The following is a 144,179-nucleotide window of genomic DNA, read 5'->3' on the forward strand; positions in this document are numbered from 1 at the left end:
CTGCTCCTCCCTGCCATCTCCAAAATTCAATTCAATTTTATTTATAAAGCACCAAATCTCATCAACAGTCACCCCAGGAAGCCTTATACTGACCCTATAAAAAGGGTACACACTTATTTAAAGATCATTGTTTTAGTTTGGATGTTTTTCCGTCTTATGCCTTTAAGAATATCAAATTCAATATGAACCTTAGTGGTTCTGGGAGGTACTAGAGAATTTTTTTACCCTTTTCTTACTGAATTGAACTGGAATTCCCTATCTTTTGCATATACTGTCTTAAGTTTCATTTGTAAATTGCACTATTTTGAAAAAAAAAAGAAAATAAAAAATAAAAATAATGAGGTTTTAATAAGAAAAAAAGGCTCTTAACTCAATGAAAACACCACAGAGCATCTTTTGGACATTATTTCAATACATTTATTGAAAATGAAACAGGACAGCGAAAGCACATTGCTGAGATGTAGTTTTCAGAAAGAGGTGATGTTAAAAAATATAGAGCACAGAAGTAACTGACCATATAATAGTTCATATCTGCTATGACGATGATCAAACAGTAAGTTAGGCGACACAGAACAGCAGCTGTTTCAGACATTTGCCTTTTTTTGGGAGAGGTTGATCTTGTCACCCAGACTCAGGGCCATCCCCTGTGGAACAAAGGAAAGAGGGTTAGCTGCGACACATGCTACATATTAGCATATTTAAAATACAGTGAAATCCATCAGCATTTGGAGATTAATAAATGCAAATTTTTTGTTAACTGCGTGCATTTAAGGATGAAAGTCCACACTTGGGGTACTTTAGAGAGGCAAAAACTGTGTCACTGTGCAAATACTTGCAGAACTGATCAATTATTTCAAATCAAATCAGTCATGTGATATTTTTACAAATGGATGCATTGCTTTACTGAGGGGAAATAAAGTCCACCTAGCCTTTACCTCTCAGATTCTTAAGAGTTCACGGTGTGGCAGCTGTGACCTACCTGACTTTTAGCTCTAATGCGTATGTGTCCATTGACAGGTGCATCGGGCCCCAGGTGGAAAGGCTTCTCAATGCTGACATTAGCCAGGGCATCTTCTCCAAAGATAGAACGAGCATAAAGGTTGGCCGCCATGAAGCCACAGAAGCCAGACAGAGCCTTGTTTATGAGAGAAGAACGTTGGTTAAGAACAACAAACAACATCACAGTATCTGCACATTCATCTTATAAGGAAGCACTGGCATGTCTTATGTTTACATATATTCTTTATATAGTCAGCACAAGAAACTATCCTGCTATACGGCCGCTAATGATTCTTTCCGATGTGCACTGGTGCCAAAAATTTTAATTACCCTTGTTATTTGTATTTGGGAAAGCTGCCAAGATTTAAAAGGTTGTTTACTTTCCTTAGTCTGTGGTTTACAAAATGTTCTCATACCAACCTTTTCAGGAGTCAAACACTTCATGTTGGTGGACTTGAGGATATGCTGGAGATACTCGTTCAGCTCAGTGATGTTGGTGTTCACTGTCACCTACAATAAAGAAAGGACAATCAGTGCTCAATGTTAGTTGAATGTGCATCAACTAAACCCATTTAAAAAAAAGAGAGAGAGAGAGAGAGAGAGAGAGAGAGAGAGAGAGAGAGAGAGAGAGAGAGAGAGAGAGAGAGAGAACTTTTAACATGTCCCACTTTTTGCAAAACGAGTCAGCTTTCAGGAATGTGTTTTAACCCCTTAAGTTTACCTTGTTTTCCCACTCAAACTCTGCCCACATCTGTCTGAATTCTGCATCAGTGCAGGAGGCTGGCTGGATGTAGTCCATGATGTCAATATGGATGTCGCTGAGGACAACGCAGTTTCTGTCGCTAGCAGCTCCTGACACATCGTAGACTGAAAAGAAGAATCCAGACATCCCCACAATTAATTTAAAAAATGCATTTAGAGAAAAAAAAGAAAGAAAAAAAGGTGTGACTTGAGATGTGATGCTAAAAATAGTCAAAAATTCTTTTACCGATGTTTCCAAATATAATGCCATTCTCTGTTGATGCCACCTTCACATTGGCCTTGATGTTAGCAAAATCATGAGGTGCCAGAGTTAAAGGTGAAGGCTTCTCAACCAACTTAAGATCGCCTGCAGGACAGAAAGTTGAATTACATTATAGTAGAAACCCAAATGTGTACAGCTTAAATGAGAGAAAAAAAAACATATTTTCACAGAAGTTGAAAAAACTACACTAACCTAAAGTGGCCAGCTCAAGTGTGCAGTTCTGAAGAGTATCACTGGTCTGATTGACCACCAGCACATCCAGCACAATGTCATACTGGTTCACATGAACGTAGGCTTCAGCATAGACTGGATCTGAGAAGCCCGTCAGCTGGGTCACCTAAGTTGGACAAAATGCATTCATTTAATGATTAATAAACAACCTAGTACAAGCACTCCCTAAACACTAGTTTATTATCTTTTAATAACCTATTAAAAGCAAAGCATGTGCACAAGAAGGGCTTCAGCAGCGGTTGCTGCCATGTTGCCAATAATATGAAATAATATGAACAGTAAATAAGTTAGACTAAGCCGTAAACTTGAAATGCACGCAAACAGCAATAATCAGTCCCTTTCCCTCTTTTTCTGTTCAAAAGCACTACTCCAACATTATCTCTCACATTAATTTCCAGTTTCCTTTTATGGAAAGGCTTTTAGGGGTTAAGTATGGTGCACCTTGTTGAGTTTCGATGCCAGAGGATCGGCGGCCTCCTTCCTCTGAGTGTTGCCCATAGCAGCCAGCAGGCTGAGCTGGAACTGGTCCTCCTTGGAAGTCATCTCATTTTTGGCCGTGAGCTGCATGAAGGATATTGGATCGTCGGCCTGGACCGTTACATTGCGTTTCTCAGACTCTTTCTGTAGTCAGAAGAAGAAACACATGTGGTTATTTTTGGAGGAAATAACAACCCCAATGGAACAACAACAAAAGTATCTATAATGTAGTCTAGTATAGTGAAAATAACACAGCATAGCAAGTTACAAAAAAGACATAAGAAACAGTTGTTCAACAGAAAGAGAATAAAAACAGATGTTATTGTGCAGAACTAAGAGAAACTGGAAAGACAGAGACAATGCTGCTGTCAAGAGAAACTGGTGCACTATAAAAAAAAAAGTTTTCCATCAGTCCCAAAAGTCTTATGTGTATACACATCAGGTTTAAATGATCATCTAGGGGTGTGATATTACTACACTCCTCCTTAGACCTATCAGGGTGCAGGCTCTTGAAAACAAAAGTTGGCTTATAAACATATCACAGGTTTCGTATTAAATTTGGCACCAAAAATTTGCTCATTTTCTGTGTAACGAGGTTGGTGAGTTTTAGGTCAACTTTCATTACCTTCTGTGACAGCTTCTCTTCCTCCAGCCTGACAGCCAGCATGTGTGACAGGGATCTGCGACACTCCTTGTTGAAAATGTCATTCATAAGTGGTGAACACTCTGACAGGACCTTCAGGCACAGTGAGATGCGATCCACATCGTCGTCTGTAATTGGCTTCTTGGGCAGAGAGCACTTACCCAGGTGCAGCACAGTGACCATGATCAACATGGCCTCTGCAACAAAAGACTGCAAGGGGGGGCACCAAGACAGCAGGGGTCAGAAGAAGCAAAGGTAGGGCAAATTATTAAAAGTGCTTTTATTGAAATGAAGGAAGAATAACTTACATTTTGCTTCTTTTTATCTTGAACAAGAGCAACATAGCGCAAAGCCACTTTGGTCAGCGTTGTGGCCAAAGAAGCTGCCACATAGAAGTCTCCATCCATTAGGAAGCCTCTGAGTGGAGGTCTGGAACAACAAATTCTTAATGAGCGAGGTGGATGGAAAATTCAGCACAATGAAGGGTATACAGTGTTAGCAAAATGCTTTTCCTCCATGATGTCCAGTGTTTACCTGTCTTCCTCCTTCTTTGAAGGCCTGGAGGAGCTGAGGGCACTCTGTGTCACATAAGTGCCCATTTCTGTCACAAGTTTCTGAGCTGGAGCTGCGCTCACTTCATCTTCTGGCTTCACCTCACCGGTCTCCTTCTTAATCTCATTCTCCACAATTGGGATCTGTCCCGGGGAGAGACAATTATAAACGTTTTAATCAAAATAGCGTGCGTTACTTGTAATTCTGACAACAATGAACAAACATACCTCTCCCAAGGACCTGCGAACTTCTGTCATCACACTCTGGATGTCTTCCTTGGTGCTGCAGTATTCTCCTAAGATCCACAGTGCCCCCCTGTAAATCCTGAAACAGGACAATTGTGATGAACTTTATAAACAATCACAGTGCTACACAATCAAAGAGTAAGTAGTGACTTCCCTTTAGCAAGCACAGCCTATACAATGGTTTCTTAACCACGAATTGACTTTCATCTGCTCTTTAGACTCATCAGGATTACTTACTTGACAGTTCTGATGGCATGAAAGACTTCCAGCATCTTCTCGATGATCAGGGGTCTCAAGTTGTCAAACCTCTGAATGGCTTCCCGCACAAACTCCAGCACATCGGCAGCAGCTGCCTCATTAGTGTCACTCAAGAATTCCATCAGCTGTAAAACATCAACATATAGAAAATGTTTTATTTTAAAGACCATTTATGATAAAAATGTATATTTAGAAATCTAAAGATATCACGAGAATCTTAAAAGGAAATAAGAGGAAACTCACCACAGGTATGACATTGGCTGCCATGTCAGGAAAACGCACGCTACACGAGTGGAGGGTGCGCACCAAGAGCTGCCTGTACTTATCAGTGTCTTCATGCTCTGTTACGTTGTTTGTTTTGATCACCTCTTTCTTCAAAACAATCACCAACTAGCAGCCACACAGAAGTCACTACTTTAACACTGTATTCCAGTTTTTCTAGGTGTCAATGCAAAAACAAAAAAAGCAACAACAAAAATACACAAAAGCTGCAAATGTCAACAGACCTCTTCTACATTACGGGATGAAACAAGGTCCAGCGCCAGCTGTAAGGTCTTCTTTCTGACTTCCAGGTCAGGAGTGCTTAGAACACGCAGGATGTCCATCACAAGGTCCTGAATGAAAACGTATTAGTGAGACCCAATTTTTAACACAGTTGGTACTGACACATAACAATTTTTGTATATTTTCTAATAAATTTTATGATCTCAAAAAGACTTCTTTTGGGTACCATTCCTTTCCTTTTATGGTTTCTGTAGTGAAAGAGCCACTAACAACTTTATTTCTTAAGTGCTAGAAAAACTAATAAAAGCCACTATGAGACGTACCTGGAGCACACGCTCATGAGTGGGATGCTCCTTCAGTTCGATGAGACGATCAAGAACGATCAGTTTCACATTATTGTCACTCTCCTTGATGATCAAATCAATGTAGCACTGGGCAGCAGCCTAGAGTCCAACAAAGCACAGAATGCATACAGGCTTTAATAAAGCAAAGATACCAATCTATCTAAACGTAATACAATGTATAAAGCACTGTATAAATGATACAAGACATACACACAACCACTGAAACACTGATGACGTACCTTAATGGCTGTGGGAGCGCTGGAGAGTGTTACAAGGGTGCCAGCAGCCTCATACTTAACCGCCGGGCTGGAAGACTGCAGCAGGTTGTAAATGCAACGGATAAAACGGGCACGCTCAGAAGGGTTAGCATGGCAAACCTAACAGAGGGGAAAAAAGAAAAACAACAAGAACTTGGATGTGAAATCATCCATTGTGCTAAAAGGTTTAGATATGACCACCACAAGCTGTGACTCACTTTGTAAATCAGCTCCACAATAACCAGCTGGAGGATGTCTCCAAAAGTGTGAACTTGGTCAATACATGTGCTGAGGTAGTCCAGAGCTCGATCCTGCAACATATAAATGCATGAATGACAAGGTGTGAGATAGACCTTTGGCATATTTACTGTATGACTAAAAGTAAAAGTAGAAACAGTAAGAAAAGAACAGACAATATGCTACAGACCTGGTCTGCATGAATCAGCATCATGAAAGCATTTCTCTTACAGCTGGCATCTTTCTCATTGACCAGGAAATCATGGATCAGCTCTGGAGCATCTGGGATGAGATGTTCAAAGTTCCTACAAAACAAACAGAGCTGGTTGTTGTTCATGATGAATACAGTTCAAAATTTATACGTTATAATATTTAGCAGCTAGTACCTGTAGATTGTGTAAATGGCCAGGACAGCGTTACGGCGCACATAACTGTGGCGGTGCTCCAGGCAGGCCCGGATCGCTGGCATGAGAGGCTCAAGCAACTCAGACTCCTTCAGCTTGCACAGGAAACGCAGAGTGGAGCCACGGATGAACTCATTGGGATGCTGCAGGTCCTGAAATAGAAGAAATATTTAAAATTAGAATTGCTGAACTGATTTTTTTTAACCTTTAGTTTTCTCCCATTGCTATAGTTATGCAGTAATAAATAGTGTAACCTGATGTGTATATTTAAAAATGCACTGTTTATAGCAGCTGATAGTATATCACTTAGATTACCTTCCTGTAGGCATCACAGACCAGGATCATCTCCTGAAGGAGTTTGCCATCAGGAGTTGTTTTGGGAACAATCTCCCAGAAAACCAGCAGCAGCTTCTTGATGGTGTGGTCTTGAAGCGGCAGCACAAAACGGATTATAGTCATCAGCAGTCCCGGCAACTTCTCGCCATTCAGGATCATGATGATGACCTTCTTCAAGGCTTCAGTTTTGGCCTTGATCTCTCCCTTTTCTAAAGAAAGATTATTATATTTAGCATAGCAATCAGTTATTATTTAAACTAGTCTTCATCGAATTAAATTCATCTGATACTAAACTTCACCAAAAACTCTCAAAGGACGTTGTGAGGTTTTACCCCCCAAAGGACACTGACTTATTTGCACGTTAATGCAAAAAAAGTTAAACCAATCCTAATCAAAGCTTGATGTCATACATCAACAATGCTTCTTTGAATCAAAATTAATCTATAAAAAAAGATTTGAACTGTTTTTCCCCTAAACCAGACATTATATAATGGCCTATAAAAATAACACTCATACATCACAAATGCATTAAGATGTAGAAAAAAGTGGAGAAAGGCTATTTTTCCCTTTGTACTGTATATTGAGGTAAGTTATTAAACTTTACAGCAAATGGTTACCTAGATCTGCCTTTAGGCTGACTTCAGAAGGGGGCTCTGAGTCTGAGGCAACATTGATCAGAGTGTAACAAACGTTCTCTGCAGCCGTCATTTTGCTGCTGTGCTTGTATCAGATTAGAAGAATCCAAATGTATGTTGCTCACTGGATAATACCTATGAAAACAGAAAAAGAACAGATTTCGTCAGTGATGGAGAAAACATTTACACTGGTGAAAAAATCTCAGTGAAGTCAAAACTAACCTAATCTCATGGAATACGTTTGCCAGTTCTTCCTCTTTGTTTATGCTAACTATGATCATCAACATGTTTCCACACAAGATAAAAGCACATAGATTTTATACACACAATTTGATAAAGTCCTATACTTATAATTGATCTATATCTGAAATAAAAGCTGTGGTAGTTGGAGTTAGTCAGATCAAGTTGTTGCCTTTTTGTACACATTTTTTTCTGTTTCCAAATAGCATTTCCCTGGTAATCTGTGGTAGGATAAATTTGTCCTAGAATTTCTCTTGTAGATATTCAGAAACTACAGCACATCAGTCCACTCCCTTAATAGCTCAGCTGCACTGGGTACAGTTTTGGATAAATGTTAAACTTATATTACACATTCTTAAGGCCCTCTGTGGATTTGGTTGCACTATATATCGAAATCTTTTAAATCTGTGATATTTTGCCTTCAAGTCATTGAGGTCATCCTCCCAACAACTGCTCAAAGTGCCATCTTCTCACCTAAAAACTTAAGGTGACTGGACCATCGTTATTGCCCCTAGTCGATGAAGCAGTCTGGCTTCCCGGACAAGAACCTCTAAGGTATACCCAATTTCAGCTGCTTTTAGTAGAGTTCATCATGATTTGGCCAAACGTATTGCAAATGTTTTCCATTGCTTTTTGTGCGTGTGTGGATGTTTTTACCAATATTGAAATCTAATTATGTTTTTATTCTTAGTTTCTCGCTTCTCCTTAACTGCAGTTTTATTTTGCCGTCTGTTTTTGTGAGTTCCATGTTTTTAGTTGGGTTCTAGGAGACCTGTATTACAAATGAGTGTGTCAGTAAAGCACTTTGTGCTAACTTCTGTTGCTTTAGAATTTAGCTATAGAGCTACAACTGAATTGCAAAACATACTACTAGCTGAAACCTGGAGAACCAGGTGATTGGTGTTCAGTCTACGTCTGGATTAAACCTGAAAACGACAATTACTTCTCAAAATTAAAGTCAGATCAAAGTTTTCAGCTGCTTTTTACGGAAAATCTTGATTGCCTTCATCACAAAACAGCATAAGCTAACAAGTCAAAAAATAGTGACACGCAGCTAATAAGCTTTCTAACAGGTTAAATGGCGTTACATGCGTAAAGACAAAAATGCTAAAATAGCAAGGTTTTGCTCATTTTTATTAGTTAGTTGTCCCCAAAGCTGGTTTTTCTAGGTTAAAACACAGAACCAACTGCTGACTATCAAGAATTAGCTGACAGGAGTTTAGCTTTTGCTTCGGTTAGCAATGAAATGGAGGACAGTAACGTTAGCTAACGAGCTTATGAGTTACCACCAGACAGCGAAACAAATGTCACTCATGTTGGTTAAAAATAAGTCCCAAAACCTACCTATCTGCAGGACTATTATCCTCCCAGGTGACCTTCGATGTGCAGTTTGAGATATTTACATCTGTAAAATTTCTCAAAAGCTCCCGCAGGCGAGCTCTCACTCCCTCGGCTCTGCACTACTTCCTAGTGACGTGGAAGATTACTTTACCGAGAGCCACATCACTGCTACCGTGCGCCACAAGGCTCAAACCGAACGCCTGTGCAACACAAACGCGAAAAAATAAAATAAAATAAAATAAAATCAATCAGTAAACAAAAAGAAAATCTAACAAGCTGGTCCTCTCTTTCTGCTTAACAATAACACGAGAAAGGCCGTTAATCTTATACTGCCAACTTTAAATGAATATATTGTTATGTATGTTGTCTGTCACCTTGTTTCTATGGTTGAGATACGTTTACTTTTTTAAGCTGTTTTGTAAGTAAGTAAGGCATTATAGTTAACTAAAATTAAACTAAAACAACACAATGAATAAATAATTCTTGCCCTCATAAACATGAAGCAATAATGTTGAGTGAAATGCAAATGAAATATATAAAATCAACAGTTTATGTATCCAAATAATGAATCATTAAGAAAAAAGTAATGGGTATAAACTGAATGCATACCAATCAAGTACATTTAATTAGACCATATTCCATTAAATTTTACATTTTACATTTTACAGTTATGTAAGAAATTACGCGGAACACATACTTAAAATCAAATTATTAAAGTTAGCATTTTGGGGATAAATATTTTTTGACAGTAGATTTGTCAACGAATTTAAAAAAATAAAAACTATAGTTTAGTTTTTTTTTTTAAATTACAATTATTTTGTCAACTTGGAAAGCTAACTAAAAATTTGGTTAAAAAGAAAAAAGAAAAAAAAGAAAAAGTGATGATGATGGCTTTGATAGACATGCTAATTGAGACTTTGGGTATCTACAGGTCTCCTTTCAAAAACATATGTGTTTTTTAATAGTAATACCCACCTGCTGAAGTCTGCCTAATCTCACCTTGATAAACCACCTACACACTACACCTACAAGAGCTGCTCAGACATAGATAATGCGTGTATGGATGGACCCCGAATTAAAACACGAGTACCTTAACAATAACAGTATGCAGCACCCTCCAGTGGAAGGTTTTAGTGTTTACTTTAGTAACACATTGGATGGGCAGAGACTTGAGTGAATCATATGAGTGCCTCAGAATCTTCCATCCACCCATTATTATCACTTTTCAGTCATGCATCAATCAATGGCCAACAGCACCAAAGCAAAGAGACTATTAGGATATATTTTTAAAAATCTGAATACTTAATTATTTAATTATTAATCATTTCCATGACTGAAAGTGATTTTATACGCACAGATGGTGAATAGACAAGTCCCATTAAAAGTCTGTTAAACAGCAGTTATTTGGTCAGTAGGTTTATGGCAGAATAACGCCCAGTAAAAGAATAATGCTCCCATGTACAGTAATGTGGCACTGTTATTGTTACTTTTTGAGGTGTCAGGTTCTATGTGTTTATACACCACTTATTATTTATCTCTGGCTCTCTTCCACAGCATGTCTTTATGCTGTCTTCCTCCCCTCACCCCCAACCAGTATGGCAGATGGCTGCCTATCCATCAGCCTGGTTCTGCTGGAGGTTTCTTTCATTTAAAAGGGAGTTTTTCCTTCCCACTGTTGCCAAAGCACTTGCTCATAGGCGGTCATCTGATTGTTGGAGTTTTCTCTGTTTCCTCTGTATTCTCTAAGCCCTTTACCTTACATTATAAAATGCCTTGAGACAACTATTGTTGTGATTTAGCACTATATGAATATAATTGAATTGAATTAAATTGTCATATCAGGCTTTCACAACGCTGTTTTGCAAACTATCTGTTGTAGACGCCACAGTAGGCAAAATTGATCCCAACACTGATTAATTCCCACTTCCACAGACCCGTTTATTGCGCTAATTCAAACTGAAGCTGATAAAGAAGATTTATGGCTCAAGTTAAGAGCAAAGTACACTTATCACAAAGAGCCCTGCCAGCCAGGGAACAAAATACATGTTTGCTTCATACAGATGGATGATGAGCCTTTTGGAAATGATAAGTAATCATAGGATTGGCATTTAACACATATCCTGTTCAACGGGCATGCTTACTTTTGGGGCAGTAACGTCATATTGTGCCAGACCATTCAGATTAGCTTAAGAAGGAATATAAAAGGTCATTGTTACTTATATTTCACATAATCGTAGTTGCCAGTATAAGCGCTGACTTTCATTCATTTTGCTTGTGTGTATTTTCATGCAAAGCACAGTTTATTAAATTAAACAAACTCTGTCTGCACCTTGCCCTTCCACTGAGCTCCGCTGCAGAGACAAAGATGTAACCAATCAGGGCTACATTACAAATGCCTTCATTTTAAGGGGAAACACTTTAAGGGCTCTGTGACTGACTAAAGGAAACTGCAGTCATTATTAATATTATTAATGAAATGTGATTTTCTACTGTGTCGGTGGAAAAATGACAGAAATAGCAGCTCTAAGAATAGTCTGTTATGGCGTCAACATACTTTCTTCTGCATGATTAAGGTAACCTGAGACTGTCAGTTTAATTCATGGGACTTCAGCAATGCTTAGCAGTGGAAAGGAGTTTTTTAAAGGCCAATTTCTTGGTTTCTGCCATTCTTTGCACATTTGACATATTAATGAAAATGGGGAAATGCCTTCTGTGCAGTTCAGTGCAGGTGATCTCTACACAGTAATAGTAATTTAACCACAGCTCGCTCGAACCAGGAAGTCATTTTTTTTTTAACTCAAAGAGATGTCTAAGCCTATCATCAGCTAAAAAGAAACAACAAAGCTCACAAGCTGGCTACAAAAAACAACCATCAGTATGGTTTTGTAACAAATGCTAAAACAGTTGAATTAAAACGTGAAAGGTTTTTAAGACCTAATCTTTTATAAATACCAGCAATCCTTGTCCCTAGTGAGACTTACAATTGTAATAACATAAAAAATAACATTAAAATAACATTTTTAAAAAACTACATTCAGCAGATTTTTGTAATTTTTAAGAATCTATATATGAATATAGATCTGTTTTCATCACTTGTAGTTTAAATCAGACATTATTTAAAATATATACAGTGAAATAAAGTACACTTGTATAAGCTGCACTTTGGAATTTGCAGTTAGGATTTTAACCTGTTTTGACTTTATTCACCATGCAGTAAAGGAGAAATTTACTGTGCAAAATTATGGTGAAAAAATTATTTGCCCTTGTTCTGATATCAGTCTGGAACACTGACTAATGTCAAAGAACCCAGAACAACATCTAAAGAACTGCAGGCCTCGCTTGCCTCAGTTAAGGTCAGAGTAAGAAAATAAGAAAGAGGCTGTGCAAAAATGGCATCTGTGGGAGAGCTCCAAGGGGAAAACCACTGTTGAGCAAAAAGAACACAAAGGCTTGTCTCACACTTCCCAAAAAACATTTCGATGATCCCCAGCACTTTGGGGATTTTTTTTTCTTTAGCAGTGACTAGGTCAAAGTCTAGACTCCAATCTAATCAGGATGCTTTGGCATGACCTTAAACAGACCATTCATACTTGAAAACCCTCCAGTGTGGCTGAATTATAACAATCCTACAAATAAAAGTGAGCCAAAATTCCTCCACAGCAAACGCTTGATTGAGAGTGGATGTATCCACAGCTAAATAAATAAATAAATAAAAAATTAAGGGAGTACTTAAATCACACATAAATCATAATGATTTAAATGTTCAAGATCAAAAAAAATGTTTTAACAAACGCTGTGTAATTTGTAAAAAATAAAATAAATAAATACATAATAAATGTTAAAAATGGTCCGAGTGCCCCTTAAATGTTTTAGCGGCATAATTTTGTATATGTCTACATTACGTCCGTGGATAATGGGTGATATTCACTGTTGTTTGGTTTAGCCTGATCAGATCGATAAAATCGAGAATCGATTGAGCTAAAGACAGGCAAACCAAACGATCACAGTGCAAGTCGATGGATCCAACGACTGCGAAAAGCAGCGATGACATTTTAACCAGAAGACCAAAACAATTTCGGCGTCGTGCAGTATCATTTTATTTAAATTAAATTACATTTATTTGTATCTAATAATAAGCGAGAGAGGAGAAAGAGTCAACACTACAAGAAACTCTGCGTTAGTGGGTTTATTTATGAAGCGAAGACTTCCATGAAGCCTTTGCCACACATATAAGATGAATAGTGAACTAACAAAGACTTCCCGTGCACACAAGGGATGCAGACAAAACAAGTAAACTGCATTGTGGGACATCCTGCGATGGAAATTTAACAGTTTTCCTCGCTATATTATATTCTAATGAGCTTCTTCTGTCTAATCGTACACTGCTAATATTGGGTTATAAAGTCTCAGGATTGGTTCGGTCTGTGGGCTCAGCGCTCCACATCGCAAAAATAAGCCATGCAGTGTGAGTTGTGGCCTATAGCCGGCGACAGAGAGCCCCATTTCTGTAAAAACAACATCTCACCTTCTTTCTTTAGTCCAAGTGCTGGAGCACGTTTGAGTGACCATGGAGTGCGTTTGCTGTCATGTAGTTGAGCGTTAATACGGCGTGAATAGCAGGAGAGGGGGACTTTCGCGTGGATACGAGGAGCCACAGTCGAGCCATGGCTGCACGGGAGGAAGGAGAGGTTTTGCACAGTAAAACAAGGCACCACGACGGAGCTGGAAGTGTAAACAGCTCAGAAGGCTTCAGGAACGGCTATGTGAAGAGCTGCGTCACCCCCCTGAAACAGGACCATCAGAGGGGATTTTTGTTTAGCGTGTGCAGGTTTTGCAACGAAGACATTCTCAGCTCCAAACTGTTAAAGGTCTCTGCCCTGTACGTGGGCGCTTTTGTGATTTTCGCGGTCTCCTTTCTAATTTCCAGGAGCTTGCAAAGTGACTCGCTTTGGGATTTGCGGACTTTTTTGTCGGGCTTCTCCCAGTCCATCAGTCCTTTATTCAGCATAGGATGTGCTTTCTTCTTCCTGACACTTTACCTGAGGAGGAAAAAGAAGGAGAGCACCAAATGCTGGCTGGTGTCACTGCCAGCATCGTGTTACCTCGGGGATTTTTTGGTCTTGCGGTTTTTACAATGGGGAGAGGACCAGCACCAGATGCAAATGGTGGGCAGGTTGTTATTCGTGTTGGGATGTGTGGGTCTGCTCACGCTGATCCCAACGCTAAAACTCAAACACAGTGTTCTCATACTGGTTTTTGCCAGCGTTGTGTGGCTTGTTTCTTTCACAAGTTTGAGCGGTCTGCCCGCACTGCTCAGACCGCTCTTTGCCTGCTTTGCGGGGGTTTCTGGCTCCCTGTTGGGGCTCTGCTTTGACCGCTACTACCCGTCGAGGGAAGCACCGAGTGGGATTTCCAGCGCGGAGGAAAAGGTCCCTGTGATCAGACCTAGGAGAAGGTCCAGTTGCGTGTCGCTGGGGGAGACGTCGACCAGCTATTATGGCAGTTGTAAAATGCCTCGCAGACCTTCGTTGCCCTGTATATCCAGAGAGCAGGTAGGTCTCCCCCCTGCAGGACCACGTCTGTTGCTGCTGTTGTTGTTGTTGTTGTTGCAAAAGTAGGCCCACTGTTCATCCACAGCTACTCTGAGTGCACATGTGCACAAGTTGAAAGCACAATACTGTATCACTAAAGCCCACACAGAGCATTTACAAAAGTCACTTTGGTAGAATTTGTTTTCCAAATTCAATATGGTTGCTGCAGGTTGCTTCTAACACGTATATAATATTCTTATATTAATGCTAATAATCTGTGATCGATAATGTCAAGCAAATGGCCAAAACCCCGATTTTAACCCTGAAACACAATGCTACCATTGGTTTGAAGTGCACTCGGATACAAAACTTAGGCAGTGCTGTCTCTCCACATTTTCGTGGGAATGTCCTCACCGAAGAGCTCGTGTGGCACACAAGCCATAAAATGCAAGTGCACGTCAACATCCTCCTGGCAGCATAACAGCACAGCCAGCAACAAAGCAAGTGATGTGGGCTCAGTCCCACATGACAAACAGTCAACAACACAAAATGATGGCGAGCGCGCACTGGCATCTTTCAGTGTCCACAATCCCACAGCAGAGCCTGCGGTGCTCCTTTCCACTTTGCAGCACTTCTGAAAACTGATACACCCACATGGAGTGATATGCGTACAAAATGAAGACTATCAGGTTGCATGCAATATGTTGGGAGCAAACAGCTTACGCCGCCCGTCGCCTTAATTTAAGTGTAGGCAGTGTAGACAAATGCCAGCATTATTGTTGCCAGTGCTATTCTTTAGTGGATGCCAAGCCATCAGTTCACACACATTGTTTTGTGTCCTTCGAGGTTTGTTAGAAATGATAAGAGAACTAAAAATATATGTCCAGTTTGTCTCAGTTGTGCTATTTCCAGTAGTTGTTTTTAACCTCATTGTGTTGTGTGCCGTTAGAAGCCTGATAGTCACATTGCACTAGGCCTCAAACAGAGCACCGAAAAGTTGAATGCACCTTGTGTGTTGCTGAAAATGATGGAGAAGTGAATAGTTACATGGTAGGTTGTAATATCTGTGAATTAGGCTTTGGGATTAAGGCCTCAGCTCCAGCATTTGTCAGCTTCTCATTATTATTATTTATAAGAACTGACCTTAAATATTTTTGGGAAAAATATTTGAATAGAAGTGGAAATTTGCAAAGTCAACCCAACAAAAGCAAAGAACTGTTGCCTTGCTGTGTGCCTGCAGTTAGTTTTTAGGCTTTTTGCTGATAGGAATTTAATTTAAAATTACTGGGCAATACTGCTTTCAGCTAAAAAGTAAAAACGGGACACTGATTGCAAATTAACAAATTAATAATAAACTTTAGTTCCCACATGTTATCATCACAGTATCCTGGCCTCTCTTCCAGTGAACACTAAAGCAAAGAGTTTTTCTTTGTGACTAGAAGAGACAAACAGCTTAAGTGCTCTCCATCTGCTGCGTGGACACATGCCAGTCAGGTGAATTAAAGCCTGGATTGCCCGTTAGTTGTCAATGTGTGAGTGAGTGTGTAGTGAAGAGCTATCAGGGATGTTTGTGTCTGTTTTATATTGCACATAAGTAATAATTAATGATTTAAAGACCTGACCGTTTCTGTGTCAGATGCAGATTAAAAAAAAATAAAATACAGAGACAGATAAAAACACTCAGGGTTCATTGGTAATGTCAAACACGTTATTTATTTTCACATAACAGTTCAGTTCATAACAGTTCTGCATTTCTGACTAGGGTACTGGTTTCTGTCTTTCAGTTGCAAAGACAGGAGGTTGTTTTTCTGTTTGCAGCAACATGTGGTTTTCAATATAAAATGTCTATCGCCTTGGGAAAACCGATTTAAAGTTCAACCCCAATGCAGACACAAGTCAAGATGCTCTGGATCAGAACTACAGACATGAGTGTGCGACTAGAGTCAGACTAAAGATATTCAAATTGTGCTTTCAAATCTCAAAACAGAACATTAGAATCATTGTCAGATCACAGTTGCATGCTATCATGCTCCCTCATCGCACGCAAAACTGCATGTTGATTTGAACTATTATGTACTTTATTAGCGCTAACTTCAGCATCAGTGCTTTTTGCACCATCATGTATAACAGTTCCATTAATGAAATGGGGCTCGTCAGGGCTTAAACCCACGGCCAACAACCTTTAACAAAACAGATAATGATGTAAACACAGCTTCCCTTTTTTAAATCTCTGATAAAAGACCGTTTTATAACTGTGGCAGTGCAGAAAATAATGGAGCAGATAGAGGACATTCCAGTTGATGCGTCACATTTCTCCGTATGTTTTTTTTATTTGTATTTTTACATTATGATACTCCTTGTGTAAAAAAAAGAAAGAAAAGGATGTAGCGCACAACAGTGGCTGTTTTTTGTCATCAAGTGGAATTTTGCAAAGTTGAGACTCATCTATATCCTGTGTTTGGTGACTTTAGCGGGTTCTGTCAGAAAAATCAAAAACAGCCTTTAGTCTTTCTACAATACATCTATTCACAATAGTAGGAAGCTTTTTTTAAAGTCATGATTGAACTAGCAGATATGCTCTCAATAACGCGCCATTGTTATTAGTCTTGTTCCATCATGAATACCCTTAAAAAAGGCAGCTTCAGACAGTGCAACTCCTAAGAGACACCACAGTCAGATATATATTTATACCTTTTTAGGCGCATGTTTCTAACAACAATAAGTAGCAGATAATGAATAATGTTTAATTGGTGCTTACAATAAGTGTAAGTAAATCAAGGACATTTTCCATGTTTCTTTTCCACTGAGCTAATGTCACTGATGACAGACTTCCTAATTTGAAATGTGAATCTATTGAAACAAGATCCCAGCCGCTGTGGCATTATATTGCAATAGTAATGAGACAAGATTATATCCAGTGACGAAACATAGAATTAGAAGAATTTTCCCTGGAAATTTGAATTAAATGCATAAAATAACAACTTTAGTGCTTTTAAGTTAACAATAATTAAAATAACTTAACATTGTAACTTGTAGGAAGTCTGCATGATAATGTCACATAATACCACTGAAAAATGTATATCACTATGTAACCATATTAGTTATTTCCATCCACTCTTGGCTCTTCCTGTCACATGGAGCGCCACTAGCGAGCGCTCCGGCAGCGCTCGATGGGGTAATTTGTTTACATATTTCAGTTGCACGTCACCAGCGGATAGTATCTGCCTCTTCAAAGCCTGTTTGTAGTCAACGGTGTGGTTTTTCCTCAAGTGGGGGAAAAAGTGTGTCTTCACCCAGCAAAATTCCCGTGCTTTGTTAAAGTAGCTCCTTTTTTTGGTCCTAAATCATCATCGGAAGCTGACTCACAGCTCTTACGCTCAGATGTGCCTGGGCCTAAAAAGATAAAATATTAAAAAACAATTTGTGCAGTTTCCCTTTTCACCTTCTCCTTTTTGAGGAGTGCTGGATCTCCTCTAGTATGTAAAAAAAGCCAACCTTTAACTTGATTTTCATGGTATTGAGGTTCACAGAGAAGTGAATCTGGCAACTATGGCAACACGTCTGTTGATGCGGCCAAAAATCATACTTTAGTCAGCACCGTGTGTTTCCCTTTGCTTGAGATCGTTACTGCTGGATGTTCTGTCTTAGACACGTGAGGACCTCACAGTAGAAGGTATATGATTATAATCTGCCTCTGGGAGACAAATTCATGTACTACCTGATGAATGTTGAAAACAAAATGCTACACAGCACATGCTTGTGGCTACACGCCAGGTCCAGTGTGTTCCTTTTATCATTTGACTAGATATCCAGCTCTTATCACCAGATGTCGGGCGTGTTTATATAAAATTTCTTTCTTTGCTGTGTGTCCTTTCCAAGAGGTCCATGATGAGGTTGCAGAGTGCACAATGAAATAGAGTGTAATTGGACTTCCAGGAAGCAATAAAAAAAAAGCAAACGTTTCTAAAGTGAGAGATGTACGACGAGATGGTGTTGACATGGATCATTGGTCATATTAGAGTTATGTATGGTTTTTGACTTTTATGGGCTCGTTCCCAAAACTTTTTGATCACGCCTCATGAGAGGAGAGACATAATTTTGTGCTAAATCATTTTTTAAGTGTCTTTCTAGAACGTCTCTGATTTTGTTAAAGTTACACCACAACATATTTTCGTCAGACAGTAATAACTTCTTAACTTCTTTCAAATCACTGTTTATGAGCGAGAAAAATCATTTTTCTTTATGTTAGGGCATTTTTTACTGCCTTCTTTGCCTGTCTTCTCTTTCTTTAAGTTTTATTTTCAATTGCAAAGTAGTCAAATTACAAAAGTCTGTTTTTAAAAGTACCCTACTATTTAATCATTGATCTTTCTTTTTGGTATTTTTGGTATCACTAAGATAGAACTATAATGATGGTTTACAGGTGCCACAGATATATACTTCTATATCCATTTGGTTCATTATGCAAAGCCTTATTTTAATTTTACACCTCAAATGTATGTACATAACAAGTACTGTCTGTAATATGCACATTCTAGCAGATTTTCCTTAAATTGTGTAAAACAGTGTACATAGTTTTTTGGTGTGCAGATATTGTTTATGTAGCTGGCTCCCAAAATTTTATTTGTCTTGCTTTGCATTGTGTTTCCACCGTGGGCCTTACACTGGTGGAGGTGGAACAGTATGAGTAAAAACATGGTAATAAAAGCAGTTTTAACCTAGTTTTTCCCCCCCTAAAATCTCGTTTACAAATCACTTCTGTGAGTTAAATGTGAGGATACATTTATGAACATACTGTTTTAACCTTAAAGCTTTAAGATGTTTTTCTTTTAAAGTGTTATGTCAGCCACCAAGTATTGCTCACAAAGTCCCCAGTCACTTGAAGGTATTATTCCAATTTCTGGTACATTACAGTACCAGAAATTGGTTAACAATTGTGTAGAACTAGTATTTCTTTGATGTTTAGACAAAAGCCATCACCGTTGTTTCTTAAAGGTAAAGTTAGGAATTTTGGACTCCAGAGTTGCTGTAGAATAACTTGAATTGAACTTAGGGTATGCACTGCTATTACACTCCGTTGCAGTCCTGACAGAACCAAAGGCCGAGGAGTTATTCCTGTTCCTGTTATAGTTTTTTGAAGTCCGGTGCCTGGGGCGCATGCTTAATTGGTCCATTGCAATGTAAATTCTCTAGGAAAAGCCCCTAAAAAACCAGCAGGCATATCTGAAAGGAGTTTTGCCCTCACTGTCTGATGACAGAATCTATGTCGCTCTGACCGAAGCGGACCCTAGTGGACTGGGAGACATGGGTTTATTAGATAGCAAAAATCAGGATTTACAATTGTGTTCCCAATTAAATTTGGAATTAAAAATTCAATCATTCAGTCCCTAATTTCAGTTACCAAAAGTTGGCATTTGAAAATTAATGAAAAGGTTTGTAGTCATAAAAAATATTTGATGGAATACAATACAACAGCAAGTCAAGTATCATGACTGGCTAAAAAAGGAGCATCCTGGTTCGACAAATTGTTTAAGAATTGAAAAATCATGTTTGTGAATGGAAAATTGAATGTCCAGTCAAATATTATTACCTTTTAGAAAATCCGATCACCTGATGTCTGAATGTGTAATCTGAATCAGTTTATACATTTCAATACTGCATCTAAAATGCAAAGTAAAGCTTTCTAAATAAAATCAGGAAAAGCTGAAGCCTTCTCTGACTCGGTGTCCATTTATGTGGAGTGGCAAAGTGTCCTGTACGACGGAGTTATACAAAGAAAATGAAGGAAGCATTTTGTTTTAGTAAACTACTGATTTGTAATTACTGGTTCATTGCCATAAGTGACAGGCTTTGGAAGAGCTTTATTTTGAAAAGACTGAACCTCCAAACAGGTGTAATATGTTAGCTACGTAACACCTCCGACTCTGAAGACATTTAAGCACATTCACGGTTCCACTCGTGTCCACTCAAATCATGAACTTTTTATTTTAACTGTATACTGTTTACTACCTTTGTAAATTTTATCTGTCATTTTTTAAATACTCTCAGGTAGTGGGCAAGCATAAAAATGAAATAGACTTTGCCGTTACAGCCTTACTTAATCTTTTGTCAACCGCAACTCTACAATTTAAATAGAATTGTACCAACTGCACTAGTGTCAGCGCTTCTTTGGGCAAGAAGCAAATGCAAAAATGAGAGGACATCATCAGGATTTCACCTTGAGTCAAAAAACTACTTTACTATTCTTGAAAGTCAATTTCTCAGCTCTCGCTGCTTGTGACTGTATGGGAACAGTTTCTGTTGTTAGTTGAGAACACGATTTTTTGTAATGTGTGATCCTTGAATGTGTCAGATTGACAAGATAGGAAAACCCTTTGTGGTTGCTGTCACCTTAAATTCAGGCTATGAATTTTAGACTTAGTTTTAGTTTCAGTTAATGTTAACTTGTGCTCTCAGTTTTACGTTTTGTCACTCAAAATCTGCACAGCCAAAGCATTGTGGGTTAACTGCAATCGCAGAATCTTTGATTTACTATGTTAACTGTGTGTGTTAAATTCTTATTTAATAGATATTTTAAACAGATCAATGATTTCAATCTGACTTAGTAAAAACTATATTTCGCTAATTTCATTGTGGGATCAGTCTTGCACTTTGAGACTGTCTAATAGTCATAAGGGTCACCGGATGGAAAAAACAAACAAACCCAAGAACCCACAAACCAAGTGAAAATTTATATTAACCGCTCCATATTTGGTTATGGGCCTTTAGAATAATTTATCTCCAATGACTGTTTTTCCAAAACAGTGATTTTATTGTCCAACCCTCTCTGTCAGCGTGCGTCTGTGAGATCAACTGAGGTATTTTGAGACGGAGAGAGTAAAGTAGACTTAATTTTTTTTTAAAGTAGGATTAATGTATTTGGGCTTTCATGGCAGAAATCTAAAAGCTCTGCTTCATGACTAAGACCTCAGAGGCTGTATTAGCAGGCCAGTGTTGAATTCAGGGAGACAGCCCTTTTATGTGTGGTTACCACTTCACGGGGGCAAGAAGAAGTAAATAATACACTTAACTAACCCCCCCTCCCATCAGCGCAACCCCCACCATGCAGACAGGAACAGAGAAGCAGGCTGTAGAGAGAAAGGTTGGAGGGAGAGCAGCGAAAACGCAGAGCAGCTCTCAGCTGTCACGTTAGCTTGCTGTAAAGCCATGTGGAATGATATAACATTGACGTCACAACCAAGTGACGTACAACAGGGTTATTGCAGAGAAGGGGGGGGGGGGGGGGGGGGGGATTACAAGTCTTATTAATTGCCTGGTAGCATATAATGTCTGCCTCCAGCAGCGATGAGAAAGAGCGAAGCACTCAGTCTTTAGGCAGTGTGCAGTATGAAGTGTGTTTTGGTGGAAAAAAGGTGCCACAAAAAAAAAAGAGTCTACTTCATATCAACTTATTCATTCAGAAAATCACATAAAGGTCCAAAATATATAGAAATTATATATTTATCTGTAATTATACTTTGCTTTGATATATGCATATATTTTGCTGGCAGTTTATTTAATTCTGTAAGCACTGTGTAAGTTAATGTTTACTTTGAGCAAATCCTGCCTTATCAGTATTTTCAGAAAAGCAGTCACGTATGTGTTGGAGAATCAGTGCTTGTAATCTGCTCGGGCCTAAATGCAGTTGATCTACAGATCAAATCGTGGTGAAAAACGTACGTTTTTACTGTTATGCGTCTTTAGCCTCTTCATGTGTTGTTTGTGGAGATGTAAACCCTTGATGCACGTTTAGTTTTCCCCCCCTTTGATTTGCTGTTATATCAAAACTGAAACACTGTCTGAGCAATGTATATTAAATTCAGGAGTAGTGTGTGTGTGTGTGTGTGTGTGTGTGTGTGCGTGTGTGTGTGTGTGTGGACTGCATGCTGAAACAAGCACTGTTTTGTGTTCCAATACACATTTAATCCTGGTCATTGCATCTTTTTCAATTTGGTATTAAGTATGAAAAAAGCATATATATCTCATATTTTAATTGTATAAAAGATAATCAAATCAAGTCTGATTGGCTGAGATTGGGCCACTCGGGGCCTGATATTTACAGAGGATGCATCGTGAACACTTAAGACAGCACTGATATGTAGTTTTATGTTGTTGTTGTTTTTTTTAACTTAGAAAATAATTTAAAATAAAATAGTAGACGTGTTTGTGTAGTATAAAAAAAATTTAATCATTGTTTTTTTTCCCTGTCAGTCCAAGTCAGACAAGAATAGTTTTCAAATATAGGAATTGTGTTTTTCTTGGTTTCTAAATTGAAATGGAAATAGCCATTTTTAGTGAAAGTGATAATTCTCTGGGACAAATTGTGAGCCAAGCTGAGCCTCTGTTGAACTGAAGGAGAGTGATACATGAGGGGTAAACTGTGTGTTTAGGAGGTTGTGTAACAGTTGCGATATCAAGACCAAGATGTCCCAATTCTCAACGTAGCAACTTTTCACTGATTCCACAGGTAGCTTTCATAATATAGGTAACAATTTTATAAATATTAAATTAATCAGTAATATTGTCCGTATGAGTGATGGAAATTCTTCAGGTGTTTCTGTTTGAAAAGTGTATAATTTGCAAGCCCCAGTTGGGAATTGCACTGGTTAAAACTCTTGCTTTTTGGGATTGGATCCAGATGGGCTGCCGTGATAGCTTCTGTGAATTCTGCTCCCAGCCCGCTTTCTTTAAAGTCAAAACTAGTTTGCGTAGCTGCTTTTAATTTCTCATCGCAGCGGCAGAAGTGTTAGAAAGGGTTAACTTGTGCGAGGCGCAGAGTGAAACAGGATGCAGCGACTGCATTGTCAGCCTGCTGGTGTGAGTGCAAACAGATGAGGAAATGCTGGAGCGGGTACTCCAAAACTCGGGTTGCCCTGGAAACGGTTTGCGTCATGATCACCAGCAATTAGCTTGCAGCTCTTTAGTTTTCATGATAGGTCTACCAGAGCTTAGCCTAATGACTCTGGTGTCTGAGGAGTCACTGTCTAAAAGGGGGCTGAAAAAAAATTATGAATTTATAGTTTTATTTTCTTTGGTTTTTGTTGTTGTTGTTGTATTTTTTTAACATTTTGTTTACAAGACTAACAATAAATTACAGTTATTTGAGGGATTAGTTATGGCAGCATGTCCCCTGTTTCTTATTTGTCTCTAATGAGCCTTAATGTGCTGTCCCGACTTTGTCTCAGCCTGTATTATTATCTATACAAAGCTTATTTGTGCTGAGTTTGTGTGTTGTTGAGGCCCAGAATGTTGGACTGGTCAGAGCGATGCGGAGCCATTGCCATCAGATAAATCTGGGCCATTAAAAAAAAAAAAAAAAAAAAATCTGCAACTGTTGTGCCAGCCTCCCATACTTTGCATATCTTGGCTTCTGCTCAGGTTTTCTTAAATACACCACGAGATTCCCCACAATTCAAACATTTTAGGTGGCGTTGCTTTTTAGGTTCAGGCTGAGGTAGCTGAACTTTTCACGTGCTGGCTGTTTGCTCAGTCCAGTGATGGTGTGTGAGCAGCGTGGTAGGGTTAAATTTGACTGCTGTGACATAGATGGTGGGAGCCCCCTGTGAGAATTTAAGCGTGGAGAAGGAGAGGTTAAGGATGTAATAAATTTCAGTCTAACGTAAAAGAGCACATGCCATGGGTTTTACTGACTGTTAATAGTCTCCAGACAACTTTATTGACATAACCTAATCTTTTCCTCCAATGTTCTTAAAGTGTTTTCAGCTTTTGCTGGTGATTCGTTCTTACAATTATCATTTTTTGCCTTGCAATCTTTCTCCCTCGTCTTTTCTCTCGCTCAGTATCTGTTTCTCATTCTCTCTGAGTTTCTTTCTGTCTCTCTGTGTGCGCCTCTTTTGAAAACGGTGTCAGCACTGCTGCTTTTACACCAAAAGGCTGTTGCTAAGTGACGGTTGACGTCAGCCGCAGCTACAGAGGAGGGCTTGTGTGTGTTTAGCAGCTGAGGGCAGATCCTACTGAAAAGGGCAAAACTGTGAAGCGCTATTAGTCACTGCAATGAAAACCCTAACTCCAACCAACAAGATCGTCATTTGCACTAACTGTGCACGAATTATTCAGAGCAACTCATGTTTAAAAGTAAATATTTTAAAGTGGAATGATGAGGTTTAGACTCATATATATTCTTTTGTAAGGGGGGGGGGGGACTGCACCCGACCAATCCCCACCCCCTTTTCTTCACTTTTTCTTCAGTCTGTCACTGTCTCACTTTTTTTCTCACTTTAACCCCCACTCCTCCATCTACCCTTCCCCCAACACGCAAACACACACTCACACAGACACACACGCACGCACGCACACTGAAATGTCAGATCCCCCTTCCTCTCAAGTCAGATTTTGTAGGTAGATTTAGTGTCGGACAGAGGTCTCTAACTCGGAGCTTCAGGGTGATATCTCCCCCATCCTGTCAAGGCTGCTCTTGATCTACTGGCAGTTGTTCAAGGTAATCAATTCCTAGGGAACCTGTATCATTGTTTACATCAATGCAATCTGCTCTCCCTCCTGTGACAGCAAATTTTCAAATTTGAAATAAAAAGTGCAAACTACACTGCTAATATATATATATTTTTTTTACAACCCCAATTCCAAAAAAGTCATGGTGCTGTTTAAAATTTAAATAAAAAACAGAATGATTTTCTAATCTTATAAACCCAGAGTTTATCCACAATAGAACATAGAAAACATATCAGATCTGGCTCATTTCACTATTTTGTTAAAAAAAAAAAAAAAAATCTAATTTTGAATTTGATGGCAACAACTCGTCTCAAAAAAGTTGAGATGGGATGGAACAAAAGCCTGGAAAAGTAAGTGGTACTGAAAGGAAACAGCTGAAGGAACGTTTTGCAACTAATTACGTCAACTGGCAGCAGACAAATAACACGACTGGGTATAAAAAGAGCATCTTTTAATCAAGAGGCAGAGTATATAAGAACTAAAGATGGGCAAAGGGTCACCAATTTGAAAAAAAAAATGAAAGAAAAAAAAGAAATACATTCACAATTTCCCTTAACATAAAATTACAGACACTCTGGGTACGTCATCACTTACAGGGCATGATATCAGCCAATTATTTAGAGAATCTGTAGAAATCTCTGTGCGCAAGCGACAGTGGCAAAACTTTGTATTGAATCCCTGTGATCTTCAGGCCCTGCATCTCTGCACCTTAATTTTAACAAAGGAGTAATATAGCTGACATTGTTTTAATCAGTAAATATCCCTGGACCCTCATTTTGAAGATAACTAATTTTTTTTAGAACTGTCCCTAAAGTTGCGTTGTTTAACAACTACAACACCCAGACGAAGCGCCGTCACTGTAGTGTGCTCTGTTTTGCTCTTACTGTTGTCTCGTTTGATCTCCTTGATGAAATCTTGTGTTTTACCCGGGAAGCTGATGTGGCTTCACTCTTTGCATATTACCACTAGTCTTGCAGGTGCAGTCAGTTTGTGTCATATCCCCAGGGTCCACAGCAGCTGGCGAACCAAATAACACTTTTGATGCATTGTATAACCTCACTTGTTTTTTTCCTCTACAAAATGTCTTTTGTTTGCCCAGGCACCATTGCCTGTTGTTTCCCCCTTTGGTTAAGGTTTCACTATCAAACCTAAGTATTTTATGTAAGTAAGTATTGCCTGAGTTTGTTCACTCATTATCTTATCTCCATATCTAAGAGTTTATCTTCCAAAGTTTTGTTTTTCATCTGTGATGCATGTACCTCTGTCTGCCGTGGAAGCGCATCATCCTTGGCCGTCAATATTCATAGTTTGTGACATCCGTCCAGAAGGAAGCATAGATACTATAAGTGCTACTATGATTATTTTGCAACATGTTTCCATCTCACAGTCTGTTTACTGTTTACAGTTTTTTCAGAACCATATTTTCTCAGTCGAAATTATCAGAAGTTTCAGCAGATCAGTGCAAGGAACATCTTAGTAGGTGGCCTCTAATCTAAAAAGCTTGTGCTTTCGTGATGCTCACTGGGGAAAAATATTTGTGAGAAACATTACAGAGTAATGGCACAGGAGTTCATGAGTCTGTATACAGCAAAAGATGCAAAATGATTATGGCTAATAGAGGCTGCTGCAGGTGGAACAAGCACAACACAGAAGATCCATGGACAGGGTTATGGGGTTTAGCAGTCATATGGAGCTGACTGATTGTAGAATGAGTGAGCGTAGCGCACATGGTTTAATTACTGCAGCTAAGAGGTGGGGAGTTAGAGCTGGGATCTGCCCCAAATTATTACTGATCCTTCAGATGGTCTCGTCATGATATGTCCATAGGATTTTTTGGAGAGTGATATACAGGGATCAAGGCATGATGGAAGAGGAATTACTGTCAAAATTTTAATGTGTTTATTTAGTTAGTTTACTTTAGCAATGTGTAGGTCCCCTTGAATAACTCCTAAACTGCTCTGTTCTGTCTGTGCGTGGACCTCTGGGGTTGTCCGCTTGTTTCTCTTGCAGTCCGACTCTCCTTCTTTGTCCTTATCTGTCTCAACTGTATCAAAGGATCAACCGGATCAGCAGTGGACTTGATGCCACATATCAACAGCAGGCTCCCTGGCACGACTCTACAGACATGGAGCATTAGGCACGGCAGTAGTTGGCTGGATTTAGGCACGGATTAAAGATGAAATATGTGCAACATAAGCTTAACTGTACTCAGAACAGATCATATAGAAAGTTTTGTGGCTCTAAACACAGACACATCAGGTTGGTGTTTATACATTTAGCAAAAAACACAGGCATAAATTCAATTTAAAAATAGAGGTAAATACACTTGGCAGTTTTCAAAACTCGCTAGATGGCTGTAAGAGTTGTTTCCATTCTCTTTTGGTTTGTCTTTTTCATATACAATGACTTGGGACCAGGTTCAGAGCGCCGGCACGTCCACAAATTTACCAAAGGCTAGTAAATCATCAGCCATATGTAAAATATTTAAGGTATTTATTATAGGCATCAAGGCAAAGGGTTGAAGAGGCAAACAGGAGGGTAAAGATAGAAATGCGAGAGTCTCTCTCACCAACTCTGCTTAGACGACACCATCAGGAACGATGACAAGGACGGTAGTAAAAAAACTAGTAGGGGATGTTGGGTTGTTTGAAAGGAGTTATCAGGTCGTTAAGATAATGTTTAGAGACATAAATAAATCCACAGCACAGGTTTCTGAGAAATAAAAGGTATTTAAAAGTAGAATTTAATAGGATTTTTTAGTATAGTATAGCTATAGCTATGTTGTATGAAAGAGTTATATATGTCTTGAGCAAAAAAGGAAATAAATCCAATTTTCTGCTATATTGATGTATTTATTATTTTTCTTTAGAAGCGTTTTATACAACTTGACTCTTCCTTTTCATCAGCACCACAGTTTAATACCTAGAAAGAGTGTGTTCTACACATGTTGGTGAAATGGGTACACAAAGATCTTACCTTTGTTCTTCTTATCTCTGTTTAGTAAACCTACTTCAGGTTTGTTTGTGTTACTCTGACTCATCTGACAGTCCGTCAGAGTTCATGCTATGTTGCATCTGTTTCAGGTGACGTAGGCAATGCTCGCCAAGGTCTAATTTTATACTTTTCGATTTCGACTCATCTGGCCACAGAGCAGTATTCCACTTTGCCTCAGTCCATTTTAAATGAGCTTTGGCGTAGAGAAGACAGTGGCATTTCTGGATCATGTTCACATGTGGCTTCTTCATCACACGATAGAGCTTTAATCTGCATTGTGACCTGCATTCACAAGTAATGATTTCTGGAAGTGTTCTCGAGTCCATGTGGTGATTTCCTAAATCGCTAAATCATGTCTGTTATTAATGCAGAATCACCCGAGGGCCAGAAGATCACAGGCGTGCAATAATTATTTTTTAAACTTGTCCCTTGTGCACGGAGATTTCACCAAATTCTCTTTTCATAATATTACGTACTATAGATGATGAGATATTTAAAGCCTTTGCATTTATTCTTAAATTGTTCCGCAACTCGTAGCTGCATTTTTCTGCAGATGAGTGAACCTCTGCTCATACCTAATTGTGTTACTACCCTGCTGCTAATTAACCTAATCAACGACAAAATGTCCTTTTATCGATACTTACTTTTTGAGCCTTTTCTTGCCCCCGTTCAAACGCTTTGAGACGTGTCATTAAGCTGAATTTCAGTTTAAAATGAGTCAGTGATTTTTAATTAAAAGGTAAAATTCCAGAAGTATTTATTTTAATTAAATCGAAATAAAGTTAATAGAAACATTTGTAAAGGTGGAAACTATATTTACTGGCAAAGATTTAACATTTTTGTTTTGTGCTTTTGGTCGCTGTGGGGATATAATATATGTTTAATACAATATATATAGTCTAAATACAGCCTATTCAGAATCATTTCACCTTAAACTTTAGTGAACACATTTACTTTGACTTCTGCTGGTTTTCTTTTGATTCACAAAAGTTCTCTGTTTTCCCTCCAGCAGTTTCTCCACGTTTTGTCGTAGATAGCGTACCGGTGTCGTGACAGTTTCACTTCATTATGTGTGTACTAAACACCAGAGACTCTACACTGTGAAAGACGCTGCAATCACGTATGAAGCCAGGGTAGATTATTCTCATGCTTTTGGACAATGTAACAAAAGTAATCTTGAAGCCTTTTGCACTGCTGTAGGATTTAGTCCCTGACCTGCTACCCATTGTTCAGGCATACCAAGAAGTTGGGGGGTGGGTACATGGAAATTTTGAATGTGAGGATATAATAAAAATAGAGGTGCATATATCTTGGACTTGATCACAAGTAGAGAAAAAGCTTACACCCAGCTCACAGGCACACCGTTAACCATTACTAGGCCCTATAAAATTCTAATGGTTAAAATTTGAACATTTATCTAAACATAGAGAAGCACCCTCTCTCATTTGAGTCATATATTCTGAGGAATATATATTTCCAGTAGTCACTGTTCAGCTTTTATCTCTGCAGGGTTTCTGCCAGTGTATTGCAAGCCTGGCGTCCGGCTGCTGAGTCCAAGCATTTTTTAGAAAATGTAATTTTAAGATTTTTTTAACATGTAAGAAATACATTTAAAGTTGGCTAATTTATGTTTTAATTATCATGCTCACAATTTTTATTAAAGCAGCTCAGAAGTGCTGCTAAAACTCTAAAAATGTATTAAAAAGTGAAAAAGAAACCAATGTGTAATATTGTGTAAGGCTCAGCTGCTACACGTATGGCAGGTATGGTTCAGCTGATCCCTTGCTGCTATAGCATGCTTTGCTTTGCAAGTGGGGGATAAACTGTCCTGTGTCTCTGTCATCAGCTCCGGTGTGTCTGCACTGCAGCTCCACGTGTTACAGTGAGTGGATAGCGCTACATTAACCGAGCGCTACGTCAATTGCAAACAAGACGAGAGGAGTGAACCGAACAGACCGAAACATATAGTAAAAATATGTAGCTGTAAAACCACACAGGGGTGCTACGGGAGGCTTAGAGAAATTCTCAGGGTATTAAAGAGTTTAGTGTATTGATGAATTCAGCTGTTAATGTTTAATGGCAAGTTTTCTATTGTAGCTCCTAGCTGGAGTTGACAAACTCACAGAGTGCTGTGAGGCATTTTGAAAAGAACATGTACAAGCCCTGTATGATGCTGACCTTTACTTCTGTGATCCAACCCAGACCTTCACACCACGATCAACAGAGTAAGAAAGAACAGGATGAAACATGCTCTTTGTTGCTATGGAGCAGCCGAACAGCCTCTCACTATGGATTTGCTTAGATGGATGAACTGAGTTTGGTCAAATTGTGCTCATACTGTACAGCTATTGAGTTATTTAACTGTGTTCCCAAAAAACTTTAACACCAACTTGCCTGCCCGATGTTGAGGTGCTTCATCGTGGCCCAAACTGTACTGATTTGAACTCCCCATAAGCTCCTCTTTTTGACATTTAACCTCCCTGTCGCCTGAATGTTAATGGCAGCTTTGTGACTGTGATACGTAAAGGAGAAATAAGACGCTTCCTAGAGCCAGTGTTGGTCACTTGCTTGTAAATGATTTACTTAATCGCAGTTGTGCTCTTGTCTCTCTGTTCTTCTTGCTCTGTCTCTGCTTCCCTGGGAACTCCTCCTACCACTGCTCAGCTCTGATGGATGGCGTTTGTGTTCACATGCTTGTTATTGGCCAGAGCTCTGGGGCTCAGGCGTTAGGTTGTGTTTATGAGAGGAGCCTGCACTGATTCCATGATAAAACCAGATGTTCCCTTACAAGGCTTCGAGCCTCCCTCATCTAGTTCTCATGTCCATATCAGGTATAACCTTCCTGTTCTGTACTCGGGCCTCCCAGCCTCGAAACTATAGCTTGCTCTTGGGCTCCGCAGTGGTCAAAAAAGGTTGTGTGTGAAGGGCATGGATCATATGTTTGCACTTTGATAGAGAGAAACAGTCCTTAATAGAAAATGCAAGGAATATGGACTAGTTGTTGTCAACACGGAAGTGTAAAAATATTAGAGTAACAGCTTTGCTTCCATGTTTTCTCGCAGTGCATCCAGTATTGTGGGCTTGTAATTTGCAATGAGGAGAGGGTAGCTAATTCTCTCACTGGAGACAGATTGATAAATGACTTAACTAGTTAATCAATTATCAGAACTGTTGCCTACTTCAGCACTAAATTATACCGTTAAACCAAAACACATGGCGCAGCTGCAGATGTTGCACGTAATGTTTTGCAGGGTTAGGACATACATGAAGGGAAATGGCACACGGATTAGCTGTTGTATTTAAGAGATTGTTACCTCACTGCTATCTCATCTGTTCATTGTTAGCATACGTAAGCCCTGTTAGATGCCAAAACACCGGACAGCAGGTTACAGTAAAATGAGGCAGGATTTTACAGCTCTATAAAGTTACCACAGTGGCATTATTCAGTCCTCTGTTTAGATAATTGTGACATACACACTGGAACTATGTAGTAATCCACCTGGAATGTGAATTTGCCCGTATTTGATTTTCCAATTTGCCGTACAGCATTGTTGTAAAAGTTCACACTGTTACCATTTCAAGAGTTTATGTGTCTAAAAAAGCGAAATAAAAAGCAGACGGTCAGGATACTGTGCAGTCAAATGGATCTGCCAGCACGGAAGCTCTGCGAGTACTGTCAGGTTAATTTGTTTATTCTACCTACAGGGCTTTCATTTTTTTTATACCTCTATGCTGGCATATGCAAAACAAGCATGTAACATTAAGCAGTAAAATATGCAAAATATATACTGCATGACTGTGTGTGCAGGATGGAAGCTTGTTGCCTTGGACAACAAGCCTACCTTTGTCCCTGGCATACATCGAGCCTTTGATAATGCAAAGTTTCAAACGGCGTGTTGTAAATCAAACATTGGACTGATATAGGGATATACAGCTGTAAGGTCTGAAAAACATTGTGCCCCGATAAATAACTGCTGAATAGGTTTCATTTTTTTCACGACTTTAAGTGGCCATGACACTTTGATTAAACATTCTGTGTGTCAGAAGGTCATTTGCCTTTTCAGTAATTATGTGCGGTACTATTTGGTAAATCTAGTATTTTTGTATGAACCTGCAGATCAGAAAATCAATGCCAGCAGAAAGGACTTTGAGAAGCACTGTTTAGAGTATTTACACCTGGGCTCTCTGCCACCGCTCTTCAAAGGTCATACATGCCTATATTCTTGCCAATCTCTCGTGATAACGATGAATTGCAGCGTACCAGGTCAACAGAAAATTTAAGCTCAGATAAAATGTAACCTGGATACATATCGTCTACTAGAGACTACCTTCAGCTATTTATAGGGGCATGATTTACAGAGTGGTTTCCAGTAAACGTGGAGCCGAAGTCACGCATGAATTAAGTCCCTTTTGAGGAATATGTTGTGTAGAGTTAAAAGCTGTAAGACATTTTGTTCCCCTTTCATTTGACTTTTACTTGAAGCTCATCTTAACTTTAATCTTAACCAAGGTATAAGTTAGTACAGTGTGTTTTTTTTTTTTACAAGCTAAACTCTGCTTAGTTTCAGTGTAGTAGAGCACAGTCAAAAGGTTGAGGGCCGTTGGAGCATGAAACATACCATTGTGGGAAAAAGTTCATCATTGACGTAGCAGGGTTGACCTTACTCATATTGTGGCATTTATGTTGTTCCTGCATGTTGTGGTTGTCATTGTGCAAGCTCCATTTTGTCTGCTGTGCAGGCCACTGAACTGAATTGTCTGTGTCTTACCTTTTCTCACTTTGCAAAATAGAATTCAGAACGTTTTGAAATTATATACATTAAAACCTAAAGCCATATGGCTTAACAAAAATTGGATTATGTTGTATTTTTTGTGTATTTAAAATATTTGGATATTGAAAAATAACTCAGCAGAATTTTTATTTTATGCTTGACATTTTTTTCTTGGTGGTGCATTCGCTGCATGTTGAAGAATATATGGATAGACATTATCGTTATTATTAGTGCTACTAATAAGTAGTAATAAGAAATAATCCAATCTAAGCTTTCATGCTCTTTACACCGAGACTCATCAGACCAGACAACATTTTTTTCAGCCTTTTATTGACCTGTTTTGGTATCCAGTGTGGTCTTCTGCTGCTGCTCTGTTGTACTCTCAGAGATGCTCTTCTGCATACCTTGAGTGTAACAAGTGGTCATTTGTATGGAAGCCCGTTTCCGCCACACACAAAAAAAGTATCCATAACTCAAAATTTCAAGTTATTAACTTGAAATTTTGAGAAAAGTAACTTAAAATTGTGACTTACTTTTCTCGAAATTTCAAGTTAGCGCTGCCAATCAGTAATCTACGTGAATTACGTCATATTCTTGTTGCCCAGAAGGATATTCCACAGAGGGATACGCAACAAACTGGCGCTTTCGAGAGTATGTTTGCCATAGTAACGCCATGTGATTCAGCTAACAACACAAGATCATTTGTGAAGCCACGCTGAAAATACTCAGCAATTTGTGCATCATGACTGGCTGTAATACTGGTAGTTTAGCTGTAGTATTTGGAGCTGAGGGCTTCAGCTTACAGGTAAAAAGGAAATAATAAATAATAAGGAAGTAATTCACGTAGATTACTGATTGGCAGCGCTAACTTGAAATTTTGTGTTACTTTTCTCTAAATTAAAAAAAACAAAACTCAAAATTTCGAGTTATGGATACTTTTTTTTCAGTGGCAGAAACGGGCTTTCATACATTTGAGTTACTGTTGCATAAGTAACAACAAAAGGCATTTTCGCTCAGAAAATTTGATATTTTCTATTTTTGGAGTCTTTATCTCTAAATACTAGAGATGGTTGTGACTCAAAAAAATTGTTAACTAACAAACTTTAACCACTAGTTAATTCTGTTTTCAGCTCCTGTCTTATTGCTTATACACTTTTACACATAGCCTTGGACACTACACACCTTGTGAAGTACTTGTGTGTACTTTTTTTGTCTACATCCCCACAGTGTGAATTGATTTTATGCAGAAAAGTGGGGGGGGGGGTTTGTTTTGTTTTTTCAAAATCTGCTGCTGATAGATTCCTTCTGTGGATGTTCATCTCGAAGTTCATAGCCAATAAGATCGTGTTGTTGACAGAAACCAGGTCGATCCAGGATGAGTTCACAGATCCTTTTAAATAGCTGGATTCATAACCATCTTGCAGTATGTCCCAACTAAAACGTTTCATTATGGAACTTCTTTCACTTTTACATTTGTCAGTGCTTTGCTTTTTAACAGCTGAGTTAGAAGGTGTTGACAGTCCTATCAATCAGTATTGTCGCTTGTGTGAGTTGATGCTTAAAGTATTTTTTGGAGGCCTGTGCAGCCAAGCGAAGCTAAAATACAATGCTGTGGTAGCAATCAGCCTGTAACTGAAAGTGACTACAATAAGTTAAGCAAAAACATTAAATGAAGATAAATGGCTTGTTTCCTGTGCAACTATGAAATGCTTATATTGTCAAACTATGCTATAAAGCAGGAAGTACAGTTTTCATTGGAAAAACAATATGTGACCACGTTGGGTGCAAAAAAGTGACACTAGTAATTTTCTTCTGATTTTATTTGGTATTTGTAAAATTCTGGGCTAATGTAAATGCCAGGATTTAAAACAAGCTGCAGTCTCTGGGGTTGTTGAAGTGCCCTAAACGTAATATCCTTGAATGACCACTTGAGGCTGGTCCAAAGGTGAATCATTTCTTATGGAACCATAAAGACTAGTTTTATAGGAGAAATAAACATGTTTACATGACTCACCTGTTAAATTGTACTAATGCTTATGCAGGTCTTACAGGGTCTGAGTGACCACTCCAGTCACAATAACAGTTTCTTCAAGGCACTTTATATTGTGAGGTAAAGATTCTACAAAAATAGAGGGAAATCAGATGACCCCCTATAAACTAGAGATGGCACGATACCACTTTTTTATGTCCGATACCGATATCATAAATTTGGATATCGGCCGATACCGATATGAATCCGATATAGTGTGTTTTTTAATCAATAAAACTGTTTTTTTTAAATATCTTGCTGCATTTTGTATAAATTCAAATTCAATTTTAAAAATCAAACAAACACTAAAGCTATTTTGTTATACCTGTATGTAAAAAATACACTGCACCCAAAATATTTCATAGTTCAGCAACACTGATCAATCTAATAAACTTAAACCTACTCAATCCTTCCTATTCTGGTATTTTAAAGAGTAAGCAACCTAACCAATACGGTTCTAAAACTCCCAGCAAAAAAAAAAAAAAAAAATAGGGAACCACCCCCCACCTCATGATGCTTAATCAACGTAATCAACTGTAATTTGATGCAGTGTGAAAAAAATGCACAGAAATCCATTATTTTTCAAGAATAATTAAATAGATTCAACATCTTTCTTCAACAGAATTGCAGACTGCACAGATGGTATCTTCCCAAAGGAAAAAGTACTATAGCTTACTAGGGTATATTAGACTTAATAGTTACTATATACAGTAATGGACTTCTATACATTTTACATCAGATTAAAACTTTGGGTGTAAGATTCAGAAAATGATTTATTAAAAGCTAGACATTTTAAATGAGAATAAGAAAGAAAAGTATGTCTTTGTGCCCCCTTTTCCCTGTTCATGCCCTATCGGCCCCCCTGGCTAAACTTTGGTAGATCCGCCCCTGCACAGTTACCAGCCGTCAGCTACGTAGAAAAGGATCCTGGTGTAGAAAGTAATATTAAATAAATTCTAACAACAGATTATCAAGCTTAAACGTGCTGCTGTTGTTCAGCTGCTGGTTTCCTCTTTCTGGCACGAAGTGGGCGATAAATAAACATGAGAGACGGACTCGTGACAGAAAAGCCGATCAGCTGATCATTGATCAGTTTCACGATTGAAGTAGCAGCAGGAGAGGGAGGGAGAGAGAAGAGGCAGTCGCTCCATATATCGGTTGTTAAGCGTAACGCTAGAATGCTTTACAAACATTCAGAGATGAACTTACACATAGGGCTGGGCCATATTATACCGTTCACGGTAATACCGGTATAATGTTAGGCAACGATAGGAAGATGAAATATTGCCATAGAATATGAGTAAAACGCGCATGCGCAGTGCCTTTGTTTTCATACGCACATGGCCGATTGTTGAGTGAAACAGATGAACCAGAATTGGTTTGTAAAAATGGTGCAACTTCAGTGATGTGGAACTGGTTTGGCGTTTGTCCGTCAGATACACGACAAAGCACATTTTTTGCAGAACATGCAAGCGGCCGTCGTTATTGTCGTATTTGTCGGACTAAGATGCTCTTAAATCTGGGAGTAATCTGGGTCCTAAACTCCGTCTCTTCAGGTCAAACGAACACTGCAGCATCACCGAGAGTTAAAAACTGTCTAAATTCTTTCATCTTTAATAAAACGATCAGCATTGCTGCTTTATCAGGTGTAACTATGAAGTTTAACTTCCAGGCATCCATGAAAACAAAATGTATTACATTTAACGGAGTTAGAAGTTAGCAGGAAGCCAGCGGAAGTTAGCAGGAAGCTAGCAGAAGTTAGCTTGCTAGTTTCGCTAGTTACCTAAGCATGATATTGCATGTTCTGACTGAGAGATTTCTGAAAAAAATCAAACGTACAGCTCTGCTATCACTTCCAACATAAATGAAGACAGGAAACTAAACAGCAGTGACGTTTGTAGGGTTACTGAAGTTGGGCTAGCTGATATATAATGACGTGCTACGTGCTCGCTAGCGACACAGCTATGTTAGCATAACATAAACAGTGAAGCTGGAGGACGAACACTAACACTTTTCCACTTATAAAAGTTAACGTGAAGGTTCCTCATGGTTAGAGACAAATGCAATCGCATGGCAGGATGCTGTAAACGGACCAAACGTCAGTCAGGAGACTGAGATAATCCATCCACAATACGAGGTTAGTCATTAATATACTGCAACAACATGGGAATAGAACAGCTGCCAGAGAATTCAACATTAATGAATCAATGGTACAGAAGTGGAGGAAGCAAGAAGAATGAGTTTAATAAAGTTTGATTTATCTGACTGCTTTGTTTCGCTTAATGTGCCTTATAATCCCGTGCACCTTATGGTCCGAAAAATACGTACTGCACACTGCAGTTTAATGTTGCAAAGCACCTCTTTTTAACTTCAGTGGATATTATACATGGTTATGCTCAGGATATGTCAGCCCATTTCTACTGAAAATGCCTTTTGGTTAAACTTTCAGCAAGGAATTTGCATTTGCACTGTTACATTTTTATAAAGCTTTAATGTACATAAAAACCAGCTTCTTGTTTAAGTGAAAATAAATGGAAGGTTGTCTTTTTGCGCTAGTAATGTTGTGGAGTTGTATTTTGTCTCGCATCAATTATATCGTCAGTTATATCGTTATCGCAAATTTTCAAATATATATCGTGATAAATATTTTTGGCCATATCGCCCTGCTCTACTTACACACTTTCTTTACTTCTCTCTGGGATAACTTTCTCGGAGATGAAATGCCGGTTTGGTAGCAAGGCTCCAAATGCTGAACCAGACAACAGATCTCGCACGCCACAGCCGCTCTATCACGTGATGCATACTGCTCCGACGCGCTACGGTTATGAGCCGAGTTATGCCATGTTGCAAGTTTTGTGAGGTGCTTTTTTGATATTTAATGGATCGGATTACATTTTTTATTTCTCTCCGATATCCGATCCAGTAATTTACGTCAGTATCGGACCGATACCGATACTTAATATCAGATTGGTCCATCTCTACTATAAACAAGCACTTTGGCAACAGTGGGAAGATTAAACTCACTTTTAACAGGAAGAAACCTTTAGCAGAACCAGGCTGAAGGAGGGGCAGCCATCTAGCATGACTTGTTGGGAGTGAGGAAGGAAAACAATGGAAGACAGCATGAAATTAATAACTAATAATTAAATGCAGAGTGGTGTGCAAGCACATAGTGAGCGAAGAAGGTGAGTGAACACGAAACATTTGGTGCACTGTGGGAAGCCCCAAGCAGCATTACTGAAGGAGGATTCAGGGTCACCTGATCCAGCCCTAACTATATGCTTTGTCAAAGCGGAAAGCCTAATGGTCTAGACAAAACACTCATCTCTGGTGAATGCAGATGGTGTCTGCATATGAATATAATGCCCACTTCAAAGTTATGCTCAATTAAGTGCATAACCACTTTGAGTAAAACTTGGGTGGTGACACAGATGGCTTGCTGTGTGGTTATTTGTACCAGCAGAAAAGTAGTTAGCTTTCGGTGACAACTTTTCATTCCACCCTCTCCTGCAAATATGGTTACCCCAAAACCCTGGGTGCTCATAGGCAAAATGGCATATTCAAGGCTTTAAAATGGTAGTCTAGCAAACAATGTGGTAGATATGTTGGCTTTAACCATATTTTACGTGCAGTGTGTTTTATTTATTCCGCCTTGTGTGACAGGCAAACAAAAGCTGAAGCGTTCTAATGTCTTTCTGGTCTTTGATCAAATTATTTTAGAGCAATTACTCAAAATAAAACTGATGACATACAAAAAACAAAAGCCCCCCAAAAAGCCAGCAAAGACATAAGAAGTACTCGCTGTTTACTGACACTTCTTGCAGCAGCAGCAACACTCACACAAAGAGACTTCCTGTATCTTTTCTTGGGAGATCCAAGAGTGATCTTAGGTCAACTGTGTTGTACTGTAAATCAACAAAGTGGAAAGTCTGCCAGGACACTTAAGTATCCTCTACCGCCACTTTCTCTTGAATTGAGGACACACCTGCAGAAACAGAGCTGCCTGAGTGATTTCTGCTCTTGCCTTTGCTTCCTTAGGCAGCCACGTGTTTTTACTGTAGACTCCTCCAATGTGTTCTGCATGCTTTTGCTTGTAAGGCCTCTGTGTCTTTTGCTAAAACTTTATTTGATCAGCAGTTTCTTTGGCATCGACCATGTTGAACACAAATTAACTTCTTAGTGTCGGCTCATAGCCATTTCCTTCACCACACAGGGGTGTAAATGGGTCAGTTTAGTACCTCAGATTGTGCCACATAAAGTTAAAAAAAAGTCATCTAATATTTTGAGTTGAACTATCTGACAAAAAACACCCTTTCCACATGCCTCAGGCTTGTCCAGTCTCTACGCCTTGACAGCAGTATCCAACTTGGCACGCATAATTTTCCTTCTACATTCCAAAAGTCAAGTTGAGCTTAGTTATAACTCTTCCATTCTCTTTCTCTGTTAGCCTCTGTCCAGCCCATCTGCTTTTTGTGGGGACACAGACAGCAGCAACAATTTTCCCCTGTGGAATTAGCGCCTGCGTGTGCACAGGCTGTGTGCCGCACATCTACAAACTCATGTAAACAAAGTGCCATAGTAAAATCACATGCTAGGCCTCAATGATAGAAGATGAGAAGATCAGTCTGCAGCTGCAAGGAGCGACCATAAGTGTCTTTAGCCTTAGTCTTTGATTAAACAAAGCTTTGTTGATGTACGCCAGACATGCTTGGATGTTGGATTAGTGTTGAAGCTGATCAATCACTTGGTCTTGTCCAAATTCCTCTGGTTTCCTGTTTTTTGCTGCTATTTTTAGATGTAGTTTTAGTTGTATTTATTTAACTTTATAAAAACTCATTTTCCATTACATCTCCGAGGACAAATTCACATTCCACATTTAATTCACAACATACAGTAAAGTCTTGCTCTGCTGCTTCATCCCACATGTGATTTTTGCAGGACAAAATTTTATTAGTCTCATTTGTAACATAATCTTGACAAATGGGCACATGTGGTCACATCACATTTGGGACCACTTACGCTTGTTATTAAAACTATTATTATCTATAGGGCACGGAAATCTGGAAATGCTGCTTTTTAGGTGAAAAATGTGTAACACACCCAAAGAAAGATTCTAGGTCTGACCAACCGTCTCTGTCGTGGGCAAAAAGATGACAGTCAATAAAATTCTAAAAGATAATTTATTGACAAAAAAATATATCAAGAGATAAAAGATAAAACAGTCCAGTGTCCCATTTATGAATTGTATAAAAAAAAAAAAAAAAAAAAAAACCACACAGTCCCAAGGCCAGAGCCAGCTATGCCACACGGCCAGTTGCACTCCACGTGTTGCCTGTAACAGGGTTAGAAGTTGTCCTTGGAGACCCACCACCCTGCAAGCATATAGCCAGTGGTCACTCCAGCCTCTGCAACTCTGCTGCCTTTAGGCTGTGGCATATAATAGGCCCTGGCCTGCACAGAGAGACAAAACGACACTTTCACTATAGAATTCATAGCACAAAATCCATCCATCCCAAACATATCTGATTTCATCACATTACATACCTGCACAGAGAGACAAAACGACACAGCAGTGTTTGTAGTGTGGGCTATAAGTAGACCAGTGTATCAGTGCAATCAAGTACACCTGCCTCTAATTAGTCCAACCCCATTCCAGCCATTGGCTCACCAAAAATGTGACACACACACACACACACACACACACAAAACCACTCCCAACCCAGTGCAACTTCACACAATAATATGGAGCTGAATTAACACAGGCACATTAGTCTACCATGTTACAAATGGCCTGCAAACTGCAAAAAGCTCCACAAAGATATTCTAAATAGTTGTTACACATATACATTAAAAATAAACAAGCCCAGCACAAAACATGGCTGAACATGGTTTTGCATGCACATCTGTGGATACTTGCTCTTGCTTGTTGTTCACTTAAGTACACTCTGGAGCTGGTGGGGTCCCATGAAAAGGCATCTGTAACTTATCAAGGAAACTAGAGTAAACGAATTATACTCCTCTGAGAACAAACAACAATGTTTTTCTAGAAGGAGACAAATAAAAAGGAGGATTTGGAACTTTTCACGGTATCTTGGTCTGTGATAAAGGTCACGCGAGTGTAAAAGCTTTCTGTAGAACTGGTTTGAATGGAGTATATAGTTCACAAGATGGTAGCAACACCCATATGGAAATAGAAAAGAGCTATAGTAAATGTTTATGTTGTACATGACTTATCTCATGCTATGATTTACTCATATAAGTGTCCCCTTTAGGATTTTCTTAAACTATATGACTATAAAAATGAAGAAATAATTAAAGAAAACATTATGCAGCATGAGAAAAATGTGAAAGGACCTACTCTCATAATAGTGTGAGACAAAGAAATATTATTGGACTTATAAATGATCTTTTTTAGATCAGCTTTCAGTAATGACTCTAAATAGAGAGAAATAGCTACAATAACAATTATCCTCATCTGCCCTCCTCATTCTTCTATTTACGACACTTTTTAGGAGGTTATTTGTGTACTTGCCATTAGTTCCGGGCTGCTCCTTTGTTAGCCTCCTAAAATATTGTGGATAATTATTTAATGGGGCTTATCTTATCGTATCATGTAGCATGTACCAGTTGTTGTAGTTTACACAACCAGTTCTTATAGTGTTAGTGCTAAAGACCAACTGTTTAGGCTTATCTTCATTAGAGATTGTTAAAGCCTTAACCTCATAAGATGGATGTTACATTAAGGATGGACCAGTGGATTGCCTTTACAGTTCCCAGTAGTTTAAAAGGTGTAATCACACAGTTAGATTTGCAGTGTACAGTTCCCAATAGGGTGGGAAGTGGAGTCTGTAGTAAATGTAACCAACCATATGGTGATGTAATTGGGAAGAGCAAAAACAAATTCATAAAAACTCACTGGTTACCACATGGCCATTAGTTGCATGGTACTAAAACTGGGTTGGACCCTTTTTGCCGGAATTCATCATGGAAACATTCCTCGTGGATTTTGATCCGTATTGAAGTGATAGCATCACACAGTTGTTGCAGATTTGTTGGTTGCACATCCTTGATGGGACTCTCCAGTTTCACCACATCCTGTATGCTGTATTGGATTGAGATCTGGTGACTGTGGCGGCCACAGTGAACTCATTGTTAAATGTTCAAGAAACCAGGCTGATGAGCTTTATGATACGGCTGATTATCCTGCTGGAAGTAACCATCAGAAGATGGGTAGATTGTGGACATAAAAGGATAGACAATGGTCAGCAATCGTACTCATGTAGGCTCTGGTTTTTAAATGGTACTCAAGTGGTACTGAGCCAAGTGTGCCAAGAAAATATCCACACCATTACACCACAGATAGATGGTAGGATGGATCCATGCCCTCACGATGTTATCAGCAGAAATCGAGACTCATCAGACCAGGCAATGTTTCCTCCCCCCAATCTTCTCTTGTCCAATTTCGACAAGGCCATGCAAACTCTTGCCTCAGTTTCCTGTTCTTAGCTAACAGGAGTGTTGTTTTCAAAGATGCTCTATGAACACATCACATGATACGTCAGATGATACGGAGGAAATCAGAAATCTCTCTTTGAAAGTCTGCCAATTTAAATTTTGCCATATCAAGGGGAAACCTGATAGAGAAATAAAAAAAAAAAACCACTTTCAATTTCTTTTTGCATTTTAGAATATTGTATTCAAATGCTTTCTTGTGGTGTAGTTTGTTAAACTCCAGATAAAAAAGTGCAAGTACACTCTTGAGGATCAGACGATAGTAGATGTTAGATGTTTTTATTGTGGAAAATGCATAGAGATAATGATGGTGAGGTGAAGTGAGACATTGAATTAACAGCTGCTGTCTTCTGTGTGTTTCTCTCAAATGTCTAGAGAGCATTTTTCAAATTTTGCACAGAGGTTTACTTGGATTCAAGTTCAGTCTGATTGGAATCAGTTGGTCAAAGATCAAGGTCGCTGTGAATTAACAAAAGCCATAGCTCAAGAAGTGATGACATTTGATATGCACAAGGTCAAGGGTCAAATTCACTTGCCTTCATAGCAATCTGCTGCAAAAACACACTCGCCATTATTTAAAGCTGCAGCTCAGGAACACAAGAGGGAATTGTAAAGTGTGCGTGTTAGTCCCCATAGGGAAATAGTTCCTCTGCATTTAACCCATTCACCCAGTGAAGCAGTGGGCAGCCGCCAGTGCAGCGCCCGGGGAGCAGTGTGTAGGGACGGTACCTTGCTCAGGGGTACCTCAGGGTAGCCGTTCAGTGGAGTCGAACCCCCGACCTTCCGATCATGGGGCCACCACTCTACCTACTGAGCTATCCCTGCCCTGAATTTTGACCATATTTCATCTTTGGTCAGACACTGAATTGGTGACGTCTGTTTACCAATTTAATTCTTTTAAAGTCTTTTCTGCATATAAAATATGAGTCTAAGATATGTGGATGCAGCAACTCTACTTGTATTCTTTGTAGTAGAATACAGTTTGTCTGATATATACAAATACCAAGAAACCGGTTTTATAGTATTTAAAAATACTCCAAAGGACACTTGCAGATGTTTGCTTGCGCAAGGCACGCGCTGAACAATTCCAGGTCCAGTGAAGTAGTAGATGAGTGTGAAAGAGAGGAATGACATTTTGAACGAGCTCCTTTCCACAGTCAAAGAATTTTCCATGGCCTTGCCAGGTCGCCCTGACAACACTGGTGACAGCCATAGGCGGCCTGGCCATCTGGAGGCCCCTGATTTTTCCCATTGGACTTGCTGATCTATGGGGCTGCTGTTGAGACCAGCAAAAGTCTTTGGCCCTGTGGGCTGTCCAGCTGAGTTTTTACAAAGTGCAATTAGAAAATCCGTCCTTGTGATGTAATGCATGCTAAATTTGAAGAATTTTAGTAAAGCAAAATATTTTATCACACAGGTTTCCAGTTTATCTGCGGTTGAATGTAGGATAAAGCCTTGTAGCAAGTCTGTCAAGGTCAGAAGTTCAGAGACAATTTTTAATCCCAGTCTGCTTCTTCCTTAGCCTGCCTGAGCTCTTACACTAAGCTACAGGCACACTTCTGTCAGTTCAGGATGTGCCTCCACCCCCCACCCCTATTGCACTTTTTTCCTGAATATAGTCTTAAAAACAATCAGGCTGTATCATCTTGTCCCCCTCTGCAGGTCTTGACAGCCAGAGCTTAGCCCTCATTATCAGCAAGTGCATGTGCAGAGGGCTGCTGACGCTGTGTGTGTCGCTGCACACTGACGTCAGCAGTGCCCCGCTCCTCTACATGCAAATGCCCTTCCTGTCTGGCTGCCATTGATACCGTTTCTCTGCCCTCCCCACGCACTCTTATTAGCATGTTTTTATCAGTTCTAGCACCTCTCGCGCCACACAGCCCAGCTAATATGACACACAGGTGTAACCAGCCGGAGGCCTAATGGCCCGCACAGTTTTATTGACTCCTGTTAGGAAATATTTATGACCTGTGAGAGGAGTTATTTTCACATTTCATGTTATGCCATGTTTATCAGTATTTGCCAGTGTGTTTTGATGTGTGTTCTTATCTGTACAGCTCGCTTTCTAGCCATCTTCAAACATGCAGAGAAGCTCAAAAACTCTGGAGACGTCAGTTGGCAGCTCCCTAGTACAAACTCCATGTGAGAACAATGCAAGATTATCCGGATAATTCACAGCGAGCAAGTGGACGTCATATGTCCTGCATTGCCCGTAGTTGACTGTTAAAAATGCGTGCGTCTGATAATTTCCGTCCTGGAGATAAAATAATCCTCATATAGGCGATATGTTCAGTTGTTAATGTGTCACTGCTCCTACGTAAAAAATGTGTTGATTAATTAAATTAATCAGATAAGCAGGTGGTCTGACATAATCGGCATCATGTCAGAAAAAGTCAAATTAAGCTGCAAGCATGTTTAGTTTAGTTTGATTCAAATCTAGCTTTTAATTAGTTTGAGTAAAAACAAAACAAAACTCTACCACAATGTGAAAAACTGTCATAGCACGTTTAAGTATAAGTTGTATCAAAATGTACTTAAAATTAGAAGGGAAAGTTGCATATTACCTATATTAACTATGTTTATTATCGGTGTATTACTGTTTCATAAGGATAAACATGTACGTGTTATATCCATGCTGCACAATACTTTTGACGAGTATAGCTGCAATGCTTGCACGATGGTGAAAGAGGTGAATGGCATTTCACTTGTGTTTTGCTGTGCCTGTGCGGCTGCTTGCGTAAAGGTGTCTACGTGTGCTGAATTGTGCTTCTTTCCCCATGCTATGATTTCGTGACGTCGCTGGAGACAATATTTCGTGCTCATTGAAAGATTTTTATCGCGTCACGTGCACAAGGAGCACGTGCCTCTTGACACAAGCTTTACCGGTTGTGGCGCTAGCAGTGATTCATCCAGCTATTCCTGTTTCTGAGCTTAGCGAGAATCACGGAGGAGCCCGTGCTCTTGTGCGTTATGCGCTCAGGTAAGGCAGAGGAGAAGGAGAGAAGTGAAGAGACTAGTGTAACTGTGAGGTTTTGGCAGCTTTTGTACACATGTTTTTTTTTTTTTTTTGTCTCTCTCTCTGTAGGTCTCAGCCCTTTACTCTCCATCCCGGCTTTAATGGCATCCGCTCCTTCAGCTTTTACCCATCTCCCTCTCTGTTTCGGCCCTTCTATTTCTCTCTGTAAACAAGCAGAAGGCCAACAACTCTGTCCTCAGGCTGTCTCCCGCCATCTCGTTGCCATGGTGTATGGAGCATTGTTTGCTGGCCTCTATGTCGGGTTGCCATGGCAGGGCTTATTTGCCATATTAAATGTTTGGCAGCACTGTACAGATGCTGATGACAAACACCCATCATCCCACTTTGATCAGTGAAACAGTCCGTGATTAGAGGAGATGGCATGGATCTACTGATCTATTTATCAAGCTTAGTAATAGATTACTGTATGGACATAATCAACAAATGATGCTGCAGCTGGTAAAAAATATAGTGTAAAATAGCTAGTTTTGGCATTTAAGTGCCAAAACGCAAACTTTTTGCTTTTCAGTGTTCCTCTGCTCAGTCCCGTGTAACAGTAATATTTCAGAATGATAAAAATTTGCTTTTGATTTTGCTGATTGTGACCTAATTATGTCTGATGGTATCATGGCTGCATGCGTGTTTACATGATCAGATGAGACTTGTGCTGCTTCTGTGTGAGGCATACTCCCCTGCGGTTCTCCCTCTTGTGGAGCGGGGTGAGACTGCATGCTGGTGCTGCAAAAGAAATGTTTAATGTCTGGATTTTTACACATGAAAGTTCACTTTTTGGCACACATTTATCCAGTTCGTAAGCTTCACGTTGTGATTTGTTATGCTACCCAGAAATGCATATGCATATATTTTATAAAGTGCATGGCTGAAATGTTAGGAAAACAGAAAATGTGCAAGAGGATAACTAAATTCAAATACTTACAAATTGCTACATTTGTATATGCTGTCATAAAGCTTTAGGCTATTTCTGAAACATACTGTTAAACAACTTGCACAGCACTTTGACTGTGCAGCTCTGTAATATGTGAGAGCTCCTTTGTAGTTACCAACAGATAGCGCTTCTAATTGACGTAGTTGAGGCTTGATAAGATCTCATAGCTCTATTGTAGACGCACCTTGGTGGTTTTCGTGGTTTGCTTTTCTGCTTTTGCTTTCAGTGAGAGGCCTCTGTCTGCCGTCACTCAGGCAGACTGCATTAGCATACCTGTAGTAAAATTTGTATTTTGTGGCACGGGGAATCCCTAATGTAATCTGCGACTACACTGTTGTGTTTAAACTTTAGATAACATGAAGAACAGACGAGCAGAAGCTGTCTGTTTGTGGCCCACCGGCGCCTGCTCTATAAGGTCATAAAGCATTGTGCTCAAAGTGGAGCATAGGTCAGAGCCCGAGCTCCATCTGTGTAGATACATTTCATATTCTCTTTTATAAATAAACACACAACATACAAAGATGACATTTGACTGACGTTTCCTTTGTTTCTTCTTTTCAGATGATCTTATGGGACTGGGATCTGAAACACTGGTACAAACCACAGTATCAGGTCAGTGCTGTGCTTTGTTTAGCTCGCATGTTTATGAGGGTTTAAGGTTGTGGGTAATTCAGGAAACACACTGCCTATATAGTTTCTTTTAGATAGTCAGTCTGTAGTCCACCCACAGAGAGTAATTCAGGTTTAGTGCGTTAAGTTAAAACACGCATTTTGTTCCTACAGCAACCTTTTCGTCAGGTTTTGCTCTTGTGTCTCACAAACAACAGCATTTCATATGAAATCTGCTCTAAAAAAAAGAAGGGATAAAACCCTGTAACAGATTGCGCTCACAATTTTGGGGATTTCACTTTAGACAATAGCATGTCACTTCAATAATCCAAATTTCTGGTCTAGACAGTGTGTTTTCATCCACGTACACTATTTTTATTATCTTGCTGTGCAAAAGGCTAGAGGAAGAGAAGAGGGATAAGGAGACAAGAAAATAGAAATCATGTGGAAGAAGAAGTTGGAAACAATACATAGTGTTTAGAAACAATTAGGGAACACTTAAATTACACATCAGATCTGCAGTTCTGTGAAAAACTAAGTACACCCTTAGTCCATCCATAGGAACTAAGAGGGTAAGTAGCAGTCAGGTGCTGCTTATCAAATGTACTTGATTAAATGTAAACGCAAGTGTGAGCGGCACCAGAAACGCAGAAGTTTCTAGAAGAAGTTAGTTTCTAGTCTGGAGCATTCAAGTGTGTGTTACAAAATGCCACAAGATTTCCAGGAGTGGACATCCCAGGAAATTCAACCCAAGGTCAGAGCGTGAAATGCTTGAAGAAACTGCAAAAAACCCAGTAGCTACATCTCAGACTTAACAGGCCACAGTTAGCATGTTAAATGCTAAAGTTCAAAAAGACTGAACAAGTACGGCTTCGTTGGAAGGGTTGCAAGAACAAAGCATCTTCTCTCTAAGAAGAAAATTGCTTAGGTTTGCAAAACTGCATCCGAACAAACCACAGATGAGACCGAGGTAGAGATGTTTGGCTGTAATACATTTCACCACATCTGGGGAAAACCAAACACAAACACATCAACACAAACACTACACAAGCAACTGTCAAGCATGGTGGTGGAGGGTTGATGATTTAGCAGCCACATTATTATGGCACCTTGCAGTTATTGGGTTGACAATGAATTATCAGTGAATGTGAGACCATTTAACTGAGAGCTAAAGCTCAGCCTAAAATAGGCCAAACAGCAGAACAATAATCCCAAACAGAGCAGCAGCAGAATGGCTGAAGAGACAAGCATCAAGGTGTCCAAAATCAACCTGGTTGAAACGGTGTGACTTTGAAGGAGCTGTGGGTGCACAAATGCCCAAAATTCATTGAACTGAAGCAATGCTGTAAAGGAAGTGGGTAAAAAAAACAATGATGTAAGAGATGGATAAAGTCATAAAGAAAACGATAACTTCAAGTTATTGCTGTTAAAAGTAGACCTACGAGTGGCTGAGTCATGGGTTGTTAGTTTTTTACAGTGATGAATAGAGTCCTGTGAAAACGTTATCTTTATCTATCACGTGACTGTATATAAAGTTGATGTACATTGTGCAATTTACACAAAGACATAACAGTCAGTGGAAACCAAAATCGTCAAGGACCGGATTCAGAATCATTTAAAATGCCTTCTTCATGTTTTTGCACAGTTTATGTGTAATTTATGGGAAAGTGGAATTTATAAAAGAGAGCGTGAAGAAATAAAGAACGCGATTATAAACCTCATACTATTCCTGGCCACCTATCTGCCATAAACCAGTACTCACACTCCAGCAGGAGTCTACTAGACACCACAAACCATAAACTTTTAACTGTCATTTTATGTCTGCCTTTGCAGCTCTGCTCCCTAACCTGTGCAGTGAATGTGCATTTACAACAGGGTGCAGTGAGCGGCAACGGTGTGGACCTTTCAGTCATCAACGAGGCCAGGAATCTGGTGTCAGACCTGCTCATGGACTCGTCGCTGCCTCCACACACTATCTCAGTTCTGCGCAGCATCTCCAGCCTCATGGGGACGTTTTCAGGCTCATGCCGCCCCAGGGTCAACCCTTTTACCCCCTTTCCAGGTTTCTACTCCTGCGATGAGGTGGAGGACTCTGTAGAGAGGAGTGATAGGAAACCTATTAAGGTGGGAACAAGTGTTACTACTGCACAAAACTAGTCCCTTATCAGTTATTAATAGTTTTAACCAGCACTGGTTTGTGATGGGAAATAGTTCTGAAGCCATAAAACTGATTACTAGTTTCAAATAGTCAGCCAAGTTAACTTATGATGTTAATGTTACTGTATAAAACATATATTTATCACTGGATCTTTCTTCACCAATCAGGGTTTGAACAGCAGAAACAGCCTCCCCACCCCTCAGCCAAGGCGTAGCTCCACCTCATCTGCATCCTCCACACTCCCTTCTCTTGACTGCGCCTCTTTACGGTGGGAACGTAACAACGGCAAGAGACCCCACCCTGACCTCAACTTGATCAGGTACTCATCACAAACTCAGCCGTCTACCTTACCACCTCGCAGAAACACAAGAGTATCTGTAGAGCTGCTAGCGCACGTTATTTATCTCTTACTTGAATCTCTCCTGTTTTGGAGCAGATAAAATTGCTTTTCTTGCAGGATCTAACGTGTTCCTTTTATTGCCAGAAAGTCATAATGAAAGTTATCATGAAAAGTAAGTGCAGTGATAGTTTTACCCAAATGTAAATAAATCACTGTACTTTTAGTACAGTTGTCACTTCTTTAACTAAGGCTACCTCGATGAACCAAGGACTAGCAAATCTATTCTTTGATGCACAATCAAGAAATGGACTTATTAATTATAGCATAACACTTCAGTGTTAAAAATGGGTTTAGAAGCTTTAAATAAATTCATTTCAAAATTGGTTTGAATTACCATAGTGACGGTGGGGTGCAGTGCCTGTTACCGTGTGTCTCCACTGGATGGCAGGAGAGGATTGGCTATGTTGGCACCTTTTTTTGTCTTTGTTTCTGTAGTGTAACGTGATTGGCTTGCCAGAGTAGCCTTGAACTGTTGTTCTTTGTCTGGATAATGCATAACATCTGATAAAAAGAAACCCTTTTTATATTTTCTTGATAAATCCCGTGTTTAATATATGTGTTTTTGTCCTGCAGCTCAGGTTTGTCCAATGGGCCTAATGCAAACCTGCTCACCATTCCCAAGCAGAGATCTTCCTCTGTCACCCTCACATACCATGCGGGGCCCAGGAGAGCAGGTGAGACTTAAATATAAAGCTCCTCGGACTCACTGCACGTCTGTTTATTACTCATGTTTGACTCTGTTTTTGTCTTTTCCTGCACTCCCTTTATTCTCTCTAGGCACATCACCGAGCCTGAGCCCCGTCACCTCTCCAAGCCACAGTCCTCCCACTGTAGGCACAGGTTCTTCATCATCCCTTGTTCCTCGATTGCCTGTGGAGTTCCCAGACACGGCTGACTTCTTGACGAAGCCTAGTGTAAATCTGAACCTGCATAAACCCTTGGGCTACACAGTAAACTCCCCTGATTTCCGTAGCTCCGCCTTACCTCTCTGCACCAGGTGAGACCTGCAGAACTGAAGAGACACGCCACACTGTCATCTTTTATCCAGTCTATCAGCGATTGCCGTTAAGATATATGATGGATTGCATTTGGTTATGTCTGTGATTATTAGCTGTGGTCGTCAGATGCTCAAGGGCAACAGTGATACAGGGGAATCCCATCAACCGTACACCACTGAGGCTCAGCGGAGACGCTCAGGTACATATAGTTAGATGTTATGGAACAATGGCACAGTTTCGAGTCTTAGGGTTGAAAATATAAAACTTCTATAAGCTGCGTAAGGTGCTAATGTTTTTCTCTGCATGTGATGCATTACTGGGTGGTTTTACATTGTGTTTTTATACATAGCAGGGGAAGGACCAGAGTTCATAGGAGAACCTCTGATCAGGGAGGAGAGTTCGGAGATGGATGTGTCTGAAGATGGGTGCCCAGACGATGGGGGGAACCAGAGGCTGACAGAGGAGGAGAAGGAGAAGAGCACGAGCACAGACCAGCAGACTCAGGAATCAGAGGTGAGCTTAATCAGAGGGCTTTTACTCACAGTGTGATTATCGACCGGAGAACAACCTGTGAAAAAAACATAAGTGCACTGTTCCCGTAGAAGTTAAGAGGGTGATTAGCAGCCAGATACTGCTAATCAAATGCACTTGAAGAACTGATCATCAACAAGTGTGAGACGTTTGGGGAGTTTTTTGGTCTGGAGCAGTCAGACCAAAAAACTGGTCTTATTGCTCAGGCTTTCGAGGATCAGATATCTCAGCAAATTCCTCCCAAGGTCAGACCATGCAATGCCCAAAGAAGCTGTAAAAAGCCTTCAATGACAACTTCCTGGGAGTTTATCGGAGATACGAAGCAAGGTGTTTAGCACCGTTTTAATACGCCATGCGAGGTCCTGCTATCAGCAGAAGGGTACATTAGCGGTGACCAGCAAACAAAATATTTGCAAATCTCTGATCAAACTGTCAGCAGGCTAGCTGCAGAATCAGAAGGAAAATACTGCATTGTTTTGTTGTTTGTTTGTCTATAGTGAGCCTAATGATCTTGTGTCATCAGGATGAACAGGAGTTTATGCTAGATCCTATGCTTGAGGAACACGAGACCCTCATGGAGAGGATGAACACCTGGAACTTCCAGATTTTTGACCTGGTGGACAAAACAGGAGGGAAGACCGGAAGGATCCTAAGCTATGTTAGTAACAACTCCAAACCCAATATGTACATATCTGATAAGCAGTTCTACTAGTAGCATATAATGACCATTGTTTTCCCTGTTGGATAGACTTTAAACCTTTTAGTCTGAAGTGAATATGTCCAGTTTTTTCGTAAACTTTGATTACCAGAATTAGCAGAGGTGCCCCAGAGGCACAGCTTCATACATTTTCAGCAGTCTAGTGGAGCCTGGATGCTCCGGTACCTCCTCCCTAAGTTATGACTGATTATGATTATGAGTATGATTCAGTTTGAGCCAACTGTGGACTTTATTACTTGTGGAATCTACTTTGTTTTACTGTAGCACTAAACTGATGTGATGTCGCTGGCTTTCCTGTTTTCGGATGGGTGTTTTAGTAAAGTTGCCTTTTCTTTCCCCAGGTGACATACACCCTTTTCCAGGATATGTGTCTCTTTGAGATCTTCAAGATCCCTGTGAGGGAGTTCATGACATACTTCTGTGCTCTGGAAAATGGATACAGAGACATTCCTTGTGAGTGTTGCGCTGTGCAGTGTTTAAGACTTAAAAAAAAATCTTATACATGGTTATGTTTATTTTTGCAATAATCAAGCACAATAATTTTTAAGTTAAACTGTTATGGTTAAAAACACACAGATCATAATCGGGTACATGCTACTGATGTGCTGCACGCTGTTTGGTACCTGACCACTCGACCAATCCCTGGGTTCCAGCAGATCCACAGTGAGCATGTGACTGGGAGTGACACAGGTAAACAACAGTTTGTACTATTACATTATAATCTTATAAATCACTTTTCTCATGCATACCAGTTTCCTCCACTGGAAATACTGCCATTTGGTTTAGACAGAGGGAGGCACCGGGGTAGAGTGTGCAGGTGACAGGACACAGGGCCTGGATTTGCGCTCAGTCGGATATTATCTGACCTTTGTACTAATAGGTCTCGGGGTAAAGTCAGCGATTGATCTGCCTGAATTGAACATTTACATTCATTTACATTCACTCCGTGCCTTGAAAAGTTCAGGGCCGTAGTGCATGTGCGAAAGCTGCTCTAGACAATGCTGTTTGCAGTCCAAACACATGGTCGCACAACATTGACTCCCAGTGATTCCCTCACACTGTAAAAAAATTTAAAATGTCATTAACATGCGGAAACACTTTGGTCTTCTAAGTTTCATTTTTTTCTGTTCTGGTAAAAAAAAATACAGCCAACTAAACATAATTAGCCTTGTTGTGTTAACTTAGCTAAAGTGTGCATGCTTTGGAAGTGCCCGCACTGTTACTGCTGCTTGATGCTTTTAAGAGTTTCTTCCTCACGGGTTGGTTTAAAGAAAGCAGATGGTTTGGCTCAAATGGCAGAGATTCCCAGGCTCGTTTCTGCAGATGATATTTAAGCTCTATTAGAAATTATCTGAGGCTTATCCACTGACGTGCACCCACTGCTGCCAGAGCAGCTGTCATTTGATAAGGAGAGGGGGAGTGAGAAAATGGAAGTGATCTGGGAAATGAAATCTAAAACAGCGAATACGCTGGCATAGAACGCTGTGTGTGTGTGTGTGTGTGTGTGTGTGTGTGTGTGTGTGCATGTAGGTGTATGGAGACCTTTACATTAGCTCCAGTTTAGTTTTGCTTAATTACAAAAGAGCTAAAAGTGTAATCTGTCTGATTTTTTTTATTGCTGAGACTCATCAGTCTTGTTTGTTATGTTCCAGATTCAGACAGTGGAATCTCTCCAGGCAGGATATCCTACGCCTCGTCCAAGAGCTCCTCAATTTCAGATGACAGCTATGGCTGCCTGTCCTGGAACATCCCTGCCCTGGAGCTCATGGCCCTTTATGTAGCAGCTGCAATGCACGACTATGACCACCCTGGTCGCACAAATGCCTTTCTAGTAGCCACTAATGCACCTCAGGTAGCGTACAGTTTCTGCTTGTACTTCAGAGGGTTGCAGACATAACAGAAACAGAGGATAACAATATGAATTCAAAATATGGGTTAAGGCAAAGTGCCATTTTCATGGATTGCTAAAAATGGAGTGGTGAAGACAGAGTATACAAAATGTTGTTATTAGTTATACTTACTCAGCTTACACCCCTATTTAGGCGGATAAATCACTTAGTATTTGTCCTGCGCTTTGTTTGCTAGTACAGCAGTGTTAGATATGGTGTCTCACACTCAGAGTTGGTGGCCAGTCTATATAGTCCTCTAGGCTTCCTGTGGAAATTAACAGTATCTTCCATAAAACAAAGTACAAAATACATTTATGTCAAAGTCTGCAGGGTGAATTACTCACTGGCTGTTGATGGTCATTGCCTGAAAGGCGCTGGAACCTGTTTTCCCTGAAGACCAACAGCCCAAGAGCAAATATCAACACTTGGCCTGAGACAAGCCTCGTGTACATACAGAAACTCACATGGCTGTCTGTGCAGCATTGATTGGGCTTCCCTGAAGTGTCACCCGACGGATATTGTGTGGCTTTACTTTTACATTCCTCCGATTCCACCCCAAGGAATGCTTACTGCCACTGGACATAAGATGTATGATTTATTATATTAACATTACTAGCAATATAGTAACATCAGATACATTAGGTTCCTACACTAGAGATAGCATTACAGCTAATGCAGCAATGTAAGCATAATGTTAAATTTTAACTTGCATGCACCTCGGTATCAGATTGCCTCACGTGATATTTTTTGTGGTTTGTCTTTATGTAGTTAGTGTCCGGTTTTTCAGTTAATCTTTAACTTTTCTTTACATCACCGCTGCGTGACACACGAGCCACACTTGTGCTTGTCTGACAGGCTATTTTACGCTGAGGTGTTATTTGATTTCCTGAGACTTCCTTAGTTATCTCTACAAATGAAGATCATGTGCAAGATTAGCTTGTCACCACATGGCCAGTTAATGCTCCCTCATTGGTGGTGAGTTATGTAAATGAGCGATGAAACAGTTAACCACTTGCCCCAGTTTAAATATTGTATTTTGACGACATGTCCAGCGATAGCGCTCACTCTGTCTGGGTTTCGTGCTAGGAAAGTGAGTTAAAAGAAAAGGAGAAAAGAACCTTGGACCTATTGATTGCTAACGATGTTGACGACCACTATGTCTGTTGAAAGGATCTTAAGTATTTTGTGGTATCAAATGTTTTAACATTTGTTATCATTTGATACCTTTCAACCAGTAGATGTTTTCAGCTGTGTCTGCGCCTTTGCTTGTCACAGTAAAAGTTTTACATACTAAGATTGATCTAAGATGAAAATGACATATTACACTGTCTCATTATTTACTTAACAGACACTAGGCTAAAATGCAGAACCAGAATGTGAAAACCTAAGGTGACCCCACGATTCAGTAGCTGATAGAACCACCTCTGAATCATTGAATTTTGTCTCTTCTTTGCAGCATTGTGTCAGTTCATTGAGGTTTGCATTCATTTATGCACAGCTCTCTCAAAGGTCCTGCCACTGCATTTCAGTCAGGTTGATTCTAGACGTTGACTGCTCCATTAAACGCCTTGATTCTTTTCTTTTTCTTGCTCGTAACATTGTCCTGCTGCATGATCCGGTTTAGGCCAGGTTTTAGCTGCTTGAGAATGATGGCCTCACATTTGCCTCTACAATACTTTGTTATACGGACGACTTTATGGACGATTCATTGACTGCCAAGTGCACAAGTACTGTGGCTGCAGAACAAGGCAAAATGATCACTTCTCCATCACCTGACTTGACAGTTTGTCGACAGTTTGATGCAATAGGTGAATCTACTAAGAGTCTGGATTAGTTTGAATAACAATGACCTTTGACCTTGAGATCTAAGGACTTTGTTATTAAACAGTGAACACTATAACTCAAGAACGATCACCCGGGATTTAAAAATCAATACCTTTGCGATTTTATACACAATACAAGTTATGCAGCTCATACGCACAACACGAGCAACCCTATTATTAACCTTTTAGAACTTTTTAGGAATCATTTTAGTGTGCCACTTTGACACCTTGTGCTTTTGTCCTCCTGGGCGCTGTAGGCTGTGCTGTACAATGACCGCTCAGTGCTGGAGAACCACCATGCAGCATCTGCCTGGAGCCTCTACCTTTCCCAACCTGAGTTCAACTTCCTCGTCAACCTGGATCACATGGAATTCAAGCGTTTTCGTTTCCTCGTCATCGAGGCTATACTGGCCACAGACCTCAAGAAGCACTTTGATTTCCTGGCTGAATTCAATTCCAAGGTCTGAGATGAATTATTTTGAACAGACAGCTTACAAAAAGTATAATTTTCTGCAAAACATTGATTTAAGCATTGAGAGGTTGTTAAGTTAAAAAAAAAATCAGTTGAGCAATACATGGCATAATGAGTCTACGATACAAGTTGTACTAAGGCATCCATCTTTGTAAACAGGTGAACGATGTGAACAGTCCAGGAATTGATTGGACCAACGAGAACGATAGACTGCTGGTGTGCCAGGTGTGCATAAAGTTGGCAGATATCAATGGACCAGCCAAAGTCCGTGACTTGCACCTCAAATGGACAGAAGGAATCGTCAATGAGTTCTACGAACAGGTACAGACTGCGTGCTAATGCTGCAGAGAGTTTTTAGTTATCATAGATCATAGATTTTTATCTCTGTATTAAACTTTAAGCATTTCCTTCTAGAAGATTTGAACTTTTTTGTAAAATGAGAGTGCACCCTCTTGTAAAACTGATCCTGAAACCAGGAAAGAAGAAATATCAAGAAATATCAACACTCAAAAAACCTTTCAAATTTGTGTCAAATCTGCTTTTGTGTGCGCATGGTCATACGAGGAAAAAAGTCAGAGCTGCGCAACGCTTTCTGTTCCTCTGATTGTGATATAGTTTGTATCAAATATCAAATCTCATCTCTAAATGTCTGTAATCTGCGGTTTTAATCTGCAGGGAGATGAAGAATCCAGGTTGGGATTACCCATCAGCCCCTTCATGGACCGCTCCTCCCCTCAGTTGGCCAAGCTGCAGGAGTCCTTCATCACACACATTGTAGGACCGCTTTGTAACTCCTACGATGCTGCTGGCTTACTTCCTGGCCACTGGATCACTGAAGAGGGGTCGGATGATGATGACGAAGAGGGCCAGGTGGACATCGAAACAGACGAAGATGAAGATGAGGAAGATGAGCTAGAAGAAGAGCTGGCACCAAGTAAGATGTGGTACCCACAAATTTTAAATAAAGCCACTTCAGGTGTCGTTATGAGACAGGTATTCTTAGTATTTTGGGTTTTGTGGTCATGTGACTGTTAACGGCATGACATTGACTCGTCTGACATTTTGATATTTACCTCTCCCTGTTTTTAAGCTAATTGGTTAATTTAGTGTAACAGTCTAAAGTATTTAGCACTTTTGTACTATTTTGTACTCCTTGTGCAGCTTTGAGAAAACCTCAGTAAAAGTTATATCAAAGTGACTGTGTCGAGAATAGCACGCTATAACTCCTGGTACCGATTTGTTTGATAGTTTTCCTGAAATTCGCATAGAACTGTGTCCAAAAAAACCCCCTCCACATTGAAGAACAATCAACTCATTCAGTCTCCGTTGTCACTTTGTTATATATACAGACAGAAAATTACATGCTTCCATGATAGTTGTTACAGTTGAGAGCGATTTTGTTTGTTTTGGTCAAATTTAACTGCTTCCAACTTCCTCGGTCTGCTCAGTGTTTTGCACTAGAAGATTCCTCTTGCTGCCAATGCGTTTTGTTAGGCTGACAGTCCTTGTATGATAAGGCAATGATTTTTTTCTTTATTTTCAACGTCTTTACCAACCTAAACCGTCCCTTTACGCTAACCAGTGCTAAAACTTTTGCTGTACTTGGAGTTTATACCTACACCAAACTATACCAGCACTTCCACTTTGTCTGTCTTTCTGTTCTAAGCTGTTAAGCTGTTAACAGTATTGGCTGCTACTAACTCAAATCGTAATTATATAATTATTATATCAGTAATTATTATCTAATAATTATTATCTAATTGCACACTCAAAATTTTTTCAGAAATGTTCCTAGTTGACATTGATTGTTGCATTTATTTCTATTCCTGGTTGCACAGTCAGTTTCATACACTGTATATATATCAACAAAGCCTGCAGGTCTGAAAAGTTAAAGCAATGCAAAATATCTCATTCGTCCTGATAGCCAGCAGGGGCCAACTCTCTTAAAGACCATCTGTATGAAAGTAAAATGTAATTTATAGCACTTGTGAAACTTTTACAGTCTCAGTCCCAGGTTTCAAGTCATACGGCATGTTGATGTTTATTTAGTACATAATTTTATAATTAGTTGATCAAACATTGTTTTTATTTATGTAATTTGTTTGTTGTGATTTTAAAAAATCATAAGAGTGGCCAGTGTTTCTTGTTTCTTAGTTGGATCCACCTCCACCTGTGATGTCTGGTGAAATTTTAAAAATAAATAATCAAGGCTTATAAATGGGACTTTACAAACTAATGAGTGATGTCACTGTGCGTCCATCCTTTAATTACAGTCTATGATCAGGGCACCAAACTCTGACTATTTCCCACCCTGGTCAGACGGGGAGTCGGTTGATGTGTTGAGAAAATAAAGAATCATTTATGTTTACGTTACAGTTACACCAGTGTGGAATTCCCTAAACACATTTATTTTTTTATTTTTGGTGTTGTTGTAGGAAGGAGGAAAAAACGGCGCAGGTTGTTCTGCAGCATCATGCAGCACCTGACAGAGAACCACAAGGTGTGGAAGAAGGTCATCGATGAGGAGGATAAGAGCAAAGAGCTTGCCAAACAGCAGCAGCCAGACAGTTTGCCCACCTCTCCGTCAGATGACATCCAGGTCATCCAAGAGGAGGAAGAAGGGGAGGAGCGTCAGTAGCAGCAAGAGGAGCAGACGCGTGGACAAGAAAAGGAGAGGCAGTACAAGGGCACGAGGCCCTCAACCACCTGCCTTTCACCGACTTTAACATTTGACAAATGCACATAAAACACACGTTCCCTCTCTCTTACACACGCCCACACAAACATATTGAAAGATTCACTGTGCTGACACTCAAATGCTTAAGCAGTCACGTGGTTTTTGGAGAAACAAAAAGGCCTTACTACTGTGAGCGGATCCTTACTGCAACGGTGGGGGCCCAACTCCTATGCACTTTCACCCCATGGAGAGTCAAGTGCACCCAGAGAAACGCACCAGGACTGAGGAGGCAGAAGGTGCAGAAAAAGAAGAGCGTGGACTGACGTCCAGGATGAACTTGTCCTCCATGGTAACTTGGCTGTGATGCTGCCTTGAATGCAAAGCGCTTAACACTTACCACCTCCCTTAGGTACAAAAACAGTTTCTGTGTATTTCAAAAGGAAAGGTAGAGGAAACATACTGAAGCAAATGACATCATGAAGTGGTAGATACCCTTTACCAAAGGAAAGACAAGAGACTGAAACTGTTTCAGCTTCAATGTCAGGTATATTTTTGAATTATATATATGTAAATATATATATATATATATATACATATATATAGCAAATGTGCCTGTCTGAACCTTTACTAAGTCCATATTGGCCCAGAGCCTAGGCTTGTGTAGTTCTCTCCTTGCTGGTGACACGAAACACTGTATCAGACTCAGTCACAGAGACAGTATTGAAATGTTGACTGATTAATAGCATTATATATGCATCATTTTTGATGCTTTTACTCATGCGTACCACCTGTCTTCTTGGATTTTGTTTTGTTTTTTTTCTCTCTCTCTGTCCTTTGTTTCGTTTGAATGTGTGAACATTTTTGTCCGGAATGTGACGGAGAGAATGAGCAGGGAGAAAGAGATCGCATTTTTAATTATTTTATTATGTAATTTGTATGTATGTTTGTTTGTCCTGTTAGCAACAGTTGATTTCTAATCAGTGAAATGTCGTCTGGTTGGTGTTTAACATGTCGCATTCAGATCAGGAGTGCCGATTCAATGAATGGATTCTTCATTTTCCTTTTTTTTTGATTCTAAGTATTTTTTTAAAGGTTACTCAGGATTCACGCAAAGTTGAATAATTATTTTGCAAGAGTTTATGTCATTAATATGAAATACACTTTCAAACGTAAGAAGATTAAAAATCTGGGTGACTGAAGTAGTTTGTAATCTCTCAATGAACAACTCGACTACAAACAAATTCAAGCAATCCTCGAGAAATCCTCTGTGACAGAGGGACATGCGGTATGCGCCGTCTCTTGGCCATCCATACACTGTTTGCGTAACCTTTTTACAATCTCACTGGAGAAAGGCCTTTCTTGGTTGTCAGCAGACTGCAAATGTGTCTTCTGTAGCAGCAGCACATCATGCACACATGCTATAACAGTGTGTTTGGGTTTTTTTAGGGTTTTTTTTAATTGAATTTTAAAATGATTTAAAATTCAAACTCTCATTTTAACAGAACAGTATCTAAATGCAGACCTTAGATAGACAAACTTTTCTCTTTTGTTCACACTTATGACTTGGCCAGTTTGCAAAGAAGGGATCCAAAGTTTCATGTCACTTTGGTTTTGTTTCTATATATATACATATAAATATATATTCTAACCTACCATGAGGAAGGTTAAAGAACTCTTGGCATTCCACTAGAATAAGACATTATATCAAAGGGAAGTTAGAACTGTCACCTAGCTCCTTTCTCACCTTATTGAATCATATTGTTTGGAGAAAATGTTAAGTAAGCAGTGCAAACTGAGATAGTAATATTTAAAGACACAAAATAGATACAGATGTGCACATTTTAATACCAAACAAGTGTTTAGCCGCTGTACAAAAGAGTATGTGCATATAAAGATATATTTTTAAAATAATCAAATGAATGCATCTGTTTTCTACACACAGCTGACATATTGTACATTGCGATCCTGTAATTACCTTTGTGTTTCCAAAGTTTTTATCTACTTCTATTTCCAGGTGTGGAACTGTGGGGCTTGGTGTTTTGATTTAGCTTTTTTCATTTTTCCAACTTCAGCGTCTGTCTGTTCTGTATCATAACCACTCTTATATTCTTCATCGTCTCTCTCTGTCCCTGTCTTTATCACCTGACCCAGCTAGTGCCAAACGTTACCTACATGGATTCATTTGTGTGCCGTGATGAGCTGATTGGCAAAACGCGCACACACACAAAAAAATTGCTCCGGTACCATTTGTGAAAAGAGAAGCAGCTCGTGTCAAATACTCCACTGGGATCAAAGTGGCAGTGACAGTGTTAAGAATAGCGGGTGGACTCAGAGCCATAAACAATATGACAAACGTGTCATAATTTTATTTTCTTCTTTTTTTCACATGGACCCGTGCTGGACTATAAAGCATCGGTAGCCCCTGATCTGACGTATTCCAGCTCATTAAGTTGTAAAAGTTTGTTGGCTTCTCGCTGTGCAGTCCTTCAAACCACAGTGTCCTCTGATGATTGTGCCATAAATACATCAATGAATGGTTGTTACCCTTATGTAGCATCAATATACGTACGTTTGTCTAATGTAACCATTCACCCTTATCTACACTGTGGAGGCAACAGATTTTTGTTGTTATTTATAGCTGTCATAAAACACCATCCCTCAAGTATCAGCAGTTCTCATTGATTTTTATTGGTGTCTGTGTTTGTCTGTGTGAGCCCAAAATATATACGCCTTTCTTTTCTTTTCTTTTTTTTAATTTTATTTTTAATTTTTTGTCCATGCCACCCCATAAAAACAGGAGAATAACCTTAAAGACATTAGATATACCAACTGTGTATTCACTTCCTCTTATGGAACAGTACATGTACAAACTATGCTTGATTTACGAAGGATCAGGTCACTTCAATTCCACACAAGATCAGTACACAAAATGTGAGCGTCTCTCAATGTATTGGTTTGATCTTAGTAGTTTGATTTATAATCATTTGACTCATGAGTGGATTGTCTCCATGGTTTCAATGTCTACACCTTTAACAAAGGGGGCATACTGTGCCTGTTTAGTTTTTCTACCTATGAGTAGAATTATAGGTAGAAAAACATTTTTAAAGGAGCTGGTTTCAGCTCTTGGAGGTTTATTCCTGTTAAAAGGGAGTTTTTCCTTCCCACTGTCACCAAGTGCTTGCTTATATATTCATGGTGGGGGTCGTCTGATTTTGCAGGTTTTCTCTCTATTTTTTTAGGGTCTTTTCCTACAATTTAGAGTGACTCGAGGGGACTGTTGTGATTTTTTGCTACATAAATAAAATTGAACTGAATTTAACTGCTCCCTTGTCACAAGGGGTAGTTGCAGCAAGTAGCTGTGGGTGTGTGATTAGGCAGATTTTTTACACTTGGCACCATGTTTATGTTCAGGTTCCTTTTTCACTCTCATGAACATGATTTATAGATTTGAAATGAATAATGTTGGGTCTTTTAATTTTTTAGAAAATACTTTATTAATGTGCATAAAGCTCCTTCAAAAACACCAGCATTACAAAACAAATAAAGTACAAACAAATGTTAACATTCCACTTAAATTCAGTACATACTGAGAAGCACCATTTAACAGAAACCAGCGTTGCAACGTCAGTTTCTAGAAAAAAACAGGGTTGCATTTGCTTTCTAAGAGAAAGATTTTCCACAGACCGTTATGCCTGGAGAAGGGGTCAGTGTCAGTCAACATGATGTGAATCTTGGCCCACGTCTATCTTCAGCACACAGTGTTACGAACGTTCTTGGAAAGTCTGTTCATCCCATTTTGTGTGACCCACATAAATTGCTGGTGTCTTCTGTCTGACCCAGTGCTATCCTGAACCGCCACAGGTGCACATACTGTAAGTCATTGACTGGCATATAAGCTACTCATTGCTACTGTCCCAGGGTTCACAGATATTTCAGTCTCTGAGCTCAGAGAACTGAATCAATATGACACTCATGTTCCCAGGATGTTCTTTCATCACTTGCTGCCTCACCAGTTGTTTCCAAAAAGAGCATTGTGCAAACATGCATATTGCTCATTTTAAAAAAAGAGAAGCAATAGTAATTAGATAAAGTGGATTAAATAATCAGATGTACAGCCGTATTTGCCATAAATGATGCTTTGGAAAAATGCAATGCATTGAAACTTCAGAGTGATTAAGTTATCACGCAATTGCATTGTTGTGCAAAGTAGTGTAACACATAATGACTAAACAAGCCATTGAAAATGTTCACCTGACTACTTGTAAAAAGGAGTGTATCCAGAGCAGGGAACTTTCTGCTGCCTGCGGATCGCACAGATGTAGTAAGTTTTGGGCTGTAAGGTCATGCCCAGCTTGGGAGTGACAGTTGGGACAGTTCCTGGAGGGAACTGAAGATGAAACCTCTGCAACAAAGTTGTGAAAAAGAGGAACATCTCCATTCTAGCCAGCTGTTCACCCAGGCACCCACGCCTCCCTGAAAAAAAAACAAAAAACTGTTAGTTTTTCACACACACACACACACACACACTGCATCTGGCTAATTATCTCAAGTCTGCAAATAAACAGGAAAGTCTTTGAGGAATAACTTGGTTTAACCAATCATAGCTAATGCTGGTTTTGAGAAACGAAGCCTTACCCAAGGAGAATGGAAGGAAAGCCTCGCGCCTCACAAAATTGCCGCTGCTGTCCAGAAACCTCTCCGGTGAGAAAACACCAGGATCGTTCCAGTACTTCTCATCGAAGTGCACCGAGTAGAGGTTTGTGATCACCATGGTCCCTTTGGGGATTGTATACCCATTGACTTTTGCATCTTGGGACGTGGCACGGAAAATCCCAAGTGGTACAATATTGCAGAAGCGTAGAATCTCATGCAGCACAGCCTCTATGTATGGCATCCTCTGTTTGTCCTCCAAAGTGGGCGCCCTCCCATTGGACAGCACGCTGTCGATCTCCTTGTGCACCCTCTCTTTGTAGGTAAAAACACAGATTATTAGGTGAGATTATATAACCATTAAATTTAGAGCAAACTCAGACTAAATAATTAGAAGTAAAAACATTTTTGGGGGTTTCTACTACAACTGACCTTGTATGTTGGGATACAGAGCCATGTAGAGCATGGCCCAGCGCAGAGTGTTAGTTGTAGTCTCTGTACCAGCAATAATGAGCTCACCCACTGAATAGATGAGATTCTCATAAGAAAAGGAAGACCCCTGAATGCCTGCATTCTGCTCCAACTCATCCAAGTAGGCATCAACATAATGGCGTGGTGCATGGGGCACTCTGCCCTGTGAGAAACCGTTTATAACCTCCTGTAGAAAGTTGTAAACCTCAGCAGCATTGCGGAAGAGCTTCTGGTGTTTCCCAAAGGGCACATACTCAATGTAAGGGAAGGCATTATAGAGGAGGGCCCAGCCACTCACTGCTAGTTCCACATTCTCACTGAATATCTCAATCATGTGCTGGAAGTTGCGATCATCGTAGGTAAAACGCTGGCCAAAAATGATCAGATTGGTGATGTTGGACACTGCGTTGGTCACAAGATGTTTGGGGTTGAAGGGCTTTCCCTTGTGTTCATCGATGGCATCAACAAAAAACATGCACTCCTCCGAGATCTTCTTCTCAAAGAGTTTCTGGCCGCTGCCGAAGTAACGAAAAGAGCTGCATGCCAGTTTGCGGTGTTCGTTCCAGCCTTTGCCATATTTGCAATTAAGAAGCCCTTTGGACATTGGAAGAGAAAAACAGAATTTAATCATTTTGAATCAAAATAACATTTTTTTAGATTGCAAAAAACGGCATTCACTGTTATATCAAAGCATCTTACCGCCCATTTTGGTCATTTTCTTGAACAAAGGTAGTGATGGCCGATCAGCAAACACCTCACCCTGATGGTAAAGGCACTCTCTGACACAGTCGTATCCATTTAACACCACAGTCAAGATGCCTCCCAGGTCAAGGCTGAAAATCTGAAAGGTGTGAATTCCATTATTAGCAGTCACTGCAGTCATTTAGATCTTCACACACATTTCTATCCACATTAAAGCCTCTGTTAGAGGAATGTACTATTTTTTAGACAAATGTATTTGCATTTGCAAGTCTTTGCTGGTCTGTTCTTTCCAAAGTGGCTGTCTGAACTAGAGAAGGAGTTCCCTGGTATTCAATAGAGAGACAAACGGTTTTATAATACACACACTCAGTGGGCACTTTTTTGGTAAACCTTGCCAATAACATGATAGCATCACACAGTTGCTTCTGATTTTTTGTTTGCACATTCCTAATGTCAATCTCTTGTTCCACCAAAGGAGCTCTATTGAATTGAGATCTGGTGGCTGTTAAGTATGGGGCGCGAGTACACTGAACGCACTGTCATGTCCAAGAAACCAGTTTGAGATGATCTGAGCTTTGTGACATGGTTTGTGTTCTGAAATAAACTGACGTACAAACTACCAGGTTGCCATTATGAGTTTTATTCACCTTTCCAAGAGAGTCATATAAGGTCGGTAGAAATAGCGCTATATATATTTATATACATACATATGTGTGTGTGTGTTTTGGGGGAGGCCCTGACTTGTACGCTTTCCAGCTGTTCCCAGGCCATTAAGGCGAGTCTCTTTTGTTCTCTTGGTGTGTGGGTGTGGGTGTACACGCTGCAAACTAGTAAAAGCGTTAGATTCATAAAGTGCGCGTAAGGGCATTACCTGTCCATGAACTTCACTCTGCTTCTTGAGAAAGACGTGCGGCTCGGTGGCTAAAGAAAAAATGTTGCCTATCACAGGGATGGGAGATGGACCGGGAGGAAAACCAGGAGGTCTTCTCTGCTTGACGAGCTGGCGAACCAGCATGAACGCGAGGAGGGCGAAAGCCAAACAGCCCACACCGAGCAGAGCCTGCGCGCAGGGCACCGGCGTCAGAGACGGCGATTTTATTGAAATCATCTTTTTTTTTTTTTTAAACCAAACAAACTTTTTTCCCCTAACAGATCAACTCTGCTGACTTCGGCTTCGTCTCTGAGCAACCGAAGCGCACATGTATCTTCTTTCACGTTTCTATCCCCCGCCTCTAAGGCTAAGATTGGTCAGAAAATCAGTGTGACTTTGGCTGAACTTTGTTCAACTATCGATCAATGATCCGAAGAATTTCGGTGGCTATTACACGGAGTTTTGGCAACTATACATTCACTTCCAGGGGAGGTAGCGCAACATACAACTGCAATTCATCCTCTCGTTACTGGTTGTGAACATGCTTTAGAGCTTATGGTTGTGAAATGCATTTGTAAATGTATTCGATTAGACGAAGATGTGAATAAAAGAGGATGTAAAACAGTCACACACTAATTTCATCTAAATTCATTTCAAATCTATGACGTTACAGTAGAAGAGACTAGTGAACATATGGACACATGCAACTGAATAGCTTGCAGATGTCTCTCAGTTATCGATATAGAATATGCTATAGAGCATGAGTATGATGTATCAAAATAAGACTTCTTGGTAATTTTCACCCAAATTACAATGAAGCAGATGTACGTGCTCTTTGTCAGCTTTTATTTGAAGTTCAGCATGTACTTTTTTGCGCCACGGACCGGTTTATGCCCGACAATATTTTCACGGACCGGCCTTTAAAGTGTGGCGGATAAATACAACAAAATAAAACTAGTACCGGTACCGAAAAAAAGAAGATTTATTCATAACACACGTGAAAAGACCCAGGAAAACCGAGTTAATGATAAAAACGATAACAAAATAACGCTAAAAACCGATAAAAACCCTGAAAACCATACATTTCACACTCGAGCCTCAACTCTCGCGGCCCGGTACCAAACGACTCACGGTTCAGGCTCTGTGCAAGTTTCTGGGTATTCATAGCTGGGGACTGTGGCTATGGCCGCTTCCTTTAAATGTTGGGAGAACTTTAAAACACAAGGTTTTGGTTAAAAAGGCATTTCTAGGTGTAGCACTCTCGTGTGATGCGACGAGCCAATAATCACTCTCGATGTTAGTCCGCTGTAAAACTTTAATGGTACTCCAGCACACGACAAAACACACAGACCGCACCGGAAGAACAAAACTCCCCCCACCATACTATTCCGGTTGGACTAGTCCCCCACAGTTATGGCAGGTCTGCACAAACAAATATTGCTTGGTGATCAAAATGATCTACATCCTCCCCATTTAGCTGGTAGCACCTAACAAAACTAATTCACTCACAAGTTTCTAAACAGTGCTTCTAACACAACTTTAACTTAACAATGTTTTTTTTGCTCGGAGTAACCCCACACCTTAACATAACAGCAGTTATGAAAAATGCAAATAGCAAGCATCATATTTCAACATACTGATAACAAACTGATTACACCTAAGGCATCCTAGTGTTTTCCATTTACATGTATCTTGGGTTGGGTCTGCAGATGCGACCTGCACGTGTAGTGTATGGTGTCTGGTTCACAATGTTCTGTCCGGGCACCTGCACAGCAGGTTGGGGCTGAGGAGAGGATGTGTTTTGTGAATCTTCGTTTGAGCGTGTGTGTGATTGTGGTGTGAGTGTGGAACTGTCCATTGTAGAATGGTTAGTGTCCTGGCACTCAGGGTCATAGTCATGGAGTGGTGGCGGAGGCGGTTCTGCCACTGGGAGGATGTGGCAGCGATTCCTCCTGTAGGTTCTTCCATCGACCTGAATGATGTAGGATCGTAGCTCCTTGCTCTTCCTTTCCACAATTCCCAGCTTGTCGTAGCCTTTCTCTGTCTGCACGCGGACCACTTGTCCGTCTTGCAACGGCTGTAGCGTGCGACTGGACTTATCATAGTGACGCTTCAGTCTGAGTCTTTTGTTGCGAAGTCGGTCACAGATCTGTCCTGTGTCTTTTGCAATGGGTGCCAACAGCTTGCTGCACACAGGAATGCCCGCGCGTGTCTGACGAGACATGAGGCGTTCAGCAGGGGAGCCTAGTTGTGTGTCACGGGGAATGTTTCTAAGGTTTAGGAGGTCAAGAAACACGTTGGTCCCATCTCGGTGAGATTTTTCCATGAGCTGTTTTGCACTGCGCACCGCTCTCTCAGCAAGACCATTTGACTGTGGAAACTCTGGGCTGCTGGTTGAATGGGTGAAGTCCCACTGTTTTGCGAAATCAATAAACTGTTGACTAGTGTATTGTCTGCCATTGTCAGTGAGTAGCGTGTGCGGTGTGCCATGAACTGAAAAGTGTCTCTTTAGCTTGGAGATGACCGCTGCTGTGGTCAAGTCACGGAGAAGGTCAATCTCAATCCATCCTGAATAGGAATCTACAAGGACCTGGTATTGTTTTCCATGCCAGGTAAAAATGTCAGCAGCCACCGTTGACCTTGGGAAGGCTGGAACAGGGTGCAGTTGTAGCGGTTCTCTCTGCTGATGTGTCTTAGTGCTGTTACACACAGTGCAAGAGATCAGCTCTTCTGCGATGTCTTTTGACATTGCTGGCCAAAAAATGACACTCCTAGCTCTGCGCTTGGTTGCTTCGGTACCTGGATGGCCTTTGTGTACGATGTTGATGTACTCTTTGTGCAGGGACTGGGGAATGACAGTTTTGTGGCTTTTCATGATGATCCCATCCTCCATGCTGAGCTCATCTCTATATGGAAAAAACGGAGCCAGAGCGGGCTGTACTTGGCTCTCTCTGCTGGGCCACCCTCGCTGAATGACTGTGCTGAGTGCTTGTAGCACATCATCTTGTGCTGTGTGCTGTCTTAGCTCCTCCAGGCAAGCAGTGGAGATGTAGCTCACTGTCCATCCATCCATCCATCCATCTTCATCCGCTTATCCGAGGTCGGGTCGCGGGGGTAGCAGCCTAAGCAAAGAGGTCCAGACCTCCCTCTCCCCAGCCACCTCCTCCAGCTTGTCCGGGGGAATACCAAGGCGTTCCCAGGCCAGCCGAGAGATATAATCTCTCCAGCGTGTCCTGGGTCTGCCCCGGGGCCTCCTCCCGGTGGGACATGCCTGGAACACCTCGCCCAGGAGGCGCCCAGGGGGCATCCTTGCCAGATGCCCGAACCACCTCAGCTGGCTCCTTTCGATGTGGAGCAGCAGCTGCTCTACTCTAAGCCCCTCCCGGATGGCCGAACTTCTCACCCTATCTCTAAGGGAGAGGCCAGCCACCCTTCGGAGGAAGCTCATTTCCGCCGCTTGTATCCGCGATCTCGTTCTTTCGGTCACTACCCACAGCTCACTGTCATCACTTCATAATCAGTGTGTTCAACCGGGCAGCGTGACAGCGGGGCGAGCGGGGCTCTTGAAAGGGTGTCGGCTAGATACATGTATTTCCCCTTTTTGTAGACCAGACTGATGTCGTAACTCTGTAGTCGCAGTAACATCCTCTGGAGCCGGGCAGGGGCGGCATGGATTGGCTTTTTCATTATGGTCACCAGGGGCTGGTGGTCGGTTTCAATGATTGTTGCTTTGCCATAGACATAATCTTTGAACTTCGTGCAGGCAAACACCACAGTGAGGAGCTCCTTCTCTATTTGAGCATATCGCGTCTCTGTGTCAGTGAGAGCACGCGAGGCGAAGGCCACCGGTCTGCCATTTTGCAAACACGCGGCACCCAGCCCATAGCATGATGCATCACATGTCAGTGTGACTGGCTCCTTGACGTTGTAATACGCCAATACTGGCGGGCTGGAGAGGCATGATTTGAGGTGGTCGAAAGCCTCTTGGTGCTGTGGGAACCAGCACCACGCAGTCTCCTTGTGGGTTAGTTTCCTTAGGGGTGCGGCAATCTCACCAAGGTTCGGTATGTATTTCCAAAGGTAATTAACCATACCGAGGAAGCGCTGTAGCGACGTGACATCCGTGGGCACCGGCATTGCTCCTATTGCTGTGGTTTTGGAGGGGTCTTCTTTTAGACCGTCCCTTGTGAAGATGTGGCCCACATATGACACTTGATCTAGGGGAAATTTGCACTTGTCAGGGTTTAGCCTGAGTTTGATCTCTCGAGCACGTGTCAGCACTTTTTTCAGGTTGGCATCATGTTCGGCCACTCCGTGTCCTCCGATGATGATGTCATCCACGATGACAGAGCACGGGTAACCGGCAAACAGCTGTCCCATGGAGCGCTGGAACACCTCACTGGCTGAGTTGATACCAAAGGGCATCCGCAGAAACTTGTATCGCCCAAATGGGGTGCTGAATGTGGTCAGCATTGAGGATTTCTCGTCAAGCCGTATTTGCCAGAAGGAGTTTTTTGCATCTAGCACTGAGAACACTGTCGCTCCTGACATCTGTGCTGCCACTTCCTCAACGCTGCGCATTGGGTGATGGGGTCTTTTCAGTGGTGTGTTGAGGTCTTTTGGATTTATGCACAGTCTGATCTCATGCTTGTTTTTCTTGTGTGCTGCCACCATTGAGGACACCCAGTCAGTAGGCTCGGTGACTGGTGTTACAACGCCGATGCGTTGCATGCGTTCAAGTTCAGCTTTGACTCTTTCTTGCATCGCGACGGGGATGCGGTGAGCTGGACGGACCACAGGCTGTACATCAGGGTCTAGCATCATTGAGTATGTGACTGGAAGTTTGTTGTAGATAACAGGAGTATTCCTTTATCTGAATGAGGGGGTACTCCTTAACCATGAACACATAGTACAGAGACATTATCAATAGCTTGATAGAGTGACTTTATCAGCAAGAAATATAAGCAAGGAAGTCAGCATTGATATTTTAAATCAATTGTAATGGCAACACTGGAATCCACATTCAACAAAGTGAAAGGAGCAGAAGAGGTAGGCTACTCGTGCGTTATTAAAAAGCATGAGAACAAATGATTGAAGTTGGAGTGTAAAACTTTAGTAATAATAAGTGCCATGATACAGAAATGTAATTTCCTGACACCACCAACTACTCATAACTATTAATAATAGTTATGATTATTATTATTATTCATTATGTTTTAGTTTGTATTTTTTGTTTTGGTATTATTTTTTTTTTATATTTTGGTTGTTACCCATGTCCTCTTTTGTGCTAAAGCAGGGGTGGGGAACTCCAGGTCTCAATGGCCAGTGTTCTGCAGGTTTTAGATGTGTGCTTGGTCCAACCCATCTGATTTAAATGGATAAATTACCTCCTCAACATGTCTTGAAGTTCTCCAGAGGCCTGGTAATGAACTAAAGGAACAAAAAAACAAACAAAAACAAGAACAACAAAAAACCCATAAGGAAATGAGCAACTTCAAGTTTTAGGTTCAAGTGTCAACCTATTTGCCCATATTAGTACAAAAAATCATTTTGTTTTCAAAAATAAGAATAATCTTTAATCTTTTAATATTTTGATGGATTATTTAGCTAGTTGTCTTAATGATAGCTGCTGTACTAGCATTCTTTACATTTTCATTTTTACTTGTGTAATCATAGCTCACTGATAGTAAAATTAACGGCTCACAGAGTGCTTCTGGATTCATCAAACTTACTGAGGAGTCCAGGTACGTTACCAGGTTTTAAAGCAAATAAACGTTGACACCCGTAATCTGTTGCAGGTTCTTTTACCTCAACCCATTAAAGGTTAGGTCATGGACTAATTCAAGAGGGTAAAGTTGAAGGCACGTGCCACTTTCCAAACTTGTGAAGTTATGTGTGATCTTTTCAGGATTACTGGATGTGTATGTTTTAGGACAGGACAATAAAACAATGATTGATGAAATTATATTTAATAAAAACAAAGCCCTAAGTGGGAACAAACAACAATAACCTACCTGGTAAAAGTACATAGGTCTCACATTATGTCATTATAGCTTTTATAGACACAAAATACTTCTAAAATTTGCTGGCCACACCGCTAGACAAGTTTGTCCTGATTGACTCCTCATTACACATGAAGTTGTTTACCCTGCCATTGCTTCCTGCTAAGACAGCTGGTATTTTTTTCTTTTATTAAAAAAAAATCCTTTTTCTGCAGAGCTCTCTGATTCAGATCTGTTAGAACTACTACATAATAAGGAGAATCTTGCATTTTGTCTTTGCTTCCTGCCATCTCCCTGAATCAAAGACTAGTCTGGGTGTGTTAAACATCTGTCAAATCTAATCAAAACTCATGTTCTCTTACTGTACCTTGTTAGTGGATTAATCAAAACAGAAGAGACAAGAGTGGCCAGATGTTTAATACGGACACTCAAAAAGCCTACACTGGATTCAGACAAAGCAGACTCAGTTTTATTTCAAAGATATTTGTCTGAAATTCGAATGTTATTAGTAGAAAATGTAGAAAACAACAAATGCCACAAGCATACAAGCATTACAGGGTGCCAGTAAATATCTGAGAAGGAGACGAAAAGAAAAATGTCATAATTAGTATAGCTGCCCGTGTATAAACAGCCCCAAAATGACCACCAGAGGGCATAAAAATGGTTAGGTCTGGTTCAACAGTTACTTTCTCACACAGACTTGTAACAATGTAACAATACATTTTCTCACATCACCAGTTTTATAAAATAAATTAACTTTACTTGATATGTGAAGTCCCACAAAATCTTGGCAGAACCTCATATGAGTTAAGAAAAAAAGAGTTTATGGCACATTACCCAAGATCCTAATACTATGAAAAGTTTTTAAAGAGGTAGCCACCACTATATATATACATATATATAAATATAGCCCTATCCTGGAGAGATTTTAGTCATGTCTAGTATACAGGATATCAATGCAGTTACCATATGTGCTGTAGGAAACATCAGTTTGCATATTATGAGGCTATTTGTGGAGTGCTCTTCCTGCTTTGCTATACTGTGTGCATGCATGCTAGTTTAATTGGGTGGGACTCTTGACTACTCTGGTTCTACAGTAAATTATTTACCATCTGGATGACCGGAATTATCAAGTGCATGTGGAAAATCTAATAACTGGCCTTCTCTGTTAATGCTAATACTGTCCAGAACCTCGTCTTTCTAACAACATAATGACGCTGGCAGGAACATCAAGAGCTCTTGTAATCCCTCTGCAACTTCTGGGCAGGTGTTTAAATGTTAAATTGAGTTTGGTTAGCTTTCTAATGGAGAGCAGCAGGTGGAAGTACCTCTGCTGAAGCATACTTCACTTCTTTGTGTTTATAATTCCATGAAGTTGAATTTTATGTTCCATTTGAAGATACGGAGCAATCTGTAAATGTCCTCCTCGGGCTGCTCTTTTCCCAGGACTTTGCATAACACCATTTCTACAGTTATATTTCTTTTATCCACTGTTTGTTTTTTGTTTTTTCACTTTTGAGCTCTTACAGGATAGGTTGACATTTGATTTCTGACCATGGGTTTAAAACATATTTAAACATGTTATACTCACGGCCTATTTAGTTGTGCTCAATGCTTCAGTGCAGCTTTACTTTTTGCATATAAGCCTATTATTAAAAAAAAAAGAGAGAGAGAGAAACCATCTCTTTAACAAAATGCATACATTCAAATTCACTTAATTTTTGTTCAGCAATTTTTGTTCATTATGTGGTCATTTCCTCATGGTGCCTGCACAAATAATGATATAAGCAAACATTAGGAGTTTGGAAAGAATAATTCTTGTGAAGACTAGAGTTACTTCTGTTTCCGAGCAGTTACATTCACAGTGACTCTGCTGAGACTGTCAGTGATGAGCACCGCGCCGAGCCTAATGTTGCCCTAGCTGTCATGAACATTCTCCTGTGTTTCAATTAATCTTCCAGGCCAAATCATGCTTAACGTTAGCGAACGTGAATATTGTGAGCTAATTGCAATCTTGACAATGCACTTTTCCCTTTGGAATGTAATTTCTCTGCCTCATTTGGTGTCCCTGGTCAACCAGATAGTGGCCAGTTGGGGCTCTAAGCGTCAGTCCAAAACAGTGTGAATGATACTTAATTATACACATGCTAATACAATATGTATTTGATCTGTTTGGCTTATTAGAGGGGGCACCTTACATCCTTTTCTGAGTTGGGAATGATTCAGTGTAGATTTACATCATTATTACAAAACTCTTGGCTTCGGTATTAACTGTCATCTTTTGAGAAAACCAAGACGTAGCATCGAATTCCAGATTCTTGTATTTTCATGCCCTTCAATTTTCAATTATGTGCTCTACTTGGCTAACGCTGCACTTAAACTTGGGGATGAGCAGTTACCTAAAAGATAAATATATATATAATTAAAATGTCTTGGCAGAGAACAAGATAATTAACATTAGTCATTGTGAATGGGATTGCTTGCTTTAAAGTCTTTCGTTTTCATAAGCTTCAGCCTTTCAGGAGTAGTTTCTGACAGCATGTGGAGCTGGGGGAAACTAATTTAGTGCTTCTGGTATAAGAGGCTGCAGGTCTGCACAATAGTACTAAAAGGCTCATCTACTCTAATGAGTTTCCATGTGACGCAAAAAATAACTAGGAGGCAGGATGGTTTATGATACCTCATCCAATATCATTACATAAGAGGAATTAGAAGATGGCCAGAGACCAACAGCCCAGTAATTAGCTCGGAGAAACAGGATGGATACCAGGAAATAGGAGGTTTAGCTGATCGATGTATCTCACTGTGATGCTATTTCCATGTATTAAACAACTGCCTAACTAGCTAACACAACTAAGAAATTAACTCCAGATTCACTGATTTACAGCATTACATTTAAATTGTTGTCAAATGGGACATCATTGTGTTCAGTATTTCTCTACACCTCATGATGCCAGGTCAATCGTAAGATCAGCTAGAAGAAGATAACCTGATTGGCAGTTCAGGAGGTAGAAAAATAAATTACCGTGATAATAAATCAATTTAGACGCATATTATGCATTCTTACGAGTCTTAGATTTTCTTGCTATCAGTACTAATGTGTGAGGTTTTAACTGAACGTAAATTGTTTAGAATGTTTAATCAGCTGTGTTGTTAAGTCATAGATAATCAAGATGTATTTTTTAGAGGTATTTTAGCATTTTTCTGCAGATGGCATTCAAACCTGTTCACATTCAGTAACCAACAGTACGGGGGATCTATGAACACCACATTATCATACATTTGTGTCATGCACAGCCTGTTTCCTGTTTGTTTTCACTGTCAGTCTTCTGTTTGTAAGTGTCAGGGTTAGCTTTTCTCCTGAACAATGTCCAGTACCTAAAGTCGGAGTTCTTAGTGCCACAAAGGTCACTCTCCTTTGTCTTAGCTAATTCACAATAACAACTAGTACTAATCATATGTTGAACCTGATCTGGAGCGGTTTATAATTAGAGTTTTAGTTTAAAATTGGCTTCAAGAGCCATATTTTTGCTTTGATAATGTCTCTGATTGGCATAAGAAGCACTCAGTTGATGAATTTTATGCAGAAGAGTCACATTTCTTTTGGTTAAAGGTTGACTACACTGCAAATTCCACCACCAACAAAAAACAAATACTTGACAGCACAGTAAATTTGACTGTGTAGTGATGTCATTTGCACAGAGGCACTTTTGTTGGCTTACTTTAAGAGACAAAGGACTTCTGATTGGCTGGTAGTTTGAGGTAAAGCATTTGATTGGCCAATAAGCTACCGTTGAGTGCTCACTCACTTGATGCTGAAACCCATAGGGAACATATATAAAAGCGTGTACTGTGGGAGTGCTCAGCAGATCCACGAGTAGGTCCATCACTTGAACCTTCAACAGCTGAAAAATCTTGTACGGTAAGTAGAGAAAAGATTGCTTACTTTGGTTTTACTGAAAAATGTGCTGTCAGTCTTAGAAACAGCAGATTTTAAGAAGGTGGGTAAATCGGATAGTAGCTGGCACCCACTGGTGTGATGTTGTTAGGATGTCTCTGGTTTGCTGCTGTTAATTTTGCTAACACGGAAAGCTGGTGGTATAGTTTCTGGGGGAACATGCAGTTACTAATAACTCTCCTGCTTTCCTCCGCAACTTCAAGGACTTCAAGCAGAAAGGCAGTGAGTGTGTGAGAGAGAAAGGGGATTCATACAGCTGTGGATGTATGGAATAGAGAAAATCTTGTGAGCATATGTGGAAAACCCTCCAAAACAAATCACAAAACCTTTTCCTGATCATATTTAATTACCTTGTTTTGTATTGTATGTGTCTTCCACAGTGAATAATGATAATGTTCAAGCTGTGGACGCTTTTTCTTGCTTATGCCTTGATCATTTGCCAGATGTATGTCTCAGAGGCAGCTCCAACTAGGTGAGAACTGTGTTATTATTCCTATGAAAATAAAATATTGACCTTTAAAAAGTACGATAATCATCTGTATTTACATACATTATTACATGTTGCAAGCTGAATGAAATATTGCTACTTTAGTGTACTCCAGTAAAAAAACAAACAAACAATCACTTCACATAGTTTTTGGTTTACTTTGTGCGCTATTGTATTTACGCTGGACAACACCTATAATTTATGAGCAAGTGCATTGGCAGAGCCTGAGAGATCAATGCACTGTACAGTAATTGAATGTGTATTTTCAGAACCAGTAAGGAATCCATGTCAGATGGAGTCACACTATCAAATGATGACGCCCAAAGGTTGCTCAGAGCTATGAAGGAGTTCATGCAGATAACTTCAGAGGAGCAAGCCCAACAAACAGCTGATGGGAACAAGTATGACTCTTTTTAATCTATCTATCTATCTATCTATCTATCTATCTATCTATCTATCTATCTATCTATCTATCTATCTATCTATCTATCTATCTATCTATCTATCTATCTATCTATCTATCTATCTATCTATCTATCTATCTATCTATCTATCTATCTATCTATCATATTGTTACACTACACTTTTGGATAAGCCCAACAGCTCCAACTTTGTGTTTATTACTTAATAAGGTATAGAGTGAGATCTGTAAACATTTTCATTATCTGTTAATGCATGGACAGCAATTATTCATTCATCCATTCATTTCTTGAATGTTAAATGACATGCCTGGAACAGGAATAGGCCTGGAATAGGCGCAACACTGGAAAAGCATGATGTCATACATACAGGAACATGCATGATAGCCAGCCTTAGAGCAGATTATACCAATAGCATGAAAACATGCATAAGCTATTTTGGTTAATAAGATATCATTATATGCATTCAAAACCGTTAGCATGCCTTTGAAATATTAATTGAAGCTTTTCTGCTGGTGCATGACATTTCAGGAAAAAAAAACCATATGTCTGCATGTAAATAGTAATAATTATCTGCATGTTACTGTAAGCCTGTTTTTGCATGTTTGTCTCCATCTCTAACAGCTTGGATAGACCCATGTCTAAGCGCTGCACAGGCTTAAGCACTTGTGTGCTGGGAAAACTCTCCCAGGATATTCACAAACTACAAACCCATCCTCGCACTGACGTGGGAGCAGAAACACCCGGCAAGAAGAGAAGTCTATTTGAGAAATATGAAAACTACAGCAACTCTTACAATTGAAGCTCTCAGCGCTAGCCCATTTATGTTACATTTATCTGAGTCAACATTTTCTTGCAGATATATACGTTTACATGTATAGGATTGTATGTATTGTATGACCACCTTAAAACAAAGGGACAAAAAAAGCTTAAAGAGCTTAATGGCAGTGCTTACACTAGTTTTAGACAGCAAACTGAAGATTTCATCACCTATAAAGTTGTAGTAATTCTACAAAAAAATTTTCTTATGTAAATTTTTTTCCTGGCATTTTTCTCTTATAATAAATTCATATTTTACTTCAAAGCAGTTTTTCAGTGCCTTTAATTTGGTGTTCACAATTCCAGACTGTATTGTTTGCTTAATGTCTGTCACATACGTTTCCAGTCTTATCTTGAATACCATAATTTGCTGTCTTGTTTCTATTCCTTACAAGCAATGCAACAGCACAAAAGCGGGCATGCAACACAGCCACCTGTGTAACCCACCGCCTAGCAGACTATTTGAGTCGGTCTGGGGGACTTGGATACAGCAACTTTGTTCCCACCAACGTTGGTGCCCAGGCTTTTGGCAGACGGAAGCGGTTCATCTCTGTGTGAGCACATTGCCAGATAAACGGTATGTAGTCACTGGATACAATCGACTGCAGGTAAAAGATGGATAAAGCTTGCTGATCTGAAAAATGAAGTCAATAAAAAGTTCTTTAAAATCTGCATTCTTTCTAATTGCAAGCAGGGTGCAACTCTTTTGACTCCACAAAAGATATACAGTATGCATTATAAAGTCTATGTTAAAAACATTCAGTTCACCCGATGTACCATCTGATTGGTTTAAGGTCTTACTTGCAGAAACACGTCTGAAATTTGGGACTTCACTGACCAGTGAGAGGCTATGTCCGTCTTTACATGGACTCCATGCTCTGTACTTCTTTTACGGCTGAACTCATCGGAGATTGAGCTGAAAATAAAGTATAAGAGAGGGAGTATGTCTGTGAAGGTTCTCAGTCATCCAGGTCATCGTAGTCTAAGGAGCTTGGAAAGGAAGGCGTCTGGACCTCTTTGAGTTGCTTGAAGACGTTTCACCTCTCATCTGAGAAGCTTCTTCAATTAGAACTGAAGAAGCTTCTCGGATGAGAGGTGAAACGTCTTCAAGCAACTCAAAGAAGTCCAGACGCTTTTCTTTCCAAGCTCCTTAGACTAAGAGAGGGAGTAAACAAATTTAGTGTGTCAGAATAATCGTATTAAAACTCATTAATGTATTAATTCCTCCAGAAGATTAACTTTTGGTGTAATCTACTTCTGTAATCTAGTCATATTTTATTTTATTTTGCACTCTATTGTTAAAGTCTGATATAAAATCCTAAATTCACCGCAAAAATCTGGATCTTATACATCGTGTTGTGATTCACTGCAAGTTCAGAAAAGATAAACTTTTTTGTTTTGTCTTCTCTTTTTTTTTTAGGACAAAGTGCCTCTTTCCTTGGGTGACATCAACTTCATCATCAGTCCATTTACACACTTCATAAACACTGACTGATGTCTTGTTTTCAGGCTAACAAACATTTCCATAGTATTGATGATTAATCTGTGCTTAAAACCAGAGAAATAACTACAGTTACAGAAAGGTAACTCAATAGGATAAAATAGAGTGGATTTCTTTCTGTCTCAGCCTGTGGCTCAGCTGCGCTTCTATTTTGTGCTGATGTATCCATCTACATTAAAACCACCTTCACCTTCTTGTGGATTGCTGTAAAACACTTTAATTAAATTATCGTGAAAAATACAAATGTAAAATGCAGGAATAAATTGTATTTTAGCTACATTAGACTCTACTGTCTTACTGTGTTGTTGATCGACTCATGGACAAAGAAATGTACAAAGAAATGTTGATTTGTTTTTAAAAAGGTGCAATTTAAGTTGTATTAAAAATATGAAGTTGGTTTCTTTCGGAAGCTGCTCCCTGTGGTCGCCACAGCGAATGAATCTGCATGTTGAGAAAACGAAACTATGCTCTTGATTCTTAATTAAAGAGTAAGTATTGAATTATGAGTTATACATTATTATTTCATTTTATCTTGTCATGTGACACAAAAGCAAGCACAACACTTGTGTTATTTCTTTCCTGTTGGCGGTTCACATTTTATTCTGGTGAGAAATAACTTACATAACTACATTAGCATCATTTGCCAACCAATCAATTGCCTTTGAAAATGGCATCATCTGGCAAACGTCCACAATAAAACCGATTGGCCTTTCCTGATCATATAGATCTAATCCTCTGAGACTTCTGCCTTTTTCTTTTCAGACTTTAGCTGCAGCAACCTTTTAAAGTTTTAGTCTAATTGAGCTATATTACTAAATTCACAGATAAAGTTGTTGTAATATAATGACAGCGCTTTAAGAATAAGGAGATGTACTTTTAGTGAAGAGGGCGTTTCTGTCAGACCAAACCATCCAAAAAAAAAATTTATGCTTTTCCCTTAACAGTTAAACGGGTTGAGTAGGTCTAAGTGGAACGTTAGAAATTAAGTAAACATGCTTATAAAAATAAAGCTCTACATAAGTTGACAGACTTTGAGAAAAAAGAAAGAACTAGCTAACTGTGTGGCAATAAATTGCAGAAAAGCTTTTGTTTGTGTTGATACACACTGACTGGCCACCTCATTAGGCACACCTATTTAACCATTACTATCTAATCAGCCAAACACATGGTAGGGACTCAATCAATACATGTAGGCAAGTAGGCTTGGTCAAGATGACCTGCCAAAGTGGAAACTGAGCATTGAATGAGGAAAAAGTTGATTTAAGTTACTTTAACCAGAGTATGACTTTTGGTGCCAAATGGGCTGGTCTTAGTATTTAAGAAACTGAAACAGTGTACTGAAAAAGAGAACATATCCAGTGAGCAGTGGTTCTCTGGGTAAAAAGTCAGGAAAAAGAAATGACTGCTTCGAGCTGATAGCAAGGCAGTAGAATTCAGAAAACCACCAGTTGAAACCAAGATCTACAGAAAAGTATCAGCAAGAACCACAGTGACCATGTTCACTGAAAGCCTTCATTTTATATTATTTCACTTTCAATATGATAATTGTTACAAAAACCTTGAAGTTAACATGTGTAGTACACCCTATTACATATGTGCTTGCAGGAAATACTGTCTTAGAGGCCAAAAACACCTTGTCTTTAGCTCTACCTGAGCTCACCGTCTCTGTGTGTGTCTGTACATACTAGCCTTCTTGTAAACTGTGCCAGCGTCATCATCACTGCTGCTTTTGTGTTATCAGTCGGTTTGCTGAAAAAAATGGGAGTTGGGTAGGTTTATTGTTGTCAGACTTTTTATTCACATGCTACTCCTATCATCAAATTAATACTGGTCCACTGTTTTGAAGTCTTGGCTTTAAAATACGTGTTTATAAAAAAAAAACCCCTCTTCTCTAGAATACACATTAAATTTGCTGTTAGCCAAATTTTGATTACTCATGCTGGTTTACTTGTGAGTTTTAATAGCATTAGCTAACATCTCGGCTAATGCTAACTGAATGCTCAGACAACATGACTGGTCAGGTGCAATGTTGATCCTTGACCTGGTATGAAGATATCAGAGCTGCCATCAGAGCCTATACTTATGAAGATGTTAGCATGATGCTACTGCTAAAGAATTAAGCTAGCTGCAGCAGGCTATGAAGTTTGGACCAAACTTCTGTTTGGTTTAGAGAAGTGTATTTTCCCCAGACAAAGTAAAAAAGTCTTAAGGTGAATATATATATATATATATATATATATATATATATATATATATATATATATATATATATATATATATATATATATATATATATATATATGCATAGGCCTGAACCCCCTCAGTGAGATCATTAACAAGACTGGCTACGGATACCGACTACGGAACGGAGCAGTTGTCAGCCACCTCCTGTACATGGATGACATCAAGCTGTATGCCAAGAGTGAACGAGACATCGATTCACTGATCCACACTACCAGGCTATACAGCAATGACATTGGAATGTCGTTCGGACTGGAGAAGTGTAGTCGGATGGTAACAAAGAGAGGGAAGGTAGTCAGAACTGAGGGGATTGAACTACCAGAAGGCAACATTGCAGACATAGAGGACAGTTACAAGTACCTGGGGATCCCGCAGGCAAATGGGAAGCATGAAGAGGCCGCTAGAAAGGCTGCAACCACCAAGTACCTGCAGAGGGTCAGGCAAGTCCTGAGGAGTCAGCTGAATGGTAAGAACAAGATCCGGGCCATCAACACATACGCCCTGCCCGTGATCAGATACCCTGCTGGGGTAATAAGCTGGCCAAAGGAGGAGATAGAAACCACTGACATAAAGACAAGAAAGCTCCTTACCATGCATGGAGGGTTTCACCCCAAGTCCAGCACCCTGAGGCTGTACGCTAAGCGGAAGGAAGGGGGCCGGGGACTGGTGAGTGTCAGCACCACAGTCCAGGATGAGACAAGGAACATCCAAGAATACATTGGGAAGATGGCCCCAACTGACCGAGTGCTCAGTGAATACCTCAGGCAGCAGAAACCCAAGAAAGAGGAGGGAGACGAGGAACAATCATGGAAGGACAGGCCCCTGCACGGTATGTACCACCGGCAGATAGAGGAGGTGGCTGATATCCAGAAATCCTACCAGTGGCTGGACAAAGCTGGACTGAAAGACAGCACAGAGGCACTAATCATGGCAGCACAAGAACAAGCTCTGAGCACAAGATCCATAGAGGCTGGGGTCTATCACACCAGGCAAGACCCCAGGTGCAGGCTGTGTAAAGATGCCCCAGAGACAATCCAGCACATAACAGCAGGGTGCAAGATGCTAGCAGGCAAGGCATACATGGAACGCCATAACCAAGTGGCCGGCATAGTGTACAGGAACATCTGTGCTGAGTACAACCTGGAAGTCCCGAGGTCAAAATGGGAGATGCCCCCAAGGGTGGTGGAGAATGACCGAGCTAAGATCCTGTGGGACTTCCAGATACAGACGGACAAAATGGTGGTGGCTAACCAACCGGACATAGTGGTGGTAGACAAACAGAAGAAGACGGCCGTAGTGATCGATGTAGCGGTTCCGAATGACAGCAATATCAGGAAGAAGGAACACGAGAAGCTGGAGAAATACCAAGGGCTCAGAGAAGAGCTCGAGAGGATGTGGAGGGTGAAGGTAACGGTGGTCCCCGTGGTAATCGGAGCACTAGGTGCGGTGACTCCCAAGCTAGATCCCGGGAACAACATCGGAAATCTCTGTCCAGAAGAGCGCAGTCCTGGGAACAGCTAAGATACTGCGCAGGACCCTCAAGCTCCCAGGCCTCTGGTAGAGGACCCGAGCTTGAAGGATAAACCGCCCGCAGGGGCGTGCTGGGTGTTTTTTATATGTATATATATATATATATATATATATATTTTAAACTTTTTTTACTTGTATAGTAATGACATCATACCAGGAGGAGGCAAGTTCTAACTTAATTGCTGTACCATAGGTTAAAGATAATGCTGTGAAGAGGTGGGATAAAAAGGCCCAAGAAGACCCAAGAATAGTCCTTGCTCTTGTGAGGGAGGGAAGTTTCACCCAAAGGTAGTAAACTTATTTTAAATAGATTGCAAAAATGTGCTGCTAACAGAAACATGTTAACCCTTTATAGAAATACGTGGAATTTCACATTTTTAACCTTAGTGTGCTAGTGGAATTTATTGCAAGATTTGGTTTTTCTTTTTACTTTTGTGCCTTCCCGGGGGGGGAGGCACAAGCTCAAGCTCAGCTAAGTTAACATATATAGTTCATGGCTCTGTAGAGTAAACATTTTTCTCCCAAAAAGTGTGTATGTGAAAATGTAGGACATATAAACTTAAAGGAACGTTTTGGAACATTTTTCTTGACTCACATGTGCAAGTTTGACAAATACAGTATAACATCAATAAAGAATCAAAGTGAAGTTCTGTCCAGTTCAAGGCAACAGCTTCATAGTGCTTTGTGAAGCTGATATAAGGTGGCAATAATCTCCAGTAAATTAATGTGGCTAAACATTTATGTACTTCTCTTCAAAGATTTAAATTCATTTCTTCAACATAGCATGTGTATATAGACCCAAATTCCAGTTGTGCTATTCTGTGTCATGGTACTTGATGGGCAGGCTTTCATTAAAGAGTCAACTAGACAGCTGCAAGAGAAAAGAGTACATTTTTGAGTCAATATCAATCCAACTTTGAAGGAAAACAGTAACAGTGAAGTGTAGATCTACTGAAAACAAACAAAAAAATTGACATGGAAAATCGTAAATGTTTAACAAGAAGTAAAAAAAATAGTGTTTTAACTACTGGTGTTAGCTGTTTTTTTCTTATACATAATTCAATCAAAACTAAATAAAACAGAAATATTGAACTACTAAATCAATTTTAGCAGTAAATAAAACTCACAAAAAATAAACAAAAAGCAAATACCAATATATGCAATTTGAGTATAATAAAAAAATACACATACATATGGTTATAAAACAAACAAAAGCACATATTTTAATATTTATAGCTTGACAATGTGCATAAGTGGATCCATATATAATTTTCTACTAACTTGTGGCAACATCAAATATACTGTTGAGTTCTACTGTAAACTTAAATAACACAAATGTGGCTTCATGGATCTGGTGTAAATATTGATTTACCATCATTTGACCCAGTTTTAGGTGAACAGGGCTTTCGATTAATATATAATGTTCCTTGTTATAAAGGCTATCATAAACATAAAGATGTGGGGTTAGGCATGGGCCAAAAACCCAGTTTCCTGAATTCTGGAAGGACAGTGAAGTCTTCAAATGCTCAGGGCCGCTGCTGATTGGTCAGATGCAATAATGTTACTATTTGTCATGTAACCTGATCGTTTTTTTTATTGGCTGAGATAAATCTATGTGGTACCACAACCTCACAGAGAGGGATGGGGAGGCCAGTTTTAATGTCCTTGAAGTTACCAAATTCCTTACCCAATAAAGAGTAGAATACATAAAAAAAATTAGACCTATTCTATGGCGGTTGGTGGTACATGTTGATATGCATTCTTGTAAAGGAAGTTGTTGTAAAGGAAGTTCAACATTGCCAGGCTCTCTTAATTGGTTTGACAAAACCTGAAACCTTGTTAAGCACACTTATCAACTTTTCTGTTAACCCAGGCTTTCTACTTCAGCCTGTGTGCATGCTTATGCAAAAAAGGGGGCGTTTGACAGTCATTTCTTCTTTCTTCTGCATAGAATTGATCTATTGAACCCTGCCTGCTTCAGTCAGACGTTATAAGGGAGCGGCTGATAGAGATCTATAAAGATTACAAAAAAATTTGTAGTTGCAAAATGCAACAGTGATGCTGTAAATAAGAGAGTAATGCTACGGATAGTGGTGTTAATCTTATGAATTCATGATCATCACAAGCCACTGTGCATAATGTATTTATATTTTACCCCTGAGTGCGCTCTCTGCTGCTGTTTATTTTTAACGCGACAGCTCTACGTTAGAGCTCCGTAACTTTAAAATGGATGCAATTTACAACATTACAGGTTACTTAGTGTGTTCATTTTTGACTCTGTCCCATAGCTTACTAAAGGATTTGGGCACCTCAACAGTTTTTCACCACATCAAAGTGAAATAAATTTTATTGATGGAATATTCTTGGTGATTAAATAGCCTAAAAATGTAGTCGATCAATTTTCTGATCTGTGTTTCTAGCAGTTGCAATTCCAGCGCTGTGAAACAGACTTAGCAGCAGATTAGAGCCAGTCATAAAAAAAACAAACACTTGTACACTTCCTGCTTTTTCTTTATGGCAATTTATCTAAACTTGGAAAAAAATTATAGGACCATAAAAATTAGCCTAACCACATTAATATAAAAAGTGAGCTCACATACTTTTATAAAAAAAAGAAAGTAATGCTTTAATAATGTGGCATGAAGCGCAAATTATTATGGATAGAGACAGCTTGAAAGGTCTTCTGACATAGAAACACCTGGATTAAATGATGCAGATCATTATGTCAATGTGGAGTACACACTGAGAGAATTACACAAGAGGAGGATCTAGGAACTAAATATCAATTCACCTTTATCACTAGAGTGCTGCCCCATTGATATGAGCTTCAGTGAATGTCTTTCTCTGTAGCGTTGCTATGTTTGTCAAATCATCGTTGTCATGTTCAAAACAATAACAAAGCAAAAAAATCATAAAAACAGAAACTCCCAAAAGCATGACTTGCTAAAAGCGGTATCTTGCTAAGTATTCTCAGTTTATCTCTCGCCGGCAAATATTGATTTCAAATTATGACACTCTTACATAATTGTTTACAAGATAGTGAAAATGTTTTCTGTCTTGTCAAGAAGTGTACTTTGTATGTTCTGATGTCAGGCTAAGGTTGTGATAGTGCAAGGCTAGTAGGAAGGTGACTTGCTCTGAACTTGGTTTCGCTTGCCCACATTTAACGATGATGTTTGCTCTTTTTTTGTTGGTGTACGACTGGTGGCCGGTATGGTTGGAGCCGGGGCATGGATTACTGTGTCTTACTGTACCAGGATGATGCAAAGAAAACACTCCCAAAAAACAGTGCTTTGAATATCAAATATTGCCCTTTGGTTGTATAAGAGAATCCATGTAAAAAATATGCACAATATAGACGGATATATATGCGTGTGTATATCGCTATATCTAGAAAACAAACCGAAAACAAAATAAAGCCAATCCCTAAGCTTTTTCTATGGGAGAGGGCGGGACTGTGCCTCATGTACAGTAGGCATTGATTGGATAATTAACTCATTGGGTTTTTCTACTCGTTTGTTTTTGCTAAACCAAAACATAGGGTCAGTAATTTTTGGTGGATAAGTGTTATTTAAAAAAATGAAAGTGTTTTTTTTCATTTAAATAGATCAGAATGACTAAAGTTTTAGCCACTTGAGCAACCTTGACAAAAAATCTTATTGTCTCACCATTAGCTCTGTTTCTGCAGCCCTTTGTTCCAGAGTAAGAAGCATGATGTTGATTCATCATTTACTTGTGTCCTCCTTCGAGGCTAAATTTAGCCATCTTGTAATTATTAGTGACAAACTCAATAAATCTGACTTTTGCTCTTTTAGTCACATTTGTCTGAGATTAGGCCCTTGACTTTTACGGTTACTGTGTTGTAGCAGTAGTTAGTCTGTCCTTTTACTTCATAATGAAGGATATCCCCTGGAACCTGCTGTTCCAGACCTAACAGCACCCTAGAGTACTGCCACATTTCTCAAGCGTTCTTGTGTAACAGACCCTTAACTTCATGGCTGCTAGTCTTGGCTAATTGACATGTTTGTTGTACAAGTTGTTTGACTTCTTGATTCTAGTGTCTCTTTTGGGAGAATGTGCTTTTCTAAACTTGAAATATCAACAACAGGAGATTATTATGTGAATATACAGTGGTGTACAGAGACACTAATATGCACCGTGTATGCTGTCTGGTTCTGAACATTGTGAAATTCTAACTGGGTGTTATACAAAATGGAAAAAAGGTGGGTAACTCAGCTGAATGAAACTCAACCTAATCTAAGTGTTACTCACTGTTGTCTATCTGCAATCCATATTAAATGTATTTATCAACATTAAAATAAATATTAATAGTGGAAAATGCGTGTTTATGGAGAATAGCTGACAAAATGTGTGCACATGTTTTTTCCCTCCTTGTCTAAATATATTCTGGCATCATGTCAAGGTATAACATTAAAATACAAATGTTGAACTGCTAACATAATGTTAGGCCTGGATATGTGGTGTTTGCTGATTGTGTAGAGTATATATGAACAACTCACTACTCAGTGTTAATAATGGGATCATTTATAGCCAGCCAAGTCAATATCATTCAGCTGGAGACTTGATACATACTTCTTACTGGGAAAAAAGTACTAGGCCACCAAAACATTACACGTAAAGGAGCTGTTTGGCCTTGGAAATCTGTGCCATTAAACTCCTGCTTCAACATTTTTGTCCATCCATCCATCCATTCTCTTCCACTCATCCTTATCAGGGTTGTGATGGGGCTGGGCCTGTCCCAACTGCCATTGGGTGAGAGGCGGGTTCACCCTGGTAAGGTTGGCAATCTGATAGAGGGCTAATGTGCTGATATTTTCAGAGATTTGGAGCACTGGTGACTTTTGTGCACTGCACCACAACAACTATGCTCATAAATTCTATCTTGCTTAATGAGAAGTTTCTTATTTAGAACAACCAACGCTTTCACAAATATTGTTTGCTGTGCTATATGGACATCCTTCTTCTTTTTCTGGATGGCTTCTTCAGGATAGGCAAGAAAACTTGTAGTCATAGCCCCACCATGACGAAAAAAGTACTGCCATGTTTTCAGAATTTTGTAATCGAAGATGTCTAAATCAGAGGTTTTGGTTAAAAACCCTAGTATCGAAGAAGCAGGAAACCATAATGTTTAAAAAAAAGAAAGAAAGAAAGAAAGAAAGAAAGAAAGAAAGAAAGAAAGAAAAAATTAACATAATATACATAGAAGAGGAGAATTTCAGAATTTCTACATTTATAGAACCATAAATCTGAACATGACCTTTCTTACATTTAGAGTTCTCCCCTGAGCATTTATGAATCATACATATCTTGGTTGATTAGACAGAGGAGAGTTGGTCTACTCATAAATGTGAGTGGCCATGTGTAAACTCCCAATCAAAGCTAATGAGGGAGATGAGGGTGGGTGTGCGAGTTGGTTCAAAGTCTCAGTGGAGCTGAGATGCCACAACTTTTGAGCATCTGGGGACAAGCATCTGCCACGTTTGTCTCAACACCATCTGGATACAAAACTGGCACTCAGTTTTAATGCTGAAACAGTCACATATTTTCTTGTGTGTGCCAGCCAGTTGTTAGGTATACAGAACTGTTATGTAAAGCCTGACTGATACTGGTACTGATATTTGTTGGTTGATGGAATTATGAAAGTGTAAACACATTAAAGTATCATGAGACTTCTGATTGACAATGGCTGTATTTTTCAGCATGACAATGATCCAAGACACACTGCCAAAGCATGAAGTAAAAGGATACCTGGACAGAAAAACACAGTGTAAGATTATCAATCATGGATTGGCCACCCCACAGCCCAGACCTCAACATTATTGAAGCAATGTGAGATCATTCTGACAGAGAACTGAACAAAAAGCAGCCAACATCCAAAGAAGAGCTTTGAATGTCCTTCAAGAAGCCTGGAGAACTATTCCTGAAAACGGGTTAAAGAAATTACAATAACACTTTCCTAAGAGACTTCAGGCTGTGTTGACAAAAGTGGTCACACCAATTATTGACATTCAAGCTCAGCAGAATTTTGAAAACTATTTCTTGTTTGCACATGTTCCAATAAACTGCTGCACCAATTCCCATTTTCATAGGGGGTTGCTCAAGACTATGAAAATGTGCCTTAACATTACTGTAACAATGGTTGATAGTAGGCACACTTAAACCAGATCCTCATTGAAGTTGAAGTTACAGCTTGTCTTTAACGAAGCACAATTTGTCCTATATGTAAAAAAAAAAAAAATCACTGATTTCACCACCTATCATATTCTTTTAGCAATTTTCTTTTGAAAGCACAGATTTGAATTGAACTGGCTAAGCAGTCACCAGTTTTTACTCTGCAAGGATAATATTCAAGGATGATCTTTTTCTCTCGCTGCAGGCTCGCCTCTTACTGTGTGTACTCTGTTCAGTGAGTGGTTGAGAGAAAATACAGAAAGCATCTGTGAATGTGTTGTTCTTGTACTTTGCACTCATATGAAGGCTTGGACTTCTGTGAAGGAAAGAAAATAGTGAGAAAATGATATACAGGACAGCTCTAGCACCTCGGCTCTTCAAGGGCTGTGTTGTGTTGACACATAATTTGCATACTCTGCCCTACTTTGCTGTGAGCAATTACACTTGACAGAAAATGTCTTTAGATTAGCAGTATTGCTATGTACTGGTCTAAATTGGCTGTAGGTGTGAATAGACACGTGTGTTAAGCTGGTGATTAACTAGTGACCAGGACGGGGTGTACATTAGATTTCGCCTCATTGATAGCTGTGATAGGCTCCAACTGGAATAACATAAGTGGAAGATAATGTAAAGATGATTGGATGGTATCACCGTATTTCTGTACTGGTTTTTAGAAAAACTTATGCTATAGTTTTTAATACTGTCAGAAAACCGCATTAACAGTATTGCCAGCCTTTTGCCAAAGTGAAATACAATGTTGTATTGAGGTCAAGTATTATAGTCCACATGCATGAAAACACCAGTCTGCTGTATCGGCAGCGAAATCCTTTCTGCTGTGTTGTGTCTTTGAAGCAACAACTAGAGGTTTCCCTAGTGACTAAATAGTCATTTTTACAAATAAATAACTGAATAAGCAATGAAGTAGTCTAAACTAAAACACTATAAGTGTGTATAATCTTAGCCTTAGTAGCACTGGCCTTCTTTCCTTATAGGTTATTGTCAACATGATTATAATTAATGTGGTTTTTACAGTGATCAGATCATCATACCATACCATACCACCATACCAGTTTACTCTGACATATCAATACTGAATATGATCCAATAGGAACAGTTCGTTTCTTATCTATGTTTTTTTATTTATAAACCTTTCTAGTAGTGTCCAGCCATCACTCACACTGCATCAGGATATTTGCGGACGTTGAGACGTTTCTTAACATTATGTTTTGTGAAACTCACTAGGATTATTGTCCTGGTTAAAAATTAAAAATTCTTGTGATGTATTTTGGCAGTGGAGGAATCAACCAGATTTGCCCTGGCTTCTAACTATATAGTTGCTGGAATACAGCTGCCGCCTACTGTAGTTAGAACTAGACATTATGACATGGCTAAACTTTTAAAAATGTTTTAATTTTCTTGCCACATATTTGTATTTATACATTTAGAAATGTAGCAAATTTAACAGATCTTTTAAAATTGTTCTTTTCTTGATTGTTATATCTTTCCATTGACTGATAAGCGGTCAGGGTTTAATTTGAGGCACATAGTTTAACAGGCACATTTTCCACATGGATCACTGCATATCAAAATACACATGGCAACAAAAATCAGAGGGAAAAACACTGTCTCCTTCTCTCTGCAGTACAATGCCACCATGTGGCTCAAACTGTGTGTTGGCGCATCCAAAGTGCTTCACAACAATGGAGATGGCTGCTGTAATGTACATTTAGGATTATTGATGCAGAATGATATTTTTGAGAGGTTTAGCTGCCAGGACCAAACCTCACATGTTTGATTTCCAATTTATTTTTAAAAATGCAGAACAATACTAATCCAGCCAAATAATCTGATAACCTATGTGCAAAAGTTTTAATCTTTACTCATGTTACGTTCCCCTGAGGGGTCTAGGCAAGGAGGGGGAAGTAACAAAAGTGACCGGGTCAGAAAAAGGAGTCAAGGAGGCAAAAGGGTTAAATTAAAGAGTTTTATTAAAGTTTCAATTTATACTAACTAAAAGAGACGGACAAGCCGCTATCACCATTTAAGAAAACAAACAAAACTCAGGCGTTGGTCAATAAAGTAAAACGTAAGCCAAAAAGAAAGAGCAGCTCACTAGCTGAAAACCACCAAAAACACAGCTCACTAGCTGAAAACACAACAACAGCTCACAAGCTGTAACCACACTACTGGCACTCTGGCCCAGAGCTCACCTTTCCCTGGGCTTAAATCTCCTTGATTACTGACGAGAGTCAGCTGCACAAAAGGGAAAGGTGGCACCTCAGGCAGAAGAGGTAGTGTGACACGCCCACACAGGCACCTTCAGGAGGAGAGAGGCCCTGCTAGGGCCGTAACACTCAATTTGATTAAAATGCTTCGATTCTTCTCTGTTCAAGTCAAGATATTTCACATGCAAACACAACACAGGAGTAACGCAGTCAAATGGCATTGGTCAGGACAAATAATAATTAGACATACTGCAATTTTTCACATTTACAACAATAACTGTAAAACTGTTGGTAACCTGCACTTTGTTTCAGTCAAAGACTAAACGACCTTTATATGGAGTTGGCTAACCATCATCCTGTACACTTTATCATAAGCATATTTATCTTCATTTAAGGTTAATAGTGAGATTTTAGATTTCTACTAAACTCTTGTATTGTTAACTGCTGCTCCCACAGTGTGTCTTTTGGCTTGTCTCCCTCCCCTCACCCTCAACTGGTCAAGGTGGATGGCTGCCCCTCCCTGAGCCTGGTTCTCCTTTTTCTTTTTTCTTTCCAACTGTCTCCAAGTGCTTGCTCATAGGGCGTTTTGTCTTTATTTTGGTAGTATCTTTGCTTTACATATACTGTATAGTGCCTTGAGATGACTATTATTGTGAATTAGTGTGATATAAATACAATTAATCTGAATCTGTTACAGTGAGATAACAAATCTTTCTCATAAATTCTAAACTGCTCACGTAGACATGGACCACTGGGTCATCTGTGCATCAGTGTTACATGTGTGACACCTTGCGTTGGATTGAATTTGTCCTATCAGTGAGGTCTTGGTTTGCCAAATACACAGCTGTAAGTGTTCCCAGCTCCAAAAACATATTCTGCCAGCTTGAAGGGCCTTTTCAATAATACAACACTTTCATATTATATTCATAATGTGCTACAGTGAACAGTGAGCCCAAGTCTGCTGGGTTTAATTTAACGTAATTTTAGGGCCTAATTTGGCTTCCTACATGTCAGTGGTAATGAAACGTTTGTATTTGATCTAGATACCCTCCAGTTAGATTTTCAAGATTTCGAGATGAACTTTGTGCATAATATTAAATTCAAAGAGAAAAATAATCCCATGGCTTTTAATTGTGCAACAGAAAAATGAAAACTTAGATATCAAAGAGGTGAAAAAAATACAGGGGAGCTATTGTAAGATTTATAATGGCCTGCTATTATTTTTCTTACCTTAATAATATAGTCTTTTTATATATGAAACGCTAATAACGAGTGCCACTTACATGTGTACTGTAAATCCTTATGGTCATTAACTTAAGTAGTCAGTGCTGAGAGTTTCTCCAAAGACTGAACTAACTTCATAAAAACTTATTGCTATACGTTTGTAAAAAGCAAAGCTTTTATTTTAATAGTGTAATGTATCTTCATGTACACTAGATGGCAGCAAACAGCCATACTACCCCACTTTTCAACTCATCAGTTTTATGTTTATCAAAGAGAATGAAAACAGTATTCTGCCTTTTTTTTAATATCCTAATTTTGATCTTATTTCGTTTTTGGATTTATACTTTACAGAATGGATAAAATGATTTTCTCTTCCTGAAGTAAAACTGTCCAGTCAAATAACCTATTCAACCAGAAAGGAGTGTGGTAACTAAATCAAAATGACAAAACTGATAACTGACATCTCTGTGATGAGCAAAATTAACATCAAACGGCGGTGTGTTGTTTCATTCAGCTTTTTTCATACCTCGAGAGTCGAGTCTTCATGAGGTATAAATTAAAAGCATTTAGCCAGTTTCACAAGAAAATCAGAATGAAGTCAGTTTATCGGTATAGCATTGAATGAGCGTATTGTGGTACTGCTGTTTAGGATTATAATACCTCTGAATGCCTATGATACTTAAGTATGACCTTAACACCGAAGTTATCAAATGCAAGCTAGCATAGCTCTTTTTAGGTTGATCTCAAATCATCAGTCATTCTTTCTGAAGGCCCCCTTTGTAAGCATAGGAATGCCCTGTGTATACTCTGAAAAGGAAAGCAGGCTTCCTGTTCTGATATGCACGCTCCTGCTGTTCATCTGTTTAATTGTAAGTGACAGAAGGATTTATAAAGAACTATGTCTGATAAAGATGCCTTTCTGATATTCCCTTAAAGAAGACACACACAACATGTAGTCCTAATTGTTAGACTTCTCATTAGGGCAGTGTCATGGGACCTCGCTGGATAATGAAATAACTGTAATTCTTTGACAGTCGTCTTGTGTGTCTCCTGATCGTACGTGAATATTGAGCAGCTTGTGATAATTTTGCACCACAACTGGCTATATTGCCTCCAGCCTATATAAATATATTGACGACTTCTGCGCACCAGATTGTGTATAGAGATTCAGTGGTTGTCAAATATTTGGAGCAAACATCTGGAAAAATCTATCTTATATTGTGATATTTCAATAGTAATGATCAGTTTGTTATTCATTTTCATAGCGCTATACAAGTAAAATTATTATAAAATTAGGAACTGAAAAAGTTGAACTGCATGAATCTGCATGATCCTGAAATATAAATCTTTATAGCTCTTGCCATCTTACTCCTTAAAAGTAACAATATGTTTAAAGCCTGGATGGTTTAAAACACAACTGCTTTATAAATCAGCCATTGCAGATACATCCCTATTACCACGGTGTACTCACACTTCGCTCAATTGTACAGCAAGAACAACATCACTCGTCCCACCTTTGGCCTTAATATTACACAGCACACAGTACAGATAGATGTTCATATGCTGCTCATATTGTCTTCCAGCCACACTTTTAACTTCAAAGACTTGCTCACCCTTGTGTCTCAGGAGGAATGGAGGCACCATAGCAGCCAGCTTTCACTGCCTTGCCATGGTTAACTATGACTGCAGGCTGGAGCACCACCCCATGCCTTCTATACCAGAGTGGAGGTGGTGGAAGGGAGAGTTGGTGTCCTGTACCTCCACAGCACACTGGTTTGGGCCATACCACTGCAGAATCTGACCCCTGCATTATGCAACCTATTATAAGACTACCTCTCTGCTTGCAGCATAGGTAGTCTGCGTACTGAGTTGTTCTTGACGAGGATGGCTAAACATAGATTTTTAATGAGAATATCATCCACTGTCTAATCATAAAGAAGACTAGGTTTGCATATCAGATGGAGAGTTTTTAAAAAGAAGGTTTTAATTGCATAACTTTGAAAGGGAACATCACACGGTCTAAAATCGATGAAAATTAAACTTTCTCTCTTTCTTTTTAGATTTTTAAAAGATGTCAGCGCCTGTGATGTATTTGTAGACACATTCATGCTCTGTTCAGGTCGGGAAAGTGTCCTCCCGGTTGAAATGGTGATGTTCAGCTCAAAGGAACAATGTGGTGGATTTACTTTATTATGAACAAAGCCTTTGTCTGAGGTGCTCACATACTGAACAGGGGTCCAGAGTCCAGGAGCAGCTTTGAACTATCAGGTCAAAGACATCACAGAACTGACGCACTGTTTCGCATTCATCTTGTACCTCACACAGGAGGCCCGTCACATTTGTCCTTTTGATTGTTCTCCATTTCTTTAAAGGTCTGGCTGGAACCATAGGTCATCTGGAGGCTTTTATGTAGAGAAAAACAAACGCTGCGCTCTTACTTTTGCTCTACATTTTTTGGGGTAAGAACTGCACAGTGTTAGCATCGCTCCCCACGGCAGAAAAACACAATTGAAATTACAGCTTTAAACCAAAACAACAGATTATCATTTCAAATAAAAAAAGCCCACATTTTAATTGAAAAATAGAAAAGGCTTTGCTCTTATCAATAGAAAGGTGGGCTTAGATATGAAATCCTCCGCCATGAAATATGCAAAGCAAGCCCACCACAGAGAATAGCTGAAAACACAGGTTCTTTTGATGTTAAGTCCTTTGGTTGTGCATGTCTTCATTCAACTAGCCCGTGGATGTTTTAACCTTCTCTAAAACTTGCTCCAGCACCGCACTCTCCCTCTCTACATCAGAGTAATGTGGGTCTGCAGATCTGCCCATGATTTTTATTTCATGAACACTGTATTTCTCTTTGCTGAGGTTTATAAGTGCCCACCGTAGCATTTATTATTCTCAGTTCACTATCCCGGTTATGATTGTTGACACCAACAACCTGTTATGACTGCTGTTAACATTGCAGGCGCTTTTCCTGCTTTGGCTTTCTCGCACAATGTTTTGATGGCCTCATTTCTGTTTTATTGACTGGTTTAAGCTGGGCATGGTTCGCTAACTTAATTAATTCTTAAAATACAACAACAAAAAACCTATTGTGGACACTGAATTCTTATCAATAAAATAAGAAGTTAGTTTATCTGCAGCTAAAAATGTTTTCTATACGCAGACAGGCACATACGCATCCACTTGTCTCTCTGTCTCACATAAACAAAGTAATCCAAATGGGACTAATAATCAATCAGCCGTGGAACACGTATCCTTTGACTCCAGGCTATTATTGCTTGGGTGAGCCTATGTGTGTTGTGCAGTATTGACTGCTCGCGTTTTGATAATCCATTCTCAGATGAGAGGAAGCATATGAGGCCACTGAACATCATAAAGGGCTAGATGAAACACAATGCTTCATATGCTAGAGTAGATAATTACAGAAAACATCACCTTCACTCACTCTGTACAATTCCCTCCTCCTCCTCACTTCCCTTGTGATGTTACAGAGGTCTGCTTTGGGAACTGTAAGGACCAGACAAAGTCCCAGCATTGAACCAGACACTGCTGCTCTTACAGGCTTTCGACGCTCCCAAAGCAAAAACTCGGGATTAGTTAGTATTCACTGGACATAACAAGGCCTTTGATGTAGCCAGTATTCTCTTTACTCACCAGGAGCATCAACATTTAATGAGACCTGATATCAGCCTTTTTAGGAGCTGTGAATATTTCAGATAAAAGCAAATTGTATTCACCAATACAAACAGACTGTGAGGTGGTCAGAGGTTCATTGTCACCTGTGTGTTCCAAGTGATATACTGGAGCTATGCCTTTGTGTAATGGGATATGTTCATTAAAACAGACCCATTTCACTCCCTCTTAATCAGCACCACACATGTCATGGGAGCACAGTGCCTGGAGCTAAAAACTAGTGCATAATTTATAACTCCAGGTCAGGCTGTGCAATGAGTGCATATTATCTCAACAAAGATGCATTACTCTCCCATCATTTCATATTTACAATTATGTCTTGATGCAAAGTCAATTTAGCACACAATAGTTCAACAATCAGGCAGACTAGATTTCAGCATGTAAATATTAAATGGCACAGCGCACATTTCAGTACAGACTTAAATTAGATCCTGATAAAGGCACCTTTCCTTTCTCAAAGTCTTCAGCAGCTGCCTAACACAACTTATCTGTGTGTGTGTGTGTGTGTGTGTGTGTGTCTGTGTGAGAGAGACAGAGAGTGTGCAAGAAAGTGTCACAGTGAGCTGTGACACTGCAGGTGTTTAAACTGTGGTGATGTAATTGGTCACAAGGGGAATAGAAACAAGAGCTTCACAGTCCTTGATTTGATCCCTTGGTTATTGATTTCTCAGTCTGCTTCTAACAGAAATAATTGCCACATGTAATGTATTATTCAATTACAAGACACTGCTCTCAAGTTTGGGTTTGATGGTCCTTTTTGAATCGCTGAGACCTATAGATAATTCAACACTGTCAGCCTATTAAGCAGCGTGAATATTAATAGGTATGCGTTAATCCTGCCTATTTATTAGCAACCGTGACATTCACCAGCACTCAAAATTTCCCATTTTCAGCCTTTGTATAGTTGAAGGGAGCGGGGTTAACTTTCAGGCATACAGTTATCCTGGCTGTGGTTTATAGGAAGTGAACTTACTTTAACTGTCCTTTGAAGACAAATCAGAATAATTAACACCACCCTATTGTTCACACGATGCGTGTGTATGGGCAGCCTAACAGCAAGAAACATTTGCAGTTCTATTTTTCTATATTTATGTGGCAATATTTATGAGGTTGCTACTATTTCATGATGATGGGGTGGGGCCTCAGTATTTGTTTATGGTGGAGTTGGTTTACGTTTTTAGCTGTTTTTTATACCCTCAACAATGATGCAATAAATGATAGATTTAATAGGTGAGAGCAACCAGTGGTGTTGACCAGCTTCCCTTCTGGCTGAGGATAATACCGAGTGCTTCATTCAGCTCTGAAGAAAAATCAGTAATCGTGTTGAAATCACTAGCTCGCCAAAACTGTGCAGCACTGTGTGACACAGTTTTAATGATCAGCCATCCAGCACTTGTTTACAGCTTGGCTTCCCAGTTATGTTCTGTTAATACCCACTCCTGTTAATATTTATCGTCAGTCTTAATTGGTTTGATGTCACTACACTGGCGCTGTTGTCGGCTTGCTTGTTGAGCTGGCCTCGGTGTTGTTTCAAAGTCTTTATTATCTTGACAGTTGAGTCCTGTTCATTAAACTTTCACTTTCCATTTTCATCAGTGTGAGGCTGATTCTGTAAATGCAAGAGGGCTGTGGAAAAGTCAAACCCTGCAAGCGATCACGGGGGAGGTGCATAGTCTGTATAAATTATCAGGAATATGAACCCGATCGAAGATGTTAATTGCACGAATGCTTAGTTATGTGGGGAATTGCCGTGCATTTCATGCAGCGATAATAAAAATGAATTTTTGAACAAAGGGATCTTAAAATAATATCTAATCTACAGAGAATAACCACATCAAACGAATAATTCAAAGCTTTGAATTTTATCTTTGTGGTCCGAAATGTTAAGCACTAGCCTTGTGAATATTGTACTCGATTCAAGTTTGTCAAAGGGAAAAAACAAAACCAGAGTTAATTAACAGTTATTACGGGCCTTTTCAACTTTAATTTGACTTTCAAATATTAGTTCTTATATATAAACTATGCTTCTGGCGTCTGCAAATTAGCTTAGTGTATCTCCTCTAATTAGGCCTCATTGAACCCAAGCTAACCCACACACAATAACATAAATAATTCAGCAGCATAAGATGCATTTAAGAGTATTCATTAGCTTGCATTTCATTCACATTATAATAATTTGAAACACTTCACCTTTGCAGTTTATTAAAACAATAATCTTAGGTCAGAAGAAAATTCAATGTTGAGGTGATCATGAATATTAAAATGAGAGTAAATTTAATGGATTTCATTGGGGTTTGGAGAAGTTCTCGTTATGAAACAAGATGACAAGTTTGAGTTCCGAAACTCAGTTTGTTTAAGTCGTGATAATATATAAATAAAATATATAAGCCATAATATTTAAACTGTAATAATTAATTCTAAAGGTCTGTATTATTACTATAAATTAGATTGAGCTTGATTGACCCACTCACTTGTCAATGGACTCTGTCTCTCTGTCTCTCTCTCACTCCCTTTATACATATCTATCCATCTATCTATCCATCCATCCATCCATCCATCCATCCATCCATCCATCCATCCATCTATCTATCTATCTATCTATCTATCTATCTATCTATCTATCTATCTATCTATCTATATATATATATATATATATATATATATATATATATATATATATATATGAGAGAGAGAGAGATGGATAGATATAACAGATCACTGTGACATGTAAAACAATGTTCACAATATTTAATCGATTAACTGACTCCTGTTGTTCTTGCCCAGTAAATAACCTCATATAAACGCCACTTTTTTTTTGTCAGTAATTAAAAAAAAAAAAAGGTTTAGAAAAACCTGCCCCTAAGCCAGCATGCTTTTGACTCCTCCACCCACTTGCCCTCCCATTTCCATCCTCCTGCCATCTTTTTCTGTCAACAGTGATTTTGCCTCTTGCCACTGATCAAACGCACCTGCCAAACCCTTCTAACATTCCCGAGCATGTTCACTAATTACCCACAAAGCCTTGCAGATTTATACTCCTAATGGGGAATTTGCCTCAAATCGGGGGCAGGGTTGTACTGCATTACAATGGTATTTATTTGCTCATCTGGGGGAGGGCCTCTAGGGATAATGTGATTATAAATGTTTTAAGGCAAATAAACTTGTTATTTTTTCATGACTATACTGTTCTGAATAAGTATCAACCCCTTTGTACTCTTCATTTTTCAAAGGCTAAAAACGACTACAGAACAAAAAAAAAGACATTGTTATAATTATGTCTTGATTTACATTGTTAAAGGACTTGAACCCTACAAAGGCATGGCAACATCATCAGGGAGATCAAGAACAAAGCTTAGCGCTTTTAGAGTCTTCTTGTTTCAGTGTAATTATAAAAAAGAGCCTTTTAACTGTACAGTTACAGGATACAAGATGGATTATGTATTTAGCAAATGGCTAATTACTTTTATGTTTAAAACACTGCAGTTGGTACAATGGATACCACACACACACACCCTCAAATAAAAAATAGCATCAAACCCACAGCCATCAATTTTAATGCGTTTTGTAAGAATCTGAAAGTTGTTTATTTCCTTCCTCTGAGTTATTTAATGGTAATATGCTTCCAGATTAATTTAATAGTGTTAACAACAATAAACTCATATTTAGTTGTGCTTGAACTTGAATTGTGCTGATAAAGCAAATAGTCCCAGCAGTTTTAATGTGGGTTAGGTTTACAACAAATATAGATTATTGGATGATATTAACTATATGCTGATATATTAAATCTGCATTTATGATAGCTGCTAAATGACCATTTAAAATGTAAAGCAGATGTTGGCGAAACACTTGCTGTGGTAGAAGTGACTCATCTGTCAATCAGAAGGTCAAGGGTTCAATCCCTGACTATTTCTGCCTGCATGTCAAAGTATCCTTGGGCCAGATACTGAACCCTGGGCTTCCTATGGATGCATCCATGTGTGTGCACAAATGCTAGACAGCTTGTTTAGGTATAGATAAAAGGGCTGTATGTGTGATTGGATGAATGAAGCTTTCAGTGTTAAATTATAATCGAAAAGCACTATATAAGAACAAGCTGAGTCAAGCAGAGCTTTAAGTAATCCACAACTTGCAGTGACAATAAAACAAGTGTATTGTCATAATGTCTTTGTAAAGACCTTTAATAAAAAACTTCACATAACAAATGTTAAATATATATGAAATCGGCAAATAGATCGCATTTTTAAATCGCCAAATCTCCATATTGATATCAGTCATAAAACTCCAATATGTGTCTGACTTAAGTGCGCACACTGTGTTTATCTGTTTGTTTCTGCGTCCCTAAGCCTGGAGATAAATGTGGTTGTGGGTTTTTGTTACATTTTTTTTCCAGCCACAAATACTTGTGCTGAACTGTTTTCATGGCAAGTAAATGCAAGTAAATTTTTGTTTTTAAATCTGTCACCTGGTCACTGTCATTAACATTCAGCTGGGCTTAATCGTTGTCTTGCAAAGACATTCCTTTGCAGTACATTTTTATACAAACTCAGCCATACCTAGACAGTAAAAAATGTAGGTGAATATGTGCGTACGATATGAAAATACTATTTTCCAGGTGTGCTTACTCATGCAGTTTATAATTTACATACTTTAGTAAGCTAAATTGTGTAGCTTATTGAACATGAAAGACTTATTAATGTTTGCTCTGAAGGGGTTGAGGTCAGCTGAACTGTTGCTTCACATGTAAAAACATTTATTCATCTTGAAAAAAAGTCCAACTGAGCCCTGAGTCTGGCGGAGACCTCACTATTGAGGGCTTCATCTGGGTCTAGTCAGTTGGTATAAGCATCAAATATCATTTTGTCAGGAGAAAGCAGTCACTAGGGAGAGTGTTTACTGCCTATCCATTTAAAAGAGAAGCAAGTTTTCCTCAAGCCTGCTGCTTTCTGCATGGTTAGTTCCCCAATGCTGCTCTAATGGAAGGCAGCCCACTCTGCCAGTTCTCAGCAGCGGTAACAGCAGCATCGCGTGGGGAGAGCATGAACGTGTTTGGGAGAAGTGCTTGAATGCTCCTCAAAACAAACAAGCCTGACTTTCTGCTTCCATTGTTAGTAGAGAGGAAAAAGGAAACATGAGGGCATTAAGATACCCAATTTTAAGTCAGTATTTTTTTTATAGATTAATGTGCAGTTTGAGTCTATTCATCAGTCTGTTCCAATTATTACCAGATTTCCCAGTTTTAGCACAGTTTTTTTTTTTTTACAAGAAGAGTAGAATCATAATAGATCTGAGGCCTCCTTTGCTAACTTTTATAAAAAATTTTAAATCCAATCATAACGTTTTATTAGCATTTGTCCTCCTGTTCAAGCAGTTGTAAGACGTTCTTCTGTCTGTGGATGTCTGTAGCAGTTCCATCAAGACATTCAAAAAACACTTATTTTTTGTGAACTTTGCATGTTAAATTTTCACGACAGTCATTCAGACACTCATGTGAATGTACTCACGCTTTTACAGCATTGGACCAGCGTTTTTAATTTTATCCACACTGGCACTTGTGTCTAAAATGTTCATTGGATTTGGAGGATATGGAAAGAAGAAGTGTGGACCAAAGGTGTTGAGCATGGGCACGTACTTACACATGAGGAATAGCAATAAATGGAGATATATATTTTCAAGACCAACCTATTAACATTGTGAGAGTGGAAGGGCCCAAAGTCAAGATTACAAACAGGTAATCAGTGTAAGGATCTCAGAACTATAGATTGAAAGTGGATGATCTTTAAAAATACATGATAAATTCCATTTATTTAATGCCTTCTTCAACCTCATGCTGTCCTTTTTTACAGCATGATTTTGTGTGATTTTCACAGAGCTCATATGCAGAAGTCTCTTTTTGGTTTCTATTTAAATGATGGAACATTATCAAAGTAATTGTGAATGTTTTTGAACAAAGTAAGTCACATAAAGCAATTACAAATTGTTGGTTAAAAATAAGAGAGCTGGGGTGTTAATTGTTAAATTTACTCAAAAAAGTGCCTCAACAAAAACGTAAAAAATAAAATAAAACCAACATACATACACCTACCTGTATATGGCACACATACAAGCAGATTATTTTTTTTTTCAAAGGATGTTGTCAGTAGGTGAATAAGCAATGGAGACACCGCATCTGTAACCTGCCATGACTGATCCCCCCCCAGCCTGTCTTCAAAAGCAAATGAAGAGCCTTAATAACAGCTGCCATAACATGAGGTCTTTTTAAGTGAGACTCCCCCCTTCTTTTACCAGCCTACTCCCCGGTGAGGATAAACCCGCTCTTTACCAACCAGCAACCGAGCAACACCACAGCTTTGTCTCCCCCCTCCCCTGCAAAATACAAGCAAACATTACACTCTTATTCATACCAGAGATAATAAATGCTATGCTAAACAATATCCGGTAATAATTTATGTGCAATTCCTTTGACAGTGGAACTGACAGTTGCAGGGCATTTACTTCCTTTCCTGGCCATTTAGGTCATTACATCCAAGGTCTCCAAAAAGATCTTCTTTTGCCTGATACAATGTCAGAGTTAAACAATTAAGCAATTAATTCATCATTGAAATTATAACAGAATTTCTTCTTTCTTATGTATTTTTTTTCCATAAGCAAGAAGAAAATCTTCTCAGTTATTGTGTTATAAATGCAGCATAATAACATTCCTGAATATATTTGATGTATAAGCTGTAATGTTAATGAATAGTACAAGTGTTGGATCGAGAATTGTGTCAGCGTTGACCAGATGGTGGAGCCAAAAACTCAGAGGAGAACATGCCGGATTTCTAATTTGTCCTAATGCAAGTTTCTTGGATGGCTCTGTAGTTTGCAGCGACTTTGTGTGTGTGTGTTCGCGTGTGTGCGTAGGTATGTGTGAGTGCGCGTGTGTATAAAAGCAAGTGTATTTACCCTTGACTAAAAACACTCACTTGAGAAACAGAGAACAGGGCTCATTTTCTAACCAACCCCGTCGGCTGGTTCTGGGCTATGGATGAATAATGGCTGAATTCAACTGTACTGAAACAGAAACACATTCCACACACTCTGCAAAGCTAATAGCCAGAGCAAAACAACCACATGTGAACATTTACAATTAAGAAAGCTCAGTGATTGAATGTCCGGGTGACTGGTAAGTCACGCTTCGGAATGAAATAAAATGTTGCTCCTGAATATTGCTGAATGCTTCACAAAACCCTAACTATGTTTTAGATGTGCCTCGACATTGGGAAATGAGTCAATTTGACAAGGGAGCAGCATTTGTTTGTAGTGAGAGAGCACAGGGAACATAGGCATTGACATGTCAAGAACGAAAATTTCTGTGATGGTAGCACTTGGCTTAAAAATTGAAATTCAGACTGTATGTTACAATATTTCCTAAGATGCAACTCTAAATTTTGGAGTTTTATAAAATATATTCTTAAATTCATATTTACATATTTAGTTTTGCAACATCTGGACAATAACAGGTATTTTAATAGTGCTTTTTTAAAATTATTTTCCAGTTTATTGTACAACATTTGCTTTGGCTCCAGTGCATTTTTCCAGACTGCCCATATTATTGTCTGAAGCTGTTTGATGCACAAGACAGGCACAGAAAATGTTAAAATATTGAGGCGATGAGGGGCCAAAACCTCAAACTTGGCCTGCTTCCACTAGGGATGATATAGATATGTTATAATAGAACATATTTTACATTAAGATTCCCACCTGAAAGTTTTCACTTCATGGTGAAGAGGTTAAAAATATCCCTGAATGATCATGAATACCTTTAAATAAACTTCCTTTTAGGAAGGTGAAAGATATCCTTTCTGTGTATTTTAGCCTAAATGGTGACATGTATATATGCATATATACATTCTGATATCTAAAATAAGAGTTTCACATGGTAAACTGTTTTAAAACAGATAAGGACACTGTTTGTAGTGCATTTTCATTAAGTACTTATGCATAGTCTGTTTAGGTTTGTTTAAGAGGTTTGCAAACCCTCATGTAGTGCCATGGAGAGAGTGAGGAGAAAAATATTTGAGGCAACTGAAAAAGGCCGCACTGTTAACAAAAAAAGTAATTTAACCTCAGAGAGCACAGGCATGGGACTTAAAACACCAAAGTTACACAGCAGATCAGCACCTCCTGTGTTCTGCGAGGTAAAATGACTGTCTTTGTCCAAAAAGTCTGATGGCTTTAAAGAGAGCAAGTTCTTTTTTTTCTGTGTTGTTTTTGAAAATCAGCTAATTTTTTCAGCTGCTGCCACACTCGCACCTCTAAACATCAAGATATTTATTGTTGGACTGACACTGAGATTTAAGTGGGGCCTAATACAGAGTGGGGGTTGTGTTAAAAAAAAGGATAAAGAGGTTTAATGCAACATTTAATTAGAGCAGCAGCAGCAGCATTGTATTATCCTTTATCTTGTTCGACGAAATGTAAGTGTATGTAAAAAATCTGTATACTGCCCAGCTGTTAATTGTTTGCTGCACATTAGAAGGAAAACAAATGCATTTTATGGAAATCTGCCATTAATGAGTGTCTTGTCAAAGCTATAAATAATAACTTGTTGAGATCTATGGGCAGAAATCTATGCTATCAGAAACTGAATTTGAATAAGTTAAATTCGAATTTGAATTGCTCGGATTGAATCTGAATTGTAACTTGAATAAATGCTTTTACAAACTGAATTTGAATTAGCCTAATTTGAAATTCAATTTATTGGTTTGAAAATGATCATCACTAAATTGAAGTTGAATTTTATATTTTGAAAATGAATTCATTTGCTTTGAAACTGCATTTTATCCTTTAAAAATTTAGCTCTCGAATAATTTCAGATTCACTTCTCACCATTCAGTTCAATTTCAGTTCCAAAATTCAGTTTTTATGGGACTTACATCCGGTTCCGGTTCAAGAGTAGTCGAGCGCAGATTAATAGAACTACGTTTTACTAGCGGGCCGAAAGTGTTACTGACGGGAATCTACAGCGTCTTGAGCTGAATTAAGACTTCAGAAGTCATTCGTCATGTCGAATGACCAGCGGATAAACTCTCAGGTTGGTAATAAATGTATTACATGTATAAGAACAAGTGTCATGTTAACAAATCATGTTAACAAATTTCCCATGTGTAACAAATTTCCTACGTGTGGGACTAATAAAGGTTATCTTATCTTAAATGATAGCTGTACAGTAACTTTTATCCTTATTGTAGCTGTTAGCTAAAAATGCTAATTTAGCGTAGTTTGCACTGAATTCAGCTTTGACAAACAAATATGATCGACTGTTTCTAGTAGAATTCCAGAGTTGTCATCTTGTACCCTCTCAGAGCCCTGTATGCTTGCAGAGACCCCTACAGTAGGGAAACATGCAAAACGGTGTCCAAACCTTTGTATTTTAGCTTTATTTATGTCTTACACAGCATCCCAACTCTTTAGCTAACTTAATAACTTTAGCTAAAGTGAATAGTTAGTCTAATTCATTAGTGCAGCATTACTGGATCACCTCTGTTTGAAGTGTTATAATATGATATACAACTATCACTGAAACAGCAAACTTTGTAAATAAACAAACAACACTTCTCATTCTCTAAACGTTTGGCCACAGCTGTAGATTACACTATCAGTGCTTGTTCACTCTTGACAATAATTACATTTCTAAATTCTCTTTGTGCATTTACAGGTAAACAATATCTAATATTTTATCTAAATGACTGCTTTGTCTTTGAAAAGGTGAAGAGCCTGAGGCCGGTGACAGTCCAGTTCTACTCTAAGTACATCCTTACAGTGGCTCACAGGACAAGGCCACATTCCTGTCCTGCCAGAAGAGAAGAGAAACTTCAGAGTCTTCATGCAGTTCAACCACACCTGTCATATTCCGTATGACAGGGGTCTCAAACTCCAGTCCTCGAGGGCCGGTGTCATGCAACTTTTCCATGTGTCCCTGGTGCAACACACCTGAATACAATTAGTAGGTCATTAGCAAGAGTATAGAACTTGACTGCATGCTGAGGTGGCAACCCCTAACCCTACCTACTCAAGTAATAATAATAATAATGGATTGGATTTACAGTGGTGCAAAAAAGTATTTAGTCAGCCACCGATTGTGCAAGTTCCCCCACTTAAAACGATGACAGAGGTCAGTAATTTGCACCAGAGGTACACTTCAACTGTGAGAGACAGAATGTGAAAAAAAAATCCATGAATCCACATGGTAGGATTTGTAAAGAATTTATTCGTAAATCAGGGTGGAAAATAAGTATTTGGTCAATAACAAAAATACAACTCAATACTTTGTAACATAACCTTTGTTGGCAATAACAGAGGTCAAACGTTTACTATAGGTCTTTACCAGGTTTGCACACACAGTAGCTGGTATTTTGGCCCATTCCTCCATGCAGATCTTCTCGAGAGCAGTGATGTTTTGGGGCTGTCGCCGAGCAACACGGACTTTCAACTCCCGCCACAGATTTTCTATGGGGTTGAGGTCTGGAGACTGGCTAGGCCACTCCAGGACTTTCAAATGCTTCTTACGGAGCCACTCCTTTGTTGCCCGGGCGGTGTGTTTTGGATCATTGTCATGTTGGAAGACCCAGCCTCGTTTCATCTTCAAAGTTCCCACTGATGGAAGGTGGTTTTGGCTCAAAATCTCACGATACATGGCCCCATTCATTCTGTCCTTAACACGGATCAGTCGTCCTGTCCCCTTGGCAGAAAAACAGCCCCATAGCATGATGTTTCCACCCCCATGCTTCACAGTAGGTATGGTGTTCTTGGGATGCAACTCAGTATTCTTCTTCCTCCAAACACGACGAGTTGAGTTTATACCAAAAAGTTCTACTTTGGTTTCATCTGACCACATGACATTCTCCCAATCCTCTGCTGTATCATCCATGTGCTCTCTGGCAAACTTCAGACGGGCCTGGACATGCACTGGCTTCAGCAGCGGAACACGTCTGGCACTGCGGGATTTGATTCCCTGCCGTTGTAGTGTGTTACTGATGGTGACCTTTGTTACTTTGGTCCCAGCTCTCTGCAGGTCATTCACCAGGTCCCCCCGTGTGGTTCTGGGATCTTTGCTCACCGTTCTCATGATCATTTTGACCCCACGGGATGAGATCTTGCGTGGAGCCCCAGATCGAGGGAGATTATCAGTGGTCTTGTATGTCTTCCATTTTCTGATGATTGCTCCCACAGTTGATTTTTTCACACCAAGCTGCTTGCCTATTGTAGATTCACTCTTCCCAGTCTGGTGCAGGTCTACAATACTTTTCCTGGTGTCCTTCGAAAGCTCTTTGGTCTTGGCCATGGCGGAGTTTGGAGTCTGACTGTTTGAGGCTGTGGACAGGTGTCTTTTATACAGATGATGAGTTCAAACAGGTGCCATTCATACAGGTAACGAGTGGGGGACAGAAAAGCTTCTTACAGAAGACGTTACAGGTCTGTGAGAGCCAGAGATTTTCCTTGTTTGAGGTGACCAAATACTTATTTTCCACCCTGATTTACGAATAAATTCTTTACAAATCCTACCATGTGGATTCATGGATTTTTTTTTTCACATTCTGTCTCTCACAGTTGAAGTGTACCTCTGGTGCAAATTACTGACCTCTGTCATCATTTTAAGTGGGGGAACTTGCACAATTGGTGGCTGACTAAATACTTTTTTGCCCCACTGTATATAGCGCTTTTCAAGGCACCCAAAGTGCTTTACAATGCCACTATTCATTCACTCTCGCATTCACACACCGGTGGAGGCAGCTACAGTTGTAGCCACAGCTGCCCTGGGGCAGGCTGACAGAAGCGAGGCTACCATATCGCGCCATCGGCCCCTCTGACCAACACCAGTACGACCAGGACTAGGACGACCACAACGACCAGGACAGAGAGCCCAAGGATCGAACCGGCGACCTTCCGGTTACAGATACGCTTCACAACCCCCTGAGCCACAGTCGCCCAAGTAAATTTAAGTAAATGTATGTAACACGAATCAAATGGCTGAATTGCCAACTCAGCATGCAGTCAAGTTGTATAGTCTTGCTAATGACCTACTAGATGTGTTGCACCAGGGACACATGGAAAAGTTGCAGGACAGCGGCCCTCGAGGACTGGAGTTTGAGACCCCTGCCGTATAGTGTTCATGCAGTTTTCTACCCCACAGTTACAGCATGTCTGACTGCCTGTTCAGCATATGCAAAAATATATGATGAGTTTAAGCATGTGATGACAAAGGCCTTCCATTATGGTGTTTGTCATCATATTTGTTTGTAAAAGCTGAATCCAGGGCAAACTACGCTAAATTATCATTTTTAGCTAACAGCTACAAAAAGCATAAAAGTTACTGTACGGCTATCATTTGTAAACATGACACTTGTTCTTATAAATGTAATACATTTATTACCAACCTGAGAGTTTATCCGCTGGTCATTCGACATGACGAATGACTTCTGAAGTCTTAATTCAGCTCAAGACGCTGTAGATTCCCGTCAGTAACACTTTCGGCCCGCTAGTAAAACGTAGTTCTATTAATCTGCGCTCGACTACTCTTGAACCGGAACCGGATGTAAGTCCCATAAAAACTGAATTTTGGAACTGAAATTGAATTGTAGACCTGAAACTGAATGGTGAAAAGTGAATCTGAAATTATTCGAGAGCTAAATTTTTAAAGGATAAAATACAGTTTCAAAGCAAATGAATTCATTTTCAAAATATAAAATTCAATTTCGATTTAGTGATGATCATTTTCAAACCAATAAATTGAATTTCAAATTAGGCTAATTCAAATTCAGTTTGTAAAAGCATTTATTCAAGTTACAATTCAGATTCAATCCGAGCAATTCAAATTCGAATTTAACTTATTCAAATTCAGTTTCTGATGGCACAGATTTCTGCCCATAGAGATTGTGATGTATCTTTGTGATTTATACTCATAGTGAAATGATTTAGAGATTAAGCGGAGGACATGAAGAACAAGATAAAATTTAAAAAATGCACGTAACATTTTCATAGTCTGTTTCAGATAACCTCTTTCCGTCCACATTTTATCTGTTCATTTTCTTTATATCTTTTGGATCTAAGGTACTCTTATCTCACAGGTAAACTAAGTAGCGCCTGGATCTTTACATTTAAAATTAACAGCGTAACAAAAGGCTCAGGGTTGATATCCAGGTCAGCGCGCGAAGGATCACAAACAATCAACTTTGCGAAGAATGCTGAGAAACATCTGGGGATTCACTCACCCATGGCCTCTCAGATTGCCGTGGCTATCACAAGCTCTAATGGCTTTACCTGGTGGCACCTTCATTCACAGGACTGACATTTCATGTAGTTAGATTTGGCAGGTGTTCATTCCGCAGAGCATCGGTAGCTTACTTCTCCATTTTATCAGCCCCTGGTTAGAGAGCTGGCCAGAAAATAATTCTGCAGCAATTACCATATGTTGTGATTGTGGTCTTGGAGCAACACTACAACATCTGTGTTATACTGGCATCTGGGGCACCCTGAAAGAAACTTCCTCAGTCCACATTCCTTCCTTGTATCTACTGAACAGGTGCTCCCTGCGACACTGCTCTCCTATGGAGGGCTTTTTTAGCCAACCACATGGTTCCCTCCCTGTTAAAGCTTTTATGTACACACAGCATGTTTGTAAAAGGGTAATTACTGACTTGCAGAGTGTAAAAGAGTTGCACAAACAGCAGCTTCATGTTTTTATTGTTTAAACTGTTTTCATTGAAAGCACGACACAACAGAGCGCTAAGTATATCTTATTAACTATTACAGAAGTTTGGATTGGCAGGGGCTGATCAATGTGGAAAATAGATCGCTCAAAATAAAAGATGGAGGCCTGTCACGAACAGATAGACAAGAACCTACAAACACACATACACAGAATTAAAGGGCCAAATGGCAAATTGGCAAATGACAGTAACACGCCATAGGTAAATGAAGCCTGCGTATGGGGATTCCCTAGCTTAAACAATCAATTATCTCTATAAACTTGCAACATCTATCAACATTTGTCACAAACCATACAGCAGAGCAGGTGGTGACTGAACACTGGGGACCAGTGAGAGCAGCCAGCAGGCTCCTAGTCAGGGTGGTGTATATTCCAGTGCTAAGTGATGCCTCCTACTGCAGGGCTGTGCTGCTCTGTCATACAACCACTCAGAGCCTCAATGTACATGTTATTATTGTGCAGCAGAATGGCAACTGTCACAGAACCTGGCAATCTTTCCAAACTGGCTCTGTAGGTGTTTGTAAATGTGCACTTTTATTTTCTTACCAAATCAAAGGCCTCTCTCCGCTATTCTGTTTTTCCACACCTTCCCTGACCTGCAGCCAACAATGACGATGAAAGAAGTTATGGCAGCTGAAGTAGTTAATCACAAACTTACAGGGCGTGACCTGGACACAGGCTTATTTCATATTTCAGTTTATGATTTATTACACATGACAATTATACATGAATGGGGCATTTAATTCAATCATTCCAATGATGTCACCTCACTAATTGATAGGAGCTGGAGAGATTAATCAATTGTATTCATAAAACCACTGACTCCATGAAACAGACGGATCCTGCTTTGCCTTCTGCATATAAATATATGTCAGTGACAGTCATTTGGAAATTTACATTAAAATGAACAAACTCCCTTTCTATAGTGTTTAAACAGTCAAGTAAAAGTAAGCAATCGGTAAAGAGAGTGTAAAACCAAAAAAAAACAAGAAGTGAGTTTTATTGACAAAGTGTGATTAAATGTTTTCCAGAGGTACTGTGTGTATATTGCCTGCTCATTTGCAAACATTCCTTAATATTTCCCCCTTGCTTTCTAACACTGTAACTGCGTGATTTATTGTAGATTTGGAGACAGAGATAATGCTTAATGTGCACAAAGCAGAGACAAAAAAAAATTAAATAAGCCAGAAAGTATGAAGTGAAACACTGCCAAGATGACAATCTGTTTTCAAGAAGTGTGTAATTAGGAGACCAACACATTTTAACATCAATAGAACAGCACTTGGCTCTTCAGAGGAAGGAAACGGAAAGAATTAAACACTTAGAGCATGACCACAGCATCGTTTTTGAATAAATGGGAAGAATAAGTCAATTAAAAGGAGCTATTTCAGTTCATAAAAGATGGGGTAAACACTGGGTTAGCTGCAGAAGAATAATCAGAATCACATTTTGTAGAGCTGTAAATTTGTCAAGGGACTGCAGAGAAGACAAAGACCTAGAAATTATCTCAAAGACTATTCAAGAATAATTAAACTTTCATGGTTTGCGAAATAATTGAATTATCCATAGAAATGCAGTCTTTATAGCGGGATTTTTACCACAACAGCGTTCATTACAAACACATGGAGGCATGCTCAGGCATGCTCATTCTCTTCAAAATATGTTCACGTCCCTGCTCTCTCTTCACAACTTATATAGATAAATGATGCGCTTCTGCACATTTTACCTACTTTAGGACAAATATATCAAGAACTCTTGTATGTTTGATCATTTTAAGAAGAGTGCTTGAAGAAAGTGTGCTGAATTTAATTTTCCTGATATGGAAAGTTATATTCTTATTAATTTATGAACCTGCCACTAAAGCTTGTTGGAAAAAAATAGTGGACTGAAATGTAGTGAAAAATGTAGCAGCTGTATGAAGTTTTAACCTAGTAAATCGAACATGTATTTGACAATATATTTTAAACGGTTTTGTTGCTGTTGTTTAATTAACTTTGCACTTTTCCTTTCGAGAACCAATGCTGTTATACGCAAAAATCCCTTTTACAGTGACAAAGGGAAACATAAAAAGCCAGCAGAGCATAGAGAGGATGACAAATTATATTCAATATTCAAATTCCTATCAATGTGTCTGTGTATGTGCTCGGCGGTCGCAGCGTTACCGATTGCTGCTTGAAGTACTGTAGATTGCTGGCTTTGACATTTTCCCATTGTGCATGGTGGTGCAGCAGGCAATAATTAAATATCAGGTGCATAAGCTGCTCTTTAATTTGACATGTGTGCTTGAGGCAATAAACACATGTGGTGCAGTGGGGGCTGCATAATTGCAGAGGAATAAAATATCATATCAAGAGTGAGAGGATCATTGTATCAGGTACCCGATGACAGCTCGTTTGATCATTATGCCAAGGCTAAAGAGGTTGGCTAATTAGTTGTCATTAAAACTCACCCTCTAATCAGGGCTCGCTCTTGGATAAAAAATGTCCCTATCACACGATAAGTGAACAATGCCCTTAACCCTTTCAGCCCAACCTCAGTGATTACAGCTATCAGCTATGGGAATAATGAAACACGGGAAGATAGATATGACTCCGTTTTGTATTTTTGCAAAAGTTAAGATAAAATGAGCCAGTGTTGCTATGTGATGGTTGGATACAAGTCCCTTTAAATGGAATATCCCACGCTAACATTCACTATTATTTTGGCCCGTGTGAGCTGTGATATTAAAAGTCTTACAATCATCAGGCCAGTGGTAACATGCAAGCCAATGCACTGAACAGAAGAAGGGAGCAAATCAGTGAACAGAGATAAAGAAGCCAGGTCTCAATGCACAGCAGCATAGGTGCATTATATCAGTTTAAGTGGGAATGACTTCTTCAGACAACACCCTGGTGAAAGGACCCTTGACGTCTCAGGAAACCATGGGTGCCTCTTGCCATGACTTTCAAATATGGCAGAAAGTGCTCTAGTGAGAGACCCATGCATTATTAGCTGACAGCCCCATATAAATAATAAGGTACATAATGCCAAGTGTGAGTGCATGTGTCTCCGCAAGGACGCTCAACAGGTGCACCTCTCATTGCTGCATTTCCATTTTGTTCAACAAAGAGCCTTCCTGCGCGAACAACTTCTGTCTGAAAGCTTTGCCTGATCATTCTTTTATGTGCCACTTCCCAGAATGCACAGCATTCACAGGACCTCATGATAATAGGCTCGTCGGGACACAGAGAAAGGAGTGAGACGCTTGTCAGAGTGGATACATCCGTGCCTTACCCGAGGGAGATGGTTCAGTGCATGACACATCAGCTACAGGACACTGAGAGACCCTCCCACCCCTCCTCTTCCCCTCCCCGCTGCCTCCTCACAGACTAATGGTTGTCAAGTCGGTGAGGGCCTGCGCTCTTGTCTGGCCCAGGCCTGTTGTCATGTGAAATCCATTAGAGGTCGCAAGCACACAGGATGGGTGGTCGATTGATAAGGCAGGGGGAGAAGTGAGGCAGAAGCAGGGGAAGAAAAGAAGCTTTTTATCTCCTGACTGTACTGTACTCCCCATAAGGACTTGTTAAAGCAAACTGAAGTAGAGTGGAAAATTGATGGAGATGTCTTATATTATGATTGTACTTCTGAGGCATGGGTTGTAAGTTTTTATTCTGAAATGGCAAGAAAATTGAAAATAGTCTCCAGTGTAATCCAAAACATGTCAAATGGAAGCTGTCTCACTGCCCACAAAGATATATAGCACATTCTCAAAAATGGCAATAGACTGATATTCACTTTGCTTTTGAAGAACATTACAGTGCTCGCCAATTGCTACCTAAACACGTCTATTGTATATTTGATCTGTTTATCATTGAATGTACTTATTCTCCCTTTACTGTCATTTTTCTTTACAGGTTTTATAGTTCTCATATTTTCAAAACTTCTTACAGATCTTATTTTTTTAAATACTTGACACTGCTGCAAACTATGAAAGACTTGTTAGTCTCAGTGACAGCACACTGAGTCACACTTTGGGTCTCCTAATTAGATTAATTTACAAGTAATTTACCGGGGAGCTACGAGAACCAGTCCATATGCTATTCACTTACAGCGTTTCTTTTTTCTCTCTCTTCATTTATTAAAATTTTGCATGAGAGACAGAGAGAGCGGCTCATCTTCCTTACAAATCAGTCAAAACAGCAGCATGTTTTTGGGTCCAAGCACATTAAGTGTATATTTTTTTTTAAGTGTCGAACATGATATTAATAATGTATTTTGCATTCTCTTTTTTATGCTTATTTCACATCATATATGAATAATGATTAGCATCTTGTGCTGTGAGGCAGGACAGTTTCCCATATTTTGAAATGGCGAGAACAAATATTTTTTTAAACCAAAGCATACTGCTTATTCCTCCATTAAAAATTTATATTTAGCACATCTACTTTTCAGCTCTTGTGGTGCAGTTTATTTATTTATTTTTTAATACATTTTTTTCATTAGGAGCGTGTTTGGTAATCATATTTGGTGATGGCAACAATGGTGTTCCAGTTAAGGTCGTAGCAGAGATGCTTTCAAGAGTGAGATGATATTCGCTTCTTCCTGTTAAGATGTTGTTACCTTTTAAATATGATCAGTAGCCTTCAGATTTTTGAACGGATTTTTTGTGTTGTTTTTTGTTTTTTTACAAACACATTGACACCTATCTTGTCAATGCATTTGTATTGTTTTTTCTTTATATGCAACTATTCAGCTTCATCTAACGCCAAATATATCTATATATGTATAGATATATATATATATGTCTATATTTGCCCATTTGCTAAGCTACAACCAAAACATTAGACTACCAGTTGCTGAATTATGAAGGTGATACTTGCTATCAGTGAGTAGTTTCTGTCGCTTGCCTTATCAATTCCTTTTAAGTTTAGTAACGTTATCCTCGGATGTCTTATCGTGTAAATTTCAGGTTACATACATTATTTGTTGTGGACATGAACAATCTTTACATTGCGTGTTTGTCTGAATATACATCTTTTCATCATTGAAAATGTTTTTATTAGCATTTTTCCAAGCAGGTAACCAACAAATATTGACTTATATTGATTGACTTAAACATTAATTGGTGGTTATTTTTGAATTTTTGATTGTAAAGTGATCCTTTTGTTTACATGAGTGGTCTTGTATTATGACATTTGTATGGATCTATCTCATTTGTATGCTAGGTGCATACAGTCAAATAAATACAGGGTTAAAATAAGTAATTTTGTTAGTCAAAGTCTGTGTTTGCTTACATATAGTGCTAAATAGAGGGGAGGGGAAACAGGAGGACAAAGGAGGGGGGAACAACTAAGCTGCAGTGCCTCTGCACCTCACTGTACAATACCTTGTGCAATACTTTTTGTAAATAGTCAACAGTGCAATAGACTCAATACTTGAAATGTGCAATTCACTTGTATTTTTATTTTTTATTCCTATTTATTCTATTTATCCCCTTTGTATATTTTATTTATATTTGTCTCTGTATTTATATATGTGTGTGTGTGTGTGTGTGTGTGTGTGTGTATATATATAACAGTTCTGTAACTGTAACTTCGGTCGTTGCTGTGCTTTTTTTGGAAGTCGAATTTCCCAGAGGAACCCACCCGAGGGATTAATAAAGTTCTATCTTATCTTATCTTATCTTATCTTATCTTAAATGTTGTTTATTGATTCCAGGTTTGCTAACATATGGGACCGAATATACAGTAGGTGTTTGTTGACGTCTGTGTTTGCTTACACATGCAACTGAATATAGCTGTTTCAGAATATTGTCTGAAACCGGTGCTCTCCTGGGGTCTTTTGAAGGATGCTACTGAGCTACCTATGATAATTAGAGAGCTATGACCTTCTCATTAGTGCCAGGAGGCTGCTCTTTCTCTCTAGCCCTCCTTTCTACCACCACGCAGGCCTGCCACAGGACAACTAGTATATCAAAGGAAAAATATTTATTAAAGCTAAAATTACAAAATACACAGCACTGCCTTTGAAATACGGCCCCTCATATATGCAGAGTCAAATGAATTGCTGTGCTTAGCCTACCTAAAACCCTTCCCATCCTGCTCACTTGTAGCTTAAATTTTTTATTACAAATTTCCAGGGCTTCAAAGTACCATCTCAGAGCTAATCCCTTTCTTTTCCTCCGACAAAGACAAAGACCTGTTTTGGGCTTGCTATACTACTTGCTTTATAGCTAAATGTCAGAACTGCTGAATTAAATAGTCATCTGTTAAGACTGGCAGAAGATAATAAGGGGTGAATGTAGCAGAAAGGGTCTAAAAGCTATTTAATTAATCTTCCAACTTAATTAGTTTGTCTTTTTTGTGTACTGTACTATACAAGTCATTAGCATCTCAGTGTTCACAGAAAAACCATTTAACACTTTAAACTTTTAGTAGGTTTTGTAACTCTCATGGCTGAATAATAGCCTTGAGGTGTGTGTGTGTGTGTGTGTGTGTGTGTGTGTGTGTGTTTTGCATGTTTGTATGTGTGTATTATTAATTTATTTTTTCAAGCAGATGAAATTGGAACAGGGAATGGAGACAAAATGGTAAACAATGATAAAAATTGCACCTCTGTTTCTTGTGAAGGCTCGGTTGAAGAAGACGGGATGAATTGTGGACAGTTAATACTTCAGTGTTAAAAGTGCTGTAATTGTTAAATGTGCTGCAAGTATGTCGTAACTGCAAAACCTTTCTGTAACACTATGCCTTAACATATGCTACAACCTGACGTGCACCTCCCTAAAAACATAACTAAAGATATAAATGCTGGCAGCACCACTGGTTATGCTTCATGTACTACATAGATTCACCATAAAAATACCATATAGGGATGTCAATAGACCATGCACTATCAATACCTTTCAATACCAGAAATCACAAAATGCAATGGTACTTATTGGATTTAGTGCAACTCTTCTGGAACTGGTGTGGGCAGGATATATTTATGTTTAATTATATATCAAGTATCAAGAATTCCACTGGTATTACCTACTAAATTTCTATTATGGTCACATCTGTGTCTGAGAGCTATTCTTATGAAAAGATTAATGCATTAGCCTGAAGTCTTAAGAAATGTGCTGAACTTATTATCAAAAGAGCAAGTTAAAGTGTTCTCTCTTTTATCTTAAAGCTACACCCCTTGTCACTGAACAGATATCTTAGGCATTTTGGGTTGTTGCTACTGGATTAAGCCAAAAGCAGAAATCTATTATCGCGTACACATATTAAAGCACTGGGTATTGCACACAGCCCTGTTATTACAGGTCAGAACTAACCAAATGATCAGCAATTATTTTTGGAAGTTAAAAAAAGAAGAATGTTAGAAATGAGTATATCAGAGGGACAGCTCAGGTTGAGCACCAGAAGCAAGGTTGTGCAGAGGAGCGATAGTAGCCAGCTGAGACTACAGGACTAGGATGACCAACCTGTGCACTAACTGGATTGACTACAAGAAGGCCTATGACTCAATTTTTATTTATTTATTAACCTTTATTTAACCAGGAAGATCCCATTGAGATTAAAAACCTCTTTTTCAAGGGAGACCTGGCCAAGATAGGCAGCAGCAGATGTCTCACAGTTACAGAAATTACTCAAACACAGGCAGCAACAACACACATGCAACAATAAGTGAAAGAATACAAATAAAATAAAAAATAAAATTCAATAAAATTCAAATAAAATAAAAAAGTCAGTTAAAATGATAATCAATCTAATTGAAACAGTTGCATGTTATGGACTTGGCCTCAAGGATTCGTAGTTTAGATTTAAAATCACTTAATGAAATGAATTCAGTCATTTTCCATTCCTTCTGCAGTTTGTTCCAGGCCAAGGGTGCTAAATGGACAAAAGCTCTTTTACCAAGTTCAGTTCGGGCAAATGGAACAGAAAGCAACAAGTAACCATGCGGACGAAGAGAATACCGACCAGCATGTTTCATTACAAGCAGGGAACATACTGTATATAAGAAGGCAGCAACCCAAGTATCGCCTTATATATAAAACTGTATAAATGACAGTTCCTCCGACTTACCAAAGCAGGCCCCAAACCTGGATCCTGGAATGCCTAGAACTATACAAGATCAACAGGGCCCTAAGAGCCTTCATCAGGAACTCAATAGGGGCATGGCATACAACACTGGAGGCCAACTTCAAGCCCATAGCCCAAGTCAGCATCAAGCCCAGGATCTACCAAGGAGATCAAATCAAATCAAATCAAATCAAATCACTTTTATTGTCACATCACATGTGCAGGCACACTGGCACAGCACATGCGAGTGAAATTCTTGTGTGCGAGCCCCACAAGCAACAGAGATGTGCAAACACAACAACACAAACGAGCAAAATACAAGAATGGCCAACCTGAAACTAATAAATATATGTACAATATATAATAGTGTATGCATTTCTGGATGTGTATACTAAATATTTTCCTACGTGTGTGTGTGTGTGTGTGTGTGTGTGTGTGTGTGTGTATACACATTTTTACAAATTAAATAGTAAAAAAAAAAAAAAAAAAAAAAAAAAAAATAATAATAATAATAAAATATATAAAATATACAGAGTTGAATATGTGCAAAACAAGTGGCATTTATATACAGTGTGGAGTGCATAATGTTGAAGTTCCAGTAGTGAAGCTGAGGTGTCTATGACGTGTTCAGCAGTCTGATGGCCTGATGGAAAAAGCTGTCTCTCAGTCTGCTGGTACGGGACCAGATGCTGCAGAACCTCCTTCCTGATGGAAGCAGTCTGAACAGTTTATGGCTGGGGTGACTGGAGTCCTTGATGATCCTCCCCGCTTTCCTCAGGCAGCGCTTCCTGTAGATGTCTTGGAGGGAGGGAAGCTCACCTCCAATTATCCGTTCAGAGCACCGCACTACTCGCTGGATGGTCTGTCTCTGACTCTTGAACGGCCAAGTTGAACAGCCACAAGGAGCAGTACCCTCCATGGAGAAGGAGACTAGAGGCTAAGATCAAGGTAGCACGGAGGGAGGTTAGCCAACTATTGGAGCTCCAGAAAGGTGAGATAAAGAAGGTGCCTAAGAAGTAGAACAAGTTGTCCATACCTGAGGCCTTGGAAACTGCCATGCAAAGACTTACAGTCTTGGCCAGCTGCTTGAAGAGGTAGACCAGAGAGATAAAAGGCAGGAGAATAAAGCAGCTGTTCTCCATGGAACCAGCCAAGGTAAACAAACAGAAGAAGACAGCTGTAGTGATAGATGTAGCGGTTCTGAATGACAGCAATCAGGAAGAAGGAACACAAGAAACTTAAATACCAAGGGCTCAGAGAAGAGCTCGAGAAGATGTGGTGGGTGAAGTAAACAGTGGTCCCAGTGCTCATGGGAGCACTAGGTGTGGTGACTCCCAAGCTAGGCGAGTGGCTCCAGTAGATCCCAGGAACAACATTGGAGAGCTCTGTCCAGAAGAGCACAATCCTATGAACAGCTAAGATACTGCGCAGGACCCTCAAGCTCCCAGGCCTCTGGTAGAGGACCCGAGCTTGAAGGATAGATTGCCTGCAAGGGCGAGAGGGGAATTTCTTTATATATACAGTGGCTTGCAAAAGTATTCGGCCCCCTTGAACTTTGTTTTGGTCTTTCACGTGGAATTCCAATAAAATTGATTCATGTTTGTGGCTATAATGTGACAAAATGTGGGAAAGTTCAAGGGGGCCGAATACTTTTGCAAGCCACTGTATATAATATGTATATATATGGACAGGAGGGGAAAAGGAAGACCTCAGAGAGGACATGCAGAGGGTTGGTGTGACAGAAAAGAATGCTAAGGTTAGTTAAGATGGGCAGATGATCCTCTATGGGGACCCCTAAAGGGAGTAGCCAAAAGGAGAAGAAGTAGTAGTAAAAGGTGGTCTATTTCATCTTTGATCCATAACTTTGGATTTAAGTGTTTTAGCAGTATGAGTTTGTAAGTGGGTCTATGTATGCATTATAAGAATGGGCATGCGAGTGCATGAGTATCTATGCATAAGGTTGTGTTTATGGCAAAAGCACAAAAATAATCACATCACTACGCCATGAAATATGGAAACAATGTCACTTGGTAGCTTCTGCAGTTATTTTGGACTAAGCTAGACCAACCAACTATCTAAATGGATAAGTATATTTTGAATGAAAAAAAAAAATTGCATTTATTGAATCATGTGAATTCTGGGGAAGAGAAAAACAGCTTTTTTTCCACTTGTAAAGTTTTTTGGGGAACTCATCTATTCCATCCCCGAATGCATGACGTTTTGAAATATGAGAAAGCCAAACACTGCGCTTCCTCCACACTTCACTGTGTTTATGTTATGCTAACATAGCTGTGTCACTCTCGATCACATAGCACATCATTATATACCAGCAAGTCCAACTTTGGCAACCCTAAAAAAGTCATTTTTTAAGGATTTAGTTTAGTTTAGTTTTCTGTCTTCATTTATGTTGGAAGTGATAGCAGAGCTGTACGTTTTAATCTCTCAGTCAGAACATGGTATATCATGTTTAGGTAGAAACTAGTGAGCTAACTTCCTGCTAACTTCTAACTCCATTAAATTTAATAAATTCTGTTTTCATGGATGCCTGGATATTAAACTTAATTGTTACACCTGGTAAAGCAGCAATACTAATCATTTTATTAAAGATGAAAGAATTTAGACAGTTTTTAACTCCCAGTGATGCCGCAGTGTTCGTTTGACTTTGGGACCTGAAACCGACTGAGTTTTGGACCCAGATTGCTCCGCGAGGCTCCTGACTACGGTAGCTCCAACAGTCCATCAAGCGGTGCAGCTTCATGGCTTACCAAAGTCATACTAAAACATTTTCTGACAGATTTTTGAGCACTGTGTACCACGTAAAATCGGTTCGAGGTCAGTAAGCATAACCACAATTCAGACCTAAAGCTTACCGGATTATAAGGCGCACTGTCAATTTTTGAGAAAATTAAAGGATTTTAAGTGTGCCTTATAGAGCTGAAAATATGGTATACAGAAGAAAAGAATATATCGCGATATATGTCGTTACCGCACATGCTTCAAATTATACCGCGATACGGATTTTAGGCCATTTCGCCTACTCACATCTATGGGCAATTTAGAGTTTCCAGTTAACCTAACCCACTAACTGCATGTCTTTGGACTGTGAGAGGAATTGGAATGGAATGGAGAGAACCCTCACAAACACAGAGAGAACATGTGTGGTTAGCACAAGGGAACAGTGCTAACCACCGCGCTGCCCCTTTTTGCGAAGCAGTTCTACAAATCGAATTGCGAAAAAGTTGGAACACTGACAAAAGTGATAATGCCATATTATATTTACAATCGATCCCAGAAAACATGTAAAATGTTTAAAATGAGAAAATCTACCGTTTTAAGAAAGATATTAGCTGATTTTGAATTTGATGACAGAAACACATCTCAGGGCCATGTTTACCACTGTATATCTTTTCCTCTTCATTTAACAACAGTTCATAAGCATGTAGGAAGTGACCAAGGGAGAAATCTTGTCCCATTCTTCTTATGGGAAGATTCAGTTTCAGTTGGTACAAGGATTGCAGGCAGTTTAGCACCCAGACTGCTCTATGTGGTCTAACATTGTTTTGCTGAGACATGCAAGACCTTCCCTTAAAAAAACGTTGTCTAGATAGGAGCATGTATTGCTCTAAAACCTTTATATGCCTTTCAGAACTGTTGGTGCGCTAACAAAAAGGCAAATGGTCCCTCTCCTCTTCAGTCTGGTATGTAGTGCCTCTGTCCACTTTAAATGAGCTGTAGCATAGAGATGACAGTGGTGCTTGTAGATCATGTTCAGATGTTGCTTTTTCTTTGCATGATTTGTGGATGGCACGTGTTTACACACGGTGATTTCAATGACAGAATCACACAAATTTTTAATGGACTGCTACCTGAGGGGCTAAAGATCATGGATATCCAGTAATTATTTTTGGCCTTGTCCTTTGAACACAAAGATTTCTGTAGATTCTAAAAATTTATTGATGATTTTATGTACTGATATATTGAAAGCCTTCACAATTTTACATTGAGGAACACTGGAACACTGAAATTCTACAGTTTATAAGGTTAGGCTTCCATTTCTTTTTTAATTCCTAGTCAGTTAGCACCGCTTACTTTTCCAGCCTTTTGTTAAACTGCTTCTGCTTTGTTGAGGTGTGTTACTGCTATTAAATTCAAAATGAACTGATATATTTTGTGAAATAGTAAAAATGTCTCAGTTTAAACATGTTCTATGTTCTGTTCTGTCAGTTCGTGACATTGTATTCTGTTTTTATTTTCATTTTATTTATTTATCTTTTGGAATCAGTTTTTCTTTAAGATACTGCAAATTCAAGCACTTTACCACCATTCATCCCAACACATTTATCACACTGTAAGACAAAATGACATCTTTTTTACCTATAAGAAATATAAACTGTAAGTAGAATAACTGGTACTAATTGGCTCTTTCTTTTTTTTCATTGCTCAGATGTGTGCATTTAAATACTGATGACCCACAGTGTCCACATTGTGTCATTAACTGGAGCTCTGTGAATAAGTGAGACTGTAAATGTGTAATTATTCTGTGATAAACGACCATTTTCCTTCTTAGTTCATAATTTTTATTGTGGCTTCATATGTTGATTGGAATTGACATGAGGTTAAAACCATTTATTGAAACTAATCAGGTCAGATTGTCATTATGCATAAGATTGGATTTTTTTAGTTGTTTTGGACACTGTGTCTAAGCGTGTAATCTTCATCCTCGGGTCCTGTGAACCTCTGCTGGGATGACAGACACATGCCAGAGCTGACACCCAGCACACTGCATTGAGAATGAGACCTCATTGTAGCGGTGCCACCCAAACCAAATCATTAGGCTCCTTGGCACCTGCATTTTCCTCCTACGTAAAGAGCTGTATAAATTAATCACACACACCCTTATGCACTTTGATGCAATTTATAATGCACATTAATGAGGGCTGACAGCTGTAACTAAAAGGCAGAATGATCACTTACAATTCAAATAAAAATCACAGTGCAATAACAAAAGTCATTTGCATGACTTTTTTCCTGTCATGCTCTATTTTCATCTTTATCCAGCTTTGATTCCTGCTGTTTTATCAAGGCCGAATGCATGTGAAAAGACTAAATGATCTGCAAATTGATGCAACACTTTGGCTGTGTCTCACTCCAGAGTATGAGCCCTAATTGTACATTGTGTGAAGGTATGGCACTGGATGATAAAAAGGCTTTTCTCCACACCTCATTTCAATCTCAATGTCTTATCAGTTGCCTTTGTTAACTTGCTGCTTGTTGATGGCCATTCATAAGTTATATAGTTAGCACTTCATTACTAATTACATTTCTTTTGCATATGTTTCTACACAGGGACAACTTTGCTTTTGTTGTGCTATATTGCACATGCAAAATAAAAGTGGAAATAAATTTACAACCAAACATTGTGCTCACACGAAAACATCACGAGGAAAGCATTTGAGCTGACCTTCAGAGGTGCTAATTAAATTTTGGGCATGTGGTGATGGTATAACTGATTTCATTCTTCATTATGGCCTGTAATGACATTTCTCAGCTGTCACAAGTATTGCAGGCGCCTCGCTTTGGGATGAATTAACTATTATACCATTATAGAGACAGCATAACCATAAAGAGAGAGAGACCGTGTGGAGGAAAGAGTTAAGAATTCAGGCGCCGGAGTAAAATGTTTACTCCCAAAGCACATTTGGCAAAGCTTTCTAGAAATTGATACAATGTGCTTTTTGCCATTCGGCTGCTTATAACAAGAAGACATATATGTCTTCCCCGACTGCAAAGCAAACCCATATGTCTCTTCCCCCAGTAAAAGGTTTTAACAGGATCCTAAAGATTTAATTAAGATGTCAGTATGCGTAGGTCAGCTGCAGTGCAGAATCTGGAGTGGAAGATATACCACCAACAGTACAAAGAGCCCAGCTGGGTCTGTGAGGACATGCAGAGAAGAGAGATCTCCCCGGCTCAGATTTACATGCAGAGCTTTGTTGTAAAAGCAATGACATTTTAAATACTCGTTCATTTGCTAGAAGTATAGCAAAGCTTCCATCGGTTTTGGACTGGAGGAAAAGAGAAAAAGCTAGAGTCATCACACATCAGCTGGTTTTTAGTGTCAACAGCTGTACTGTCTCATACAGTATCAAATAAGTAAGTATCAAGTCAGCAGTGTGTGCTGTACTAGTGAAGTTAGAGTGAAGAAGAATAACTGCCCAATACAATAGTGCAAAAACAGATTAACAGATTACTATTTTTATATAGCTTATAATATGTACTAACATAGTACATAATGAGCACTACTATATGTAAACAATTTAACATTTAATCATCAACTAGCTAGAGTGCAGCACACTCTAATTTTACACGATAAATATAAATATTAGATCAAATGCTTTCCTTTGATTTAGTATAAGATTGATAATACTGTAGGTGGTCTACACCAAAAAGTAAAAGTATTTTCTGACCCTAAAATACCTATTAAATGAAATTAAAATAAACCTAAAAATATATAGATTTAACAACAGAAATTGCTTGTTTTCTCATGTTGTCACTTCTGAGAGCCTTTGTACAACAGATAAGATCTGAAGAGCCCCTCATCTACTGAAAGAGTGGAGGATAAGTAGATGGGATGTAGGCTGAGAAAAGAGAAGGCTGACTGACAAAGTTAAATGTTTCATTCCCTGGGGGTCGGATGTAGTCTTGTTATTTCTATTTCCCGCCACCTCTGTATCCATCTGACTGTTGGTCTCGCTCTTTTTTGATTACACAGACGATCTGATCCCACAATGTGCAGTGAAAAGTGGTCTGCCTGAGTTCTGTCAGACAGGCAGGATTTCAGTAAAAAGGACTCATCCATTAGATCTCGTGGTAGTGAAGAAAAAAGAAAAGCAAACATCGCAATTGAAACACCCTGATTTAGCTGAAAGTTGCACAGCTGGTAAAGGACATTCTTGCAAATTAAAGTTTTTCTTTCTCTGTTTTGAAAAAGGAAATAACATCTTCTGGCTTTGAACATCAGACGATGCAAGTAACCTAGTATGCAGTTATCAGCTATTTCTCCTAAACAATTGAAGTACATAGTTTTCTTGTCACTGTGTGTATTTTTGCATGTGCTTTGTGGTTATTATGAGCTTGGTTGCTTTCAGGTTTCTATGAAACAATAACTGCATCTTGACAGAGCACAGAAAAAAAGACATAAACCATCCAAACAAAAAGAGCTTTAGATGTCCTTCAAGAATCCTGGAGAGCTATACCTGAAGACTACAATAATGCTTGCATAAGAGAATTCAGGGTGTGTTGAAAAAATAAGGTGGTCATAACAAGTTTGTCTTGACTTTCAAGTTTATTAGAATTGTTTAAACTCAGTTCTTTCCTTTTATACTTTGTTTCCATGTTGTTTGGGCATTTTTTTTTAATATATTGCTGTGCCCATTTCTCATTTTCACAGCATAATTTAAAGATATGAGGGGTGGCTCTTGGATATTGATGGATATCTAAAAGTAGTGACTTAAATATGAGATCTACTGGAATTTGGGGGGAGTTTCTTGGTCATGGGGACAGCTTGTCCTTTTTAATACTACTCCACTAGAGGCCAATGAAGTGAACCACCAGTGTCTTTGTTAAATATTCATCTCCTGTCAATAATTAAATGCTCATTATTTGAACCTGAAGAGTGCTGTGATTCTAAATTTAATGTGCTTCTAATGCATGGGGCGATAAGGCATGCCTGGTAGCTATGCTGCATGATGAAAGGTATGCATGTACAGTCATACCCATTCTTTTTCGGCTGAACAGGTAAAAAGAATCCATGTTTCAAATGAAAAATTTACATTCGTTGTCCAGATTTTTTGAAGAACATCTAAGGTTTTGTATTCTGTGACTGTACAAGATTTTGAACAAATGTCAGAGAAAAGAAGCTTGTTATCTCAGACCTTTTAAATTGAATCCTTTCTGAAGGCAAAAAGACTTTTCAGGAGATCTGTTCCTAGAACTGCCACAGCACAATCAACCACCCACACAAGAAATAATGACACATGAGCCAATTTAGGTGATAAGAAACAGGCAGAGCATAAATACACAAATACACAATAAATATGCAAACAGCGAGATCTGTTACCCAAGGGCAAGGGGCTCACATGATAATACAAGTATTGTCCTGCAGCTATGTAGCGCACTCACAACCAGTAGTGGTATCAATTAACTCTAGCAGGAAACCAGTGCATTTTCAGTCTTTTTGCCTCTTTCCTAAAACTTTAAAGGATTTTTAAATACATAATAACTTCCTTCTTTGATGTGAGGCATTTCTCATTGTTTGTTGTTATTATGATCTGCACTGTGAACAACTGAGAATTACCATAGCTGTTTTTACAAATCTCTCCGAGTGTGTGTGTGCGTGTGCATGCACGTTTCTTTGCATATGGCTCAAGGACCTGTCTGTGGTGTAAACAGAAGGAGGGTAAACACACAGGCAGCTTGTAGTCTCCATTGTTATTATCCTGTTTGTATAATTAGCCTTATAAATTGCTCACATCAAAGGCACTGTCCCTTGAAATACTGCTGGGCTTCTTTTCAAGTAAAAGAGAATAGAGTGGGGAGGGGCAGCTCTGGTCCCTCAACTGAGACATGTTTAAGGCATAACGGGAAACGTAACCTAGTGCAGCGATGTCCGGTGGCACTTTTAAAAAAAAATTCTGTTTTTCTAATCATGGTATTTCTGGATCTATTAAACAGTGGAAATATGAAAGCTCCTCCTTCTTTTGATCGACCTCTCCTAGCAACAACCAGCTACCATCAGCAACCAGTTGCCAACCAGTCAGCCAACCGGATGTTGCAAGTGATTTCACTGACTTTTCTAGGCCTGTGTGGCTAGGGTCTAATGTAGAATCACTCTAAAATAGGTGGCCCACTGTGAGCAGAGGCATTATTGTGTGGAGAGTTACAAATGAAGGTCATCCCAGACTAGAGTCTAGTTATGTCCCGCCAACACAAGAGTGGAAAATATTTGGTGGCCCCCCACTGATTTTGTTTTGATTGAAGATGCATTCTCCTCAATTGTGACACCATTTTTGTTTGTGTTTTAAAAACTCAGTTGGATGTAGGGGGGACTGTCTTTTCCTCATCACTGTGTGAGAGGATAAAGCATTGAACTCTGTCTCTGATGTTATTAAGATGCTATTATTAAGCTTCAACTGTTTGGATCAAGCTTAGTAATGCCTGTAACCTGTATTCATCTCAGCAACTGTACTGTGCACAAATGATCACTTCACGAGTTGGTCATACTTTGTTACATTTTTTTTCAGAATCCCGTCATCACAGACAGGAAGGAACATTTTTCCTGTTCCCTTCTCCGCCGTGTCCACACAGTGGCAAAATAGTTAATATTGCTAAGCCTCCAGTTTAATTGCTCTCTCAGTAAAAAAGAAGAAGAAGTTTTACAGTATATTTAACGTGCCAGAGAGTACAGTATGTGCTGATTCTGCTGCACTCTGAGACGCTGGCGTGAACAATGATGGCTTGGCAGCTGGAAGTGATGAGAGACAGAAAGTGTCAGAGGGGGTTTGTGCAAATTTGATTGACAGTACCAAAGCTGCCTCTGCCATCAATTTAATGGGAATTATTATTTAATGCTTATTACTTAAAAGCATATGCAAAATTAAGATTAAGGCACAAAAACACATTTTATATGGTATTTAAAGAATAATATGCATAATATATTGCTTGTTAATATTTATGGCAAAGAAGTTCAAGCATTTCTTGTGTTGAACTAGCCCTGCTGAAAGCGTTGACTCTCATGATTTCAATTAATAACTAACAAAGTAAGAAAAGGAGGAAGAAGCACAAAACTGGAAGCTTTTTACACAGAGGAGAAAAAACTGCCAAGGGGAATTTATCTCAGATTCAGATTCACTTAAGTGTAAGAATAAGAGGCTGGCCTCCTTCAGGGTAAGATTTAAAAAAGGAAAAAAAAAAAAAAAGCACTCCGGAAGAAATATTCATTGCAGATTTCAAAAGAGACATTATCTGTTGAACAAACGTTAAATTATAATCTATTAGAACCTCCCCTACTTAAAAAGAGAAAAGAAAAGAAAATCACAAGTCTAATTCATCTGACAGGTGAATGTACATATGTGCTGCATATGCTTATTCAGGATTTAATCTTAGTTATTTGTAGTAGTAGCTTTGAGAAGTTTTAAGTGCAAGGTTAAAAACGTAGGGTCTAGTGGTACAATGACTGCAACACATGCAGGTGCACAATCTGAATATAGAACATTTGGCCCTCACAAGACTGGTGTGTTAGATAAAAGAGGCATAAAATAAAATGAAAGGAAGTGAGCTTTCCTTTTAAATATTTTGGAAAATGTGCATTCAGTGCATAAAGAGAGAGGATATCTTCTCCTTAACATGGGTAAAAAGCATTTGACCATTTACAATGAGTCATGATTGTTTTCTTTATCAATTATTTAATTACAAAAGTAGTAGTACTAATAGGAGCAATGGTGCCCAAGATTAGCATCCAGTTGTAGTTTTAGTGACAGTTATGGGGCAAATACAGAAAATCAGTTTAGTCAAATATAAACATCTAGTTTTAGCCAGGTCAGCGGGTCTTAAATGTGTCTATGGTCCCTGAAGTGCACATTCAGGACTTGGCACATTCTAAAAAAAATAAGCAGGAGACAATAAAATCATCCCACCTAGTAGCTTGTAAATATTTTGTTGTTTCATTATATCTTTGTTCTATTATTGCAGAGATAAATATCCAACTATAAAGTGTGATTGACACTTAGATAAGGATTTGATGGCCCGTCATCACTCAGACTGAAACCCTGTGTTAATATAATTAAATTATAAATGGGAGCATGAATATTATATCGAGATGGGAGAGCTGTCAGGGAATTCAGCATTGCTTTCCAACATTAACAATTCGACCATTTTAGTCATCTCTGTCGGTGAAACACACTACTAAAACACAATACAAGAGAGTTCTAGCTTAATTCACTGATGTGAATGTGAATTGATCCCCGAGTCCTAATGTAGTCTCATTTACAGGATGGAGGTCACTGTGATTGCAACAGGGACCAAAGAGAAAACCAGTTTAGAAGAGGACAAGGACTGAGGTTATAAAATCTGCTTAGCTTATTTTCTGGCAACCCCCTGAGGGAGAGAGACCATGAACTGACAGCCTCTATGTAATTCCTGACAGAGGAAAACTTTGTATACAGACAGTCTCAGCAACATGTTATTAAAAAGATGAGCATGGCTGTGGAAAATAAATAAATAAAGAAAAAAATACTGATTAAATTTTAAGCAGCCGGCGGGCCGATAGTTTGCCCGAGGCATATTTGTCAGTTTCAAAGGGTGTTTTTATTAATTTTGTATTTTGCATTTTGTTAGTGGAAAGAGCTTACTCCACCGGGAGCGCCACAAGCTATAGCCAGCAGAGCCTATAGCAGGGAGAAAGGAGACGCAGAGCATGCCAAGCAGATCCTGCACACTTAAAGAAAGAAATCAGCTCTAGATCACCAGCATAACACACAGACCCCCTACCCTACACTCAAAACACACCCAAAAACACGCAGACATAGAAGTAGTAATAAAATGAGCTAAGTACACGCATACAAATCTTTACCTAAAATTTACTTTTTATTTACATAACAAGTTTATTTTGCCAGTTAGCTGCTGGCATCGGAGTCAGATTGTTTCCTCTACATCTTCTTGTCCTTGTTCACCTCCTTTGAACTTTGAGCAATGTACTGCAAATTGCAGTGCTGCCCCTTAAGTCCCTAGCCATTCACATAACTCATCAACTCACAAGGATGCTGACTTTTTGCCTGGGAACACAGGTTGTGGTCTTTTCAATGCTGAGTTAGCGTTACCACCCATAACCTTTCAGGTATTCTAGGGAGAAATTTGATTTAAGTCTTTAACCTATTGTCAGCACAGATTGTCTTCTTGCTTTCTTAATTGTAGGCAATAAGAAAAATGTGTGAGAATACTTTGTTCAGTGTTCCTCATATTCCCTTCAAATCAATTAAATTGAATTCACTTTTATTTATATAGCACATATACACATTGTCTTCAAATCAGAAGACATTTCTGCTTTAATATAATAGATACAGTTAACTATAATGGCAGTACATCCATGCCAGTTTTCACACAAGTAGAACACTTATGAATGTTAAATATTTTGCCAAACTTTCAGACATGAGTACACTCTGAACAGACAGATTTTCTGCCTTCTATCAGCTCAGTCTAAGCCCAGTGCTCAGATGCACTCAACTAAAATTAACATTCACAACCAACAACGTCTGAAAGCTATACTTCTTTTGGCTTTGGCAAAACATGACCTGGAGTTGAGTGGCAAAACATAGTAATGATCAACGTCATTATTCATTTCTTTTCTCTTTTTGTGTTTCTTTTGTTTGTTGTTCCATCAATCTTTACATTTTGCTCAGCTGTCTACGAGGTGAGGTAACGTGGGGCAAATTCCCTGGATCATCATTCAACTGTGCGTGCGATCAAGAAGCCAGGTGGGCTATATAATCCCTCCAGGGTGTTCTGGTTCCACCCTGAGGTCTCCTCACAGTTTGGATGTGCCTGGAATATTTCCAGTATGATTTTATTGTGATTTACGTTGTCACTGATACACATTTGTAAAGTTTTATGTTAGCTTAAGACCTTTTCCTTGATATTCACTGTTATATACGATACAAATAAATGGTAAAACCACGTATAGGTTACAAAGAAATTATGAAAGACAGCAATTAAATATATGCCAATAAAATAAGAAAAATGAAAATATAGCTACAGTTTGATACCACATGTAATCTGTCAGAAACAATCACTGCTTTGCCTCAGTTCTTGTGGAAAACAGTTAACACGAAAAGACTAATAGGGAAAAAAACCCTCAATAAGAGAAAGTTGGATTTTCACAAACTGCACGCAGACAGTATCAAACAGCATCGAACACTGAGCAGCAAAGACTGCCCTCGGGCTATAATTTGCAGAAGTTTTACCTGCTGCTGGCTCAGAGTGAACACAAGTGTGAAGACAAAGCTTAGCCAGTGTGTGTATATATTTTTGTGTGCGCAACTCACAACACACACGGTTTCATAGAAAATTGCCGGCATTTGGGTCAGGTAAGCCTCCCAAACCCACAGACAGCTTTAATCATTGTATAAAAGGAATAGCCGTTGAGGCATTTGATGACTATTAGTGATGTATGTTGCATCTTCAAAATCAGCTTTCATTCCAAAATACTCATAAAGCATTTGTGTCAAATCAATCAGGCAGAGCAGTTTGAAGTAGATACTTTGTTGTGTAAAGGTGAAGAAGTTAATTAGGTGATGGGAAGATGACTGATGCTATCTATATACAGCACATACGACAGGGACAGAAGCCAAGTGGGCTGCTAATCATGCCCTCCACCCCCTTACTCCTGCATTCATCTCCAAGCACACGCTTTTGAAGTCAAGACTGTCAGGAGTTCTGTGACATGCACTCAGTTTTATTGGATTTCACAGAGAAAGTATGCTTTGTTTATTATGCTTGATTTTGAATAAATCTCAAATAAATCCCCAAAATACATTTAAGTTAAGTGTTCAAAGGAGCTTACTCTAAATAGGACAAAGATAGAGGCTTCCGTGCATTTCTTTCTATGCTTCTGGGGTAAATTAATGCATGTTTTGTTTAGTAGCATAGTTTAAATGATATAAGTTAACGTGAGCAACATAAATGTATCAATAGGGATTGATCACTGAGTAAAATAATGGCTTTTTCACAAAGCTGAAATAATTAAGGGATCACATACTAAGATTTTAACAGCTGGCTGCATTAACCACATACAGTTCAGGTCCCTAAGTAAAGCTAATTGTTTCACTGCAGGTTTTGCTTGCCTAAGTAATAAATTAAACGACGTTCAATTATTATTGAACGTCATTTTAAAAAGCTAAAGAGTTTAGGTTAGACACCAGTCATCCAACCTGTAGACTTGGCATTAATGTGGTCACCTGCCAACACCGAGTAGCATGGTTGCTGTTAACCCAAAAAAACATTTTTTTAGTGCTGCTTTTCATATTTATTATCATTATATAGTCCTTCAGTATTTGATTTTTGTTTAATTTCTAGTATCTTTTTCAATATTTTGTTTCCAGAAGCTATAACTAAACCCTCATTGTTTGCCTTTGAAAATAATTACGTTGCAATGCCTCACAAAGCGATAGATGGCTGCTCGTAGAAATTAGTTAATTGATCACAGGCTGTGATCCAAATCAAAATCATAGCAAGCAATTAGAATCAAATCGCAAAAAAGATACAAATTAATGCAGAGGGTATTAATGAATTATTAATGACAAAGGAATTGTAGGCCTGACACGTTGTGTGTTGTTAATAGATGGATGTGCAGATAAATGAGGTGACTTCAAGAGTAAGTGATAATCTTCTGTAACTGCTGGCTTCTGAACAGAATGAAGCAGATGCATAATGAGATGAAGGATACCCTTTTTCACAGTATGATGTTACTTTGAGAATTAACTTTATTTTTTACATGCAGTTTAAAAAAAGAAACAAACAATAAAACAACCAGAACCTCACATGCATGAGCAGTTTATAGTAAGTTTAATTAATGTGTAAACCCCCTAAAACTATTCACTCATTTTGATTAACCTATCTTCCAGTTTCTCTGCAAAAATTTGAACACTCATCATTGATTGGCTTTGTTTTTCCGTTGTGGGCTATTGACTCTAGAAGCAAAGTTGTTGGGGGAAAAAAGACCACGCTGACCTTTTATTTGGTGTTTGCTCATGCCTTCAGGATCCCTAGTGAGAATAAAGCAAATTTTGAGCATGTAATAAAGAGGTACAAGACCTTGTTTCTCTCCCATGTTTCCCAAAGCCCTTTCACTGTCTGTCGAGCTCCCCTGCCACCATTCGTTCTTAAACATATAAAAATAAATAAAAATCCACAGATAAAGTGCAAGGGTTCAGAAGGAAATACATGAGCTTGATAGCAGCTTGCAGTGCTGCTAGTGGCTTAACTGAGCAATTTATTTGAAATAATAGGTTTCCATTTTTTTGTTTAGACAACAGTAAGCTACAGAGAGGAATCACAGAAAAGAAAAAGGCTGATGGTGCAACACTATCCAATCTAATATGATACACTACATGTTTTTCACGTTCATCACTTGATAAGCATTAAAATCACAAATGTTCTTTCTATTTCCGAGCCAAGGCTTATTTCAATTTTGCTCTTTTTCTTTCTTCTTGTCTCCTCTTTGGTAGATGGTGGAATTCTTTACTTAATTCCATTAACTTTGTATTGCTCCTCAATCTTTGGTGCCATGGCCATCAGTGCTGTTCCTTGGCTGTCTTTTAGCAGTTCTGCTTCAGTGGTCTTGGATAGAACATGACAGTTACATTAATGTCTCCATGTAAATTGCTGTCTACATGGAGGAAACAAGGATAAAAAAAAAAGAAAAAAAAGAAGAAAGCACGGAACATTCATCGCCCCATGACAGGAGGAATTACAACAAAATTCATTGTGTAAAGCCCCAGATGGCCAAGTCTATTATAGTGCAGCATTTTCACTGAGAAGCCAACCGGAAGGTGCAGTATACAGTGAAAAAGCAATAACAAAAACCCCACAGTGCTTTATGCTTTTATTATGTAAGACGATAGAGGGAAACAGGAGTCAAGGTGCTTATCACAGAAGTTTTTTTGTTATATGGTATATTATAAGCTATATGGCAATCTTTTGGTATTAGCATGTATAAAGGTCATCAAATAAAAATGTAAAAAGTAAAAAAGAGATGGCAGAAACACCCTTCAACCTTGTACTGCTGTTGTATAGTTTGTCCACCTGAGGGCACTAATGACTTCCTCGTCGACAACACCAACCCGCAGATTCGAGCAGAGTCGAGTTAGCAAATGTTAGGGAAACCTGTTTATGTTTCGTGTGTCTGAAAGAAAAATAAACATACAGATGCATTTTTAAGCATTAAATAAATCAGTTGTAAAACTCTTATATTGGTCAGGGTCTAGACGAAGACCTTGTCGATTGTATTACTTGGATTAGAAAATGATACTCTGATAGTCATTAGTTGATGTGTTCATTTTGAAATACCTTGATTGTATCACTTTGATATTTTAAAGTGGACATGAAACACTATATGTATTGAGGCTAATTTATATCATGAAAAAAAAACTGTCATAGATTGAACATTATGAAATTATGAAAAAGATGTTTAAAGTTTTCAGAGCATGTTTAGTGCCATCTTGTGCCAGGAAAGAATGTGATGTCACGGGGGTGGTTACAGCCGGGGGCAGTAACAGTGATCCCCTTAGGTTTTCTTTCCCAGTGTCAGTCAACCAGCAAACCCAGCGATGTCACGTTTTTTACTAGCACAAGATGGTGCTGAACGTGCTCTAAAAACGTGATAAAGCTGTGCAGACAGTATTAAACATCAGGGTGTAAATTAGCCTTAACACATGTACACATGTGGTGTTTCGTGTCCACTTTAGGTTGTGCTTGTATTTGTTGTTAACTTTTGTTTTTATTGGCTGGTTATGGAGCAGTTACTGCTTTTTTTCATGGTTGCAATGTTGACCTTACTCCCATTGAATTGCTACATACATCGTTAAGACATTAAACATTTTTCAACTGGAAATGTCCTAATTTCGAAATTGCAAAAGAAAGTACACGTTCATTTGTTTCCAAATACATTTTCAGGACTATTTCATATTTTGCCAAGAAACCAGGCTGGATAGTTCATGGTCTATATGTTCATAGTTGCTTGTTATTGCTTTTAATAGACACCTAAATGAGGTAGTCAGATGAAGCGCGCCTTGTAGAATCTTAATATGTGAACAAATATGGATAACCTATTCTGTATATGTGATGAAGCCAGTAAAAAATTAATATGTGGGTAGCTTACCTAGCATAGCTCCACTAAGGCTGGTTAACTCAGGAATTTGTTGTACAGTGGAGATTTTCAAAACAGGAAGAAGAGACCACCTTGTAGTTTTGACTGATTTTGTTGGGTGTGGCTGTGTGCAGGCAGGAATAGGACCCAAGGTGCAGACTCCGGAGACAGACGTGAACTCAAAAAAGGCTTTAATTCTGAACGCAACATGACATAACTTGAAAAACTCAAAATAAACTTACACCGGTGGACAGACAAAACACACAGCAAAATAAACGGTAGATCACGACACAGACACTAAGAAACACAGGGCTTAAATACACAGAGGGAGCAATCAGGGAATGGGTAACAGGAGGGAAACACAGCTGGGGCAAATCAGGCCTAACGAGACAAGAGGAAGCAAAACCAGACATATTAACATCACACATGGACTTTCAAAGTAAAACAGGAAACATAACAGACTCACGGGCAGGCACTATAACAAAGGGAACAGAGACACTGACTGGATGTGGGGATACAGCAGAAAGGGGAGACAGCAACATGGAACCCAGACAGAAAACCAGAACACTAAAACTCTAACCAAACCCCACCCAGAGAACCTTAACTAAGAATAATCCTAAAACCCATAAAGCAAAGCTAGAATATAATGAAATAACAAAATCAAAGAACCAAAAACACAAAAACACTGGGTCAACGACCCAGGGACCCTAACAGATTTAAGTTTGACCATTGGTTGTATTTAATATTCAAGGAGACAGACTAAAATAGAAAAACAAATATGCTAAAAATTTTCAGTGTCCTCTGCCAATCAATAAAAAAGGCCACTATATTTATCCAGTCACCCACCCATAAGTCACAGATATAATTTTTATGTGCTTTCACTTGAGCCATACAGTAAGTTTTGTTTTAATGCAGTATATAACAATATAAACAGCATATATTATTTGGGATAAAAAAGGAAAATGACACGACTACTTCTACTACATCAGTTATTTATGTCAGCACAACACTTCTAAAAGTCAGTGCAATAAGCTACATGAAAAAGCTTTGTTTAATAACTGTAAAAAAGAAACATCTATGCAAACAAGCTGTAAATTTTTTTTCAAACAACTTTACCTTTTAAAATCATACATGCTGCATAGAACTTGTAGATGGCCATATATTATTTGTATCTCATTGTAAATACTCTTTCTCTATATATATCCACACAAATATGATCTGTGACAGAAAGGCTTGTACAAACTACATAGTGTTCCTGTGATTTACACCATCTAGACAAAGTAAAACAACTCTGTGTGTGTGATCTTATACAGAGAGACACTAAGGACCATGGGCTTTTCTGAAGTGAGGTGGGCATTCTAAGCTTGAAAGTACATCTAACACAAAAGTTGTGCTGTTGAGACGACAACACCATGTCCTGAAGACATAACAGAGATGAGTGTCTCTGCCTTGCCTCTGTTGTACTGGCATTTTTTCGGGCATTTCTGGCTTCACACTAAGCCTTTCTGTCATCTTAAAAAAAAAAAAGAGTTCAGGGAAGAAGAGTCTGCTTTTTTTTTTTTAAACTATGTCAAATCTAAGTAGCAAACAGTGCAATTTTCTGTAGTTTGGGTATTTTATAAGAATAGGACAGTTAATTTTTTCATCTTTATTTATGTCTTGACTCATAAAAAATGTGCAAAGCTATAATATATAAAACTAACTTGATGTGGTAGTTTTAATTTTCGCAGATTGTTGTTTAAGTGTTTAACCAAATGATTTGGTTTTGTTGTCCTCGGTTTGAAATATAACATGTTCAGTGCCGTGAACGTGAGAGGTGACAAGAATAAGAGATATTTCTATTATTATGCAATTGCTACGGCTTTCCTACAGGGACCTTAACAATATTCCTTTTACACTGTGCTATCCATCATCATAATGAATGGCAGTAACTTATCCCGGGACATAAATCTGGCAAGCTCCAACAACACTGTGACACAGCATTTAATTACAACGCATGTCTAATTGAAAGACCCCCGGAAAATAGTGGGATGTCTCTTTGGCTAAAAAAAAACTTAATTAATTATGAGGCACCTCCCTCCCTCTTTATTCTGAGTCACTGGCATCCCTGCCTCAGTGAGCTGATGACATTTTCAGCCTCCCTTTCATCCTTCAGAGAAATGAATGGCGTGGCAAGAGCGTTATCAAATGAGCTGTAGAGCCAACCAGTGAATATGTCATTGAGTGTGACATATTCCCTGAGTGTGACTGCTCCCTGAGTGAATTGTGATTTATCTGTATGGCTCTCTCGTCATGTTAACTGACTTGAGACCCAGCACCCCTCGCCCCACCCTGTAGTTGACAGCCTCAGTAGATCATTTGGGGGATCTCTAGGTGAGGTGCTGGCTAATGTAGTCAGGGATCCTCCTCAATAACAATTCCCTTGTATCTGACCCCATGTGCCCCCCTCTACATGGGACTGTTTGCATTCACTTCTTCACAACCCCAATCAGTAGCACCTGAATTCTTACTTGCACAACTAATGTCTGCATTGGTATGCTTTCGTTAGAGGTGGAGATTATCAGCTTCAATATAACACAACAATCTGCATATCAGTTTTTTTTTTGTTTTTTTTTGTTTGTCGCATTATTGTAAATGAAGATATTGCTTGATGGGGATTCAGAATTATTAATTAACGCCTCTTTTTATTGGTAATGTGAATTCAAACTTAAGAAAACAGGAATGCAGGGTAATGACAGAAAGAAGAGCCGGGCTGTGGGACGTGATGGAAATATCAAAGCTTTGCAGTCACAAGTTTTAAATATTCTTGGAAGCTACGTTGAAATCTTGACCATACTTGTGCTGCACTAATGCTGAATCCAAGCTGTGCATAATTTGGAATTCACTGCATGTCCCGCAGCAACTTAAAAAACGAGCTTTTCTTCAAATGTTGCTTTTTTTATTAACTGAAAAATAATAGTAAATAAACAGTAAGTCATGATGTAGTTTTGTCAGCTTTATCACAGACTCTTGGAACCATGTGGTAAAAATTCAACTTTGCAGCTGATTAAAGATCTGGGGGTGCTTGATGCGTGCAAACCAAGAGGAGGCTACAGCAGAGCAATTTTTAGCTTGTATTTTTGCATCTGTCCGAAGCACTGTAGAGATGGGGCAATTAAGGTGAATTATTAAAGTCAAGTCGTGCTTTTACTGACCAAGAAAACTTTCAAAGTGTGCGACTTATTATTGTACGATCTACTGTACAATATAAAGCGCCTTGAGGCAACTGTTGTTGTGATTTGGCGCTATATAAATAAAATTGAATTGAATTGAATTGAATTCTGGCCAAAAAAGACAAAGCAAAACTGCTGTATGAGTGACGCTGCATCAGTTTAGATGAAAAAAAGCTACCATGTTGTTGAACACCAAAGTCTAAAAATCATTTTACAGCAGATCTCTCAAAATCTCTACTCACTGCACCTTTCCTTTTTTTCTGACTGTTTTGCAGGACACTTTGTCTGAATGTCAGAGGACACTGGTTAGAGGGAGAATTGTAAAACAAATAAAAAGCGGAGATGACACAAAGTCTTGAATGACTTCCTTTAACATTTCATGAAAAAAAGTTTTAAATTCAAGTAAAACTTCTGATCTTAATGCAATTGTAAACACCCCAGTAAGTGTTGTTGCATAAATAACATCTTTTTTCTACAAGAAAACCAGAAATTATAAAAACCTCCAAAAATATTCAGTTACTATCCATCATACTTACTTAAATGATATAGTCCTAATTTATTAATAAGCTTCAAAATATTTTACCAAATAGTTCCACCCTTCTCCTGACATTATCCAGAAGAAAGCTTTTGTCAAAAGCAATGTAACTTTTACAATTTTTGAGAAACTTTAAAAAAAAAAAATTGGAAAGAATATAGTTGTTTACAAAGTAAGGCAAGGTCCTGATGTTTTTGTGGGGGAAAAAAGACTTTAAACTTGTGTATCTCAATGCAATTTATGTGAGTAAGCAATATTATTCATCACTCTTCCAGTACCTCTGTTTGGCAAAAACAGCAGTTACAGGGTTTGTGGGGTAACACAGGACAAGCGACGGGACTGTGGAAAACTGTCTCGACTGAAAAGAAAAATGCGTTCAAGCTTCTCAAATAATCCTTTTACCAGCTTCATACATTTGTGTCATCTACACTCACGCCCATCCCATGCCCCACCTGAGCTTGATTAATGAAAGTGTGAACCTGAGGTGCAGTGTTGAAAGGCTGCCAGCAGACACTCACTTCCAAATCAAAAGCTTCACTGTAGAATCAAAAGAGTTCAGTCTTTCCCTGCATAAACATGAGAGCAATGGAGGTGGTGGGCTGCAACTGGATGTGAGCCAATTCTGACACCCCCAAAAGGTTCCTGCACACTTAGCTGCATGCGCCGTCAAATTCAAGTGTCATTTTAAGCCAAGTAAAATAACTTGCGTGTACTTAACCCTCACATTGAGCTACATTTATTTATTTCGTTTATTTGTTTATCTTTAAATAGGGAGATCAGATCTCACAAGAGACAATAATATTACTGTTTTCTCTAAACAATACTTTCATCTTGTTGAATGACATGGTCATTTTTGGAGGATGGCTAAAGACAGAAAATATATTTTCTTTTGTAGTAAGGAACTAAGGAGCAGGTGAGTCAGTGTGAAGATGAAATCTCAGTGGGAGTATAGGAATTTAATGGCTTATCACAAATTTGACATCTGCATATTCAAGATGTGGAAAACATTGCATAGTTACAAGTGACAAGCAGTGACAAGATTAGTATGATTATTAAAATGCTTCAAATTATGTACAGTTTTAGTCTTTTATGGAAGCCCGATACACTTCAGTCCTGTTAACAACCTACAGAAGAACAATTTCTCGCTTTATTGCATAGCTTCATTGTCAGTCAGTGGCATGACTGCATACTTTGTGTTCCCCTGTCCTTATCTTTCTTGCTGTAAACCTTTTTTTTTGCATCGGATAAAAACAAAAGGTGAAGCGCACACATCTATCTTATCTCACGAGAGTAATGGCCATCATGTGAACATGTGCTGATGTTCACTGTAGTATACAGACTTTCGTATTAGCGCCTGCTCTGTCTCTGGTAACTGTCATGCAAAGAGACAGGTCATTTACATTTTTGATAAAATGATCCTGCATTTTTTATTTGTCTTTGAAATTAAAGACTCCTTTAATCATTGTGGATGGAAGGGGGACTTAGCCGACGTAGTCATGTGTTTCTGATGGCATTAGAACTGATGTGGCGTGGCATGATGGATATTTAATAGTTGCGCTGTCCCTCTGTATCATGTCAGGAGTCTAACACACACAGATGCTTTGGAGCTCTCCAGCCCATACAGAATTGCTTTAATTATTAGGCCTATCATCTTGGCTTTCAGATGAGAGGAAGGTTGAGGAGAGCCAAGCAGAGGAGATGGGCAAAACAAGGCCGTGCGAGACAAGTCAAAGGTTGTTGTCAAAGGTTCTAAATGAGTTTATCAGACGTTTGTGCGTGGTGATATGGTATCAAACTGACATGCCATATCCTGTTTGTCTCCAGTACTTTCTTCTCCACAGGCCTCATAGTGGGGCCTAATTGCTGTGTGTATCTACAGAGGGCTGCTGAGAGCCCACGGCAGCTCTGTAGTGCCCCAGGCAGTGTGCTGATCAGACCTCTGCCTCGGCTGCGCTAAACTGTCATCTTCTACAGCTATGTGTTTTTATATTGCAGCATAAAACTGATTTTACTTGATTAAAACGATCAAATGCTGGCCGTGCCAATACGAGTGACTCAAAAGAAGCCTCACAATTGCGTCACCACTAACCCAGAAACATTCATCAGAGCACAGGCGCTGGCAAGTCTGTTCTTGATAATCCAGAGCTATAATGAAGGAACATAAAAACGGCCATACAAATTTTCCAAGAATTCTTTTTATGGAAATAAAGAGGACAGATGAGAGCAGAGGCCAGAGAGTGATTATGTGAGGGAGAACAGCCACTCTTTCATTGGCACCTCCAGCATGCGGGCCATCTGCATAGAGGGCCTGGAAATGAGGATGACAATGCTAATCACTGCCATGGAGGCCTGACTGGTGTGGATGAATGGCCATCCCAGGCTCTAAACACACTGAGTAGCGCTCATCACACAATGTTTTTGTCTGGGCATGCCAGGTCCACAAGCCTCCACCAGCCCCGCCCTTTTCCTGTACACACTCCATCAGTCAGTGGCAACATGTGTATGGCTTCCTGTCAATTCAGGAAGTCTTGGTTCATGTCCCAGCCACATTAATGGACTAGGCAGAAGATACTTAGTAATTTCCTATTTCCCTATTGAAGCAATTGTTGTTGGCTATTCTCATTCATACCATTCAAAAAAACCCTACTTATCTGTTTCTTGTTTCTTTTTTTTCTTATTTTCAATCCTTCATTCTAGAAATCCTGCATTTACCCCATTTAACGACTTTTCGTCAGGCCAGTGACTTGAACAAGAGGAAACTTTAGGGTTGTTAGGAATGTTTGCTCTGAAGTTGAGTCTCTTACATTGGTCATATAAGGGGGCCCGAGGTCAAATCAGAAAATCAAAGCTACTGAAATTGTCTAGAGAATAAAATCAATTTGTGTAGCATGTATTTTCATGACATGTCCCTCAATAGGGTAAATCCAAGAAATAAGGGTTTGATTTAGAGAAAACATTTGTTGAGTTTCTTCAGTTGAGGAAAATGGGAAGAATACATTAGAATACAAATGAAATCACAGATTTACATTTGCAAATAAAACACTGTCTACCCAAAGACCAGACTGGCTTTTGGCACATGGGGCGTTTAGCCAGGGAGAGAAGGCCCATAGTCTAAACTTTTCATCCTGATGGCTTCCAGCTGTAGTTGGGGGATATTGTCAGCATCTCGGGGCTTGCTTTTGGGGGTGTCCCCATAAATGAATGTGAAGTGGACCAGCTGCCTGGCAGTCAGAATGTCTATCGCCTCAACTCAGGGTAACCAGTAAAACCAATGCTTTTACAACAGAAGGGCCCTCTGACATAAGCTCTCAGCCTTCTGTTTGGCTGTATTAATTTTAAATGTAACATCATATAACAAAGCTTAATTGACATTAACAATCTGTTGTGAGAATCCATACCATAACTCATCAAAAATAAAAGTTCTGTGTTGTGAAACATGCAGTGAAATTTCAGTATGAATACTTTGGGAGTGTTTGTGTTGAAATGAATAGTGAAATTATATATATGTTGGGCATAAAGAGCTTAGAAATGACCATGCTTGGCATTATTTTACTTGAGAAAAAAAAGAGTAATTAATCTACCAATGTATTCATCTTCCATGAATTTAGCTTGAGAAATCCCAAATCTTCTCTGGTGAGTGCTCTGAAACTGAAAATATGAATATCATAGCAACAGTTCAGATGGTTTTCAAATGACTTTGAAACTTTGTCTCATGTTTAGTTCAGTGCACATATGGACTCTATACACTGTTAGTATTCGTAACGTGGAAATTTAACAGCTCAAATTTTTTATTTGACATATGTTGTTGTGAGTTTGTGTTGATGTTAGTATAACGTCTATAAATATTAATTTGTTTTTCTGTTAGTTAAACTGAGAAATGAAAAGCTTGTGACTAAGTGACGGAGAAGTGGAGAGGTTTTTGAGATTAATTGTTTTTTAATGATTTATTAATCGCTATTTATTCTAAGGCCTGAATGCTCATTCAGTTGTCTGATTTTTGATGCAGCAGTTGTTTGATTCAGGGTGATTTCTCCTATGCGAGACAATAAAGTTATGTTATAATACCTGAGGCACTGTGAAAGCCCTGTGACAGATGGGCGACCTGTCCCAGGTGTATCCTGTCTCTTGCCCTATGAGAGCTGTGATAGCCTCTTGTCCCCCACGGGACTCTGAATTGTAGGTGTGGATAAGTGGATGGATGGATGGATGGATGAGATATTCTGAGAGGTAGGCAGATGAATCTCAGTATTTCATCATGTTTGTGAGGGACTTATATCAGCAGTTTAGAAAGATTATGTATGTAACCACATTTTTAAATGTTTAGTACTCTCTGCCATTGTCAAAAACAAATGAACAAAAACCCCAAAATAAAATAATTTTCTTACATTTCAAGTTAAAAGAACAGCACCCGTAAGAGCTTATCAACAGCATTGCAGCAATTTAATGGTCATAGTTCCAGCAACCTATGCCCTTGTTGATAACATTTACTGATTTTTCTTTTGTGTCACATCAGTTTTACATTGACTAAATGTTTAAAGGTAGATTGAGTTCAGTTGAAGGAAACCTATGCAAAGGTTTAAAAAAACTGAGTGAAGATTCGTTTGATTTCATGCTGCATCGGGGGGGGGGGGAATACTTCCAAAAACAACCAACAAAAGCAAACATTAGCATCAGCCAAGACAATCCAGTGTTATATCCAACCAACATTAATGTTTTGTATCATTCCGTACCATCCCTATACACAATAAATCATATCACACATTATGTAGTTGATAACAGTAATATTAAATAGTAATATTTCTCTGTCAGGGTTAAACTTAAATGTCCTGCTTCATGAGGATATTTTTTTAATTGCATATAAAAAAGATGCCATTAATTTGTCAAATTTTATGAATTAAATTTTTCATTTAAAAGGGTATAATAACAACATTATACCAGTAACAATATATTATAACATTTCACTGCAACCTTTGGTGTCCCTTTCAGGAACTCTAGATAATTTTTCTGTTTATTGATATTCATCACAGTAAAATGAGCCAGCTGTCGTTTTTGAATTTATTTATTTATTTTTTGCTTTTCACTTAAAAGTCAAACTGCAGGTCACTATTATAGGCAAATGGTTCTGAATATTCAATATTTGCAGAATATAAACAGAATTTTTAAATTGTTACCTTTTAAAAATTAACTAGGTTTTACTCGTTGCAGTGGAACAAAGTGCTGCAGTTCAACTTTCCTCCTGCTACTTTATTCTAATGTGCTGCAGCTTTTCAAAATCCAATCCCAAGTAAGAAATAAAAGCCCAGACAACTACATTACTGTCCAGCCTGTCAGCTTTGTTAAATATAAGCTCTATTCTGCCTGCCAGAGCCTAAAAGCTAAGCTGGCAGAGCGCAGGACTGGAAGTGACAAAAGCAGATAGCTGCATCCGTGATTTTAGGAAAGGAGAATGGACATTTAAAAGCATTTTCATACCTTTACAAGGAGTTCATTCTGTTCTCTATGAATCAATAATAAGCAGCATGCAGGAGACCGAAGATACAATTATCCACCCTGAAGTACCTCCCCTGTCTCTACTATGAGAATTAAAATCAACATGCTGTCAGATGCTATGGCACTCATGTTTCTTGTGAGCTCCAGTGAGCGCTCAAGAAACATGCTCTCGTGGGGCAGAGCAAACCAAAAAGAGCAAACTAAAAAAGAAATAACACATTTCCTGTTTAAAAATTCCAAACCTAATTTTGAAAGATGGGAAAAAAAGAAATGTATAGCATTACCTCAAGAATAACGAAAAACAAATATAAACACTTTGCTTACGGTAGTTTCACTGTCATAATAATATTCAATTAGACCACGACATGGCAGCACTGACTTGTATACACTGGTATTTCCATCACGCTCCACCATTCAGAATTTTTATTTATCCTGTATAAAGTTCATATACACATAGGTATATCTAAAACTGTTTCTTATGTTGGATCTCAGCAGCTGTTCTTTAGTTGGACGATGCAAACCCCATAGTTCACATGACCATTGAGATATTTATTTATTGAAAAACAGACAATGGAGTTTAACATAGTTCCAGTATGGCGCATGAAACTGATGTGCTGCACACAGCATTTATAGCTGTTGCTAATTTTCAACCCTTCTGTCTTCTATTATTGCTCACATACCCCAACCGGTGGCTGCAGATGACCTCCCCTGCAGATGGCTGCCCCTCCCTGAGCCTGGTTCTGCTGGAGGCTTATTTCTGTTAAAAGGGAGTTTTTCCTTCCCACTGTTGCCAAAGCCCTTGCTCATAGGGGGCCATATGATTATTGGGATTTGCTCTGTTGTCTTCTTATTATTGTAGGGCCTTTACCTTACAACATAAAGCGCCTTGCGGCAAGTGTTGTTCTGATTTGGTGCTTTATAAATACA

General features: G+C 39.1%; 4 protein-coding genes across 5 annotated transcripts; 2 read left to right on the top strand and 2 right to left on the bottom strand.

Annotated features, from left to right (window-relative positions):
• Positions 1 to 394: 394 nt before the first annotated feature.
• Positions 395 to 8,886, bottom strand: copb1 (COPI coat complex subunit beta 1). Its single transcript, XM_004543187.6, has 22 exons — positions 8,731 to 8,886; positions 7,129 to 7,281; positions 6,491 to 6,720; positions 6,158 to 6,327; positions 5,962 to 6,076; positions 5,753 to 5,845; positions 5,517 to 5,654; positions 5,257 to 5,376; positions 4,936 to 5,043; positions 4,673 to 4,819; positions 4,409 to 4,554; positions 4,154 to 4,250; positions 3,909 to 4,069; positions 3,683 to 3,803; positions 3,357 to 3,584; positions 2,696 to 2,875; positions 2,216 to 2,360; positions 1,988 to 2,107; positions 1,721 to 1,866; positions 1,420 to 1,509; positions 980 to 1,135; positions 395 to 644 (listed from the first exon to the last, which is right to left on the bottom strand). The coding sequence occupies exons 2-22, from the start codon at positions 7,217 to 7,219 to the stop codon at positions 585 to 587; spliced, it is 2,862 nt and encodes a 953-aa protein (XP_004543244.1). The 5' UTR covers positions 7,220 to 7,281; positions 8,731 to 8,886; the 3' UTR covers positions 395 to 584.
• A 4,323-nt stretch (positions 8,887 to 13,209) lies between these two features.
• On the top strand, positions 13,210 to 60,979 carry pde3b (phosphodiesterase 3B). Of its 2 annotated transcripts, none has more exons than XM_004543188.3 (16): positions 13,210 to 14,279; positions 46,598 to 46,648; positions 48,521 to 48,769; positions 48,971 to 49,122; positions 49,777 to 49,877; positions 49,981 to 50,200; positions 50,315 to 50,400; positions 50,551 to 50,714; positions 51,256 to 51,390; positions 51,792 to 51,903; positions 52,027 to 52,140; positions 53,103 to 53,302; positions 55,420 to 55,623; positions 55,794 to 55,955; positions 56,310 to 56,568; positions 58,070 to 60,979. In XM_004543188.3, exons 1-16 carry the CDS (start codon positions 13,392 to 13,394, stop codon positions 58,270 to 58,272), a joined length of 3,300 nt encoding a protein of 1,099 aa, XP_004543245.1. In that variant the 5' UTR covers positions 13,210 to 13,391; the 3' UTR covers positions 58,273 to 60,979. The 2 variants fall into 2 exon arrangements, with proteins under 2 accessions (XP_004543245.1, XP_004543246.1); XM_004543189.3 differs by having other exon boundaries at positions 50,554 to 50,714.
• An 807-nt stretch (positions 60,980 to 61,786) lies between these two features.
• On the bottom strand, positions 61,787 to 65,343 carry cyp2r1 (cytochrome P450, family 2, subfamily R, polypeptide 1). Its single transcript, XM_012916925.4, has 5 exons — positions 65,006 to 65,343; positions 64,132 to 64,273; positions 63,394 to 64,026; positions 62,947 to 63,276; positions 61,787 to 62,784 (listed from the first exon to the last, which is right to left on the bottom strand). Exons 1-5 carry the CDS (start codon positions 65,240 to 65,242, stop codon positions 62,567 to 62,569), a joined length of 1,560 nt encoding a protein of 519 aa, XP_012772379.1. The 5' UTR covers positions 65,243 to 65,343; the 3' UTR covers positions 61,787 to 62,566.
• A 9,517-nt stretch (positions 65,344 to 74,860) lies between these two features.
• calca (calcitonin/calcitonin-related polypeptide, alpha) lies at positions 74,861 to 78,630 on the top strand. The gene is made up of 5 exons (XM_023154710.2): positions 74,861 to 74,929; positions 75,346 to 75,437; positions 75,722 to 75,853; positions 77,086 to 77,267; positions 78,111 to 78,630. The coding sequence occupies exons 2-4, from the start codon at positions 75,352 to 75,354 to the stop codon at positions 77,246 to 77,248; spliced, it is 381 nt and encodes a 126-aa protein (XP_023010478.1). The 5' UTR covers positions 74,861 to 74,929; positions 75,346 to 75,351; the 3' UTR covers positions 77,249 to 77,267; positions 78,111 to 78,630.
• Positions 78,631 to 144,179: the final 65,549 nt, after the last annotated feature.

Source organism: Maylandia zebra, linkage group LG1 (assembly GCF_041146795.1).
Source record: "Maylandia zebra isolate NMK-2024a linkage group LG1, Mzebra_GT3a, whole genome shotgun sequence".
NCBI classification, from domain to species: Eukaryota; Metazoa; Chordata; class Actinopteri; order Cichliformes; family Cichlidae; genus Maylandia; species Maylandia zebra.

Bases quoted from the DNA above. Each gene is read 5' to 3' on its own strand.
- copb1 (XM_004543187.6), bottom strand. From the start codon at position 7,219: ATGACGGCTGCAGAGAACGTTTGTTACACTCTGATCAATGTTGCCTCA. The intron at 5,846-5,961 runs GTCTGTAGCATA...TATATGTTGCAG, and splicing joins TGCTGATTCATGCAGACCAG to GATCGAGCTCTGGACTACCT. The intron at 1,867-1,987 runs GTAAAAGAATTT...TCTTCTTTTCAG, and splicing joins CATTATATTTGGAAACATCG to TCTACGATGTGTCAGGAGCT.
- cyp2r1 (XM_012916925.4), bottom strand. From the start codon at position 65,242: ATGATTTCAATAAAATCGCCGTCTCTGACGCCGGTGCCCTGCGCGCAG. The intron at 64,274-65,005 runs GTAATGCCCTTA...CACACCTTTCAG, and splicing joins AGAGTGAAGTTCATGGACAG to ATTTTCAGCCTTGACCTGGG. The intron at 64,027-64,131 runs GTAAGATGCTTT...CAATGTCCAAAG, and splicing joins GAAAATGACCAAAATGGGCG to GGCTTCTTAATTGCAAATAT.
- pde3b (XM_004543188.3), top strand. From the start codon at position 13,392: ATGGCTGCACGGGAGGAAGGAGAGGTTTTGCACAGTAAAACAAGGCAC. The intron at 51,391-51,791 runs GTTAGTAACAAC...TTCTTTCCCCAG, and splicing joins CCGGAAGGATCCTAAGCTAT to GTGACATACACCCTTTTCCA. The intron at 52,141-53,102 runs GTAAACAACAGT...GTTATGTTCCAG, and splicing joins TGTGACTGGGAGTGACACAG to ATTCAGACAGTGGAATCTCT.
- calca (XM_023154710.2), top strand. From the start codon at position 75,352: ATGATAATGTTCAAGCTGTGGACGCTTTTTCTTGCTTATGCCTTGATC. The intron at 75,438-75,721 runs GTGAGAACTGTG...GTGTATTTTCAG, and splicing joins TCAGAGGCAGCTCCAACTAG to AACCAGTAAGGAATCCATGT. The intron at 75,854-77,085 runs GTATGACTCTTT...ATTCCTTACAAG, and splicing joins CAAACAGCTGATGGGAACAA to CAATGCAACAGCACAAAAGC.